Consider the following 119,737-nt stretch of genomic DNA (forward strand, 5'->3'; position numbering starts at 1 on the left):
TATGTATCTCTAACTTCCTGTTAAGTTTGTTTCTTCTGAAATATGGTAAATAAATCTCCAAATGGTACTACAAGGACATCAGCTGGCTGACATATGGATTATGTTGGAACAAGTGGTCTTGTCATTCCATGGACTCTCATCTTCCTCCATATGTGCACCCTGACAGAGAGTGGGCATCGGGACCTAGACCCCATGATGCCCCTGTCCAGCAGGAAGAAGCCAGAGCAGTCTCTGCCCCTTTCCCCAATGACCTGTGTCCCCATGTCCCGTGGAGATAGGCAGGTAGTTAGACATGAGCAGGGTGTTCAGGGGCCAAAGATTTGGCCCATTAGTAAGAAGGGGGGGGGGGAATGTTGAATCCTGCCCCAGGCCATAGGTATGAGGCATTGCACCAAGGCCTCAGAAGCAGAGCCCAGAACCAAAGTCACCTCTGAAGCTGACTGAGCTCCTTTGTAACCTTGCCAAGAGCCCCCTGATCATCAGTAACAAGCTTCCTCACTCTCAGTTAAGCAAAGATGCCCACTCCAGTAAATACCCTATAGCATCCCAGCCAATCACCTAACGTCAACCTTCCAGCCAGAATTTTGTCTTAAGGCTATATAAATTGGTTATTAACCCACAAACACCATCAACTCTCCTTGGTCTGTCAGGAGGTCGGCCTGCTTCACTCATAGTGCCCACTTTTATCTCTTTTTGTTCTTAATAAACTCACTCCATTCATAAATGCTCTGTCTGGAAATTCTCTTCCAACTGTGTTCCAACTGCCTGAACCCTCTCCTAATACAATTGATTCAGGAAAGGATCATGGACAGATGCTACAACCTTTGGGTGTAAGGACAATGGGGAACAGAATGTTCATACAATTTCAAAGTATCACCCCCATAGATTATTTACTAATTACAAAAGGAAAAATGTGCCATTGCAATGGAGAGATCTGTTGGGCACCACTTTCTTGAAGTGCTCAAATTTAGCATTATCAACATTGGGACAACCTGACATTGTGCCTTCTGATGGCCAGTAAGATATTTAACCAGAATCACTTTGAAGAAAAGGCTACACGAATTCATAGTATAAAATATTTTCAAGACAATTTCCCTGGATTCTTTCAAATAGGTAGTGTCATGCAGTACAAAGAAAAATGCTGGTGGATTCTGAATTCAGAGGCTAAAGAAAGATAAATGCATGAACCTTGAGTTGATCTCGAATTGAAATGTAAAATGCTCCAATTAAGACAACTGAGGAAATTTAAATGTGGATTGTATGTTAAATGATATTGACTTAACGTTAAGTTTTAAAGATGTGCTAATCGCTTCAGTTGTGTCCGACTCTGTGCGACCCCATAGACGGCCTCCTACCAGGCTCCTCTGTCCCTGGGATTCTCCAGGCAAGAACACTGGAGTGGGTTGCCATTTCCTTCTCCTATTCAGGAAAGTGAAAAGTGAAAGTGAAGTCACTCGGCCGTGTCCGACTCTTAGCGACCTCATGGACTGCAGCCCACCAGGCTCCTCCATCCATAGGATTTTCCAGGCAAGAGTACTGGAGTGGGGTGCCATTGCCTTCTCCGAATAGTATTATGGTTAACGACAGAGGATGAGATGGCTGGATGGCATCACCAACTCGATGGACATGAATTTGAGTGAACTCCGGGAGTTGGTGATGGACAGGGAGGCCTGGCGTGCTGTGATTCATGGGGTCGCAAAGAGTCAGACACAACTGAGCGACTGAACTGAACTGAACTATGTAGAAAAGTGTTAGTCACTCAGTCAAGTCTGACTCTCTGCAAGCCCATGGATTGGGACCCACCAGGCTTCTCCATCTATGACATTTTCCAGGCAAGAATACTGGAGTGGGTTACCGTTCCTTTCTCCAGGGGAACCTCCCGGACCCAGGGATCAAAACCGGGTCTTCCGCATTGCAGGCAGGCTCTTTACCGTCTGAGCCACTAGGGAAGACTATTTTTAAGGGTGAAGAATCACAGTATCTGTAACCCACATTCAAATGGTTCAGGATTTGAAAAACTAGCAAAATGTTAAAATCATGAATCTAGGTGAAGGGTCAGGTGTTCATTTTTCTCATCTCTTACTTTCATATTTTCCAAAAAAGGAGGGAAGGAAATCTATTTTTATAAGGGAATGTCAATTCAAAACAACCAACTTGCACTAGTGCCTTCGGCACAGTGCGATACACGGCCAGTTTCTTTGGGACGGTGCAATAAAGGCGCCGACAGCGCAGATGGGAAGAACGTGAACGTGCGTGCTCAGTCGTGTCCGACTCTGCAAATGCTATGGGCTGTATCCTGCCAGGCTCTTCCGTTCATTCCAGGTAAGTATACAGAAGCGGGTTACCATTTCCTCCTCCAGGGAATCTTCCCAACCCGGGGATCGAACCCACGTTTCCTGTGTCTCTGCATTGCAGACAGAACATTCTTTACCACTTGAGCCATCCCAGAAGCCCACAAAACCGAAGAAACGGTTCTAATTCTCATTTCCGTGGCAACGAGGAAGTGGGTCACGTGACCCACAGATCACCTTCTGATTGGAGGAAGATCCGTCACTCTTCCCCAGGGTACTGAGACAGCGCCTGCGCAGATTAGCAGAGGCGGGAGGGACCAAACATTCTCTTCGACCAACGGTTTTTCACAGATCCAGCCTCCTGATCGCGTATTGTCCAATCAAAAGCCCCTAGTAACGTAGTGTCCCCAATTCTCCCTTTCTCATAGGACGGGCGGTCCTTCCGGTTCTTTATTCCGCTTCCGGTGGGAGCGGGTCGTATCCAGGAACTCAGTGAATTACTTCTGGGCGAATGGTTTTTATTTCCGGGCTATGGGACAAGACAGTGCCTTGTAGCCGCCTGTAGCCGTTGAGGCAGCGCCGCCGCCGCCGCCATCATGTCAGACACGGATAGCGATGAAGATTCCGCTGGAGGCGGCCCATTTTCTTTAACTGGTTTCCTTTTTGGCAACATCAATGGAGCCGGGCAGCTGGAGGGAGAAAGCGTCTTGGACGATGTGAGGGGATGGGCGTGGCATAGAGCTAGAGGGTGTACCGGCTGAGGAAAAGGCGTGAGGAGAGTTTAGGGTGCTTGGAGAGTTGAGAGTGCTTAGGAAACTAGAAGAGAGGACGATGTGGCCCTCCGTTAGTGAGAGGGCGCACTTAACGTATGCGAAGAGAGAAGCGGTTGCCTTGCTAGTAGGTTGTGTAGTAACAATCTACTAGCAACAGAGCGGGGGGGCTCAGTTCTGGGCGAGGGTGGGGACAAGAGGTGAATGGTAGGCCAAGCGGCGCTGATGTGGGTGGCTTTGGAGGAAAGATAGCCTAAGCTACTGAGATTACTTTCAAATGGTTACTATGAGAACCTTCTTGGAGATTCTTGAAACTGTCTGCATTTGTGACATCACTGACTAGATAGAGATGGCTCTAGAGCTAGAGGACAGACCGGCACCAAATCCTGTGGTTCAGGCCCCAGTTCTTAGAACAGCCAATGTTCAGACCATCCATTGCAGGCCCCTTCTGGTCCCAGTGCACACTTGCTTACATAGTTTTTCCACCATTCACTGACATTGAACAATGAAATTGTTTCCTGTGCCCAGTCGACTCTTAGACCTATCTTCATTTAAGTTCATTTTCTCAAGGAGAAAGTACTGACCAGTATTCTTCGCTGCAACATACAGTAAAGATAACAATAAAGTTCTTGATTTGTTTTCTCTAGTCGGAATTACCTGTTTTCTTAGACTTTATTCACGGATCTGCTATTTAATTTATTTAGTCTTGGCGGTGGTTCCTTGAATAATTTTTCCTTACGTAACTTTAAAGTATGGTAATAAAATTGAATATGATGTGTTATATCTGATCAGTGTGGACGTGGAAGATGTACTTCACAGTTCTCAAATGTGATGCTTCTTTTAGCATGCTGTGGAGTCATTTATATGGGTTTATAACTTTGTTGTGGATCTGGAAATAAACCTTGTGGTGTGGGAAACTTAGGTTTAGTTATTGTCTTTGACTCTGGTGCTGTCCCTTTTTCAGGAGTGTAAGAAGCACTTGGCAGGCTTGGGGGCTTTGGGGCTGGGCAGCCTGATAACTGAACTCACAGCAAATGAAGAATTGACTGGTACTGATGCTGCCCTGGTAAATGATGAAGGTGAAGTCTGGGTCATGGGGAGTATGGTGGGGGAGGAAGCTAGCCACTTACTGTACATGTACTTTTCAGTGGGAATTATCTAAGGGAGTGAGAGTTACTGGCACTTTGTTTAGATCTACCCCCCCCCCCACTTCTATTTATAGGATGGGTCAGGAGTACAGAAGATGCTGTAGACTATTCAGACATCAATGAGGTAGCAGAAGATGAAAGCCGAAGATATCAGCAGACAATGGGGAGCTTGCAGCCTCTTTGCCATGCAGGTGATTCTTCAGTGCCATCAATAAGAACATTCTAGTACTTAAAAAAAAAAAAGGTTTATTTATTTATAATGTTTTGCCTGTGCTGGATCTTCGTTGCTGCATACCAGCTTTCTTTGGTTGTGGTAAACAGTGGCTACTCTTAGTTATGGTGCGGTGGCTTCTCCTGTTGCAGAACACAGGCTCTAGTCACAGGCTTCAGTAGTTGTGGTGCATGGGCTCAATAATTGCAGCTCACGGGCTCTAGAGCAAGGGCTCAGTAGTTGTGGCACACAGGCTTAGTTGCTCTGAGGCATATGGAATCTTCCCAGATCAGGGATTCAACTCGAGTCCCCTGCATTGGCAGACGGATTCTTAACCACTGGGCTACCAAGGAAGCCCCTAGTACATTTTCTTGCTGTGTAGTTCAGTTTGTTTTTATCCAAGCTTTCTGTCATTGTTCCTGCTTTTTATGTCTTTGCTTCTCTCTGTTTGTCAGCTCAGTTCCAAGTAGCTGCTATCCTTTTTATGTTCTGGGGCAGCATTATTATACTTAGGCTTTTATTCCTCATACTGGTTAGTCCCAAATTCTTGGTGAATGCCAAATAAGAATGATAATGCTTTCCTCCTTATCATCTGGTATTTGAGTTCCTGTGCGGTTCACAGTACTAATTTAGATGCTGTTTGAACTCAGTCTTTGCCCTCAAGGAATTGGTAGTTCAAGAAAGATTAAGTATCCAGTTCATATATAAATGAGCACATGTATTTATTGGTTCAGCTTCTGTTGGTCGCTCACTACCTGTATGCCAACACAGTGCACTTAATGCTTGCTCACAATATTGGTTTTCCTTCTTGGTATAAGTTGCTACATTATAGAAGCAGAATGTTAGAGCTCGAAGGGATTTTAGTGATTATTTATTCTTAACCTCATCATAGATAGACTTGAACTTCAGAGAACTTTAGAAAAATGTGGAACTTTATTAAAAGTTCTATAATTAGCTAGTGGCAGGCCTTGACTAATTAAACATTTCAGTTTATTAAACATTGAGCACCCATTATATGCTATAAACTGTAATAGTATTGTACAAAGATAATAAAATCCATTTTCTGATTTTTGAGGAGTTCAGTTCTGGTCATAGTTCATTCTTTCCACTGCCCTATACCATCTTGGGACTTTTGTATGAAGTTATTCATTGTTTATTCATTATCCATTTCTTTGAATTAGATTTCAACTTGTGGAGAAATATAGGTCAAACCTTGGTAAATAGCTGAACTTAAGTTTCTTCAGAGCCAGTTAATGGATTTGAGTGCTTCTTTTTTTTAATATATTTATTTTTGTTTACCTATTTGACTGCCAGATCTTAGTTGCAGCACTTGGGATCTTCAGTCTTTGTTGAAGCATGCAAGATTTTTAGTTGATATTTAGTTGCAGCATGTAGGATCTAGTTCCCTAACCAGGGATCGAACCTGGGCCTCCTAAATTAGGAGTGCAGATTCTTCACCACTGGACCACCAGGGAAGTCCCTGGGTGCTTCTTATATAAAGAGATTAACTACACTGTATATACAAGAAGTAACTTAGAAAAATAGAAAATACAAGCTTTACTTTCAGGAATATTGTCATCATTTGGGAAAGGCAAAATAAACGAATGCTAAATGTAATTATTCATAATAAGAAGACATAAACCAGTTGCCAGCTCATATTTCTGTATAGAATGCTTTATTTAGTTCTGAAAGGCTGCCAAACTAGCTAAGTCAGAGCATAGCTATTAGTTTTAGCATCCTGATAGACTGAGGGGAAGGTGGTAGGAGCTCTGGTTTTCAGAGAATGTTATAATTTTCAGATTTGGATTTGTTGTCATGGCTAGGGATAGTAAGGAAGAGGCTAGATAGGGGGTTCTTTTGGGTTGTATGAGTTGACTTCCTGGAAAAGGAGGATGCTATATTTGATAGTGTTGGTACTCTGGAAGCTCATTTCCAAGTTATCTTGTCTTCTGAGGGTACCTTCATCTATGCCCTTAGCTTCCTCCTTCCCTGGCATTGGCCCCTTCACACGGCTTGATTTACAAGGGTGTTTCTTTGGAATAATTAGAAGTATGTATCAGTCATTCTAGAGTCTTCATGGAGGTGAATTTTGAAGGATAAGGTTTGATGGAGAGGAGCAGCAGGACATTTAGGTTTGGTAACATGGCTTTGTAAAGGTTTGGAGATAGAAATAAGTAGTGTGAAGGTAATTGGCCAGCAGATTTTCTTTCTTTCTTTCTTTCTTTTTTGGTATTTAATTAATTAATATATTTTTAGCTGTATCAGGTCTTAGTTGTGGTGCATAGGCTTAGTTGCTCTGTGGCATGTGGGATCTTAGTTCCCTGACCAGGGCTTGAACCCACTTCCCTGCATTGGAAGGTGGATTCTATGGTGCATGGGCTTATTTCTGGATTTTCTGTCCTGATCCATTGATCTATATTTTTATTTTTGTGCCAGTACCATACTATATTGATGACTAGCTCTGTAGTATAGTCTGAAGTCAGGGAGTCTGATTTCTCCAGCTCCCTTTTTCTTTTTCAAGATTCCTTTAGCTATTCAGGGTCTTTAATGTCTCCATACAAATTTTGAGATTTGTTTTTGTTCTAGTTCTGTGGAAAATGTCATTGGTTATTGGATAGGGATTGCATTGAATCTCTAGATTGCCTTGGGTAGTATAGTCATTTTGACAATATTGATTCTGGAAGGCAGATTTCTTTTTTTTTTTTTTTAATTTTAATTGGAGGCTAATTACTTTACAACATTGTAGTGGTTTTTGCCATACATTGACATGAATCAGCCATGGGTGTACATATGTTCCCCATCCTGAACCCCCCTCCCACCTCCATCCCCATCCCATCCCTCAGGTCCATCCCAGTGCACCATCCCTGAGCACCCTGTCTCATGCATCGAACCTGGACTGGCAATCCCTTTCACATATGATAATACACATGTTTCAGTGCTATTATCTCAAATCATCCCACCCTTGCCTTCTCCCACAGAGTCCAAAAGACTGTTCTTTACATCTGTGTCTCTTGCTGTCTCACATATAGGGTCATTGTTACCATCTTTCTCAATTCCACATATATGTGTTAATATACTGTATTGGTGTTTTTCTTTCTGGCTTACTTCACTCTGTTTTCATCCATCTCATGAGAACTGATTCAAATACATTCTTTTTAATGGCCGAGTAATATTCCATTGTGTATATGTACCACAGCTTTCTTATCCATTCATCTGCCAGTGGACATCTAGGTTGCTTCCATGTCCTGGCTATTATAAACAGTGCTGTGATGAACATTGGGGTACACGTGTCTCTTTCAATTCTGGTTTCCTCGGTGTGTATGCCCAGCAGCGGGATTGCTGGGTCATATGGCAGTTCTATTTCCAGTTTTTTAAGGAATCTCCACACTGTTCTCCATAGTGGCTGTATTAGTTTGCATTCCCACCAACAGTGTAAAAGGGTTCCCTTTTCTCCACACCCTCTCCAGCATTTATTGCTTGTAGACGTTTGGGTAGCAGCCATTCTGACTGGCCTGAAATGGTACCTCATTGTGGTTTTGATTTGCATTTCTCTGATAATGAGTTTTGTTGAGCATCAACATCAGCCATCTGTATGTCTTCTTTGGAGAAATGTCTTTTTAGTTCTTTGGCCCATTTTTTGATTGGGTCTTTTATTTTTCTGTAATTGAGCTGCAGGAGCTGCTTGTATATTTTTGAGATTAATTCTTTGTTGGTTGCTTCATTTGCTATTATTTTCTCCCATTCTGAAGTCTGTCTTTTCACCTTGCTTATAGTTTCCTTTGTTGTACAAAAGCTTTTAAGTTTAATTAGGTCCCATTTGTTTATTTTTTGTTTTTATTTCCATTACTCTGGGAGGTGGATCATAGAGGATCCTGCTGTGATTTATGTCAGAGAGTGCTTTGCCTATGTTTTCCTCTAGGAGTTTTATAGTTTTTGGTCTTACGTTTAGATCTTTAATCCATTTTGAGTTTATTTTTGTGTATGGTGTTAGAAAGTGTTCTAGTTTCATTCTTTTACAAGTGGTTGACCAGTTTTCCCAGCACCACTTGTTAAAGAGATTGTCTTTTCTCCATTGTATATTCTTGCCTCCTTTGTCAAAGATAAGGTGTCCATAGGTGCATGGATTTATCTCTGGGCTTTCTATTTTGTTCCATTGATCTATATTTCTGTCTTTGTGCCAGTCCCATACTGTCTTGATGACTGTAGGTTTGTAGTATACTGAAGTCAGGCAGGTTGATTCCTCCAGTTCCATTCTTCTTTCTCAAGATTGCTTTGGCTATTTGAGGCTTTTTGTATTTCCATACAAATTGTGAAATTATTTGTTCTAGTTCTGTGAAAAATACCATTGGTAGCTTGATAGGGATTGCATTGAATCTATAGATTGCTTTGGGTAGTATACTCATTTTCACTATGTTGATTCTTCTGATCTAGGAAGGCAGGTTTCTTAAGCACTGTACCACCAGGGAAGTCACCCATAGAGCAGTTTGACAGCACCTTTCTGTACACATTACTTGGAGTTTCATGCTGTAAAGAATTGTAATCTGATATAGATTGTTGAATAAGAGGCAGGGTAGTATAATGAAAAGAAGATGAACTTTGGAGTCAGAATGTCATAGGTTCAAATCCCAACTCCATATTTAGTTTGACCCTGGGAAAGTTGCTTAGTCCCTGAGGCTTGTATTTCTCATTTGTAATAATCCCTCAATTTTCTTGTCTGCTTATGTGTGTTAATAGTTACCTCATTAATAAGACTTTGGTGGGAATTTAAGTTCATTATCACATGGTATGAAATCACCTACATAGAACAGTGTCATGGTAGGAGCTCCTTAAATGTTGCTTGTCTTCCCTTCCTAAATGCAAATGAAAAGGGATACTTGTTGCTTTGGGATTTTGATTAGGAAAAGGGTAAAGGGGGACTTCCCTGGTGGTTCAGCAATGAAGAATCCACCTGCCAATGCAGGGAACATGGGTTTGATCCCTAGTGAGGGAAGTAAGCCCACATGCCACAGCTATTGAAACCCTCTTTCTCTGGAGCCTGCATGCCTAGAGCATGCTTCAGGATGAAAAAAGTCACCACAATGATAAGCCCGTGTGCTGCAACTAGAGAAGGCCCACACAAAGCATCAAAGACTCAGTGCAGCGGAAAATAATAAAGGAAAAGGATAAAGAGGCCAACTAACTGAGAGACTGTTTTTGTGAGCTAGATGTAAAGTTACCAGAAGTTACCAAGGTCTGGAGTAGGGTGACAGTTGTGGAAAATGATAGGCAGAGTCAGACTTTATAGTTGCTGATAAAACATCAGTAGGACTTGGTAAGTGAGGAAGTGTGTTGGAAAGACACAAAGACACTGTTGTTAAACCAGGCTTAAATTCTGACTTTGTTGCTTAAAATTATATGACCCTAAGGAAGTCACTTAACTTCTGTAGCTCAGAATAATTTCTGCTTTGTAGTGTTACTGGGAGGATTATAGATAAAATAACTAAAAATACCTGGCACATAATACCTGGAGCCTAGAAGTTGCCTAATGACTGCTATTAATGATTTACTGGAAAAAATGTGTTGTGTGTAAGAGATTGTTGAAGGAGACAGGAGGCTAAAATCGTAAGCTGGGAAAATGAGGATGGAGGTGGTATTGATAGTAACAAAAGGGAATTAAAAAGAGTTGAAGGATATTTCAGTGTGATAGTGAAGTATAATTGTTGAATAGCTGAATGGAAAAGCTCTTTAGGCAGCAGAACATGCAGTACAATTGTAGAGGGGCTAAGTCAGGGCAAGACATACAGATTTGGATTTAGTCTAGATAAAGGCAATTCTTGAGAAAGGGAATGGAAGAATTTTATAGAGGAATAAAAGCAGAGTGTTCAGGACAAAGTATTGAGTGATGCCAGTGGTTGAAGGTTAGTGGAAGGAATAGCAGGCTACAGAAGTCAGACAGAAAAAGTGTCAAAGACTTGGGAGGTGAGAAAAAAGTCCAGTTTTAAACTGACAGAGAAAGAAGATTATTAAATTTAATTATGAGGTTGAGCAGGTTGAAAAGAGACAGTGTTTGACCAGGAGAAAGAGCAGAGGTTTTATTAATAAACAGTTCTTGGGGGCTCCCTAAATTCCTGTATGAGATATACGTAGTGTTACAGCATTTGGCAATACGGTGTCATCTCTTTCTGAAGGCAGAAGCTGTGCCCCTTGTGTATTCTCAAGGAATCTGCATAGTTCTTCATATGATGCTTTAAAATATTGAGTGACGAGGGAGCTCAAGGTTGTTGTGTGACATTCTGGATATTGAACTTACTTTCTTGGTATTATTAGATTATGATGAGGATGACTATGATGCTGATTGTGAAGACATTGATTGCAAGTTGATGCCTCCTCCACCTCCACCTCCAGGACCAGTGAAAAAGGATAAGGACCAGGATGCAATTGCTGGTGGTAAGTAGAGACTTACTTACTTTTATCTAAGGAGCAAGTTCTATTTCTGGTCCAGATTTTTGGCATGTTCATAGGGGGCTATTCAGATTAAGCCACTAGCAAATGATACAACTTCTATAAGAGATTCATACAATTTTCAAATTTCAGTATTAAAGGTAAAATTTAAAACATTTGACAATAGTATTTTAACATGGGCTCAAGAAAAAGTAGTTTAGGTTGATGTGGTTCTCAAATCTGACTGCCCATCATAGTTACCTCAAGTCTTCAAAAAATTGCAGGTTTCTGGGTCTCACCCCTGGAGAATCTGATCCAGAAGATCTGGGGTAGAGCCCAGGGATTTCATAGAATTTCCTCAAGTCATTTCTGATGCAGCTGATCTGTACTGGTATTTGGAAATGACCTGTCTGATGATTCTCTTTAAAAAATGATTAAATGAGAAGGTACCTAGAATGGGTATAAATCATTTACAGCCAGTTGTCAGATTCAGAGATTTCAAAGGCAGGGACTTATCTCACCTATTCCTATGTCTGCAACTGTGGTAAGTAATCCTGTTCTAGGCTAGAAGGTTGGGGAAGAGCAGTGTCTTTGATCTCCAGTGTTTTGAGGCTTATGTCAACCTAAATGTCTCCTAGGAGAGTTTTAAGCCCTTTCCTTTTTAGTCTGCAGGCTAAATAGCATTTGGTAACTTTGTGTCTTAGATTTTGTTTTACGCTAAATAATTTCATGGTTACCCTGTGGGCTTAAATGTTTCCAGTTTATGGGTCCCTGAATTGGGCAGGAAAAGGCCTGATTGGTATATAAGTGTTATGTAATTTTTCTATTGGTTACATTTCTTTAACCTAATATAGAAAGTAGTAAATGTAGTAATAGTGTTTGTTTTCTCTCATCACAACCCCAGGGTACCAGGTACAAGGTGAGTTGTGGATGGTGGGAGATAATGAGTTGGAATGAGTTTTCCGGGTTGCATACCTAGTAATCTGGGTGCTTAGAACTGTATCCCCTGCCATTGAGCCATGCTTAAGCCTAGAGTGGGTGTTGGCTGAATTTGAGGAAATATGCTCACAGTTACATGCCAAAGGGGTTTCTCTTCCTTGTTGCAGTGTCTGAAGATGGAGAAGGCATCATCTTGCCCTCCATCATTGCCCCTTCCTCTTTGGCCTCAGAGAAAGTGGACTTCAGTAGTTCCTCTGACTCAGAATCTGAGATGGGACCTCAGGAAGCAGCACAGACAGAATCTGAGGATGGAAAGCTGACCCTACCATTGGCTGGGATTATGCAGCACGATGCCACCAAGCTGTTGCCGAGTGTCACAGAACTTTTCCCAGAATTTCGTCCTGGGAAGGTACTTTTGGTGGAGAATGCCTTCATTCCAAACCACTGCCCTCTTGTAAATATTGAGTTGTGTTGTTGAGATATTGAATATAGAATGAGCAGAAAGTAAAGGTTTTCTTATTCAGTGATACTGTATTGGGTCTTTTTTTAAGTTTTATGCCTTGGTCATATTAATACATGTGATTTATATAGTTCTCATTAGGAATTGTCCTTTCCATCTTAAAAGAACTAGTCCAAATTATTAAAGAATACTTTAATTTCTTGGTTGGTGTTGTAAATCTGAGTTTGGCATTTCTTGATCCCTCCCTCACAGTTGAGTAGACTTCTCAAAGGAGTTCTAGCTCAGAGCTACTGTCTTCCTATCTGACATTGGGTGTCTTACATAGGAACATGTTTTGTGTTCTAGGTGTTGCGCTTCCTACGTCTTTTTGGACCAGGAAAGAATGTCCCATCTGTTTGGCGCAGTGCTCGGAGAAAGAGGAAGAAGAAACACCGTGAACTGATACAGGAAGAGCAGATCCAGGAGACAGAGTGCTCAGTAGACTCAGAAGTCAACCAGAAATCTTTGTGGAACTATGACTATGCCCCACCACCACCTCCAGAGCAGTGCCTCTCTGATGATGAAGTAGGCAAAATAGAGATCTGGAATTAAGACCCAGGAGGGCAACAAATGAGTTCTTCTTAGCTTATGTCTAAATTGAAAGCAACACCTTAGTGTCCTGTGCCTATTATCATTAAGTAATCATGATTTCAGTCCCAGTAGCTATCCCTTCCCTGTTGTAATAGAGAAGTATTTTGGGCAGGCAGATGGTGATATACTGGTGAATAGGAAAGTTGAATGATAGGCAGAGTGTGCCATGATACACCTCCATTGTTTGCATTTTAACCCCAGTCCTGTTCAAGAATCATCCTTATGGCTTCTCTAAGTTCCCCCTCCTGCCTATTAACTCCCTATAGCCTTAGGGCATCTGGGATCAGGATGTCTACCTCCCCTTCTACTTTGTTCTGTTACAGATCACAATGATGGCACCTGTGGAATCCAAGTTTTCTCAGTCAACTGGAGATACAGATAAAGTGACAGACACCAAACCAAGAGTGGCTGAGTGGCGTTATGGGCCTGCTCGACTGTGGTATGATATGCTAGGTGTCCCTGAAGATGGCAGTGGGTTTGACTATGGCTTCAAACTAAGAAAGATGGAACAGGAACCTGTGATGAAATGTAGAATGACGGACGTAAGCAACACGGTATGTAAGAAAGGAATCACTGTGCCCAGAGCCCTATCAGTATTACTTTACTTTTCAGTTGGGGAGACACTGAGTAGGGTTTCTTTGGTGGGAAATTGAGGTGTCTGAACCTTTTGTTTGGTGTGGTATATTGCCCTGGCAACTTGGCCCTATTGCAAGGATTCTTGTTTGTGAAATGAGTGTTGTGCCAGACTAGGAGTGGGAGGAGGCAGGTATTCCTTCATTATCAGGTGTGTGTCTCTCAAGTCAGGACCACATTTGATGTATCTGATTTATCTGCTGTGGGATTTGAAGTGCGAACTCTGACCAGTGACCATTCAGGGATTTGTTGTTCTTCCCCTACTTCGGTAGGAATACAGGATACCAGAGGAAAGCAGTGGCACCGATCTTCTGGCTGATGAAAACTTCCTGATGGTGACACAGCTGCATTGGGAGGATGATATCATCTGGGATGGGGAGGATGTCAAACACAAAGGGACAAAACCACAGCGTGCTAGCCTGGCAGGCTGGCTTCCTTCCAGCATGACTAGGAATGCTATGGCTTACAATGTTCAACAAGGTTTGCATCTGTGCCCACTGTGTCCAGCACACTGTCCTTCACCTCAGTCATCCTAAGTAAGCTTAGCTGTGATCTTTGCTGCTGAGGGACAGTGAAATGTTTTAGATCTGAGCCCTGATTCTAGTCTGTAATTTTTTTTTACACTATTAATGAGCTAGGATAGACTCTGATTTCTCATTAAAAAATGTGAAAAGTACTTTGAAGTTAAAAATATTTCTGAGATATAATAATGCTTTTATCTTTATAGTCTACTTTTATTTCCAAAGGCCCCTTTATCATTCTAGAATTTGCTTTTTCCCTCCTTAAGTACACATGCACACACACAAATGGTATTCTATGCTTAATGTAGAAAACTTTGAAAATACAATGCAGTGTCAAAAATAACTGGTAATTCTAGAGACTATCAGCTCTACCTTTTTGGTGTATTAGGCTTTCAGTGTTCTATCCTGTATGTGTATGTAGCTGAGCTTATTCCTAGAGGTACAGTTTTACGTGTTGTGCTTTTTACTTAATGTTATTTTTTATCATTTAAAATTCTTCATAGACATTTTTAACGACATGGGAAACTCATTTTAAATGGGAAAAAAAAGCCCAGATATGCACACTATATAAACAGGAAATTTACTGTCTTTTCCAAATTTTCTTATGTTAATCTGGATTTCTTTTGTAATTCAGTGGAAAACCAAAAATGTCTTATTTTTTAAATATAAGAAATAATTTTTTTCTTTTTTCCTTCCATTCTATCTATAAACACTATTGGTTACATAGTAGTCATATATGGATATCTTCATATTTTTAGTTATTATTGTATTTTAAATATACTTTATTACATTTATTGTTAGCATATCTTACTGTATTATTTATTACCATAATTTGTTTAATCAGTCCGATGTTAAATATTTGGTGGTTTAAATTTTGACTATTATAAAAAATACTGCAGTGAACATTTTTGTCTGCAATATTTTTTAAAAGTGAGAAATACATTGTTTCCAATAATTTCTTTTTCAGTAGCTACATGAGTAACTACTAGCGGAGACTCCTTTTCCCTTTGCTAGAATTGAAGGGAGCATGAAATGTTTTGTTTATTCTTTCCTCATGTTTTGACTAGGTTTTGCAGCAACACTGGATGATGACAAGCCTTGGTACTCCATTTTTCCCATTGACAATGAGGAACTGGTATATGGACGCTGGGAGGACAATATCATTTGGGATGCTCAGGCCATGCCCCGGTTCTTGGAGCCTCCTATTTTGACACTTGATCCCAATGATGAGAACCTCATTTTGGGTATGGTACTGGCTGGGTCAGTGTTCCTTCTCCATAACTGATAGCTTGCTGTCAGCAGGCAAGAGGAAATCAGAAGGGTTGGGAAGGTCAAGACTGGATGCTTCTAGATAGCAGTTTGAGACAGCAAAGTTGTGGCTGTCAGTTTCTAATATTGTGTATTGTTTTAGGAAAAACTCATAATGTAGAAATGTTGGATAGTACCTTGGAGATGTTAGGAGTGTAGTTTGGTTGGACTAGAAGTGGTCTTGGGGGAAATGAAAATCTGTTTAGAAATTGCAAAGGTGTCAGTAGGACAGGTGAATCCTCAGGCATAACAACTCCAGGGTGACTTGTTTCCTCCTTAGAAATTCCAGATGAGAAGGAAGAGGCTACTTCTAACTCTCCCTCCAAGGAGAGTAAGAAAGAATCATCTCTGAAGAAGAGTCGAATTCTGTTAGGGAAAACAGGAGTCATCAAGGAGGAACCACAGCAGGTCTGTGAAGGGAAAAGGGATTTGGTGTTTAGAAGAACAAAGAAAGGTAATGAAGAAGGGTAGTCTGACTAAGGTTTATTTGATAACCTGTTCATTAGAACATGTCTCAACCAGAAGTGAAAGATCCATGGAATCTCTCCAATGATGAATATTACTACCCTAAGCAACAAGGTCTTCGAGGCACCTTTGGAGGAAATATTATTCAGGTAAAAGTAGCGTTTTGTTTTTTTTTTTTTCCTGTGGTGAATGCAAACCACTGCTTTGTTTTGGTGTAGACATGAGTAAATCTTTCTTTGACTGGAGTTCAATTTGAACCCTTATATTTCTATCTTAGCATTCAATTCCTGCTGTGGAGTTACGGCAGCCCTTCTTTCCTACCCACATGGGGCCCATCAAACTCCGGCAGTTCCATCGCCCACCTCTGAAGAAGTACTCTTTTGGGGCACTATCTCAACCAGGTCCCCACTCAGTCCAGCCCTTGCTAAAGCACATCAAAAAGAAGGCAAAGGTATGATTGAATCTTGGTTAGGAAAAAAAAAAAAAGCTGTAAAAGGCATTGGAATACAAATGGGGGAGATGGACTGGATATTAGATGCTTTTAGGAAATTGTCTATTTCCTTAGAAGTGATAAAATATTATTGTGGTTATTTAGGAGAATGTCCGTATTCTTGGGAGATGCATGTGAAAATACAGTAAAGTGTCGTGATAACTTCAACTTTAAAAACTGGTTCATGGCCTACCCTGATGGTCCAGTAGTTAAGAATCCACCTGCCAATGCAGGGGACATGGGTTCAATCCCTGGTCTGGAAAGATACCATATCCCACAGAGCTGCTAAGCCTATGCACAACTACTGAAGCCTGCATGTTCTAGGGCCAGTATTCTGCAACAAGAGAAGTCACCCACAATGAGAAGCCCACACACCACAGTGAAGGAGTAGTCCCCACTCACTGTAGCTAGAGAAAGCCTGTGCACAGCAACCAAGACCCACCTTAGTCAAAAAGAAAAAAAGGAAAAAGGTTTCAGCAAAATCTATTGATAGTTATAGCTAAAACAAATACGGTAAAATATAAAGTAATATATAAGTGGTGGCATAATAAGTGTTCATAGTTTTGACTTTATGCATAAACATTTTTGCAATAAGATAGGAAAAAAAGCAAATAAAGTTTTTAATGTTTCAATGAACAGTATCACTGTGTGTAATTATTGTCCTGTCAGTAGCTGTACTGTATTCTCCTTGTTCTATGCAGATGAGAGAACAAGAGAGGCAAGCTTCAGGTGGTGGAGAGATGTTTTTCATGCGCACACCTCAGGACCTCACAGGCAAAGATGGAGATCTTATTCTTGCAGAATATAGTGAGGAAAACGGACCATTAATGATGCAAGTTGGCATGGCAACCAAGATAAAAAACTACTATAAGCGAGTGAGTCTTCTCAGAAAAATCTTTGTTGTTAATAATTGTAGTTAAATATTCAGCTACCATATGTGAACATATATATATTTTTTTAATACTAGAAATTTAGTGGAAGAAAGGAATGGTATCTGTTTTGCAGTTAGTAATATTAGTAGAATGCTATGCTCATGGAATGTTTTATTTAGGCTTATTGATTATGTTCTGGGATAGTAACTGGGTCTATTGCATTCTTTATAGAAACCCGGAAAAGATCCTGGAGCCCCAGATTGTAAATATGGAGAAACTGTTTACTGCCATACATCTCCTTTTCTAGGCTCACTCCATCCTGGACAATTGCTGCAGGTGAGGAATTATTTCCTACTATAACTTTTTCCTAAGGAAATTGACAGATGAGCTAGTCAGCCCAGAAAGAACCAATTCTGTTTGATTGAGATACTGTTAGTCTTTTGGAAATACATAGTGGTAAGAAGTCCAAAAACATCTGGGTAGCATAGGGAAGTCAACTGGATTAATAATTTACTGTAGTTAATTTATGAATGTTTAATTTGTATGTTTAAGATTGGTATATTTTGAGTATTGAACCACAGCCCAGCTATAGTGAAATGGTTTTTCCCCTCTCTGTTCTGATGGGTATAGAAATGCCTCCTGGTAACCTAGCTTTTACATACTTTGTTAAGGGAAGGTATAGAGGTCCACGAATGCTGTGAGGAAATCTTCAGCACTCTACTACCTTGTTTCCCCCTGACCCCCTCCCCAGTTTATTTCCCTTGGCAATCTTGACCAATTTAACTGTTCTTATACCTAGTTTATCCCATTGTTTCTATTGCTTATTCTCTTAAAGCATCTACAAAGCACATTTTTTTAATCCTTTGCATCTATAGTCCATTTCCACCAGATTTTGAGTATCACCTTCATACTGTTCCTAGAGTTCCTGTCCCTATAACTTTCTGTTGAAGTTTTCTACCAGTTCCTACACTTTTGTGGCTACTTTTGTAGTCTCTCAGATATCCTTTTTCATCTTCCCCTGTGACTCTTTTTCCACATTTAGAATTTTCTTTCCACACCTATGTATTGAAGATCCTCCCTCTTTCTGTCTACTTCTCTGATTTTTTTGAGAAGTCTTTCCTTGGAATCTTAACGACAGATTCTTAATGACAGTTTGATCCTCATCTGGCTGCCACTTAAACAAGCTCAAATGTTTCTGTCCTGCATCTTTAGTTTGTCTTTTTTAAGCATAGTTTCTAATTCATTAGTTGTTTTTTTAATTAGTTTACTTAACAAATGTTTTGATTTCACATATTATGTCAGGGGCTCTGCTGGGGTCTAGGATAAGCACTGTGGTACTTTTTAGATTATAAAGTGATTTTCAGATGTAATCTTCATAGTAATCCTGTGAGTATAGGAGTTTTAAGTATCTCCATTTTGTAGATGAGGAAAATTGAGCTCATAGATATTAAGTAACTTATCTGACATCATACAGTGAGCTAGCACAGCCAGTGTCATTTATAGTGTCAAATCCTATAGTTTCCCCACTACTGACTCTTAAAGGTGACCAATGGGTAAAAAATTATCTGTCTAATCCCATTTGATATTCCATATTTTAATTTATATTATTTGTCTAATCCCATTTGATATTCCATATTTTATGTTACTCGATAGACCTTAGATGGCATAATGGGGATGGAGAGCCAACAAGCTTGATTTTCCATTCTCATGAGTTTACTAAATTTCCAAGGCTTCTCTTTATATTACTTTTGTGTTTTTATTTTTGTTAGGCGTTTGAGAACAACCTTTTTCGTGCTCCAATTTATCTTCATAAGATGCCAGAAACTGACTTCCTTATCATTCGCACAAGACAAGGTTACTATATTCGGGAATTAGTGGATATTTTTGTGGTTGGCCAGCAGTGCCCTTTGTTTGAAGTTCCTGGGCCCAACTCGAAAAGGGCCAATACTCATATTCGAGACTTTCTCCAGGTAAGAACGAGAGGATAGGGAGGGGGTCTGGATGTACATAAAAGGATATTTGGATTTGGGGGCATATCAGGGAAGATAAAACATATTATGGGCTTAGCAGGGGAAGGAGCCATGGTGAGGAATTTTATCCTTATTTTGCCAAATAAAAAAAAAATTTTGGTATGTTGAGCAGGTTTTTATTTACCGCCTATTCTGGAAGAGTAAAGATCGCCCACGACGGATCCGAATGGAAGATATAAAAAAAGCCTTTCCTTCTCATTCAGAAAGCAGCATCCGGAAGAGGCTAAAGCTCTGCGCTGACTTCAAACGCACAGGTCATCAGTTGTGACTGATTATATGTTCTCTCTGCCTCTTTCCAAGAAAGGATTAAGGCTTCCAGTTAAAGGATAAGCATACAACCAATAAAATAGAAAAAAAAATTGAAGTCATCAAAAGGAGGTAGCAAATCTTCTAATTATGGAGGCTCTGATTGCTAATTTAATTTTGCCAGTCAGGAAATTCAGTGTGATTGTTGATGTCTTAGATGTAGGAAACCTAGCAGCAGGGCTTTTCTTGGCCAGACATTCAGACTGGCTAAGCCTGATGCCTTCTGGGACATTGCCTGGTTCAGTCTTGGTTTGCTGTTCCTGTTAATGGCAATGAAAGGGCCTTTGGAATTCCGAATGGTCTCATTTTCTTTTATCTGTTCTAGGCATGGATTCAAACTGGTGGGTGCTGAAGTCTGATTTTCGTTTACCAACTGAAGAGGAGATCAGGGCTATGGTGTCTCCAGAGCAGTGCTGTGCTTATTACAGCATGATAGCTGCAGAGCAGCGACTCAAGGTGAACACTTTCCTTTTAGGCACCACCTATGCCTGTGGGTGTTTTTCAGAGAAATGAGGGTGAAGAACTTTTCTCACTAGCTTAGGAATGATGCATACTAGATTATTACTAATTATTTTAAAAGTCAAACTGTATAAGGTACTCCATGTATACCAGTTCTGGGGTAAACTACATTGTAGAGAAATACCAGTGGGAAGGCTTAGTGAAGGACTTAGGGAATATTGTTTTGCCTTGAAAATGGTTGCTCATTCATTTGGGTGATGGCTTTAATCTCTATTCTTTGTAAAACAGGTGTATAAGCAAGGAAAGTGCTTCTTAGTTGTTTTCCACAGCCTTCCAGGTGGGCAGAGATGCTGATGGTGCTGGACATGTGGTTTGGAGAAGCATAATATCCTTATTAGGCCAAAATAGGAAAGATCTAGCTGGGGTGGGACAGCACAGTTGTGTCCCACTGAGTTAATGAGCATCTCTATTCAGCTTCCTCATGGGCCTTAACTATCCACATATGTTAGCTTAAGGGTGTAGAGTGGTGATAGGTATGCCTAAGACTTTATAGACTCCATTCTCTATGCAAAACTGTGCACTGGTGTTCTGTACTTGGTATTTGGTGAAACTTGTGCTTTGCATTTTCCAATTTATTGATTGACTTACACACGGATTTGTCCTCTTCCAGGATGCTGGCTATGGTGAGAAGTCCTTTTTTGCTCCAGAAGAGGAAAATGAGGAAGATTTCCAGATGAAGATTGATGATGAGGTGAGATTTTAATCTTTATTAGTATATCCCATTTATCCTTAAAAAAAAAAAACAGGCTTATTGAGATGATTGACATACAGTAAATGGCACATGTTTAAAGTGTACTATTTGGTGTGTTTTGATGCATGTTTATACCTGTGAAATTGTCATGACAAGATAATGAGTATACCTGTCACCTCCACAAGTTTGTGCCTCTTTAAAATCCCTTTCTCCCCTCTCCTCCTTTCTCTCTATCTCTCCCTGTCCCCTGACACCCACTGATCTGCTTTCTGTCACAGATTAGTTTGTATTTTTTAGCATTTTAGATAAATGGAATCATACAGTTATATTATGTACTCTTTTTTTAAATTGTGGTAAAATACACGTAACGTAAAATTTATCATCTTAAACCTTTGTGTGTGTAGTCAATAGTGTTAAAGTACATTCACACTGTTCAGCCAATTTCCAGAACTCTTTTCATCTTGCAAAACTGAAACTTGATTACTCATTAAATAGTAATTCCCCCTTTTTCCCTCCCCTAACCCCCTGCAACCACCATTCTACTTTCTGTCCCTATGAATTTTACTACTCTAGGTACTTCGCCTAAGTGGAATCATACAGTATTTGTTTTTATGTCACTGATTTATTTCATTTGGCATAATATTCTTAATACTCATTCATGTTGTAGCATATGTCAGAATTTCTTTCCTCTTTTACACTGAGTAATATTCTGTGGTATATATGTACACACACACAAACCATGGAATATTGTTTTGGTTATCCATTTGTCCATTGATGGACATTTGTATTATTTCTACATCTTGGCTGTTGTGAATAGTGCTGCTATGAACAAGGGCATGCAAATATCTCTTCAAGACCCTGCTTTCAATTCTTTTGCATATCTACCCAGAAATGGAATTACTGGATCATATGGTGGTTCTATTTTCAGTGTTTCGAGGAGCCTCCATAATGTTTTCCAAAGCATCTGCATTGTTTTACATGTTATCAATGATGTATAAGGGTTCCAGTTTCCTCACACTTTAACCAGCATTTGTTATTTATTGGTTTTTTTTTTTGAAAAGTAGTCATCTCAATGGGTGTGAAGTGGTATCTCGGTGGTGTTTCAATTTGCATTTCCCTGATAGAATCTTTTCATGTGCTTGTTGGCTGTTTGTATGTCTTATTTTGAGAAACGTGTATTCAAGTCCTTGGCTAATTTTTGAATTGGGTTGTTTGTTTTTTTGTAATTGAGTTAGTTGTAGGAGTTACATATTCTAGATGTTAACATCTTTTCAGGTGTATGTTATACAAATATTTTCTCTCATTGTGTAGGTTGCCTTTCACTTTGTTGTGTCCTTTGATGCAGAGAAATTTTACATTTTGATGTAGGCTAGTCCTCTACCTAATTTTACTTTTGTCCCTATGCTCTTGGTTCCACATCTTAGAAATCACTGCCAAATCCAGAAGCTTTTTCTCTGTTTTTTTTTTTCTTCTAAGAGTTTTACATTTTTAGTTCTTACGTTTCAGTCTTTGACTCATTTTGAATTAATTTTTGTATATGGTGTAAAGTAAAGGTCCATCTTTATTATTTTGTATGTGAGTATTCTGTTTTCCCAGTACCATTTGTTAAAAGTATACATTCTTTCTTGTCTGTGTTCTTCACTCTAATTGTGCTGAGATTCATCCAGGTGGTTGTGTGTATTAATAGTTTGTTACTCTTATTGCTGTATAATATTCCATAGTATGGATGTACCACCATTTGTTTAATCACCTGTCAAAGGACATTTTGGTTGTTCCCAGATTTTGGCTATTGTGAATAAAACTGCTATGAGTATCCATGTATAAATCTTTATAAGGACATATGTTTCTTTTTTTTTTTTCCTTGGGTAAATATTTAGAAGTGGAATTGCTGGATTGTATGGTAGCTCTGTTTTACCTGGGAGGAACTGCCAGACTTTTCCACAGTGGCTATACCATTTACATTCCTACTAGCAGTGTATGAGCATTCCAGTTTTTCCACATCCTTGTCGACACTTGTTATTTTCCATTTATTATATTATTGCCCAACTATAGTGGGTGTGTTATTGCAGTTTTAATTTGCATTCCCCAAATAGCTAAAGATGTTGAGCATCTTTCTATGTGCTTATCATCCAGTAATCTTCTTTGGTTGAGGATCTATTTATCTCTTGCCCATTCTTTTTTTTTTAAATTTTTTAATTTTTTTAAATGGTAACCCATTTTTAAATGGGTAACCCATTCTTATTTTTAATTAGTTACTTGTTTTCTTCTTGAATTTTGAGAGTTCTTTATGTATTCTGGGTCCTAGTCCTTTATCAGGTATATGATTTACAAAGATTTTCTCCCAATCTAAAGCTTGTCTTTTAATTATCTTAGCAGTGTCTTATGAAGAGCAGAAGTCTAACTTGTAAATCTTCTCCTTTGTTGCTTACGAATTTTGTGTCAGGTCAAAAATTTTATCTAATTCAAAGTTGCAAAGATTTATTCTTATTTTCTTCTAAAGGTTTTATTGTTTTAGATTTTAGGTTTAGATCCATTTTGAGTTAATTTTTGTTTAGGATGCAGGGTGTTTAGATTAAGGTTCATCTTTTTGCATATGAATGTCCAGTTATTCTAGTACCGTTTGTCAAAAAATTAATTGGTCTTTTAAAACAAAAGTTTGATCTTATCACTCTTGCTCTAGGACTTCCTTTGGGTCCTCATTTGTTTTAGGAAGTAATCCGTAACATGATTCACAAGGCTCTGTGTGATTTTGGTCTTGTAATATAGCTCTCATCTCCTCTCATCTGTCACTGACCATCTTATACTCTTAAGCTCCAAACATACTAAAGTTCATTCAGTTCTCTAAATTTATTTCTGCTGCTTTCTAGGATTTTGCAAATGTTATTCCCTCTGCCTAGAATATTTCCTCTCCCCTCCTCTATCATCTGACCTTCATCTGCAAGTTATATTCTTTTGGAAGCTTTCCCTGACTCTTGCCTTCACTCCCACCCTTCATTCAGATTGGATTACCATCCTTTCCTTCTTTGTATACATATGGCACTTTTTACTTTCCTATCATGGCACTGATCATGCAGTATTGAATTTAGTTGGTTTATTTGTCTCTCCCTCACTGACATTAGGCCCTTGAGAAAGTAGTGCTTGACGTGTAGATATTCAATAAATATTTGCTAAATGAGTGAATGCTTGTCAGTGAGGTCAGGCAGAGTGAGTAAAGAACATTGTTGTATGTACTGTGCTTTTGAGGTTGGAGTGAACAATGAGTGGATGTCAGAATTTCCAAAATGAAAGATTCTTTTGACGGCCTTCAAGATTGAATCTCGAATAGAGAATTGGCCACTTTATAGCTAAGCTAGTTACATATACCTTTTCTAGTCTGTTTAGACAAGCACATTCCCCTTGTCTTAATTGCCTGCTTATTTTATGTGGTCAATAAATACCATTTAGGGTTCTAGGAGAGGACAGGTCTTTTTGACCAAACCTGTGGCAGAGGTGGAATACACTTTGGTTTATTGCTACTGAGACTGGGGCCAGTACTTGTAGAGCATGTTTATCGTCTAATTGGGAGAGTATGTATATGGGTTATTCTAAAGAAGGTGTTTGAGCGATTAGACAATCAAATGTGGTCATCAGTCTAACTTAACTCTTTGAAAATCATGAGGGTGGGGACAACACTGTCTTTGAGAACTCTCAGTCAAACCCAAGTGATATGGAGCTGAAGAAGGGGGTACCACTTTTCCACATATTCCTGCTTATACTGACTGAGACTTTGGCCTCTTACTTATTATCATGATTTAAGTACCATAGAAAAGAACAGACTGTGTCCTGGGCAGCTTTATGTAGCTATTGATCTCTGTGAACAGTTTAAGAAAGCATCAGATTGTACATTATTGTTATTATCCCCACCGTCTAAGTGTGGCTAGATATAGAGCAAATGTTTTTCACCACCCCCTGAATCTTTTTTATACTTCAGGTTCGCACTGCTCCTTGGAACACCACACGGGCTTTCATTGCTGCCATGAAGGGCAAGTGTCTCCTGGAGGTGACTGGGGTGGCAGATCCCACAGGATGTGGTGAAGGATTCTCCTATGTGAAGATTCCAAACAAACCAACACAGCAGAAGGTGAGACTGTCTGAATATCTGGAAGGTGAAAAATCAGGGGAGGAAGAAATAGAGGTTAAGGAATGGAGATGAATGGATGGGGATCTGGGAAGCCATGGAAATGTTAACAGTATATCTTAGATGCCTACTATAAAGAGTTCAGCTTGCTAGGATTCTTTCTTGTTTTGTTTCTGAGGTAGGATGATAAGGAGCCTCAGCCAGTGAAGAAGACAGTGACAGGAACAGACGCAGACCTCCGTCGCCTTTCACTGAAAAATGCCAAGCAACTTCTACGTAAATTTGGTGTGCCTGAGGAAGAGGTGGGCATGGAAGAGAAAAACTTAGAGGCTCCCTGGGGCTCTTTGTAGAGAGGGGAAAGCTGGGAGGCAGATATTAAGAACTATCTGGAGAATTTTGTCGTTTATGTTGTGGTAGACTGAATCTTAGAGACTTCTTCAAGAGTTAGCTTTCTCAAAGCTTTCTGTCTAACCTGCTTTGGGTGATTTTTTTTTTTTTTTTGATCTAGAGGCTTTCTAACCATGTGCACTGGTTTTTTCCTTTGAAATCTCCAAATGATTTGTGTGTGTGTCTCTCGTAGATTAAGAAGTTGTCCCGCTGGGAAGTGATCGATGTAGTACGCACAATGTCAACAGAACAAGCCCGCTCTGGAGAGGGACCCATGAGTAAATTTGCCCGTGGATCAAGGTTTTCTGTGGCTGAGCATCAAGAGCGTTACAAAGAGGAATGTCAGCGCATCTTTGACCTGCAGAACAAGTGTGTTGTTTTAGTACTGCAGAAGATCTAAGCTGGAAAGGGGAGGGGGTCTCAGACATTATTTTATAGGGGAGAGAAGGTCACCTAAAAATGTGACTAGGTGGTCAGGTATCTGAGATTTCAGGTGGTATCTATTCATGATAGTGCTCTGGTACCCACTCCCTTCAAAACAATAGGCAAAGTTTTTGTTTTTTTTTTGTTTGTTGTGCTTTTTAAAATTTTGTATTGGGATATAGCTAATTAACAATGTTGTGATAGTTTCAGGTGAACAGCAAAAGGACTCAGCCATACATATACATGTATCCATTCTTCCCCAAACTCTACTCCCATCCAGGCCTGCCAGAGGTTTTCAGTGGCAAGAAGTGCTAGGTTCCATGGCAAATCTTGTGGCCTACTTGAGCCTGGCAGCCATTACAGTGGTGATAGGGGATCGTGGGGGTTTTTTGGAGGCTTAGTGTTTAGAGGATGATAATGCCCTATTAAAAATGACTACTATGCTGATTTGTTGTTTCTCAGGCTTTTTCCAAGAATTCTGAAAGAGTTGCTATACTATTTCATATTTTGAACTTGCCTCGTTGACTGAATTTCTAGGAAAACTTGTAGAGCTTTTCTGTTCAGGGTTCCATGTCTTAGTGGATTTTTGAATATTTCTCTTTTAAGGTTGATTTCTCAATTTCCTACTCTTGCCTAAACTAAAATTGTTTCTTCAGCTTTTTTTAAAACTTAGGTTTCCCCTCCTTTTTAATTTATATTTTGCCTTTTTAGGGTTTTGTCATCAACTGAAATCTTATCAACTGACACAGACAGCAGCTCAGCTGAAGACAGTGACTTTGAGGAAATGGGAAAAAACATAGAGAACATGTTGCAGAATAAGAAAACCAGCTCTCAGCTGTCACGTGAACGGGAGGAGCAGGAACGGAAGGAACTACAGAGGATGATACTGGGTGAGGGTAGTGACTTTACAGATAGACAGACAAAAAAAGAAAGATCGAAAAATTGTAAATAACTGCTCACTAATAACTAAGGTAAAGATGGAGGCAGGAGAAGTGGGAGATGAGTATAGAAAAGCCCATAGATGAATTAGAGAGATTCTGCAAACTGGACTCTAGGTATGTCTGTGGGGCACAAATTGAAGAGATGCTGCCAGTCTGCTACTGCCTTTGTTTGTATCAGGCCTGGCCAAACCAGGACTGTCAGTGCTCTACATCACTTGAGCTTTCTGGGCATTCATCCTAGAGGGTAAGAGTTTTTAATACAAAATCCGTGGATGAATTTGGGGGAAGTCTGTAGAGGTGTACTTTTTCTGAGGAGAAAGAGCCATGGCTTTTGGAAGATTCTCAGAGGAGTCTTGGATTCTAAAAAGAGTTTAAACTCACCAACCCTAAATTGCATAAATTGAGGGTGGGGATGATGAAGACCTGAACTGGTTTGAGATGTGGTCATTGGGAATGAAAAAAGGAGAGGTCAAAGTGATGTTAAGGTTTCACTCTGGCTTGCTGTAAAGATGGTGGTACCATTGATTAGGGTAGTACATTTCAGGAAAAAAAAGCAGGTTTAAGAAGGAAAGGTATAATATGTGGATTTCAAGGTCCTTATGACACTCCCCAGTATAGATGTCAAACAGGCAATTGAGAACTTGGATGTAGATACTGAGAGAGGATAAAGGCTGAAGATGAACACTTTAAATGACTACACTCACAGTAGTCTTTCCTTTGTTTTCCCTTTGTAAAAGCTTTGTGTGATTCGGTTGTTCTGAGTACTTTGTAAAGATGTGATAAAGCCTTTCCTCGAATGTGGTCTTGGACCAGCAATGTCTACATCATGTAGAAGCTTGTTAGAAATGCAGTCTCAGGTTTCACTCCAAACCTACTGAATTAGAATCTGTATTTTAACACGATCCTCAGATGATTCCTGTTCATTCATATTAAAGTTTGAGAAGCATACTCTAGGCCTTAAGACTGGAGTTTTTCTGTGATGTCATTTCTGCCTGCCGTGCCCTAGCCCCTACCCCCGCCATCCCCAGTGCTTGGGTGCTTTTCTATGGTGTGATCATCAAGTACTTCCTGCTTGGACTTTCCTTTTGTGCATTGGTTCAAAGAAATCAGAATACAGCTACTGCTCTGCTGTCCTCCATATGACAAACGTGTTTCTTTGAGATCCTCTCGGAACTTTCTGTACTTATAAAAATGGGAACATTGACAGTGATAAAATGAAGTCAGGAAAGGACAACTAGTGTATCCTTGGGGCTGGTAGTGACTTTGATGCTTTCTATAGAACAATAGTTCTGTGGCATGTTGAGTTTTGGTGTCTCTACTCAACCCCAAGAAAATAGCCATTTAGGTGGTAGGGGGACTGTGTCTTTTTCTCCTTGCAGCAGCAGGCTCAGCAGCATCAGGAAACAATCACAGAGATGATGACACCGCTTCTGTGACAAGCCTTAATTCTTCTGCCACTGGCCGTTGTCTCAAGATTTATCGCACATTTCGAGATGAGGAGGGGAAAGAATATGTTCGCTGTGAGACGGTCCGAAAGCCAGCTGTCATTGATGCCTATGTGCGCATACGGACCACAAAAGACGAGGAATTTATGTGAGTTTGACTCCCCACTTGCCAGTGTGATAAAGAGAATGATAATGATGGGGAAGGGGGTGAGGACGGATACTTGAATTTTAGTAACAAGATTCTGCACAGTTGTCCCTGGAAATCTGTGTTAATTGAGAACCATCTTGCCTTTAGAACTTTGGGTTTGAACAGAGCCAGATCACAGGGAGAATCCCCAGTTTGCTGTAAAATAAAGGCATGTTTTAAGTTCTCTTTGGGTCCTTTGTGTTTTTGTTGGTTGGTTGGCAAAAATCTTAGGGACTCCTCAGGGCTCCTCATTCTGAGAGGTACCCCTCTGCACATGGAAGACTGATGAGCAGGGTAAGTAGGAGTACCATGTAGCCCCTTTTGTTTCAATATTACTTTAGTTCTGAGATGTTTGTTATCAGGACAGTCTTCTTAAGTTTGCTTATGGATCCGTGAATTTTTTTCCCCTTTATATAGTCGAAAATTTGCCCTTTTTGATGAACAACATCGAGAAGAGATGCGAAAAGAACGGCGGAGGATTCAAGAGCAACTGAGGCGACTTAAGCGAAACCAAGAAAAGGAGAAGCTAAAGGGTCCTCCTGAGAAGAAGCCCAAAAAAATGAAGGAGCGTCCTGACCTAAAAGTAGGTATAGTGTAATATGATCATAACTAACAAAGCAGAGAAAGAAAGCATACCTTTTCCCTTAGCTTTTAGCATCCTCCCTTACTGGGAATGAAGGCAGTACTATGGAAAGCTAGTTTGAACTGATGTGGCCGGGGTGTTACAAACGCTAGTACAACTGGAACTGACAATACCAGGTTTAATGTGGTGTCATTGGGTATCATTTTATGCTTCATCCATTGAAAATATTTTCTGTGAGTGGAGACAGGTGTGGTGGATGTTTTTGACATGTATATTTATGTACGTATGTAGACACATCTTGTTTTTAAATTGCATGTATTAAAAGCATTGACTGAGAAAACATACAATACAGGTTGCTTTGCATAGTTTAGGTATCACTGTACAGCATAATGTGCAGCACAAAATGAGGCAACTGTGGTACAGTAGAAAGAGCCGTGGACTTGGAAACAGAAGATCTGGGTTCAGGTTCTTGTTCTGCCATTTAGTAACTGTGACCATAACCTCTCCAACCTGTTTTTTCTTCTTTAAGATGATACCTATATCGCAGTGGTATTGTATTAAGGAATGTAATACATGGGAAGCACTTTATACCTGGTAAAATTCTCAACAAATGTGAGCTGTTAACATGTACTGAGCTCATTAAGTATTTTAATGTTTCTTGTATGTGATATTATATGATACAGTATTGATCCCATTTCACAGATGACAGTGAGGGCAATTGCACAACTAAGATGGAGACTTATTTTGTTGTTGTTTTGGCTTTTTTGTGTGTGGAGTGGTTTTTTGTTGTTGTTGTTTTTGTTTTTTTTACTGCACTGCACTCACTGCCTGTGTGATCTTAGTTCCCTGACCAGGGATTGAACCCAGGTCCTCTGCAGTGAGAACACAGAGTCCTAACCACTGACTGCTAGGGAATTTCAAGAGACTTAGTATTATTAAGCCTTTTCCTTGAGACAGGGAATATACTCATTCTGGCTACCTGTGCTGCTGAATGCACCCTTGGGCTTCCAGTAGTTTTTCTTCTGCATTTTTAATGTTTTCATAGTTTTAAGTTGGGTTAGAAATCCTCTGCCTTTTCTTCCTCACTTAATTTTTAAAGTAATGTTCAGTCTCTGGATTTCATTTTGTTTTTAATGTGTCATTTCCATACATGTACTTTTGTTCAGTGGCTTCTGGTTGAAAGGTGTGTAACGAGTCTATGAGAATAAAAGTTCTGGGCCTGCCTTTGTTTCTCTTCTGCCTTCTGTGTATTTGTTACAGCTAACATGAAGAAGCCTGCTTATCTCTGACATGTTGATACTTTTCCTTTTACAGCTGAAATGTGGGGCTTGTGGTGCCATTGGGCACATGAGAACAAACAAATTCTGCCCTCTTTATTATCAAACAAATGCTCCCCCTTCCAACCCTGTTGCCATGACAGAGGAGCAGGAGGAGGAGTTGGAAAAGACAGTCATTCATAATGATAATGAGGAACTTATCAAGGTTGAAGGGACCAAGATTGTCCTAGGGAAACAGCTAATTGAGAGGTAAGAGCGGTGGGAGAGATCTGTTGGAGGTTGGCGATACTGGTGGGGGCCAGGGGTGGATGTGATGTGTTCTCTGAAGTGGAACTGAAGACATAGGAACTTTAATGGACTTTCCTCGGTAATTATTGCCAGTAATGGAAATTACAGTCTTGTAAAGCACTCATTAGGCTCCACCACCTACTTGCCCTTGGGCATGCTACTCAACTTTTCTGAGTCTTAATTTCCTTATTTACAAAATAAAATCACCCTTTCAAGGGAAACTGTTGATGTATGGCAAAACCAATACAATATTGTAAAGTACTTAACCTCCAATTAAAATAAATAAATTTATATTAAAAAATTAAGTTAAATTAAAAATAAATAAATAAATTTATATATTTTTTAAAAAGATAAAATGAAGGAGACTATATAAAGCAAGTAGTACAGTACCTGGTATATACTAGATGTTCTTCCTGTTCTAATTCCAGGCGCTTGTAATATTTGTAAGGTCCCGGATCTCAGATGTTCTGATAATGGACCAGCCAAAAAGATTGAGGAGACAGACTATGCTTATACTTACCTAGCCGTTGTCCTCAGAGAATTTGATAATCAAGTAGAAAAGTTTTTATTTTTTTTAATTCATTTTTTACAATGTTGTATTGGTTTCTGCTGTACAATGAGAAAAGTTTTTAAATTAAAAAAAAATCCAACTTTTTAGTTTGAAAATTGCAAACCTACAGAAAAGCTGAAGGAATAATATGTTTTTTCTCTAAATTCACCAAACGTTAACATTTTTCACATTTGTTTCATCTTTATATATCTAAAACATTTTCTTTTTTGCTGAAACATTTGAAAGTTATCGTGACATTTCTCTCAAATTCTTTAGCACACATATCCAAAGAATAAGGACATAACAAACATGATACTTGGAGAAGGAAATGACAACCCATTCCAATATTCTTGCCTGGAAAATCCCATAGATAGTAGAGCCTGGCAGGCTGTAGTCCATGGGGTCACGAAGAGTCGGACATGACTGAAGTGACCTAGCATGCACAAACATGATACTATTACTACACCTAAGAAATTTAACATTAATTTAGTAGTATCTAATATTCAGTCCTTATTCAAATTTCCCTAGTTGTCTCAATATTCTTTATTGCCTACACCCTACTTCCATTCAGGATCCAATTCCAGTTCAAACATTAAGTATTTAGAATCTCTCTTAATGTAGAACTGTCTTCCCCACCTTGTTTTTCATGACATTGAATTTTTTGAAGAGTCCAGGTCAATGGTCTCATAAAATATTCCACATTCTACATATGTCTGTTTTTGTATTGATTATATTTATCTTTGGCAAGATTGCAGCAGAAGTAATATTATGCATTTACTGCACCACATGAGAAAGCATATAATGTCAGGTTTCCTCAGTATTTTGATCATCTTATTAAAGTGGTAATACTCAGATTCCTCTGTAATAAAGATAGTTTTTTCCCACTGTAATTAATTTGTGGGTGAATATCTTGTTCTCTTACAATATTTCTCTCAATAGTTTTAACATCCATTGATGATCATTACCTAACTCAGTTATTACATAGGGGGTTACTTAATTGTTTTTCTAATTCTATCATTCTTTATACTAACTAACATTCTGTAAAGCAGGACTTCTCCCTCTTTTTTTGAATATTACTATGGATTCTGAAATTCTTCCTTTTGTAAACTATAATATATTATCTGTTAACATCATTATTAATTTGAATGCCCAGATTGTCCCAGATTTGATCCCTTCAAGCCAGAACCTGTGTCCTTTTGAAATGAACCTATAAGTTTTGCAAACTTCTTTGCTTTCTGGCACTAGATGTCAGGCTTTCCTTGAAATTTCTCTGTCCCAGACCCAGAATCAGCCCTTTCTCAGGGAGTCCTGGTTCCTTTTATTGGGGAATAGTATTTTGGAACCAATATCTAGGTGTTAGGTGTGCTCATTGCCACTGAGATGTCGCTGCTTCTAGGTTCTTAGTAGGTAGAACTAGGAAATACACAAATATTGTAAGTCACAACCTCATTCAATACTTCCAATACAAATTATATCTATAGATTCTTTGTCTTTTTGTGTTTTTTAGCTATAGTTTGCATTTTATTTTTAGCTCACACTTTTTAGGTTCTTGATTTAATTAAACGTATCACCTCTATTTGTACATCATTAAGTTTTATTCTTTTTCTGCTGATATTTATATCCTCTTTGGTTCCCAGCATCAGTGTATTTATACATTTGCCCATGCTGTGATATGTGCAAGATAGTTTGAGAATTTGGAGAAGGAAATGGCAACCTACTTCAGTATTCTTGCTTAGAAAATCCCATGCACAGAGGAGCCTGGCGGGCTACGGTTCATGGGGTCGCAAAGAGTCAGACACAACTGAGCAACTGAGCACACATACTACCACCAACAACAGACATGTAAAGTAGATTCAAGATATTTTCTGTAATTTGTTGTCCTTGGATTATATGCCACTGACGTTGTACAATCAGGGTATTACATTCAAAATATATTTATTTTTTGAGTATGTAATTTTTAATTTAATATGTAGTTATATTCATTTATTCTGTTTAGATTTGAGAGTTTTTTTCCTATCCTTGTTAATTTATCAACATCTATAGTAGTCACATTTTGCAGCACATTAAAAAAGAAAATAATAATATCTTGATATCTTATGATTAATGGGAAGTAGGTAGTTGGGCTTTTAACGATTGTGGGAAACTCAAACTAGCTTTTTCTCTTTGGCCACTCCATGTGGTATCCGGAATCCTAGTTCCCCAACCAAAGATTGAACCCATGCCTCCTGCAGTGAAAGCATGGAGTCCTAACCACTGGACCATTAAGGAAGTCCCTAGTTTTTCTTTTCAAACAAGCTTTAATTTCTTCCTTGTTTCTATTCTGAATAAGTTAAATTTCCTAGTCCTTTTATCCTGAGATAGAATGTTCAAGATAGAAAGATTCTTGAAATTCCTTTAGCCTAGTTCCTTTATCTTCCAAGTAGGAAACTGAGGTGAACTTGTGGCTTGCCTAGTTCTTTATTAATTTGGAGATACTATGAGGTCTTGCTTGATCTGAGCCTTAGGATGTGGATGTCTGGCATTTAGTTTGGCTTTTTACTCCCCAGGCTCATGCTCAGGTACTTTGGGCTTTTTCTTTGTGGTTGATTTTTTTCTGGGGGCTAGAAATAGGGACTGCATGCTATGAAAATGTTATGATTATTACAGTGCAGATGAGGTTCGCAGAAAATCTTTGGTTCTCAAGTTCCCTAAGCAGCAACTTCCTCCCAAGAAGAAACGGCGAGTTGGAACTACTGTTCACTGTGACTATTTGAATGTGAGTATCTGCATTGCTGCTTTCTGACCAGATGGCATTCTCATTAATTCCCCCAGTCCTCTAAGCCGTGGCCCTGATACAGCCTTAGATTCTCCCTGTGGCGTTGCCCTGAGAATTACGTGTACTGCTCATTACAAGGTTTCCAAATTTTTTTTTTTTAATTTAAAGAAGCATTCTGATATTTTGTTTCTCCTTAGAGACCTCATAAGTCCATTCACCGGCGCCGGACAGACCCCATGGTGACATTGTCATCCATTTTGGAGTCTATCATCAATGACATGAGAGATCTTCCGAATGTGAGTTCACTGCATTCAGGTCTACAGTATGGATGGCAAGGCCCTTTGTTCTGTCTGATTTCAGATAGAGGGCAGTATAGTCCTAAGAACCTCAAACTCCTTATTCTTCGGGATATAGTTTTTATTTATTTTTTAACAGTTAGTAGAGGAAACAGTCAGACCTGCTCCATCTAGAGAGATTCCTTTGAGAGTTGATGGCCAGGTAGAGACAGGTAAGATGTGAGAGAGTCTTGAGGAATTGGTTATGGCAAATGTTCTTTGCTCATGGATGGTGCTCGCTCTTGTTTGCACAGACATACCCTTTCCACACTCCAGTCAATGCAAAGGTCGTAAAGGACTACTACAAGATCATCACCCGGCCAATGGACTTACAAACACTCCGTGAAAATGTGCGTAAACGCCTCTACCCATCTCGGGAAGAGTTCAGGGAGCATTTGGAGCTAATTGTGAAAAATAGTGCAACCTACAATGGTAAGAATCACCTGTCTTTGACTGCAAAGGTCACCTTTCAGATCCTTACCTAATTCCTTACTAGTCCTAAATTCAGACTAGATTGGACAGATGGAAAGGACCTACAATGTATTAGTGAATTCGAGGGTTATGAAAATCAGGTAACGTATGTTTTTAATCATTTAATAGATATTGCTGCTTTTTATTCCCACTTTTTAATGTATCCTCTGGAGAATTTTAAGTATCTGTTGAAATGAAACAATTGCATGGGGTGTATGGGAGGATGAAGTAAGCCTAGGTAAACAGAAGAGGCGTTCGCACAGAGTATGTGCTTGTGACTGTATTTGTCTTTGATTTGATCTACAAATATGTTATAGAGGCTGTTATATGTCCCCTTTGCTCAAAAACTGAAAAGACAAGGAGGAAGAAATCTGTTTTCTGAGTATTAAAGGGTTTAAGATATAGTACATACAGCTTCTGCAGGTAAAGGATAAAATTTTCTGATTTCCAGTTGTATCCTTGAGCACAGATTCGTCTATAAATATAGAGATTAAGGGTACAGATTAACCATGGCACTTAATAATTGAATTACCTTAGATGACTTATTTAGCATCTTATAACCGGTTCTGTTTTCTCACCTGTACACATGGGACAATAGTTGTACCTAGATTTTAATACCTTTCACAAGCAGGCCTGACCCATTTATCTAGTCTCATTTCCAGTGACTGGCTCCCATACCTACTATAGATATGATTCCTGCCACACTCAGCATTGTATTTCACTAAATATCCTATCCCATGTCTTCATTCCTTTGCACAGTCTTTGCCCCTTGTAAGGAATGCCCTTTATTCTCTTTCCATTCATATTTCCAGACCAGCTCATATCCTCGCTTCATGAAGATGTATCACATTGCCCACAGTACCCATTTTTCAATCATCTGTGCCCCTTAGCACAATTAAGTCAACTTTTATAGCTCTTTTGTATTACATATAATTGATTATATATTTGATTTTCCTACCACTTTGTGACCTCCTAGAGAGACTATTCATCTTTCTATTCCAAGGGCCTAGCAGAGTACCTGACACATACAAAGAAAGAATAAATTTGTTAGCTCCAACTATCATTCAAGTTGGCAAGCATAAATGCATAAAAAAAAAATCCTCTTGGAAGGGGAATGGCAAGGTAAGAGCTGACATTGAAAATGCAGAGCTTGAGGTACCTGTGGGTCATTTAGGGGCAATGTTAGTAAAAATTTGGAAATGATTTTCTCCTTACATCCCCCTTCAGCTCAATCTTCTTTCTTCCTTATACCCAAATGATGGTAATAGTAATAGTACCACCACCAGTGGTATTACTATCCTTCCAGTTATATGACCTAGAAATATTACTCATCGTTGATTCACTCTCCTTCTCCTGCACTCATAGATCACTAAGTTCCATAAATTGTACCTTCTAAATTTTGCTAGAACAAATTCCCTTCCTTTTGGTCTCCATTGCTACTATCTTAGTTGAAGCCCTTGTCATCTCTTCTTTGACCTCTTGCAATTGCTTCCAGACTTTCTCTCTGCTGCTTGCCTTAATTCTTCATACTGTTGACGGTATTTTTTTCTGATATACAAGTTTGAAAAATTACTCTCTAGCTTAAAATCTTCGGTACCTTTGTATCTCCTATGAGACCATTGTAATACGTCCCATCCAGCCTTTCCAAGTTCCGTTTCCGGTTTTTCTTCCTCACACATACCTGTATTCCAGTTGTACAGAACTACTTGTGATTCCTGTTGTGAAATGTGTTACTTCATGTTTCCATGAATTTGCTTACTTAAATGTTTTTGCACACTTTTTCCTCCCTCTGGAATGTTTTTCTACAATACTATCTACCTGGTGGACTTCTCTTCATTAGTGACACTGCTCAAGTGTCAGTCACAACAAGCCTTTCCTGTTCCTTCCTGGTACTCAGATTTAATTGTTTTGAAACTATTGCAAACCCTCCACAGTTCATAGTAATCAGTATATTCCTCTATTTGCACTTATACTCACTTTTTAAAAACTTTTATTATGGAAATTGTTAGGCATATACAGAAGTAGAGAGAAAGTAAATAAACTTCAGTACACCTATTCACCCAGTTCAGCACTTACCAGCATATGGCCAGTCTTGTTCATTATTTATATTTCCAGATATCATATCATTTCACTCATAGATACTTCAAGCACTTATACCTTGTCATATAGCAACTTATTTTCATGTCATTTTCTTTGACTAAACCAAGAATTCTCTAAGGTAGGACTTGTGTCTTATTTTCCCTTTAATCTCATCATTGAACATATCACAGTTACATGGCAAAACCAATACAATATTATAAAGTAATTAGCCTCCAATTAAAATAAATTTAAATTAAAAAAATAAAGCAAGTTACATTGTAAAAAATTGCTGAGTGAACAAATAAATGCCAGCTAATTAATTAATAAGTAGTTGAGAATAGAGCTGAGGTTTAGGCTCTGGGGAGCACTTACTTTGAAAGAATTAACAGGAAGATAAATAAAGGATACTGCAAGGAAATAGTCAGAATTACTGTTTAGAAGAAAATGTTTTAACTATCCCTATGATGAGCTTAAACTAGGGTAGCCATAAGCAGGGAATGTAGGTGATAGTTGGAGGATTTTGTGAAACTCTTGTTAGGGACTTCAGGGAAACTAAAGTAGTAGTCTGAGCTAGGATGGAGATTGTTTTCTGCCAAAGGCTTTGGATTAGCCATATGCTGGGCGGACATCACAGACCATGAGTTCTGCAAACGAAAATTGCAGTCACAAATTTTGAATGCTAAAGATGATCTCCTTAGTCATCCTTAAATAAATTGTCATTTCCCTAGTCATAGTATTATTTTCAAGGTATTAAAGCCAGCAGTATCAAAGGTTGTACTGCTGTGTGTGGATATACACAACTAAGGGAGAGAATTAAAATTAGTTTATTCATCCATATTATGCATCTGGTATGTGTTAGGCACTGAAAAATGGAGGTAAGACTGATACATCTCTCTGACTCAGCAGCTAGGTTGGTGCAAGTCTGGAGAGGTGTTGGTACTCTTGCTTCCCATGTCCGTGGTCTCATCTCTTCCTGTTTGTTTCTCTGTAATCTAGGGCCAAAGCACTCACTGACCCAGATCTCTCAATCAATGCTGGATCTCTGTGATGAAAAACTTAAAGAGGTAAGACATTTAAAATGAGAGAAAGGCAGTAGAATTTGAAGCTGACAGGTACCAGAATTGAGGAAGTAGGAAATGTAACAGAAGATTAGAGAAATGAGGGAGAAGCAGGTCTTTCATACATTAGAGTTTGGAGGGAACCTTAGAAATCATATAGTCTAGTTCCCTCCCTTTTGTTGATGGAAAAACTGAGGTCCATAGGAGAAACTAACTTGTCTTGGGCATCGTGGCTGTTAAATAGTAGAGCTAGGATTAAAATCTAAAATCCACATAACACTTTAGAAAGGGCTAAGGAAATTGACTTCCTGGAAAGCCAGCTGAAGCTAAGAGACTGTTTTGGCAGGGATAAATTTTAATTTTTAGAAGATGATCTGTATTTTATCTTCTTAACAACAACAAAATATGGCAGCTGTGCAGGCCTAAAAAATATAAATGTGATGATGTTAATATTGAAGTAGAAATTTCGTAAAAGAAGATTGCCAAATGGCCAATAAACATGAAAAGATTATAAGTTTGGTTGATCACTGGAAATAAAAATTCAAACCAGTTAAACCAGTTAATACTTCATACCCACTTAGAAAGGCTAAAAAAGAAAAAAAACTTAAACAAAAGACATGGTCTTCCCTGGTAGTCCAGTGGTTAAGAATCCAACTGTCAATGCAGGGGACACCGGTTTGATTCCTAGTGGGGGAAGATTCCACATGCCACAGGGCAACTAAGCCTGTGTACCACAGCTGCTGAGCCCAAGCTCTAGAGCCCGTGCTCTACAACAGGAGAAGCCCATGATAATTTTTAAGAAGATTTGAGTTTTAGTGGGTTAAGACATGGAGCAATTGATACAGACTTTTTTGTAGTATAGTCAGTCTAAAATGAATTTATTGGGTTAGATTCCCTTGTATAAATAATAAAATTTATTGGGTTAGATTCCCTTGTAGAAAAGTTACTAATCAACAATAATGTGTTCAGTGTTTTCAGTGATAATTTTACAGCAAAAAGAGTGTGATATTAAAACTTAATTTGGTGAAGATGTTTCTGTTGTGGGAACTAAGCTGTTGTTACCCAAGGGTGTATATTTTTGATGATCTACAAGAATAGAAGATAGAATACCTATAAGAATGGTTGACACATCTCTTTTGATCCTTTTACTGGAGTATTATTTCTTAGCTGAATTTTTGTCTGGAACAGATGAGTTTACAATTCAAAGTTAGACTTTTTGGGACAAGAGAAATATTAATTGGCCTTAATACTCTATGATGATTATACCTCAGGGAAGCCTTTATGTTTCCTTTGCTTTGTTTCATGTCAGAAAGAAGATAAATTGGCTCGTTTAGAGAAAGCAATCAACCCCTTGCTGGATGATGATGACCAAGTGGCATTTTCTTTTATTCTGGACAACATTGTCACCCAGAAAATGATGGCAGTTCCAGATGTAAGTGGTCTGTATGTTGAATATTGTGAAGATAGTACAAAGGAAAGGAAAGGACAAAAGAGTGTCTGTATGTGTGTGTATCACTGGGGAGTCTGGAGTGTGGTGTTTGTCAATTCAAACTGGTATGTAATTTTTTTCTTTTTTTCAAACTGGTATATAATTTTAAAAAGAAACCTTTTTGCTGTATGAGTGCATTATCATTGAAATCAGATGCCAGGAATCTGTGATATGGAGAGGTTCTTTATTCCTGTTGTTGACATTTAGTATTTAATGCTTCTGAGCAGCTTGGGAGAGAAATAAGGATGCCAGGTAATATGGGAGGCTTTGGATTTAGAGGTGCTTCTTAACAAACGAGAGTTTGATAATTACCCAGCATTTGTTGTCTTCTGTTTCAGTTTTTCCCTTTTGCAACTTTATGACAGGGCTACCATGTTGGGTCTCTATATCATTTTGTTATAGTGATCTTCCCTAGGGAATTCTGAACTGAGTTTCCTTTTGTGTTATAGGCATATGTTGTGTATGCAGTAATGCTGTGAACCCTTTGCTATGGGACTAGGGGATGCGAGATTTTAATTGTGAATATAGAGCAGGGATCCTTACCCTGTCAGGGCACATGAATCCTTAAAAGAATCCATGAACCTCTTAAATTATATGCAAAGTTTTGTATGATAATGTGTCTTTCTGGGAAAAGGGTTCATAGCTTTTGTCAGGGTCTTAACATTATGACCCAGTGAAGGTTGAGAAGCTCTGGTATAAAGAATGGTTTCCATTTAATTTCTCATGCTTTTTTTTACTAGTCTTGGCCGTTTCATCACCCAGTTAATAAGAAGTTTGTTCCAGATTATTACAAAGTAATTGTCAGTCCAATGGATTTAGAGACCATACGTAAAGTGAGTGATTTGGTCTAAAATATCTTTTTGGAAGCAAGTAACTTTATATGTGTATCTGAGTCCCTTGATTTCTTTTAATCACAGAATATCTCCAAGCACAAATATCAGAGTCGGGAGAGCTTTCTAGACGATGTCAACCTTATTCTGGCCAACAGTGTTAAATACAATGGTGAGTATTTCCACTTTTTTTCTCTTTCCATCAGTATATCCACCCAACATTAGTTAGCATTATTAAAAGTTAAGTGCATAAAGCAGGCTTGAGCTTTGATAGTCAGCAGAGTCAGTCAAGTGACTTAACTCTGCATTTTTAAAAAAAGACATATTTTAGTGTGTTCTGTAAAGTTTGCTAATAATGTTTAATGATGACAAAGCAATGTACATTTATTTTCTAAACTTAAAAAGCACAGACAAATGAAATGAGAATAAAAATCATGTGGATGTCACTTTGGGCCATCACTACTTTCCATGAGTTGTGAAAACTTACCTATTCCCCAGGCCCTTTGATGGAACTTAGGGAAATGTGTTAACATAACATAGACCATGGTGTGCTTCCTTAGAGCATGGAATTCCTGCTCAGTATATGAACTGATTGAATGACATGTGTCAGATTCTGTGCTAGCTACTCCCATCTACTGATGGGAAAGACATCACTGTCCTCATGTAATTCACAGTCCAGTCAGTGAAGAGAAACAGTTAAAATGCAGCTTATCAGGGGCTATATTAGAAGGATGTACGAAGTGCTCTAGAGGAGAGGAAGGAGCACTTTCACCTAGGGGTTAGGAAGGCTTTGTAAACAAGTTAATAAAGTTCAGTTTTGAACAGCTCACTTGTTAAATAAACATCTATTGAGCACTTAGTATGTGCTGGCACTGATAGATATTACAAATATAAAATCATATGTTCTCTGCCCCCAAATTGGTTATAGTTTAGTTGGGAAAACAAAAGAAAAATCACAGAACTTGTTGTAATGCTAGATGCATGCACAGAATGCCAAAGTAAAACAGAAACAAAATATCTTAATCAGAGTGGGATGAGAGGAAGCTTCCTATAATAGAATTTTCTTAAACTGAGTTCTAAAGGATCAGTGGAGTTTACTGAGCAAAGGATGTGGAGGAGACAGCATTATAGGCAGAGAGAATAGCAATATGTGAAGGCACAGAAGCCTGAAATTACATCTTGAGTTTAAGAAATGAGTTATTGGGGTTGCAATTAAGTGTAGAGTTAAATGTAGTGAATGACTGGTTATGTGTAGAGAAGTAGATGTCAAATCATAAGAGGACCTAGTGTATGCCATATATCATACTTAAGAGTTTTTCGGTTCAGTCACTCAGTCATGTCTGACTATTTGCGACCCCATGGACTGCAGCACGCCAGGCTTCCCTGTCCATCACCAACTCGCAGAGCTTCTCAAACTCATGTCCATTGAGTCGGTGATGCCATCCAACCATCTCACCATCTGTTGTCCCCTTCTCCTCCTGCCTTCAGTCTTGCCCAGCATCAGGGTCTTTTCCAGTGAGTCAGCTTCTTGGCATCAGATGGCTAAAGTATTGGAGCTTCAGCTTCAGCATCAGTCCTTCCAATGAATATTCAGAACTGATTTCCTTTACTTTATCCTAAATGGAAGAACACTGAAAGAATTAAGCAGCAAAATGACAATCCCATGTAGCTTGTGAAGCAAAAAAGAAGAGGGAGCTAAGGGAATTTAAGAGCATTGCCTAGCATACTGAGGTCTCAACTAAAAAATCTGCATGTCTATATGACTTTTCTCCTCAGTATTCAGCAGCCCAAGTAGTGTGGCTGTTAAGTTCATCAGAAGGGACAGAGAATTAGGAGGAGGAGGTGAAGGAGGGGACAACCGGAAAGACAGATGAGAAAATGGGTATTATGGGTATAGAGGATAGAATATCATGGAGGAATGAAAGAACAGGGCAAGTTCAGGGAAATGAACTTGGCTAGAACCTATATATTTCATTAAGAGAAGTGGTAGGAGATGAGCCTTCTAGTTTATTCCATCTAGGTTGGGTTAAAAGAATCTACTTTGTCCCTTGTACCCTTCTTATTGCTGATTGTAAAGTGGAAACACAGGTCATTTATCTTTCCATTATTGTTTCCTGAAAATACCAAAAGCTAATCAGCCCAAATTCTGGCAATAGAAGTTAGCAGCCTTACAGGTGTCTTAAAATGAATATAACAAGTAATAAGCAAGCAGGAATGTTACAGAGATGATGCTTGGCCTGGGGATAGCTGCCTTAAGATAGAGGGCAGGTTTATGAGGAGCTTAGGTAAGGCAATAAGAAGAAAAACCCAGAAGATGCTAATTGGAATGAGCAGAGGGCAGTAGACAAATCACAAGATAAAAATTAAATGCAAAATAAAAATGAATAAATATTCAGTTGTATCTGGTAATCAAAGAAATGAAAATAGAAGCAGATAAACTATCTTTTTTTTTTTGCCTATTAGATGAGATTGGTTTCTTTTTTAATGGAAGTATTCAAAATGCTAGTGAGGTAGGTACTCTTACATATGCAGTATAAAATTATGAGACATTTCTAGAAAGCTCTTTGACAGCACTGAGACTTAAAAATAGTTAAGTGAACAGATCTTATAGTCAGGTAGACTTGAATTTGAATATTACCCCCCGCCCCAACTTCATAGCAGTATGACTTTGGACAAGCAACTTAGACTCTGCTTTCTCATCTGTAAAATGGGGGAAATAATAATACCCTCCTCAGAGGGCTACAGTGAGGATTACAGGAAATAATGATTATAAGTGCTTAGCATGTAGTAAGATAATCTGTCCTAATCAGAGATACAGAAAAAGCTATTCACAATAATGTCATTTATATTAATGAGAAATAACTTGAACGGTTAATGTAAAGGGAATGACTAGTTAGTGTGCCACCTGCATGATAGATTATTGTGTAAAGATTGAAAGCTTATTCTAAAAAACTAATGACAAAAGTGCTTAGAATGTTAAGTGAGAAAAGTAAAACACATCACTTTAATTTCATCTCAGTTATGCTTTTTATGAAAAGATACATACATTTAAAAAAAAGTGATGATAATAGTGGTTATTTCTGAGATGTAAGGTTAGGATTATCTTCATGTTCATCTTTTGTAGTTTTCCAAGTTTTCTACTGGTATGGAAAGCAGGAAACTCTTTCGAGAGGAGATAGTTTTTGAGTAAAATTTAAAGGATGATGATTATTGCAGCTAATTCTTTATTGAGCACCTGCTGTGCTGAGCAGATAGTCAAGTGGAGAAAGGTAGGGAAGAACTTCCAGATAGAGAGTGCAAATGCTAGAAAGATCAGAGCACCTTGGACAGGGAAGTGCAAAAAGTTGAGTTTGGGTATGGTGCAGAGTGGGAGCTAGTTTGGGTGTTAATAAAGGTATTTTTAAAGTTCAGTTCAGTTCAGTCACTCAGTCGTGTCCAACTCTTTGCGACCCCATGAATCACAGCACGCCAGGCCTCCCTGCCCATCACCAACTCCCGGAGTTCACTTAGACTGACGTCCATCGAGTCAGTGATGCCATCCAGCCATCTCATCCTCTGTCGTCCCCTTCTCCTCCTGCCCCCAATCCCTCCCAGCATCAGACTCTTTTCCAGTGAGTCAACTCTTCGCATGAGGTGGCCAAAGTATTAGAGTTTCAGCTTTAGCATCAGTCCTTCCAATGAAGTTAGGTGGGGCCAAATCATGAAAGATGCCTAGTATGTCTCACTAAACCTTTAAAAGGACAAATCACCAATAAAGAAACTATTGACAACCATCCAAGTTAAAGCACTGAGAGCTTGAACTAAGTTATGAAGCAATAAAAATGGAAAGATGGGGACAGATGGTAGAGATACTGAGGAAATAGAATTGATAACCTTCATAAATGGTTGGAAATTGAGGGTATAGGTAAAGGACTGCTGCTAAGTCACTTCAGTCGTGTGCGACCCTGTAGACGGCAGCCCACCAGGCTCTCCCGTCCCTGGGATTCTCCAGGCAAGAACACTGGAGTGGGTTGCCATTTCCTTCTCCAATGTGTGAAAGTGAAGTTGCTCAGTCGTGTCCGACTCTTCGCGACCCCATAGACTGCACTCTACCAGGCTCCTCCATCCATGGGATTTTCCAGGCAAGAGTACTGGAGTAGGTTGCCATTGCCTTCTCCAAGGTAAAGGACAGGGAGAATTAAAAATGATGCCAAGTACTCCTGTTTTCTTGGTGAAAACATAAATTGGTATAAACTTTTTAGAGGACAATAAATGTATATTCCCTTTGACTAAGCAAGTTCATCTCAAAGGAATATTCATACAAGTTTGCAAAGGCATATGTGCAAATGTACATATGGTTGTAACTGCAACTTTGTAATTAAGAAAACAGCATTCTAAAATATCCAACAATAAGAAATTATTAATAGTTAAACTGTGGTACATACTGTTTAGCCATCAGAATAGTAGATTAGCTAACAAATAAAGCTGTATCTTGTATATGCTGATACCCAAATATATCCAAGATATGTATTGATGTAAACTAGATCACTCAACAGTATATACAGAAGGATTTGTAAATTTAGATCCTATGGAGGCCAGACAGGTAACATAGATGAGTGAAATGGGCTCAGTAGTAATGATGAACTGAAAAGCCCATCTAAAGGGCTCAGTCACTGTTTAGTTCAATTGTTGTCATAAGGCAGAATTACTAAAGGGAGAGGTGGAGGATAATCTTCACTTTATGCTTTTTTGTACTTAGGTGTTTGAATTTTTTTTAATTGAGAATGAAGTACTTCTGTTAATTTAAAAAATCTGGTTTTTGGAAGGGTGGATAAGTCAGATGACATTCAGAATTCTGACTTGGGCAAACTGGTGGTATCATTGACTAATATAGTCGTCCCTCGATGTCCAGACTCCCAGGGATACCAAAATCTGTAGATGCTCAAGTCACTTATAAATTGGCATAGTATCTGCATCTAACTGTCACACATTCTCCCATATACTTTAAATCATCTCTAGATTACTTTCAATACCTATACAATGTAAATGCTATGTAAATAGTTATAAATACAATGTAAATAGTTTCCAGCGTGCAGAAAAATCAAGTTTTGCAATTTGGAACTTTCTGAAATTTTTTTCACAAATGTTTTTGCCCAATGATTCCATCATTGTGGAACCCATGGTTACAGAGGGCTGACTATAATAGGAAATAAAGGAGGAGTAGTTTTGGAGGAAAAGTGGTAGAGTTCAATTTGGGCTGTGTTGTATTGAGGTAGGATATCCAAGTAAAGACTTTGAGTAGATAATAGAGGTCCAGAGCTCAGAAGAGAAGTCTGTACTGTTTGTATATATGGATATTTTTTCAAATCATCAGCATATAAAAATATAAGTGGATGAGTTCAAATAGGGAGTCAGGTACATTCCTTGAACCCCCTGATGCTGTAGCTGAAATACACTTGTATGTCTTTCTGGGTAGAAAGACCATAGCTTTATCAGATTTTCAAAAGTTATATGTGACCCAAAAAGGTTAAGAACCACCGTTAAGAGAGAATGTAGGATGAGAGTATATTTGACAGATACCAAACCAGCATTTAAGGGATAGGGTGGAGAATACTGGGGAGTGACCAGGATGAAAAAAAAGGAAAACCAGAAGAGAGTAATGCTCTAGAAACCTAGAGAATAGGAAAATGGCCAACAGATCAAGTGCTACAGAGAAGACCAAAGAGAATGGTCATTAGAAGAGCTAGTTCAGTGCAGTGGTAGAATCAAAAGCCAGACTACAGAGGATATGAGTGAATGAGAATTTAAAAAGTGGAGGGTGAAATTTGCCTAAGAAGGGAAGAAGGAAGACTGTAATCAATGTGTTAGAAGGGACAAGTCAGTTGGACAGAGGGGATCTTTGTATAGATGAAAGAGAAGAAAATAAAGAATATGAGATAAGATCCCTGTGAGAATGGGAATATATACATTGAGAATGTTTCTGCCCAGTAGTGTCTCATTTTCTCTGCAAAATAGCAAACGGTCTTTTGCTAAGAATGAGTGAGGTGGTGGGAGAGAGAATTTGAAGAGAAATGTAGATAAAGGTTTGAATTAATACAAATTTTGTATTAGGGAAAATCTGTTACAGTTTAACATGTTTCAAATTTCTTACCAAGTTATTTTAAATCCCCCCACCCCCACCTCCTGGTGAAGAAAGATAAATAACAACAGTCCTATAGCTTACTTTTGTATACTGCTGTACATTGCCTTAGTTTTTGAACTAAAGTTAGGAGAGGCCTGATAGAGACAGGATTTAATGGGGATGCAAGTTTCCTTTGGATGAGAGAGAGAATGAAGAGACTGGACAGATACAAGGCTGTGATAAGGAAATGTAGGATATTGGAATTGAAACTTTCAGAGGTTAAACAGTAAAGACAGCATTCTAGATATAGCCATGGATATGTTTGGCTGGAATGGAGGTGCAAACCATTGGCATGAAGATTTACAAGGATTTTGGATAGGTAGAGTAACCCATCATAGTGGAGAGGGATTTGGCGCCAAGAAGATTGTGCCAGGTGTATAAGTCCTTGGTGAATGTGAGCTGGTTAATGATGGTGAGTAAAGGTGAAGAGCAGAGATCTCAAACTCAAGTGGCCTATAGGAGCCAGGCTAGTAATGTAAATGAGTTGCAGTGGGCCAAGTGTGGATTGAGGTAAACTGGAAGAGTATGTATATTCCATCTAAAGAAGCTTGTACTTTACTGCATCTGATTGTTTCCTAAGGAAATGAGTATCCATGTCACTTGGTATCTTAATTTTTCAGGAGAAGCTAAAAATCTGGATTTTGTGTACCTGTGACATTTCCCATTTTTACATATTTGCAAATAGTTTAGAAAAAATTTTTAACTCTGAAAGCCAAATAAAAACATCTATCTACCGGCCAAATCTAGCTCCAAGGCAACTCGTTTTCAACCTCTGGCATGGTAGAGAACAAGCCTCAAAGTAGGAGGAATGTTTTTTTTTCCCCAAGGGGAAGTAGATGATAATTTGGTAGCAGCAGTAGACAGTCTAGAAGGCTGTCTTCCCCTTATCCTTAACCAGTGGGTGAGAGTATGAGATAAGAAATGTGATCTTTTTTGTATGCTAAAAGGATATCCATAATGGAGTTGAAGGCAGATAATGAGATGTTTCCTACCATCAGGTACTATATACAAAATAATGCTTTTATTTAAAACTGTGTTGGTTTGGCCAGATATGAACCTGCCTCTATTTCTAATTAATAGTAATAAAGTCCATGTGGAATCTATTCCCTGCTTTAACATTTTGATTTCAAAAAATTTTCTAGCAAAGTTAGTAGAATGGTATCTCTGGTTAACATTATTTTGACCCTTTCCATTCAAATTCTTCACACATACCACATTGCATATGGCATATTTCTATAGCATTTTACATACTTTCATTATCATGTATATAACATATGAGCTAAGTTGTACATAGCTAGAATGCTTAGCACTAAGGTTAGGATCATCAAGCAACAAGTGATACTTCACCTACAAGTATGCAGTTGGAGGACTCAGGTCTTGTACTCGAGGTGGTGGTGATAGACTGCACACTAGTGTTCAAGCCTCTAGGGGGTCTGTTCAGCTACCACATAGGTGCTGAATCAATCGCAGAGCCTCTGTTCATGTTCAGATTACATTTGAAGGAACATTCATAATCAGAGAAACCCAAAACTTGGGATTAGAACTATTCACAATAGTCCTAAAAGTCACATAACATTCCATGTCAGTGAGAATGATACAGATAAAGAAATCCTGTCTGAAAAACACACCCAAACTTTATACCAGTCTTAGCAAAACCGTAAAGTAGTTGGCAGAGGCCTTAGTACTTAATGTTTGATTAAATTTAAGATAAACTGCATAGTCTGTGGGCTTCCCAGGTGGCTCAGTGGTAAAGAATCCACCTGCCAATGCAGGAGACAGGAGACACAAGTTTGATCCTTGGGTCGGGAAGATCCCCTGGAGGAATGCATGGCAACCCACTCCAATATCCTTGCCTGGAGAATCCCATGGACAGAGGAGCCTGGCGGACTACAGTCAATGGGGTTGCAGAGAGTTGGACATGACTGAGCACTCACGCATGCCCGCATAGTCTGTACAAATAGATGATGCCAAACTATTCGTGATGAAACCCCTTTTCCCAAAGAATTTCCTAACAAGTTCCTCCTCCAGTGTTCTTCAAACCAAAAATTAATAAGAAACCATCATACCTATGATAAGTAGATCACATATCATAAAATCTCAGTGCCTGAAGTTTTAGAATGTTCAGCAGGACCCTACAATCTAGATTAGATAAAACAATAAATTTACCCAAAAAATCTCCAGGGAAGTTTTTTTCTACACTTTTGTTTGAGTAACTCCCAACCCTGTGTGATCTCTAATAGTTCTGTGTATAGGACTCTTTTGTAGAGCTCATCATATACACACGTGCAGCTTAGCATTCAGCCAAAGATTTAAGAGCTTTTCTGCAGATCTTAGATTGTCTGTGGAGTTCCCGCCTCTCCAGTTCTGTCCTGCAATTTCTAACTGTTCTAGCCTCCTCAAACTCCAGTATCTGTTTCTATGGCTTAGTCAGACTGCTGTGCTTTTCTTGGATTCAGCAGAAAGCCAAGGACAATTGTAGGGCTCACTTCCTTTATTTCCTTTCTCTCCAAAATGACAGTCCTATACTTCCTGGTCAGAAACAGTTATTTCATTTGTTTTTTTTTTTTGCAGTTTTCTGGTTACAGTGGGAAGACTAATTCAATAGCAATTACTCTGTTGTGCCCAAGAAGGTCTTTAGGTGTATTGTATTTTCTGACATAGAAATTTCATTTTTATGTAGTTACATTTATCAGTCTTTGCTGTTTAGATTTCTGTATAATTGTTTAAAAGACCTTCCCTACTCTGAGATAACCAACTATATTTTCTTCTAATATGTATAGTATTTAAACATTTACTGATTTTTAAAAATAGAATCTAAGATATAAGGTAAATATCTAACTTATTTTCTCTTCCAAAGAATTAGCCAAAGTGTCCAAGTTGTACTTACGGAATGGTCTGTCCGTTTGTACATTAGTACAAAATGCTACCTTTATCATGTAGTAGATTCTTATATATTCTTTAACCTATTTTGGAGCATTCTGTTTTATTTATTTGTTTATCTAATCTACACTATTATCACCAGATAGTGTCTCTGATTATCATTCAGACTGTATAATTTTAAATTCCTCTGATGTGACTATCTTTCCCCAATTAGCCTAAATAAACTCTAGGATCATTTTGTTAAATTCTAACTTGTCAGTGACAGACAGATAATTTTGAAATCTTATTTTAATTTATGGATTAATTTGAAGAGAATGTATATCTTTGTAATATGTTTCTCCATCTAGAAGCTCATGTTTCTTCATTTATTCACATGTTCTTTTACCTTTGTCAGTAAAGACTTTTAGGTTATGTTGTATAATTTCTAGGCATCTTTTGTTTATTTCTATATATTTTATAGTTTTTATTGCTATTGAGCATCTACTTTTTTTGTTGTTGAGTTTATTCCTGGCTAATTTAAAAGTTTTGCACTATTGTACATGTGCTCCCCTCCTGCAAAGTGGTTATTAAATCTAAAGGTTTCAATCAGTTTGAAAAATAGTATTGTTAACAGGTTAATATAATGCTTAAAGTATTTTTGTATACTAGTTTCTAAGTCTGTAAGTTTGGCCATTAATAAATATTAAGGTTCTTTTTTTCTGTCAACAACTTTCCTTAGCTTGGGGCCAAGGTATAAGTATTCCTACATAGAGGTTAAGTCTCACATAATTAAAGAGAATAAAATCTCTTTTGATATCGCTTCAGCCACTTGCTGCCATCCATTCTTTTCATAGCTGACTTTTTGTTTGTTTTTATTGTGGTAAAATATACATGACATAAAAATTTACCTTTTCAACCATTTTTAAGTTTACAATTTGCTGGCATTAAGTACATTCATAATGTTGTGCAACCATCACCACTATCGGTTCCCAGAACCATTTCTTTATCCCAAACAGAAACTCAGTATCCCCATTCTCCCATTCCCCCAGTTCTTGGTAAACTCTATTCTACTTTCTTTCAGTGAATTTGCCTCTTCTAGGTACCTCATATGAGTAGACTCATACAATAAATAGAATATTTGTCCTTTTGTATCTGGCTTTTATTTCACTTTGCATAATGCTTCCAAGGTTCAACCATCCATGTTGTAGCATGGATCAGAATTTCTTTTTTTTTTCTTTTTTAATGAACATGTAATGTGTCTCTCCTATTCTTTACCTGCCATTCATGTCTCACTCAGCTTTAATCTAGTTTCTACCCTGCCAAGCATACCAAGTGAACAGGATCACATAATTGCCAGGTATAGTGGGCACTTTCCAGTCCTTATCTTTACCTCACCCCACTCTTAGACATCATTGAGCATTTCTTCCTTGAAATTATAGTATGACTGGCTTCATGACAACTTTCAGCTCTTACTTTCCTCTTACCTCTTAGACCATTACTTTTCAGTCTCCTTTACTGAATGTTATTCTGCCTGTTACTACAAGTTTAACCACCACCTCTTTCTGATGACTCTCAACTCTATTCTGGGCAAAGATCTATATATATCCCAACCACCTGCTGAACATTTCCTCTCGGATGTCCCAGTGGAACTTGAAACATGCTTCAAACTGAATATTTTACTATCCTTCTCTATTCCAACTTTCTCCCTCTGTCCTTTACTTGACTCACTCCTTTACTGTTTCCAGTCTGGATTTAATGAGTTACTAGCATCATGCCGGGAGAAATATCAATAACCTCAGATATGCAGATGACACCACCCTTATGGCAGAAAGTGAAGAGGAACTCAAAAGCCTCTTGATGAAAGTGAAAGAGGAGAGTGAAAAAGTTGGCTTAAAGCTCAACATTCAGAAAACTAAGATCATGGCATCTGGTCCCATCACTTCATGGAAAAGAGATGGGGAAACAGTGGAAACAGTGTGAGACTTTATTTTTTGGGGGGGCTCCAAAATCACTGCAGATGGTGACTGCAGCCATGAAATTAAAAGACCCTTGCTCCTTGGAAGTAAAGTTATGACCAACCTAGACAGCATATTCAAAAGCAGAGAGATTACTTTGCCAACAAAGGTCCATCTAGTCAAGGCTGTGGTTTTTCCAGTGGTCATGTATGGATGCGAGAGTTGAACTATAAAGAAAGCTGACCGCCGAAGAATTGATGCTTTTGAACTGTGGTGTTGGAGAAGACTCCTAAGAGTCCCTTGGACAGCAAGGAGATCCAGCCAGTCCATCCTAAAGGAGATCAGTCCTGGGTGTCCATTGGAAGGACTGACGCTAAAGCTGAAACTCCAATACTTTGGCCACCTCATGCGAAGAGTTGACTCATTGGAAAAGACTCTGATACTGGGAGGGATTGGGGGCAGGAGGAGAAGGGGACGACAGAAGATGAAATGGCTGGATGGTATCACCAACTTGATGGACGTGAGTTTGGGTGAACTCCGGGAGTTGGTGATCACAGGGAAGCGTGGTGTGCTGCAGTCCATGGGGTTGCAAAGTCAGACACGACTGAGCGACTGAACTGAACTGAACTGAGCATCACTGAGTCGCAGCTGGAAACCTCAGAGTTATTTTTGATTCTTCCTGTTGAATAAATCCCTGACTTCTAGCATATCACTAAACCCCTCATTATATTTTGCCTAAATTATTACAATAAATAGTCACCTAGCCAACATCCCAGCCTAGACTTCTAGACTTACCTCTTTCTAAACTGTCATTTGCATTTTTGTCAAATAGACCTCTTTAATTGGAGAGGGAAATGGCAACCCACTCCAGTATTCTTGCCTGGAAAATCCCATGATGGTCCATGGGGTCATGAAGAGCTGGAATGGCTGAGCGACTAAACAACAGACCTCTTTAATAATTCATACTTCTTATAAAAAAGGTCAAATGATACAGAAATAGAATTAAATATTAAAACTTCTGGAGACACTGCTTTGGGAAAGATCCCCAGTGTTCTTACTTGCTGCAAGTAATAAATCTTTCCTTCTCCTGAAAAAGAAGAGAAAAGCTTCTTCCTACCTGCACATTCCTATTTCTGTGGTTTTATTCCCTAGAGGTAACAGTTTGGTGTATATCCTTTTATTCTGTTTTCTGTACTTGACTCAAAACATGGTAAATAATTACACATTAGTTTAACTTTTGTCTTTTTTTTTCTTTTGGCAACAATGAACATTTTTATAGATAATTATTCTGTAATTTGCTCTCTTTGTTCATGAATATATCCCGATCCTCTTTTTTTAAGCTTCTATTTTGAAATAATTTTAGACTCAAGAAATTACAAAAATAGTCTATAGAGACCTGTATACCCTTTATATACCTTCCTCCAGTGGCAACATCTTAGATAACTGTGGTTCAATATCAAAATCAGGAAATTGATGCATCATCATTAACTAGATTACAGACCTTATTCAGTTTGCACCTTGAAAAAAAATCTATATTCATCTGTGCATGTGTATTTTTTATGCAGTTTTATGCCATCACCTAACCACCACAATCAAGGTTTAGAACTGGTCTGTCATCACAAAAGAACTCCCTGATGATACCTCTTTGTATTCCTGTCCCTCCACGTGCACGCACCTTTCTCCTTGTTCCCTGGCAACCACCTAGCTGTTTTCCATCTCTATACTCTTGATACTTGAGCATCTTATATAAAGAATAGTACAGTATTTTTGAGATTGACCTTTTTTTCACTAAGCATAATTCTTGAGATCCATTCAAATTATTGTATGTGTCAGTAGTTCATGTTTTAAGTTGTTGAGTAGTGTTCATCATACCAGAAGTTTGTTCAGCCATTCAGTCATTGAAAGATATTCAGTTCTCCAGTATTTTGCCATTGTGAATAAAGCTGGTATGAACATTCATGTACAAGATTTTGTATGAATGTAAATTTTCCTTTCTCTGAGATAAACGCCCAAGAATGAGATGGTAGATATATGTGTAGTTTTGTGAGAAACTGCTATACTCTTTTCCAGAATGCCTATACCATTTTGCATTTCTTCCAGCAATGAACGAATCATACAGTTTCTCTGCAGTATTTAGTATTACCACTATTTAGATAAATTGTATCTGTTCATCTTTCTCATTATGTTTTTACTTTGCATTACCCTAATGGCTATTGATATTAAATATCTTTTCATGTGCATATTTACCACCCATGTATTTTCTTTGGTGAAGTATCTGTTTCTTTGCCCCAGGTGTGTGTGTGTGTGTGTTTTTTTTGGCTGTGCTGGGTCTTTGTTGCTGCTCGGGCTTTTCTCCAGTTATGGCGAGTGGGGTCCACTGTCTAGTTGTGGTGTGCAAGCTTGTCATTGTGGTGGCTTCTCTTGTTGTGGAGCACAGGCTCTGGAGTGTGTGGGCTTCTGTAGTTTCAGCACGTGGGCTCAGTAGTTATGGTGTATTGGCTTAGTTGCTCCACTGCATATGGGATCTTCTGGGACTTGGGATCAAACACATGTCTCCTGCATTGGCAGGCGGATTCTTTACCACTGAGCCACGAGAGAAGTCCTGTCCCAGTTTTAATTGCATTGTTTTCTTATGATTAATGAGTTTTAAGGTTTCTTTATGTATTCTAGGTACACTTCCTTTATTAGATATATGATTTACAAAGAATTTTTCTAGTCTGTATCTTTTCAGTCTTTGGACAGTATTTTTGGAAGAACAGAAATGCTTAATTTTGATGAAATCCAATTTATCAGTTCTTTCTTTTTGCATTGTGCTCCTGGTACGTCTCTAAGGAGTTGTTGCTTTACCCAGGATCACAAAGGTTTTCTCTTATATCTTCTTTTTAAAAAAAGTTTTATTATTTATTTACTTATTTATTCCTGGCTCTGCAAGGTCTTCGTTGCTGTGCAGGCTTTTCTCTAGTTGTGGCTAGTGGGGGCAGCTCTCTAGTTGCAGTGTGCAGGCTTCTCATTGCGGTGGCTTCTCTTGTTGCAGAGCAGAGGCTCTGGGGCTCTTGGGCTTCAGTAGTTGCAGCGCATGGGCTCTGTAGTTGGGGTTCCCAGACTTGAGAGCACAGACTCAGTAGTTGCAGTCATGGGCTTAGCTGCTCTTCAGCATGTGGGATCTTCCCAGATTGGGGATCAAACCCGTGTCTCCTGCATTGGCAGGTGGATTCTTTACCTCTGAGCCACCAGGGAAGCCCTCTTATATTTTCTTTTCTAAAAGTTTATAGTTTTAGTGTTGTACATTTAAATCCATGATCCATTTTGAATTTATATACAATATGAGATTTAGATTGAGGTTCATTTTCTTTTTGCCAGTGGATGTTCTACTGTTCCATTACTGTTTGTTGAGAAGACTATTCTTACTTCAGTAAATTGCTCTGAGCACCTTTGTGAAAAATCAGCTAAATGCATGGGTCTGTTTCTGGGTTTATTTTGTTCCACTGACCTATCCCTCTGCACACTGCCGTGATTACTATAGCTAAGCTACTGTAAATGTTATCATCAGGTAGAGTGATTCCTCTCACTTTATTCTTTTTATAAATTGTGTTCTTATTCTCCCTTTCCACATAAATTTTAGAAGTATTTTGTCTATATCTACAAAAAAAGTCTTGCTGGAATTTTAATAGGAATTGAGTTAAACCTATAGATCAATTTAGAGAGAATTAACGTCTTTACTGATCCTATCTTATTGTTGGTACATAGAAGTCTCTATCATTCTTTTTAATGTATTCCATAGCATGTATATTTGTATCATAATTGATATCCTTGTACATTTGTAGGAAATTTTGATAGATGTTCTAAAATTGTGTTCTAAAAGGGTTGCGCCTGTTTATAATAAAAATGACAGTGAAGGAGAATGTCTGTTTCCCTACAACCTCTCCAGCTCTGGGATTATCAGTATTTTAAAGTCTTTGCCAAATTATGTCTGTAAAATTCAAGTATATAACTTAAACTGAAATTTCCCATGCTAAAAAGTTTAAAAAAATAAAACCATATAAAATTGTATAAAGTGAAAAGGAAAAATCTCCCTGTCCTTCCCCTTTCCCCATCCTGTTCTCCAGAGTACCGTTGGGTTTGGTGTGAAGCATCTGGGCCTTTTTTATACATACCATATATTTTTTCTTTCTTTCTTTCCTTTTTTTTTTTTTTAACAAATGAAAGCATATATTTGGTTGTACAATTTTCACTTGACATTGTTGTGGACAATTTTTCATTCATCTAAGTATGTGATATTGTTTAAGTAAATTCTGTTTCTATATGACTCAAAAAGGCAAAAGAATGAACTGTATAGCATTATGAATGCTTCAGAAAAAAAATTGAATTTCTACTTTGCTTTTAAAACTGCTGTGGCTGCTGATTATGGATAACAGTATGGAGATTCCTTAAAAACTAAAAATAAACTAGTTTGCAAAGCAGAAATAGAAACACAGACTTAGAGAACAAACATATGGATACCAGAGGGGAATGGGGGGAAGGGCAAGGTAGGATGAATTGGGAGATTGGAATTGACATATATACAGTATTGATACTATGTATAAAATAACTAATGAGAACCTGTATAGCACAGGAAATTCTACTCAATGTTCAGTGGTGACCTTAAATGGGAAGGAAATCCAAAAAAGAGGACATATATGTATACATATAGCTGATTCATTTTGTTGTACAGCAGAAACTAACACAACACTGTAAAGCAGCTATACTCCAATAAAATTTTTTTTAAAAAAAAGAATAAATGAGAATAGAGTTACATATGATCCAGCAGTTGTACTCCTAGGCATTTGTCTGGAAAAGATGAAAACTCTAATTCAAAAAGATATATGCACCCCAGTGTTTATAGTAGCACTGTTTACAACAGCCAAGATATGGAATCAACTTAAATGTCCATCAACAGATGAATGAATAAAAAAAGAATTTACACAGACACGCACAATGGAATATCACTCAACCATAAAAAAGAATCATATGATACTACTTATATGTGAAATCTAAAGTGATACAAAAGAACTTATTTACAAAATAGAAATAGACTCACAGACATAGAAAACAAACTTACAGGGCTTCCCTGGTAGCCCAGTGGTTAAGAATCAGCCTGCCAATGCAGGGCACACGAGTTCAGTCCCTGGTCCAGGAAGATCCTACATGCCATGGGGCAACTAAGCCTGTGTGCCACAACTACCAAGGCTGCATGCTCTGGACCCTGTGCTCTGCAATAAAGAACCTACCACAACGAGAAGCCCATGCACCATGAATAGAGAAAGCCTCTTGCAGCAGCAAAGACTCAGCACAGTCAATAAATAAATAAAACATTAAAAAAAGAAAACAAACTTACAATTACCAAAGGGGAAAGGTGGAAGAAGGGATAAATTAGGTGTTTGAAATTAATAGATACACATTGCTATATGTAAAATAGCTAAATATCGGAAACTATTAATATATTCAATATCTTATAAAAACCAATAATGAAAAAGAACCTGTAAAAGAATGTATATAAATAAATGAATCACTTGCTGTATACCTAAAACTATCACAATGTTATAAATCAACTATACTTCAATTAAAAAAATACTGTGGCTTCTACTATGTATAAAAAAGGTACAAGGATATATTGTATAGCACAGGGAATATTAGCCAGTATTTTATAACTAAAGGGAATATAATGTATAAAAATTTTGAATTACTATGTTGTAACTTAACTATGCCTCAATAAAAAATATGTGAGTGTTTATATATATATATTAAATCTGGCACTGATTTTAAAGCTTTCTACTGCTACTGAGATTTTATTTTTTAACTTTAATGGTATTTTTTCTCTGAAACCTTTTAGATAGCAGTAATATTTGTTTGCTATCTCACTACTAGAACTACAAAGCTTGTAGCTTTCTTCTCCTGACATTACTAAAGAGCGAAATTAACTTAGAAATGACAAAAGGAATTTTCTTTGATTTTAGTAAAGTATCAACTTTCCAAAGCTGTCACTGGAATTATCACTATTTAGGGACATTGAATTTGAATTACATATGATTCTGTAGGCCACTGCCAGTCCTTATGAATGAGGCAAAGTATAAATATAAATATATTTTTTTACATTTGCAGCTGCTTTGCCATGATTTACTAAATAAGGAGAGAGAAGAAAAACAAAACTTTTCTTTTTTACAAACAGAAACATTTCTTTTTTGCAAATGGGTCACTTGTTCTCTTATAAGACACAGTGGTAATTCATAGACAGCCTTATCTTTCATATTCATTTTTGTTTCATTCTGGAAGTTATTCTTGCTAAATTCTGATTTTCTGTATAGTAATTCTTTAGGGACTGGGAAATTGAAACTCAGTTTCTATTTACTCTCTTCTCCCCCACAATAGCCCCAGCATCTTTATTGTTCCCACAGAGGCCTTGTTGTCTGTGTATGTCTTTTCACTGGATGACTCTTTTCTTCCTTAGCTGTGAAACCTAAAGCTGATCATCCTGCTTTTAGTAAGCACCTGATTACTGCAGAATATAGAGCACAATTTTTAGCTTTATGGAGGTGGTTATGGACCCCTTTGAGAATCTGATGGAAAAGCGTGGATCTTCTACTCAAAAAAATACATATTACATACAAAATTCTGTTTGCAGTTTCAGGGGGTTCATGGATCTCTCATTACCACCCCATTCAAGAATTTCTGGTATAAGTATAGATATCTGGGTATTTTTATCCTTTTTCGGTGGTGGTAACAGTGGTTTGCCAACTCTGCCTCTATCTTTCATCAAAAATACTTCAGTGCTGTGGAGCTCTGCTCAGTGTTACCTGGCAGCCTGGATGGGAGGGAAGTTTGGGGGAGAATGGATACATGTATATGTATGACTGGATCCCTTCAGTGTTCACCTGAAACTATCACAATATTGCTAATTGGCTATACATCAATACAAAATAAAAGGTTACAATAAAAGGATACCAAAAAAAAATTAAAAAATACTTCAGTGTTACTTTTCATATATGTAGAGTTAAGTAGCTGAAACGCTTGTAACTCCTAAGAGTGTGGATTGTCAAAAACTGAGAACAGACACAGCTAGTAATTAAAACACATAGAGAAGTGTATTAACTATATAAATAAGGATATTTTTTATATTCTGGAGTATTATTAGTGGATATTTCTTTAGAGTTATGTGTTGCAAAGAAAATGGGGAGTGAAGAGGTCACATCTTTAAAGTGGTTTAAGGGAGAAGACTTTGCAAATGTATAAAATTAATTTTTCCCTGCATTATAAATGAGAAGATTGAGATATTGAAAGGGTTGGTTTATGTTTCAGTTTCAGAACTGAAGAGCTGAATTAATCTGTAGGCTGGAATTTTAGCGATGAGTCAGGTTCTTGTAGGTGTATGAGCCAGGATACTGCCATAAGCTGCTGATGTACTTGCTCAGTAAAGGAAGCCTGTGACTTGTATGCAGCCTATTTTCTCTAGCATCATGCATTTCTAATCAGCATGAAAGCTTGTATGATAACTTTTGCAGTCTGTCTCCATCAGTACTTTGAGGACCAACCTACTGGTGGCTTTAGGAGATTAGAACTCAGAAACTTGAGCTGTGGACTCCTATCTCTCAAAACTATTCCTGACTGTGAGCCAGCTCTGGCTGTCTTTATGTCCTGAATATCTTTTAGTTGACTTAAGTTTTCCTTCTGGTTTGGCACAGGCAGCTTGTGTGAGGATACAACTTTATTTTACATCTTTTGTGAAGAATAGATGGACCTATGCTTGTGAGAAATTTAATCTTAAGTCAACTTATTTGTTTGTATAAAAAATATAAAGTGTTAGTCGCTCACTCATGTCCAGCTCTTTGCAACTCTGTGGACTGTAGCCCACCATGCACTTCTGTCCATGGGATTCTCCAAGCAAGAATACTGGAGTGGGTTGCCATTTCATTCTCCAGGGGATCTTCCCAATCCAGGGATCAAACCTGGGTCTTCCTCATTGCAGAAATATTCTTTACCAGCTGAGCCACCAGGGAAGAATAGCTTAATAACAATACTCAGAGTAGTTATGTAGTTATGGCACAAAGATGTCACATGGGATATATTTTTTATACTTTACATCCTGATAAATAGTAGGTTTAAGTCAAGGATCACCTCCTCTATGAAGCCTTTCCTAATTCTTCTTTACCTCTTCCATCCCAGCATTGGTCACTTCCTCCTGTATGCCTCTACTAAACCCTCTTATGTATTTTTTCACTGCATTGTATCACCTCATTTGTTTATAGTCTGTCTCACTGGGCTCCCTGGCAGCTCAGACAGTAAAGACTCTGTCTTCATTTCAGGAGACCTGGGTTTGATCCCTGGCTTGGGAAGATCTCCTGGAGAATTCCATGGATAGAGGAGCGTGGCAGGGCGACAGTCCATGGGGTTGCAAAGTGTTGGACACAACTGAGTGACTAACATGCACACTGTGCTAGACCATAAGCTTCTTGAGGATATAGTCTGTATCTTAGTCATGTCTGTGTATTATGCCTGGCACCTAGAGGTACTCAAAAATTGGTTTTACAAATGAGGAGGTGAGTAAATAGTATATTAAAGAATATTATAAAGCACTTAAGACAGGGAATAACAACTCAGATGCTTTCAGGCTCCAGGCATAAACAAGCAGAGCTGGTAGGGACTGTGTGAAACACATGCCTTATCTAAGAGAGGCAGCTGCTCCTCAGATCAGCCCACTGGTGCTGCGTGAGAATGCTGACCATGTGTTGCCACCTTTTAATTTTTTGAGAGAAGCCAGATATTTGGGTTTTTATATGAAATCTCTTGATTGTTAAATGTTGCCAACTAATTAAGCTCTTTTTAAGCTTTTAATTGAGGTGTAATTTACATACAGAAGTGTATGAATACGCAGCTCAATCCGTTTTCACAGACTGAAGTGATTTTTAAATTGAAGTATAATTGACCTACAACAATATATTAGTTCCAGGTATATAATACAATAATTTGATATTTCTTCACATCACAAACTGATCACCACCTGAACTGATTTTTTGTGAGCCAAATAAAACTGATAGACCTGCAAGTCACCAATTTACAACTTATAACAAAATCTGTATGGGGAACTGTGTAGTTAGGTTAAGAATCACCCAGTAGGTTAACTATCTTAAAGAGACACATCTGTCCAATGCAGTGTGTGGACCTTATTTGGATTATAATTCTAAAAAAAAAATGTAAAAGAGCATTTATAAAACAATTGGGGAAATGTGAATGTTGACGGGCCATTTAATAATGTTAAAGAATTATTGTTAGCTACCTTAGGTATAATATAGTTTTTTTTTTAATTAAAAAAAACATTTATTTATTTATTTGGCTACACTGGGTCTTAGTTGTGGCATGCAGGCTCTTTGTTGCAGCACATGGGGTCCAGTTCCCCAGCCAGAGATCAAACCCAGGCCCCATGCTTTGGGAGCATGGAGTCTTAGGCGCTAGACCACCAGGGAAATCCTCAGTCATTGTTTTTTCAATAGTTGTTACTGTATTTTATTTTTTAGAGCAGTTAGAGCAAAATTGAACAGAAGGTACAGAGTATTCCCATGTACCCTGTGCCCCTACACATGCACAGCCTCCCCTGTTATCCACATCCCCCACTAGAGGGATACATTTGTTGCAACTGATGAATCTACATCATTAGCACCCAAAGTCCATAGTTTGCATTAGAGTTCACTCTGGATATTGTACATTTTATGGGTTTGACAGATGTATAATGACATGTATCTACCATTATAGAATTGTCCATGTTCATTTCTTTTAAAGAGTCCTTTAAGACACATAGTGAACAATTTATGGATGAAATGCTAGAATTTGCTTCAGAATAATTTGGGAAGAGTGTGAAAGTTGGTGTGTAAAATGAAACAGGATTGACCATTTATATAATCGTTGAAGATGGGTAAGAGGTACATGGGAGTTCATTATGTTAGTGTCTCTGGTTTTGTGTGTGTTTGAAATTTTCCACCTCCAAAATTAGAGCAAGAGTCCAAGTTAAAGCTGAAGCATGATTTTTTGGACCTAGGCTAAGAGTCGGACACAACTGAGCAACTTCACTTTCACTTTTCACTTTCATGCACTGGAGAAGGAAATGGCAACCCACTCCAGTGTTCTTGCCTGGAGAATCCCAGGGACAGTGGAGCCTGATGGGCTGCCATCTATGGGGTCGCACAGAGTCGGACACGAATGAAGCGACTTAGCAGCAGCAGCAGCAGGACAAGAGGATACCACTGCTGGTGACAGAAAGTGCATTTCTGGAGCTAAAGTAATGGCATTCTCTTTTTTCATTTATAGGGCCTGAAAGTCAGTATACTAAGACTGCTCAGGAGATTGTGAACATCTGTTACCAGACATTGACTGAGGTAAGTGAAAAAGAGGAGGTCCCTGTAGGATCTAACTTTTTGGAACCCTTTTGTTCCCTAGGGCTGAGGGAGGCCTTCTCTACCTATCCTTTTTTAATATGTAATATCCCACCTCAACCCTCAACCCACAGTCTGTATTCCTTCTCTGCTTTATTTTCTTACCCAGCACTAAATGTTTTTAATAAGTGTATAATTATTTACTTTATTACCATATGTATCGTTGTATCCTGCCACGAGAATAGAAGCTTCATGAAGACAGGGATTTTTTTCACAGGCTGACATCACTTTAGTAAGTTCATCAGAAAGTGGTTTTTATAAACTTATTTTTCTGTGCTCATCTTTAACTTTTTAACTTATATTTATCTTTAATTGACTGATGATTACTTTATAACATTGGTTTGATTTCTGCCATACATCAACATGAATTAGCCATAGATGTACATGGTCCCCTCCCTCTTGAACCTCCCTCCCACGAAGACAGGGATTTTTGTTTGCTGCTCAATGTCTAAAACACATGTTGAATGAATTCTGTACTTTTCTTTCTCAGTATGATGAGCATTTGACTCAACTTGAGAAGGATATTTGTACAGCTAAAGAAGCAGCTTTGGAGGAAGCAGAATTAGAAAGCTTGGACCCAATGACCCCAGGGCCTTACACACCTCAGGTAAGTCTGAGGACTAGAAACTTCCTCTTACAGTTTTCTTATTGATTTTGGAAATTGGGAGCATGTTAACAGATGTATTTACTGAGATACCCTTCTTCTCTGTCCTTCCTCTTCATATGCCTTTCGTGTGCTTTCTTGTCTTCTCAAAGGCTAAGGTGAGTGAGGGCCATGGGTCTTGGTAGCCTTGTTGGATCCAAAAGAGACAGGTGTGGGATGTATGAATGGGGTGGGGTCTTAGTCATTTAGGCAGTATTTAGGAGTACCAGACTCCTGACTACCATGGCCAAAGGCATCCTCTTGAATCCCTGGAGTTCCTTTGCCCTCAGCATTGGGGTTCTGTGTATGCTGTGCTAAGTCGCTTTAGTCGTGTCCAACTCTTTGCGACCCTTTGGACTGTAACCCGCCAGGCTCTACTATCTGTGGGATTCTCCAGGCAGGAATACTGGAGTGGGTGGCCATTTCCTCCTCCAGGGGATCTTCCTGACCCAGGTATCGAACTCACATCTCTACATCTGCTGTGTTGGCAGGCGGGTTCTTTACCACTAGCACCACCTGGGAAGCACCCATTAGGGTTCTGTGACATCCCAAGAGTATAGACATGGGCCACATTATTCCCTCTGAATTGTCTTAGTGTAGCTCAGACATCACCCATTTTCCTGGATTGACTTTCTCTCCCTGTAAATGAAGAAGGTAATGTTTATAGTGTTCTTAAATTTCCATGTCAAAGACTAGAGAACAAGATTAATAAGAAATTTTTAGTCTTTCTGATCTGACCCTTGAATATGCTGAGTATTTCATCTATACTGTACTCTTAGAGGGCCAGCATATTTGAAGACTAGGACTTAACCAGACTATAACTGTGTTGGAGGCACTGTGGTAAAGTGGAAAATACATGAAGTTTGGTATAAAACAGTCCTGGCTTTGAGTCTTAGCTCTGCTGCTATCTAGCTTTGTGAACTTTGGGAAGTTGACCCCTCTAATCCAGTTTCCATTTCTCTAAAATGTACTTTTCAAGATTGTTGTAAACATTAAATGAGGCCATTTGCCTAGCACACAGTAGACATTCAGTAAATGTTTATTTCCTTATGTGTATGAAAGTGATCTACAGGGTTCTCAGAGGTTCTTTCAAATTTACAAATATTCTAATGCAAGTTTCTCCCAATTCCCACTGGAAAACTTTTTCATTCTGCTCAGGTTTCACTCTGAACTAATAAATGCAGCCTGTGTGATCTTTGTTGGATAATTGCTGTCTATATCTCATTCATACAGTCTCCCTATCTATCTTTTACTCTCTCTTTCACCCTAAAACCTAGGTCACTGAGGGGCCAAATACAAAGAGCCCTAAGATACTTCCTCCAGGCCCAGAACAAGGAAAAGCTCTAGGAGTATGTGGGCAGATTGGGTCAAGGGGGCTTGGGTGAGTGATGTTCCCCAGGAAGGTCCTATTTGCTAATAGGCCCAGCAGCTTCCACAGACCCTTTCTGGTAAGTTAAAGCCTGGGTTTTAGCCATCATTCCTCAGGAGAGCGGCATATGGTTTGCTCTGGTCTGTGACAGCATCAGTCTAGCCCTGTGGTGAGTCCTTCCCCTCCCATACTGTCTCAAAAATAGCTGAGGAAAACCTGGCAACTGTGCTCCCTCCTGAGCAGTAGCTGTTTGGTGCAGTTAAAGGATCTCCTGGTAAGAGTAGGGTATAGGTATTGCCTCTTCATTATTCCAGTTCACTCTCTTATCATTGCCTTCACTCATATATACACATTTAGTAAGCCCAGTTCATTACCTCTGAACCTGAGGAAGATGCATGTGAGTGATTGTCCTTACTTAATATTACTCTCAAACCCAAATGCTATTAAATATTAAAATGTGTGTAAGTTTCCCTGGTGGCTCAGACAGTAAAGCGTCTGCCTGCAATGTGGGAGACCCGGGTTCGATCCCTGGGTTGGGAAAATTTCCTGGAGAAGGAAATGGCAACCCACTCCAGTACTCTTGCCTGGAGAATCCCACGGACGGAGGAGCCTGATAGGCTACAGTCCATGGGGTCGCAAAGAGTCGGACATGACTGAGCGAGTGCTTTGCCTTTGCCTTTTTAATACAATTTTGTTGTGTAGAAATATGACAGTAATCATACTTTACTGCCACCTCTAAATGGGTGGTAATCAATGTATTTTCACTCAGCTCTTTCTACCCAGCTTATATTGCACTATACATTCAGCTTGACATGTTATCTAAAATTGCTTGCTGTATATTTTTCCACATAGTGTTTCATTCCCTAATTTTCTCTTCTTTTGTTCCACAACTACTTTATCTGCACTTGTAATCCTTTTGAATTCAGTTTTTCCTTTCTCCAGAACCCTGTTCCCGTTCAGCCTTGTTTGTTTGCTTTAAAAACAAAACCAGCAAAGTAACACATATGTGGGTTCTTTGTTGATAAAAGTAACATGTTCATTGTGACAAATTGGGAAACATACAGAATAAATAAATTACTTAAAAATCAAGTCCACCGCTGAGAAAGAACCAAACCACTGTGAACATTTTGGTGTGTTTCTTCAAATCTGTAATGTGTGTGTGTGTGCATTTATAATGTGAAATTGGTCTTTATTATTTTGTGTCTTGTTTTCACTTCACATTATATTATGAGCATTTTATTTCATTAAATGGTCTTTGAAGACATTTTTAATAACTGTGTGATATTTCTACCCTCAGCCAACTTTTTAGAGAGCCCTTTCCTAAATGAGCAGGCTTTGCTAGCCTGTTAATTTTTAGTCCCTCCTGCCCTCCTTTCCCAGGTGGTGCTAGTGGTAAAGAACCCACCTGTCAATGTAGGAGACATAAGAGACTCGGGTTCAATCCCTGTATCAGGAAGATCCCCTGGAGGAGGGCATGGCAACCAACTCCAGTATTCTTGCCTGGAGAATCCCTATGGACAGAGTAGGATCTCAAAGACTCAGACATGACTGAAGCTACTTCACACACCCTCCTTTCACTAAATAGTCCATTTGCTAAATCCCTCTTCACTTTAGGAGAGGGAAGAGGGAAGGGAGCTATAATTTTTTGACTGCCAGGCATGGGGTAAGGAGCATATATACACATCTCTTAATTTTCCCAACAACCATGTGAGGTGGATATTACCATCCATGTTTTAAAGTTGAAACTAAGATTTAGAGACATTAAGTTATTTGTTTAAGTTAGTCAGCTAGCAAATGGTGGAGCCAGGACTCAAACCTAGGGCAGTTTACTCCAAAGTCCGTGGTTTTTCACCATGCTATTTTGCCTCGTATTATCCTCTAGTGAGCTCAGAAGCTATTACCCCTTTCCATGTTCTGGTTGGAATTGACATTTCTTTATCCCATTTTAGATGTCTCTACACCAAAACAGTCAGAATAGCAGTGGTGTGGAGCCCTGGGCCTAAAAGCAATAAGACCACACTTAGAAGAAATTAGGTTATTGACCAGAGAGGCTATTAGGACATAGAATTGTCCCATAGCTTGGATGCTTTTCTACTTCAGGCTTCTGATCATATACATCGGATGCCTCTTTGATAGAATGAACAAGATTTGTGAGATACCCCAAAACTTGCCCATAACGCTGTGTCAAAACTATGTTTTTTTTTTCCTTAAATGGATTGTTCTGCATGACATTTTCTTCAGTGAATGCACTAAAGGGGAGTTCTCTGAATTTTTTACTCCCTTTACTAAATAGAAGCTAAGTTGTATGATTTGTGCCACAGCCTCCTGATTTGTATGATACCAACACATCCCTCAGTATGTCTCGAGATGCCTCTGTATTTCAAGATGAGAGCAATATGTCTGTCCTGGATATTCCCACTGCCACTCCAGAAAAGCAGGTGACACAGGTAGGATAGTCTTTTTCTCTTAGTGAGATTGGTAGTATGCTTAGGGGTAGGGGATGGATGAGTGATGGTGGTGATATATGACATGTGTCAAGGATGATGATCAGACCCCTTGGCCCTGGGAGTGAAAGCCTGGAAATGTGATTCCAATGTGGGATGGTGGCAGGTCATGTGACTGGCTTGTCTTCTGTCATCTTGGGCAGAGTCAGGCACAGCAGAACTTAAGACACAAGTGTGAAAAGTGTGTGAGGCATCAGAGTAGCCTGACTGGAAAGACCAGCTGCATTCAGAGACATAGTTCAAAATAATTGCCCTGCTACTTTACTGTACATCTGTTATCAAAGTTGTTCTTAAAATTAAGTTTTTTAAATTGGCCTTTTCTAGAGGTATCAGCAGATACTCCTGATCTGAAGCCAGAAATCTTATCAGCTGATCTCGGTCAAGGTTCCACTGGCGAGTGCAAAATCCAGGAGGGTTTTTCTGTCCCAAAGAGTCCAACACAAGCTAGGGAAAGCTTGTTTAGAAAGGAAGTCTCCTTGTGATGCTATACTAATAACAGACCAAGGACCTTCCTATTCTTTGGGTTTAATTTTTACCCTACCTGTGATTTCCAAAGAATGAATGGGGGAAAATGCACATGCTTTGAGCTGTGTAACAGCCCCCACTAGCTGTGGGGTTGGCCGGGATATCAGGGAGGAGCATCTGTCCTGGGTGAGAGCCCCTGGTTAACTCCTCCTACCGGCGTGTCCCTCAATGATGTACTATTTGTGTTCCTTACTCAGATGCACCAGGGCCGAGGTAGGCTGGGCGAGGAAGACTCTGATGTAGATATTGAAGGGTATGATGATGAGGAGGAGGATGGGAAACCTAAGACACCAGCCCCAGTGAGTATGCTTACAGAAAGCTTATGGTTTCATTATACCTTTATATGGTAGGTGCCCCAGAAGTACAGGACAGGCCAAGTCCCCAGGCGACACCATAGGGTCTCTATAGTGAGGCCCAGTATGACTTTAATCCTTGGAACCAGCTGACCAAATCTATCCACCAAAATTATATCTTATAAGGCAGCAAGGGGGCGGCTGGTGGTGGCTTCTGGTCTCTTACTTGGTCAGTTAATGGTCTCAACTGGTTTCATTTAGGAAGGTGAAGATGCAGATGGTGATCTTGCAGATGAAGAGGAAGGAACTGTGCAACAGCCTCAAGCCAGTGTCCTGTATGAGGATTTGCTTATGTCTGAAGGAGAAGATGATGAGGAAGATGCTGGGAGTGATGAAGAAGGAGATAATCCTTTCTCTGGTACATAGCTCACCATAGCACACTCAGGGCTCAGAGGAAGCTCTGGGCCACATATGCTGTTACCAAAAGCTATTCTTTTATTGAAGTCCCATTAATAGACCTCAGGGTGCTGAGCATTCACTCATAGGATGATTAAATTCATTGGTCTTAGAAGAGGTGAAAAAATACAGCATAGGTGGAAAAAGATGATAGTCAGAAAAGCAATGCCAAAGCAGCAAGTTTGATTGAATACTTGATAAAAATGAGAAAGATGTGTTATATGTGGCAATAGGGAAAGAAAATTAAGAAAAAGAGATGTTTTGTGAATTAATTGCCATAGTAGGGGAAGAATATAGAAGGAGATGATAGGGGAAAAAAACAGATTGGACTGAAATGGTTTTTTAATTCATTTTCAGAACTATAAATCTTGTCAGTGTTGACCCTAGGCAGTCCTCTGAGGTGAAGAGTCCAGGCAAGATACCTGTGTAGATGCATGGGATTAACTAGTTCTGGAAGACTAAGCCAAAGATGTTAATTCTGTCAAGCTTATCTCAGGATTTCTCTCTTTTCATAGCTATCCAGCTGAGTGAAAGTGGAAGTGACTCGGATGTAGGATCTGGTGGGATAAGACCCAAACAGCCCCGCATGCTTCAAGAAAACACAAGGATGGGCATGGAAAATGAAGAAAGCATGATGTCCTATGAGGGAGACGGTGGGGAGGCTTCTCATGGTTTGGAGGATAGCTATATCAGGTAATCGATAGCAACATGCTATGGGGGCTGTGGCATCAGTGCTCAGCTGTGATGTCAGAGGGCCCAGCATCATATTACTTTCATCCATCAAACATTGCTTGAGCACCTACTAGGGCCAGGCACTATGCTAGGCCCTTGGGGATACACAAAGGAGCAAGACATATCCTGCCCTTGAGGAGCTCACAGTCTAGTGGTAGAGACTGATACAGAATCATTGCAATACAGTGTGAGAAGAGCTATATAGCATAAGTTTAGTACAAAGTGCCAAGTCACACTGAGGAGGAGGAAGTGTCTCACTCTGCTTGGAGTAATCAGGGAGTGTCACAAATGAGGGGACATTTGAACTGGGCCTTACAGGATGAATAGAAGTCTACTAAGTATATAAGTGGCAGCAGGTGAGGAGATCCTTAGAGGTGAAACAGTATGTTCAAAGGCACAGAAATATAGCAAAGAAATTTCAGACCAAAGGGAAGTTGTTGGGAGTTGTGACTCTAGAAGCAGCAAGGGATTATGTCGTTAGAGAACCTTAACTGGTGTGCTAAGACATGTGGATTGTGGTTAATGAGAATCATCACTTTAAGGAAAAGAAAGTAACATCAAGTTTATGTGTTAAATAACTCTAGGGCAATGATTGGGCTTCCCTGATAGCTCAGTTGGTAAAGAATTCACCTGCAATTCAGGAGACCCTGGTTCAATTCCTGGGTTGGGAAGATCTGCTGGAGAAGGGATAGGCTACCCATTCCAGTATTCTTGGGCTTCCCTTGTGGCTCAGTTGGTAAAGAATCCTCCTGCAATGTGGGAGACCTGGGTTCGATCCCTGGGTTGGAACGATCCCCTGGAGAAGGGAAAGGCTAACCACTCCAGTATTCTGGCCTAAAGAATGCCATGGACTCCATGGGGTCACAAAGAGTCAGACATGACTGAGCAGCCTTCACTTTCACTTTCAGGGCAATAATAAGAAATTCAACTAGGATCTGTTAGGAGTGGAGGAAAGGGAAGGGACATATTTAAGAGCTGTTTAGAGGATAGATCATTTGGATTTAAGAGGTAAGGAGATTAGATACATAATGAATGCGAATGTCATTGACATAAGAAAGAGGGAATACAGGTATTAGATGGAGTGGGAAAGGAGGCAAAAAATGAATTTGTCTTTGGATATGTTAAGATACATATGATACATCTAAGCCAAAGGTATCCAGCAAGCTTCCCTGGTGGCACAGATGATAAAGAATCCACCAGCAATGAGGGAGACCCGGGATTCAATCCCTGGGTTGGGAAGAGCCCCCTGGAGGAGGGCATGGCAACCCACTCCAGTATTCTTGCCTGGAGAATCCCCATGGACAGAGGAGCCTGGCGGCCTACAGTTCATGGAGTTACAGAGTCAGACATGACTGAGCGACTAAGCACACATCCGGCAAGCAGTTAAGAGTCTTAATTCATCGAGCAAATATTTGTCACAAGTACAAAAGCAACTAGGATGTTATCCCTTCCTTCAAGGAGTTCGGTTTAGTGGGAAGTCTAAAACAGGCAAACAGATGATGATCACAGTGTAACATGAAAAGTGCTGTGATAGGAAACCACAGGATTTTTCTGAGGCTCGGGTAGGAGTGGAGTAGGGGAGCTGGTTAGAGAAACTAAGCTGAATCAGAGTAGGAATTAGCTAAATGAAGAAGAAAGGGAAGGGCATTCCAGAGACCAAGAAGAGCATGTATGAACACACAGAGACATGAAACACTTCTCAAGAATACAAGTAGCTCAGTGTGGTTGGTGCTTTTCATCATGATCCGTGTAATAGAGACAGTTTAAAGAGGTAGATAAGGACCAAATCATGAAGGGCCTGATAATTTTGAGCAGACATTGAATGAGAGTAGTATGATCAAATCTGTATTTTAAAAAGATTGCTCTGTACCCCAGAAGAAAGATGGGCAGAAGCCATGAATTAATTCACAGAAGAAATGCAAATGGCCAATAAATTATGAAAACTTAGCTTCCCTAAGAATCAAAGAAATGCAATAAAACAACCGAATGTAATTTTTTACCTATCAGATGGGCAAAGATTAAAATGAATAATAATGCCCAGTGTTGGAAAAGATGTGAGTAAAAGGACATTCAGAAACCACTGGTTGGTAATAGAAATTGAAAAAATGGGGTAGGTGAGAGAGGTATAGCAATTTATCTTACAAATCAGAAACTTAAAAAATGCATATCCTTTTTGGCCTCTCAATTCCATATCTAGGGAGTTATTCCATGGGAATAATAAAATAACCTTCATCAAGATGTTTGTACAAGGATGTTTATCACAGCATTGTTTCTAATAGTGGAATAATTGAAGACAGGTTAAATGTTCTAGTGAGAGACTGAAATAAATCATGTTACAGCCACACAGTGGAATACCACACAGCTGTTAAAATGATGCTATTGATGTATGTTTATTGACATGGAAAGATGTTCATTATAAACGTTAGTGAAAAAGCAGATTCCTGAAGAGTATATAGAGCATTCCAATTTTGTAAATTTAAAAAAAATGTTTAAGCATCAAAGTAAACTGCATAGAAAAAATTTGGAAGGTCATATACTGAAAGATTATCTCTGGGTAGTAGAGTTATTGGTGATTTTTTTCTTTTTTTTCTGGTGTATATTCTAATTTTTTTTAAAACCAGTAAACGTTCATTACTTGTGTGATTTTTTTTAAAGTAAAATTAAGAATAAACAAACAAACAAAAATAAAGAGCACTCTGGCAGAAATGTGAAGAAATTAATTGGGGAGAGCAAGACTGGAAGAAGACTGTTTACAGTGGTGCAGGCCAGAGATCTCAAAGAATGAAGCCAAAGCAGGCAGAATAGGGCTGGAAAGATGGGGATAAAGGTGAGATATATTGAAGAGGTAGAATCTTTAGGACTGTTGACTAATTGGATATGTAGGTGAGTGAGGCTATAAGTGGTCAACAAACCTACGAGGCTTATCAGAGCATTTATGGTCACGTAAGCTAGCAGTGTGTTGTTCAGGTGTAGGGGAGTTTCATTCAGATTCTTGCATATATGAAGTTGGCAAGTTGATGTTTTAGAATAGGATCATTTTTTTCTCAGGTACCCATAGAACAGTCCAGAGCCATCATTTTAGTGGCCAGGGGAGGTGAGATGGGCTGATCCCTTGGTGGCACTGAGAACGGGACTGGTCAGCTAGAGGATGGTGTCCGAGCTTGAGAGATGACATGTTTCTTTTCTCAGTTATGGGAGCTATGAGGAGCCTGATCCCAAGTCGAACACCCAAGACACAAGCTTCAGCAGCATCGGTGGGTATGAGGTATCAGAGGAGGAAGAAGATGAGGAGGAAGAGCAACGCTCTGGGCCGAGCGTACTAAGCCAGGTCCAGCTGTCAGAGGACGAGGAGGACAGTGAGGATTTCCACTCCATTGCTGGGGACAGTGACTTGGACTCTGATGAATGAGGCTTCCTTTCGGCCTCCTTGGTCCGCCTTCCCTGTTCTCCAGCCTAGGTGGCTCACCTTTCCCCCATTTGTTTATATTTATTTGTTACAGTGTCTGATCCTGAAACTACCAAATTAATTAATACTGTAGCTTTTAAAAAAATAATAAGTAAATGATAATAAATTAACTCTTCTGATTTTCCTGGGGCAGTGCCACCCTTTGATTTAAAACCAGGCAACCCCCTTCCCCCACCACTAACAAAAAGAGAGCACTCTCCTCCTTCTGCAATGCTCTCCTTAACTCTATTAATTGCTCTTGGTATCATTTTGTTCCTGGGGAAGGAAGAGAAATTATGAAATATCTAATAATTTTATGTCCTCTTGATGTATTAGAAAATTGCCAAGCATGATATCATCTCAGTTTTCTAATTTGCAGGCTGTAACCATTGACAGCCCCCTGTTGGGACAGAGAATTGTGTTCTGGTGGACTCTGTACCACACTAAAACCATAAACCTATTGGACAAACTGAACTGCCCTTTATTTATTATTTATTTGATTATACAATGCCTTGTTCCTAAGTGGATTGGAGGCAAATAAATGATAAATCTTTGAAACAGCATATATGTCAGAAATGATATGTCGCCATGTAAATGTGTTCTGTCCCTCCCCCTCCAGGGGAAATGGTAGGGAAATGGTAAGTTCTTTAGGGCAAAGACTGTGTCTTCTGTTTCTTTTCATGCTTAGGATATGGTTCTGTGCAGAATAGGTACTCAGTAAATGTTCCTAGAATCATAAAATCCTCAACAGATTTGTTAAGCATCTGCTCCATGATAAGCATTCTATCAGCTCCTTGGGATGCAAAATTAAATAAGACACATTCCTTTTATTGAAAGATCTCACCATTAAATTGGGGGAGGGAGAGTGAAATTCAAAACATGTTAATAAATCATTACAGTACTGTAAGATAAGTGCAATTAAGCTAGATATAAAACATAGGAGAAAATAGAGGAACAGTCATGTCTGAAAAAAGTCAGGGAAGTCTTCTTAGAGATAATTTTTAAGCTGACTGTTGAAGAATTAGTAGGAGCTTGCCAGATGGAAAAGTCCAGGCAGAGTGTCACATGAAATGAAAAGGCCAAACTCCAGAAATGGCAAATAGCAGAGTGTGTTCCTTGTTTGTTTGTTTGTTTGTTTGTACCTGCCTTGTTCCAGAAAGGATTTAAGGTGGTTTATGTTCCAGTCCCTCCATGCTGGAATGGCTCTAGGTGAGACTGAAAGATGGACAGGAAGCATATCATCAAGAGCTTTGAATTTGATGCTAATGAATGTGAATTTTATATTAATGAGAATGTGCTAGTGGAGAATGAAATGTGCTAGTGGAGTGATAAAATATGATTTGTGTTTTAGAAATTCTCAGTATATTGAATGAAATAAATTGAAGAGTCATGTGTAACAAGTGTGATCCCATTTTTATAAATGATAAAACCACATGTATATATTTATATGTGTTTATATATACTTGTATATGCAAAGGAAAAAGTCTGAAAGGATTTACACAAAGTGGTTGACAGTGATAACCTCTGGGCAATGAAATTGGAGGGGAAGGGGCTATATGCTTATTTGTATATGGGGTGGGGCATTGTACTTTTATTTCTGTATTTGAATTTTTATAAGAACATATTATTTTTGTAATAAAAATTACAAAAAAATAATTCCAGTGGTAGTGTGGAGAATGGTTTGGAAGGTGGCAAATATAGTTGAACTAGGACTGTGGCATTCGGATAGGGAGGAAGAGGGTAAATTTGAAAGATATTTAGGGGACAGGTCAACAGGACTTGATGACCAATTGGCATTTGGGAGTGGAGAAGGAAAATGGAAGGTGACTTCCAGAATTTTGGTTTAGCAGATTGGATGGGTACATGGGATTCATTCATTCATTCAGCATTTATTGAGCCACCAGGCTTTCCAGGTGGCGCTAGTTATACAAAGAACCTGCCTGTCAATGCAGGAGACATAAGAAACCCACAGGTTTGATCCCTGGGTCAGGAAGATCCCCAGGAGGAGGACATGGCAATCCACTCCAGTATTCTTGCCTGGAGAATCCCGTGGACAGAGGAGCCTGGCAGGCTACAGTCCATGGGTTGCAAAGAATCTGGCACGACTGAGCCACTGAGCACACACGAAGGTCACAGAGAGCTCTCTATGCGAAAGAATCTGGACTTAATCCTAAAGATAGTAAGAATCTATTGAAGGATTTGGATAATTTTAGCAGCAGTTTGGGCTATGGACTATAGAACAGGACTGGATATGATTGTGAGTCATTTAAGCAAAGTATGAGTCAGTTGTTCTTATGCAAGAATAGGCAAAGATTTGAGAGAATTGAGGGGAGGTAGAATCTACAAATGATTAAATGTGAGGGAGATTTCACTTAATTAGTGAAGAAACATTGATTGAGCCTAGTGAGTACCAGGCATTATTGTTGGCGCTCTGACTATAGCAGTGAATAAAACATGGGAGAGGAAGACAGATAAGTGAATGAGAGTGAGAGAAGTACTCTGAAGACAAAGTGATATGAGAGGGTTTGGGGTGAAGGTTCTAATTTAATGGTCAAGGAAGACCTTGCTGAGTAGCTGTCATTGGTGTATAAATAAGCATGTGTTGTTGTGATAAAACATAAAAGTCTGAAAAAGGAAGCAATGAAAGAACCAAGAAAGTTACTTTGAAAGACTGGCCAGAAGTATGAGGAAACCAGGATACACATTTTTTGTTGTTCAGTTGCTAAGGTGTGTCCAACTCTTTGTGACCTAATGGACTGCAGCACACCAGGCTTCCTGTCCTTCGCTATCTCCCAGAGTTTTCTCAAACTCATGTCCATTGAGTCAGTAATGTCATTCAGCCGTCTCATCCTCTGTCTCCCCCTTACTTGCAGAAAGGTCAATCAGATAAAGACTGAAATTTGTCATTTGGACTTGGCAGTTGGTGAGCCTTGTGAAAATAGTTTCCTTGTAATGGTGGGTACAAAAACCAGATGGCAGGTGGGTTGAAGAACTCAATGTGAAGAAGTAGAAACAGAGCTTGATTTGATTAAATAATAGCTGCCATTCACTTTGCCAGCTTCCGTACAGAGAGTTCTTATCTGATCTCATTTGATCCTGAACCATCTGAGATAGGTGTTACTATTCCTGTTTTACTAATGGGGAAACTGGACTGGAGAAGGGTCACCTTTAAGACCAGAAAGATGAGTATTGGATAGAGAAGCAGTAAGAAGGAAACCATACCTCTTGGCATTTGTAGACCCTGATAAGAAGTTTTGTCTATATCCTGAAAGTAGTGGGAAATTTTTCAGTGGGAGTAGAATTGAGCTTGAAAAGGTGACCTCAGGATTGTGTTTCCAAAACATGAGTTCTGTATCAGTGTAAAAATAGCCAGTCTTTTCCTGTTGGTAGTTTAGTTAAGCTTCTTTGGCAACTGCAGGGTTTTAGGAATTATGTTGCAAATATTTGCTGAATATAATAATCTAATATTCTCCCCTGGCTTTGCAGATAAATCACTGGTGTGCTTCAAGAACACTGATTCCTAGGCCCCAGTTCAACCTTCTTGAGTCACAATGCCTAGGGAAAATTGGTGGTCTGTATATTTTACAGATACCCCAAGTGATTCTTTTCTTTCCAAGTGATTTTTCCCCCACACCATGTGGCTTGAGAGATCTTAGTTCCCTGTCATTGAGTCACTAAGTCATGTACGACTTTTTGTGACCCCCTGGACTGTAGCATGCCAGGGTTCCCTGTCCTTCACTATCTCCCAGAGTTTGCTCAAACTCATGTTCATTGAGTTGGAGATGCCATCCAACCATCTCATACCCTGTGTCACCCCCTTCTCTTGCCTTCAATCTTTCCCAGTATCAGGGTCTTTTCCGTAAGTCAGCTCTTTGCATCAGGTGGCCAAAGTATTGGAGCTTCAGCTTCAGTATCAATCCTTCCAGTGAATATTCAGGACTGATTTCCTTTAGGACTGACTGATTTTATCTCCTTGCAATCCAGGGGATAAACTCTCAAGAGTCTTCTCCAACACCACAGTTTAAAAGCATCAGTTCTTCAGTGCTCAGCTTTCTTTATGGTCCAACTCTCCCATCCATACATTACAGCTGGAGAAGCCATACCTTTGACTAGATGGACCTTTGTCAGCAAAGTGAAGTCTCTGCTTTTTAATACGTTGCTAGGTTTGTCATAGCTTTTCTTCCAAGGAGCAAGTGTCTTTCAATTTTGTGGCTCCAGTCACCATCCTCAGTGATTTTGGATCCCAAGAAAATAAAATCTGCCACTGTTTCCACTTTATTCCCATATTCTATTTGCCATGAACTGATGGGACCAAATGCCATGATCTTAGTTTTCTGAATGTTCAGTTTTAAGCCAGCTTTTTCACTTTCCTCTTTTACCTTTATCAAGAGGCTCTTTAGTTCTTCTTCACTTTCTGCCATTAGAGTGATGTTGTCTGCATATCTGAGGTTGTTGATATTTCTCCGGGCAGTCTTCATTCCAGCTAGTGATTCATCCAGCCCAGCATTTTGCATGATGTACTCTGCATATAAGTTAAATAAGCAGCAACATTCCCAAATTAATGCTGTCCTCTGTATCAACTGTTTTTAAAACAAGTATCACATCAATATGGAAATAGGGGTTGCTTATTGTAAATTTAAATTCCTGGGCTTGAAATGTGCATTTTCAGTATGCATACCTATAATTCTGATACACATAGTCCTTGTAACAATATTCATAATGATCCTTTGGTAAACATAAGTGCTTTAGAAAAAATATAGAATTGCAAATTTTTAATTATCAGGATATTGGAGAAAGGAATGGCAAACCACGTCAGTATTCTTGCCTTGAGAACCCCATGAACAGTATGAAAAGGCAAAATGATAGGATACTGAGAGATGAACTCCCCAGGTCGGTAGGTACCCAATATGTTACTGGAGATCAGTGGAGAAATAACTCCAGAAAGAATGAAGGGATGGAGCCAAAGCAAAAACAACACCCAGGTGTGGATGTGACTGGTGATGGAATCAAGGTCCGATGCTGTAAAGAGCAATGTTGCATAGGAACCTGGAATGTCAGGTCCATGAATCAAGGCAAATTGGAAGTGGTCAAACAGGAGATGGCAAGAGTGAACATCAACATTCTAGGAATCTGCGAACTAAAATGGATGGGAATGGGTGAATTTAACTCAGATGACCATTATATCTACTACTGTGGGCAAGAATCCCTTAGAAGAAATGGAGTAGCCATCATAGTCAACAAGAGGTGGAAATGCAGTACTTAGATGCAGTCTTAAAAACAACAAAATGATCTGTTTGTTTCCAAATCAAAGCATTCAATATCATGGTAATCCAAGTCAATGCCCTGACCAGTACTGCTGAAGAAGCTGAAGTTGAACGGTTCTATGAGGGCCTACAAGACCTTTTAGAATTAATACCCAAAAAAGATGTCCTTTACATTATAGGGAATTGGAATGCAACAGTAGGAAGTCAAGAAACACCTGGAGAAACAGGCAAATTTGTCCTTAGAGTACAGAATGAAGCAGAGCAAAGGCTAATAGAGTTTTGCCAAAAGAACACACTGGTCACAGCAAAACACTCTCTTCCAGCAACACAAGAGAAGACCCTACACATGGACATCACCAGATGGTCAACACCGAAATCAGACTGATTATATTCTTTGCAGCCAAAGATGGAGAAGCTCTATACAGTCAGCAAAAACAAGACCAGGAGCTGACTATGGCTCAGATCATGAATTCCTTATTGCCAAATTCGGACTTAAATTGAAGAAAGTAGGGAAATAGACCATTCAGGTATGACCTAAATCAAATCCCTTACAATTATACAGTGGAAGTGACAAATAGATGTAAGGGACTAGATGTGATAGACAGCGCCTGATGAAATATGGATGGATGTTCGTGACATTGTAGAGGAGACAGGGATCAAGACCATCCCCAAGAAAAAGAAATGCAAAAAAGCAAAATGGCTGTCTGAGGAGGCCTTACAAATATCTGTGAAAAGAAGAGAAGCAAAAAGCAAAGGAGAGAAGGAAAGATATACCCATTTGAACACAGAGTTCCAAGAACTCATGGAGAGATAAGAAAGCCTTCCTCGGTGATCAGTTCAAAGAAATAGAGGAAAACAATAGAATGGGAAAGACTAGAGATCACTTCAAGAAAATTGGAGATACCAAGGGAACATTTCATGCAAAGATGTGCATAATAAAGGACAGAAATGGTATGGACCTAACAGAAGTAGAAGATATTAAGAAGAGGTGGCAAGAATACACAGAAGAACTAAACAAAAAAGATCTTCACGACCCAGATAATGACAATGGTGTGATCACTCATCTAGAGCGAGACATCCTGGAATGTAGAGTCAAGTGGGCCTTAGGAAGCATGTCTGTGAACAAAGCTAGTGGAAGTGATGAAATTCCAGTTAAGCTATTTCAAATCTTAAAAGATGATGCTGTGAAAGTGCTGCACTCAATATGCGAGCAAACTTGGAAAGCTCAGCAGTGGCCACAGGACTGGAAAAGGTCAGTTTTCATTCCAATCCCAAAGAAAGGCAATGCCAAAGAATGCTCAAACTACCACACAGTTGCACTCATCTCATGCACCCGTAAAGTAATGCTGAAAATTCTCCAAGCCAGGCTTCAACAATATGTGAACCATGAACTTCCTGATGTTCAAGCTGGATTTAGAAAAGCCAGAGGAACCAGAGATCAAATTGCCAACATCTGTTGGATCATAGAAAAGGCATGAGAATTCCAGAAAAACATCTATTTCTGCTTTATTGACTATGCCAAAGCCTTTGACTGTGTAGATCACAATAAACTGTGGAAAATTTTGAAAGAGATGGGAATACCAGACCACCTGTCCTGCCTCTTGAGAAATCTGTATGCAGGTCAGGAAGCAACAGTTAGAACTGGACATGGAACAACAGACTGGTTCCACATAGGAAAAGGAGTACGTCAAGGCTATATACTGTCACCCTGCTTATTTAACTTATATGCAGAGTACATCATGAGAAACGCTGGATTGGAAGAAACACAAGCTGGAATCAAGATTTCCGGGAGAAATATCAATCACCTCAGATATGCAGATGACACCACCCTTTGGCTGAAAGTGAAGAGGAACTAAAGAGCCTCTTGATGAAAGTGAAAGAGGAGAGTGAAAAAGTTGGCTTAAAGCTCAACATTCAGAAAACGAAGATCATGGCATCTGGTCCCATCACTTCATGGCAAATAGATAGGGAAACAGCAGAAACAGTGTCAGACTTTATCTTTTTGGGCTCCAAAATTACTGCAGATGGTGATTGCAACCATGAAATTAAAAGACACTTACTCCTTCAAAGGAAAGTTATGACCAACCTAGATAGCATATTGAAAAGCAGAGATATTACTTTGCCAACAAAGGTCCGTCTAGTCAAGGCTATGGTTTTTCCAGTGGTCATGTATGGATGCGAGAGTTGGAATGTGAAGAAAGCTGAGTGCCGAAGAATTGATGTTTTTTGAACTGTGGTGTTGGAGAAGACTCTTGAGAGTCCCTTGGACTGCAAGGAGACCCAACCAGTCCATCCTAAATGCGATCAGTCCTAAGTGTTCATTGGAAGGACTAATGCTGAAGCTGCAACTCCAGTACTTTGGCCACCTCATGAGAAGAGGAAAAGACCCTGATGTTGGGAGGGATTGGGGGCAGGAGAAGGGGATGACAGAGGATGAGATGGCTGGATGGCATCGCTGACTTGATGAACATGAGTTTGAATGAACTCTGGGAGTTGGTGATAGACAGGGAGGCCTGGCGTGCTGTGATTCATGGGGTCGAAAAGAGTCAAGACACAACTGAGCGACTGAACTGAAATGAACTAAGATAAACTTTTATTAGTAAACAAAGGTTCTAGATTCTGGGAGGGGTGTATGAGGTAACTCCTAGGTATGTAGTGGTGAAGCTCACCAGTCTAGAAGGAGAATTTTTTTTTTTTTTAAGCCTCCCAGCTGGGCTTCCCTGGTGGCTCAGTGGTAAAGAATCCGCCTGCCAATGCAGGAGACATGGGTTTGATCCTGGGTCAGGAATATCTCCTGGAGAAGGAAATGGCAACCCACTCCAGTATTCTTGCCTGGAAAATCCTATGGACAGAGGAGCTTGGCAGGCTACAGTCCATGGGATCACAAAGAGTTGGACACAACTTAATCAAAAAAACAAGTGATAGGGAGACTTGTTCCAACCCCCCACCCCATCTTTCTCTAATCCCTGATTTGGACAATTTGATAAAGCTTTTCCAATATTACTGATACATTACAAAAATTCCTAGGCCTCAATATGTAAACTTAAAACTAATTGATTTCTTATCAGTAAGGAATTTTCAGCCTTTTATCATTGTTTTCTATCAAACAATGGTTAAAACAATGGATCTTACCCAGTTTTTGGAGTATGGACAATTTTGAAAATAGGGTAAAAACTGAATTTTCCCTCCACAAAAAATATAAATACACATAAAGGTTTTTTTTTTTTAATTTAAAGAATTTTTATTTTTTATTTATTTATTTTTTTTTTACTTTATTTTACTTTACAATATTGTATTGGTTTTGCCATACATCAACGTGAATCCGCCATGGGTGTACGTGAGTTCCCAATCCTGATCCCCACTCCCACCTCCCTCCCCATACCATCTCTCTGGGTCATCCCAGGGCACCAGCCCCAAGCATCCTGTATCCTGCATTGAACCTAGACTGGCGATTCGTTTCTTACATGATATTATACATGTTTCAATGCCATTCTCCCAAATCATCTCACCCTCTCCCTCTCCCACAGAGTCCAAAAGTCTGTTCTATACATCTGTGTCTCTTTTGCTGTCTCGAATTTTTAAAGTTTTATATTGGAATATGTTAACAGTGTTGTGTTAGTTTCAGGTGTGTTAACATAGTGATCCAGTTATACATATATATATACTTTTTCAAATTCTTTTCCTATTTAGGTTATTACAGAATATTGAGCAGAGTTCATTGTGCTGTACTATAGATTCTTGTCAGTTATTTTAAATATAGCAGTGTGTGCATAAGTTTTGTATATAATATCAGGTGCTTCTTAGACTCCTGGTTAAGAAACTAAAAAGAGATGTAGTCTGAGATTTCATGATATTTACTCTCCAAAAGTATCTAAGTTGCAAATCATAAGCTAGTTATAGGCTGGATAGTCAATTTACAATAGAAAAGTTGGGGCAATGCATTTTCATTCTGCAACTTTCTAATTGCCAGCTGTAACTCCAGATTCCAGTAGAATTTATTTCTGGACTACAAAGGAAAAAAAATTCAACAAAATCCCACATTTCATATCCAAGTGTCTTAGAAATAGTGTTTGCAGTGGTTTGAATTACAGTCTTACATTTGTGGCTTCCACAGCTTACTAGCAATTAAGTAACATTCAGTTTCCTAAGGTTGTGGTGAGAATTAAATGAGATAGTGCTTATGAAGTACTCAGCACAGTGCCTGGCACATGGTTCACACCCAATAAGTATTAGCTGTGGTTATTGTCTCTTCTGAATAGACAGTAGTTCACACATTTAGACCAATTTAAATTATTTTAGCAACTTAAAGTGAAATCTTGATCTTAATGTGAAATTGCAAATACCAGTTAGTCATATTCCAGACTAAATAGAAATACTCTGGAGAGTTGGGTTTGTTAGAATTACTTGAGGCATTTTCAAACTCCCATTCCCTGTTAGTCTTCTCCCCCCACATGGAGAGTTACTTTCTCTCACACCTACAGTTTTATTATCCCCTTGGCTGAAAATCAGTGCCTTGGTGAGTCACTGTTAGATGAGAATATACACCGACAGAGGGGAAAGCTTCGGAACCATGAAATGACTTCATCTCTCTTTCTGGCAGGGTCAGAAAACAACATTTCAGTTTACTTGACTCTCCTTTATTTCAAATAAACAACTCTTAATGACGCAGTCAAATAAAAGTAAAATACAAGGGACTTCCCTGGTGGTTCAGTGGCTAAGACTCCATGCTCCCAATGCAGGGGGCATGGATTCAACCTCTGGTCAGGAAACTGAGATTCCACATGTGTCACTAAGACCCAGCACAGCCAAGTAAATAAATATATTTAAAGTAAAACAAATACCTGATGGCTCTAGACTAGGGGTCTCCAACCTTTTTGGCACTAGGGACCAGTTTCATGGAAGAAAAATTTTCCACGGAATAGGGCAGGGTGGGGGGATGGTTTCAGGATGATTCTTATAAGGAGTACGCAACCTAGATCCCTCACATGCACAGTTCACTATAGGGTTCATGCTTCTGTGAGAATCTAATGTCATTGATCTAACAGGAGGCGGAGCTCAGGCAGTAATGTCAGCGATAGGGAGCAGCTATAAATACAGATGAAGCTCTTCTTGCTTGTCTGCCATTTACCTCCTGCTGTGCAGCCCAATTCCTAACAGGTCACAGACCACTACTGGTCCAGGGTTGGGGACCCCTGCTCTAGACAGCTCCAAGTACTATAATAAAGCCAAAGTATTGCAAATATGAAAAAAGCATAAGAATTTATTCACCACTATCTTTTGTAATTTAAATATTATTTTAGCTTTTCTTCCAAATTTCTGGATGTGTTTCTGAAATTCAAGTTTAGAATAAAAATTTACAGTTGTTTTTCTTTTTTGGGCCATGAGGCTTGCAGAATCTTAATTTCCCCACCAGGGGTTGAACTTGGGCAGCAGCAGTGAAAACACTGAATCCTAACCACTGAACCACCAGGGAATTCCCAAAACTTGGGGTTTTAAAACTTTTGCTTCTCATTTCATTTTCTCTTATGATTTCATTTTTTTTTTACTTTAGAATCAAACAATAAGTTATCATATTTAACTCTCAGGTCAGCAAGTAAGTATGGCTTCTCCTAACTGTGAGCAGTAAATATCAGACTGGGCAGAATTTGCCAGAAAATATAAATTCTTAAAAAATGTGAAGGTTACTCTACCAGATCAACTTACCCAAACTAAAAACCGACTGTGTTCATATTAAAATGTATAACTGAACAATAAAGTGCAAAAATAAATAAATATAAAAGGCAAACAATAAAAAAAGGTGAGATGAGAAATTGCAACTAAATGAGAAGTTGTTCCCTTTAACTGCAAGTATGATGATTTTTTAAATTATTATTTCAAAGTAAGTTACACAGTAATACATCCACTCAGTTTATACACATTTTACATACCAGTTTAGTCAATTAATTTCTAGTTTCAAGGGCTCTTCATTTTGTAACATACAAATTCCAAGCTTTTCCATGCAAACCTCTAATTATTCAAATTTCAAGCAATTAAACTGCTTTTGATTCAGTGGCAGCTGTGTAAAGAGGACAGCCTGGCACTTTCCCTAGGTGTCATGTCCTACCACAGATAGTGCCCAAGACTTAAAAGACAGTCTCTCAGTATACAGATAGATTGAGGCTATACTGCCCTGTCCCCTTCCCTCAGTACTCCTTACAAAATAATAACTGAATTTCCATTCACTCTTCTGTTCTCCAACATATACTACCCTTATGCATTTTGCCAGGGAGATATTTACTTTCTGAGTCTCTGTGATATGCTGCTTCAGAGCCTTGAGATAATAGACATTCCTGGATGTGATTTGCAAAGTAAACCAGATGACTTCAGCATTGTTTTCAGATGAAGATAACCTGTTCTAGTGCTTTTAAGTCAAACTCATAGGGCTCTTTAGGCAATGGGCCTGGGCCTTAGTTTGCTCATTTGTAAATGCAGGATAGAAGGATAATCCTAAAGATTAAATGAAAACTACATTGTGAAGTGCTTTGAATAATGTCTGGCACATAGTAAACACTCAGTATATGTTAACTCTTAACTCTTATTTTATTATTATAAATAATAATGATGAGTAGGAGAAGAGAGGTGGGCCTTCCCTTGTTCTAATTCTATAGTTCATCAATTCCTAAATCACCATCTACCAGTGTTTCAGTTTAAGTAGGAAAGCAAGACATGTTGGTAAAAAAGTGAATGTAGAACTGTTGGGAGGTAATATGTCCACTCAAGGAAGGCCAATTGGCTACCCAGTGAGCTGACCACTGGTAGCATTCATTCCAGCCCATGGTCTCTGCCTTACCAATCAGAAGCTGTGTCTAAACCTTAAATCCAACTAATACGTAAACATTTATTAATTTATCAACCAGCAATGAGAAATTTAACAAATAGGCAAGTACTCATATTTGCTAATTAGTACATTCTCTACTAGTTGACGAGTCTACATCAGAAGATACTGTATTAAGAATATTGCTCAGTGAGGAGACAATCGGAACCAGGGCAGTAAGTTGGATTTTACCTTTAAATTTTTACTATGGAAATTTTCTAATATACCTAAAAGTAGAAAGAGGAGTATAATGAACCCTCATGAACCCTTCCTCTAGCTTTAACAATTATCAACATTTTGCCAGTCTTCTTTCATTTAATCCTCCTCCTTTTCTTGGAGAGGTGCTTAGTGTGTGTTTGTGTTAGTTGTTGAGTCGTGTCCAACTCTTTGCAACCCCATAGACTGTAGCCCACCAGTCTCCTCTGTCCATGGGATTTTCCAGGCAAGAATACTGGAGTGTGTTGCCATTTCCTTCTCCAGGGGATCTTCCCAACCAAGGGATCAAACCCAGGTCTCCTGTATTGCAGGCAGATTCTTCCTGTCTGAGCCACCAAGGGAGCCCTGGAGAGGTGCTGCAGTATTTTAAAACATATCCCAGATATTGTATTTTGCCAGAAAATTTTCCAATATGCATCTCTTATGGATAAAAACTTTAAGAACTCCCCTACCTTTATCATATATCAAAAATAACAATAATCCCCCCAAACTATCTAATACCCCACCTGTGTTCAAATGTCCCCATTTGTCGCCAAAAAAAGGTATACATTTGGCTTGTTGAAGTCAGTATTCTTTTGTATTTGGCTCACATGCCTTTTTTATGTATAAATGTATTTATTTGTGGGTCTTCTGTGCTGCACGGGCTTTTCTCTAGTTGCCATGAGTTGGGGTTACTCTTTGTTGCAGTGCTCAGGCTTCTCATCGCAGGGGCTTCTCTTATTATGGAGCCTGGGCTCTGGGCCATGTGTGCTTCAGTAGTTGCCATCCCTGGGCACAAGCTTAGTTGTTCCATGGCATGTGGAATCTTCCTAGATCAGGGATTGAAGCCATGTCTCCTGGATTGGCAGGCGAATTCTTTACCACTGAGCCACCAGGAAAACCCATGGCTTTTAAGTTGTTTCTAAATGTTAACAGTTCCACCTCTTTAAAAAAAAAAAAAATGGCATTTGTTTGTTTAGAAAACCAGTCACTTTCACTTTCTTCCAGTGTGGCTGATTGCATCCCCAACAATCTCGTATTCCCTGTATATCCTGTAAATATATCCTGGGCAGTTAGACCAGGAGGTTTAATTATTCATGTTCAAAATACTTTTATTTTCGAGGGAGAGGGAGAAACAAGATGTTTCGTAAGTGATGGTGTGTGCTTCCTATTGCATCACATCAGGAAGCAATCTGGTAACAAATCTGGTTGTTACATGGGCTGATCTGAGTGACTGGGATCAAGCTGTGATAACCTCATGTATACACCTTCTGTATAGGAATGGATTTGATACCAGAACATCCCCCTACACAGTGCTGGAGAGTATTGATGACTTTGGCCTCTACCTTGGGCTGTCTTACCTGGTGACTTGCAGACTATCTTTATTCTGTTAGTATCTCATTTCATCAGATGGAGCTCAGTATATTTGCTAAAATAAAAGGTTCTTACCTACAGAAACAGTCCATCCTGTGCTTATCCCAAATCAACTTTATTGAATCTGGAGTATTAAAAATTTTTTATATGCTGGACTTCCCTGCTGGCTCTGTAGTAAAAAAAAAAAAAAAAAAAGAAAGAAAGAAAGAAAAGAAGAGAATCCACCTGCCAATGCAGGAGACAGATTAAATCCCTGATCTGGGAAGATCCCATGTGCTGTGGAGCAACTAAGCCTGTGCACCACAACTACTGAGCCTGTTGCTCTAGAGCCTGGGAACCACAGATACTGAGCAGTGAGGCAACTGCTGAAGCCTGTGCTTTGCAACAAGAAAAGCTGCTGTAGTGAGAAGCATGCATGCTGCAATTAGAGTAGCCCCCTGCTCACTGCAACTACAGAAAAGCCCGCACAGCAACAAAGATCCAGAAGACCCAGCACAGCCAAATAAAATTATTAAAAAATTTTTCATATATCCCTTCCACAGATGGCTTATTTTAGACCCCTTACATTGTTCCTTTATTGGTTTTTAAATTATGAAATAGTTCATATGTATAAAAATATAATGGAGAGTAGGGGAGAGATGGATTGAGAGTTTGGGATTAGCAGGTGCAAACTATTATACAGAGAATGGATGAAAAAGGTCCTACTTATAGCACAGGGAACTATATTCAGTATCCTGTGATAAACCATAATGGGAAAGAATATTAAAAAGAATGTATATGTCTCTATAGCTGAATAACTTTGCTGTAAAGCAGAAATTAACACAACATTGTAAATCGACTATACTTAAAAAAAGAATATAATGGATATATTAGATATAAAGAATAGTAAAACCATTAAATGTGTACCAACCATGTAAGAAGGGTTTCCCTGGTGGCTCAGTGGTAAAGAATCTGCCCGCAATGCAGGAGACATGGGTTTGATCCCTGGGTGGGGATAATCCCCTGGAGAAGGAAATAGCAACCTACTCCAGTATTTTTGCCTGGAAAATTCCATGGACAGAAGAGCCTGGAGGGCTACAGTCCATAGGGTCACAAAGAGTTGGACATGGCTGAGCGACTGAGCATGTACCACATAACAAATTATATTTTTTCTTCAACAGTTTTAAGTTGAAATAACTGGATTAACAGTACAGTTTCAAATATAGTAAAGAGAATTCCCCCCGTATCGTTACCTGATTTTTTCTAATGTTAACATCTTACCATGGTACATTTCGGAGAAGGCGATGGCACCCCACTCCAGTACTCTTGCCTGGAAAATCCCATGGACAAAGGAGCCTGGTGGGCTACAGTCCATGGGGTCATGAAGAGTTGGACACGACTGAGCGACTTCACTTTCACTTTTCACTTTCATGCATTGGAGAAGGAAATGACAACCCACTCCAGTATTCTTGCCTAGAGAATCCCAGGGACGGGGAAGCCTGGTGGGCTGCCATCTATGGGGTCGCACAGAGTCGGACACGACTGAAGCAACTTAGCAGCAGCAGCATGGTACATTTATTAAAACTAAGAAATTAGCATAGGTACAGTTCTATTAACCAAACTAGTGACTCCACTCAAATTTTACTAGCTTTTTCACTTACGCCCTTTTTCTTTCCTAGGATCCAATCCAGGATACCACATTGCAGTTAATCATTATGTCTCTTTAGTTTCCTTCAGTCTATAAAAGTTGCTTGATCTTTTCTTGTCTTTTATGATCTTGATGCTTTGGAAAAGTACTGGTCCAGTATTTTGTAAAATGGCCTTCAATTTGGGTTAGTCTGATATTTTTCTCATTATCCTGCTGTTATGCATGTGGAGGAAGAAAGCCACAGCAGTGACGTGCATTTCTCATTTCTCGTCACATCACACCAGGTGGTGCACAGAATATCAAGATAACTTATCACTAGTGATGTAAAACCTCAATCACTTGGTTAAAGAACTGTCTGCCAGGTTTCTGCACTATAAAATTACTAGTTCTTTCCCACATACTGCTCCTTAGAAGCAAGTTACTAAGTCTAGTTCACACTCAAGGTGACGGGAAATTAAGTTCCACCTCCTAGGAGGAGAAATAACAAGGAAGTTGTGAACCTGTGATAGATTTCTTACTTTTTTCTTTTTTATCAGAAATATGAGTTTATTTAGGAGTGGCAGAGGAATGGTAATTAAGGACATGCAAACTATAGCAAACCAGAGACCAAGGAGAGGAATATTACTTTTCAAAAAAAAGGAAAGTTGGGAAAGGATGCTTTGTATGAAAGTCCACTGAAGGTGCTGACCTTAAAAATAAAACAGCCAGTTATTTTACCAGAAAAATGGATTCATTCAGGAATAGCAGAGAATTGCAATTTGAGATAACTGCTATAGAACTACAGGCAATTCTGCCAGACTCCTTACATTTCAACTCCTCTTAATTGTGTTATTACTACCAGTATTACCTATTACCTACACTATCCACCAACCACTTCCTTATTCTTCACCCAGGAGTTAATTACGAATTTGTTATTGCCTTCTTGAAAGCTACAGGTATTTGTACAGCAGTTTCCTAGACTTGTCTGATTATCATAATGCCCTGGGGTACTTGTTTAACAAGTTTCCCAGCCCCTCCTCCACAGTATGGTTCAGTTTGACTAGGATGTGGGCTTGGAAATGAGCTTTAAAGCGTCCCACGTGATTCTTATTATGAGACCAAGTTTGAGAAACATTGACTTACACCATTTCTCCCTTCTCCCTGTTTTGCAATAGCTAAACATCGACTCAAAACGTATTCTTTATGTTTATAGCTTCCTTGTTTTATATAGTTTGTTTCCTCATTTCCCTTTTTCAAATTTAGGAAATTTGTATTTTCCCATCTTTCACAAAGTAAGGACATTTGAATGTAAATGACGAGAAATATTTCCAGTTGGGAAAGGGTAGGTGGTCTCCCCACTCTTTCCCTCTAGTTTTAGCCTCTTTTTCCCATTGTCCCTTTTGTTCTTGGAGCCTCTGTTGTTTTTGCAAAAAGGCCAGAAGTTTTTCTTTAGGAGTTTATCTCTGCTTATTTCTTCTAAGGCCGGGGTGTGGGGGGTGGGAGGGTGGGGAGGTAGAGGGGGTGGGCAATGCTCAGTAAGGATGCCATTCATTTTTGTTATCCTATTTCCATAATAATAACTTCAATAACTATCATTTATTGATCACATAATATGCCAGATGGCATATTTTATGTATTAGACTGAACTATATAAAAAACATTTTTGTAGGTCAAAAGGATTGAATGTTGGTGATTTAATATGTTTCAACCTAATACATTATCTTCTTTAATCCTCACAATAACCCTCAGGGTTGGTGATAGTAAACCCATTTTTACAGATGAGAAAACTGAAGATCAGAATAATTAGGTGACCTTCTGAAGTCACATATTTATAAATGGTAGAGCCAGGATTTGGATACAGGACTATCTGTTTTTGAAACCCATGTTTTTGAACACAATACTGCTTTAAAGAAAATGTTATAATGAAGATATGATAAAGCAGGTCCTGACACACTGTGTGTGGGAGTATAACTTAGTACAATTTGGCTGAAAGCCATTTGACACTGCACCATGAGCCTTAAGAATTTTCATCCCTTTGCACCGAGTAACTCCAGTTTAAAAACATTATCTTAAGATGGGGAAACAGTGTCAGACTTTATTTTGGGGGGCTCCAAAATCACTGCAGATGGTGACTGCAGCCATGAAATTAAAAGACGTTTACTCCTTGGAAGAAAAGTTATGACCAACCTAGATAGCATATTCAAAAGCAGAGACATTAGTTTGCCAACTAAGGTCCGTCTAGTCAAGGCTATGGTTTTTCCCGTGGTCATGTATGGATGTGAGAGTTGGACTGTGAAGAAGGCTAAGCGCCAAAGAATTGAGGCTTTTGAACTGTGGTGTTGGAGAAGACTCTTGAGAGTCCCTTGGACTGCAAGGAGATCCAACCAGTCCATTCTGAAGGAGATCAGACCTGGGAGTTCTTCGGAAGGAATGATGCTAAAGCTGAAAGTCCAGTACTTTGGCCACCTCATGCGAAGAGTTGACTCATTGGAAAAGACTCTGATGCTGGGAGGGATTGGGGGCAGGAGGAGAAGGGGATGACAGAGGATGAGATGGCTGGATGGCATCACTGACTAGATGGACGTGAGTCTGAGTGAACTCCGGGAGTTGGTGATGGACAGGGAGGCCTGGCATGCTATGATTCATGGGGTCGCAAAGAGTCGGACACAACTGACCAACTGAACTGAACTGAAGGAAATAATCAGAGATGAACACGAAGATTTATGTAAAAAATGCTCATCGAAGCATTCTATTTTTAATATTAAAAATTGGAGCATTCTATTTTTAATATTAAAAACTGGTGGCCTAGTGGTTAAGATTCTGGGCTTTTACTGCTGTGGCCTGGGTTCAGTCCCTGCTCGGGGAACCGAGATAAACTGAGATTTCACAAGCTGCACAGCATGGTAAAAAAAAAAAAAGGAAACCATGAGTGTTCAACAATAACGAATTAAATTAAGATACAGCCACAAGATGGACAGGGGAAGTGGGAAAATATTTGTGCTACAATGTCAAGTGAGACAAGCAGTATACAAAATTAAGTATGACCATTTTTTTTTGTTGTTAAAAAAATAAGTATAGAAAGACTCTGGAAAGAAATACAAAAGAAATACAACTATATACCTTAATTTTTAAAAATCTTGTAATAAACTATAATGTAAAAGATCTGAGTATATATATATTCAGTTATGCATATATATTCAGTTATATATATATATATATTGTTTATATATATATTCAGTATAACTGAATCACTTTGCTGTACACCAGAAACTAAAACAACATTGCAAACCAACTATACTTTGATTTTTAAAAATGATGTCTTTTGATGAACAGAAGTTTGTCTTTTAACAATGTTAAATATGTCAAACTTTTCTTCTATGGTTTGTGCTTCCTATGTTTTGTCTAAGAAATCCTTTCCAATACTAAGGTTATAGAAATGGTCTCTTATATTTTCTTGTAAAAAGTTGAAAATTTTGCCTTGCACATCTAAGTCCTTAATGCATCCAGAATTGCAGCTCTCTTTTCTGTTCTTTCGTCACATGTGCCTATTCCTGTGCCAATTTCAAAATCTCTTAATTATTGCTTTATAATGCATCTTGATATAGGAAAGGGAAAGTTTCAATTCCCTCACATTCCATTAGCCTACGGATGGCAGTTGAAATGATGGAAATGAGATCAGGGCCAAAGGCAGAACTCTGGGGAAAAGAGCCAATATTTAATGCGTGAGGAAAGGTAGGGGAGTCAGCAAGGTGATTGCAAAAGAACAGTGAGCAAATGTGTAAAAGAAGTCAAGTAAGAACTAAAAAGCACCCATTGAATTTGGCAGTTAGAGTGCCAGTTTGGAGTGGTACGAGTAGGAAGTACTAGATTTTCACTGACTCAAAGAATTATTGGACAGAAATATAATTTTAAAATATATTTATACCACTTAAAATAACAAAAATAATAAGATGCCCAGGAATAATTTTAAATAAAAGGTTTCTAAGACCTTTATGAAGAAAATAATGAAATTTTACTAAAAGATATTAAAGACTTAAATAAATAGACACCAGATTCATGAAGAAGAAGATTCAATATTGTAAATGTGTAAAGATGTCCTAAATTGATTTATGGATTCCAGTTTCCATCAAAATTCTATAAGGGTTTTTCATAGAACTTGACAAAACAATTCTAAACTTTGTATGGAAGAGGAATAGACTGAAAATAGCCAAAAAGACAAAGAAGGTGAGGAAATCTGAACTTTCATATATCAAAATGTATTATAAAGCAATAATTAAGAGATTTTAAAATTGACACAGGAATCAGCAATGTGACAATAGAACAGAAAAGAGAGCCTAGAAGATAGAAGTGGCATTGCAGATCAGCAGGGAAAGGATGGACTGTTCAATGAACAGCTTTGGAACAGTTGCTTATCTATATAGGAAAAAGAAAATGAAATGATATCACTACCTCATACCTCAAGCAAAAAACAATTCTAGATGGATTAAGGACCTAGATGTACAAGGCAAAATTTTGCAACTTTTTATAAGAAAATATAAGAGAATATTTCTGTAACCTTGGTATGAGGAAGTATTTCTTAAACAAAACATAGGAAGCACAAACCATGAAAGAAAAGTTTGATATATTTAACATTGTTTTTTTTTTTAAAGACAAACTTCTGTTCATCAAAAGACATAATTATTTTAAAAATCAAAGTATAGTTGGTTTATAATGTTTCAATTTCTGGTGTACAGCAAAGTGATTCAGTTTATATATAACTGAATATTTCTATATAACTGAATATGTATATAACTGGATATATATATATAACAATATATATGTATAAATGGATATATATGTACTTTTTTAGATTCTTTTCCATTATACTTTATTACAAGATATATAGCACAGTTCCCTGTGCTCTACAGTAGGACCTTGTTGTTTATCTATTTTATATACAATAGTTTGTATCTGCTAATCCCAAAATCTTAACTTATTCTTGCCCCCCCTTTTCCCCTTTGGTAACCATATGTCTGTCAGTCTGTTTCTGGTTTGTAAAAAAGTTCATTTGAAACTTTTTTTTTCAATTCCACATATATGTGGTATCATATGATATTTGTCTGACTTAGTACATAGAGTATAATAATCTCTAGGCCCATCCATGTTGCTGTGAATGGCATTATTTCATTTCATTCTTTTTTAATCACTGAGTAATATTCCATTGGGTGTGTATATGTGTATACACACATACACACATACATATATATATATATGCTGCATCTTTATTCATTTATCTGTTGATGGAAATCTAGGTTGCTTCCATGTCTTGGCTATTGTAAATACTGTTGCTCTGAACATTGGGATGCAGGTGTCTTTCCAAATTAGAGTTTTCTCCAGATATTTGCCCATGAGTATGATTGCTGGATCATATGGTAACTCTATTTTTAGTTTTTTAAGGAACCTCCATATTGTTTTCCATAGTGACTGCACCAATTTACATTCCCATCAACATTGTAAGAGGGTTCCTTTTTCTCCACACCCTCTCCAGAATTTTATTTGTAGACTTTTTGATGACGGCCACTCTGACAGGTGTGAGGTGATACCTCAAGGTAGTTTTGATTTACATTTCTTAATAACTACTGATGTTGAGCATCTTTTCATGTGCCTGTTGGAGAAATGTCATCTTTGAAGAAATGTCAATTTAGGTCCTCTGCCCATTTTTGGATTGAATTTTGTTGTTGTTGTTATTGAGTTGTATGAGCTATTTGTATATTTTGAAAATTAAGCCCTTGTTGGTTGCATCATTTGCAGAATATTTTCTCCCATTCCATGAATTATCTTTTTATGTAGATGGTTTCCTTTGCTCTGCAAAAGCTTTTAAGTTTGATTAGGTCCCATTTGTGTATTTTTTGCTTTTATTTCTATTGTCTTGGGAGACTGATCTAAGAAAACATTGGTATGACTTATGTCAGAGAATATTTTGTCTATGGTCTCTTCTAGGAGTTTTATGGTGGCATGTTTTTTTTTTTTTTTGGCTGCACCCCACAGCATGTGGGATCTTAGTTCCTCAACCAGGGATCAAACTCATGCCCCCTGCTTTGGAAGGCAGAGTCTTAATCACTGGACCACTGGGGAAGTCTGTGTCATGTCTTATATTTAAATTTCTAAGCCATTTTGAGTTTATTTTTGTGTATGGTGTGACAGAGTATTCTAACTTAATTGATAACTTCAAGGATAACTATTCTGAATATATATAATAAAGAATATATAAAATGTATATATATATATATATATATAGGATGTATGAAATGTATATTTAACTACCATATATCAGTAAGAAAAAGACAAGCCACACAATAGAAAACTGACCAAAAGACATGAATAAGCAATTCACAGAAAAATAAGGAATGACAAACAATGAAAAGATGAACTAGTTCATCAGTAATCAGCGAAATGCAAAATTTAACCACAAAGAGATTCATTTTATATCCATCAGACTGACAAATATTTAAAAAGTCTGATAATATCACCGTTATCAAGGAGGTTGTGCAATGAAAATCCTGCTAGCAGAAGGGTAAATTAATACAATCACTTTGGATATATTTTGACATTGAGTAAATCTGAAATGATCATGCTTTCTGACTCAGCAACTCTACTCCTGGCCATGAGCACTAGAAAAAGTCTTGCATTGAAGTTCAAGAAAGCATGTACAAGAGTCCAAGAGTGTTCATGGCAGCAGTGATCTTAATAGCAAAAAGCTGGAAACAGCTCAAATGTCCCTCAGCAGGACATTTGGCTTCATAAATTGCAGTGTAATCATAAAATGGAAAACTACACATTGGTGAAAATGAATACCTACTACAGCTACAATATCAACATGGATAAATCCCACAAACACATCCTACAGAAAAGTCAGGTTCAAAAAAATTCATACAGAATGATTCCATGTATGTAAAACTCCAAACCATAGGTGAGAAAGCAATCAAGAAAAACGAAATTCCTGCAGGGCAGTTCTGTCTTGCAGGGAAGGAGAAGAATGCAATGCAGAAGGGCATACAGAGGGCTTTAAAATCTCTGTCAATGTTCTGTTTCTCAAGCTGATTGGTGGGTTACATGGGTATTCATTTTATTATTCTTTAAATCACATACATATATGATTTTATTATTCTTAATTAAATCATATGAGTATATATGTATATATTGTTTTGTATTTGTGATATGTTTCAAAAAATTTTAAGCTGGGACTTCCCTGGTAGTCCAGTGGCTAAGACTCCACACTCCCAAAGCAGGAGGCTGGGTTTCCATCCCTGAACAGGGAACTAGATCCCACATGCTGCTACTTAAAAAAAAAAAAAGAAAAGATCCCACATGCTGAAATAAAGATAAGACTTGATGCTGTTTCTTTCGATATTTATTCCCAGATTTCAGGGGCAACAAGTGCCCTCGGAGCAGGGACTTATCTGGCCGGTGGGGATGGGTGAGGGGATGGGACAACCAATACTTTTTTGTTGAGAGGGAAACTTAATGTCAAAAAAAGTTAAAAATAAACGCAGTAAGAGGTTTATTCAGGTAAATGGCCCCTAGTGGATTTTCCTCCAGAAGGGGGCAAGAAACAAGCGGGTAGATGTTCTCTTTGGACAGAAGCTAGAAGGCAGGAAACCCCGCCCGCACAGTGTCACTGAGCACCTCCAGCTGTATTAGTGCCATTGGAATAATAAACTCAACATGGTGGAAAAAGAAAAAAAGATTGAAGATCTCATGTGCTGCAACTGAAATCTGGCACAGCCAAATAAATAAAAATACCTATTTTTAAAAAGTTTTAATGGGGAGGGAGGTGGGAGGGGGGTTCATGTTTGGGAATGCATGTAAGAATTAAAGATTGTAAAATTTAAAAAATAAAAAACTAAAAAAAAAAAAGTTTTAGGCTAAGAAATGATAATTGGAAGGCTGTGAAGGGAAGGAGAATAATAGTAATAACTAGAGGGAGAAATGGGATCATCATCAGATTTTTTAAAATACTTATAGCATGTTTATAGACTTTTTTCATTGATTAAACAAAAGTTTGTTGATACCATCTAAGCTGGGCCCTGGGGTATAGAGATACATTTATTCAATTATGTAGTTACTTCCTATTCTAAGAGCTGCTGCTGCTGCTAAGTTACTTCAGTCATGTCCGACCCTGTGCGACCCCATAGACGGCAGCCCACCAGGCTCCCCCCATCCCTGGGATTCTCCAGGCAAGAACACTGGAGTGGTTTGCCATTTTCTTCTCCAATGCATGAAAGTGAAAGTGAAATCACTCAGTCTAGAAATCATTAATTCATTCAACAAATATTTATTGAGTGAATACTCTGCCAGGCTGTAATCTCAGTGCTGGGAATATAGCACAGAATAAAATAAAATCCCCTTTTTCCTGAGGGGAGAGAGACAGTAAACAAATACTCTTGGCCCTCCACATCTGCGGGTGTTAAATCCACGGTTTAACCAACCATGTCTTGAAAATATTTGAGGGGAAAACTTTAGAGTTTCCAAAAGCAATATGTGAATTTGGTACATGCTGGCAACTATTTACATAGCATTTCATTGTACCAGGTATTACAAATGGGCTTCCCAGGTGGCTCAGCAGGTAAAGAATCTGCCTGCAACGCAGGAGCCAAAGGAGAGGTGGGCTTGATCCCTGGGTTCGGAAGATTCCCCTGGAGGAAGAAATGGCAACCCACTCCAGTATTCTTGGCTGGAGAATCCCATGGACAGAGGAACCTGGCAGGCTACAGTTCATAAGGGTTGCAAAGAGTCGGACATGACTGAAGTGACTGAGCACACACACAGGTATTACAAATCACCTAGAGATGACTTAAAATATATGGAGGGATGTGCATAGGTTATATGCAATTAAAAGACTCAGGCATCCAGGGATTTTGGTGTTGGGGAGGGTGTCCTGGAATCAATCCCCTCCCCCAGAATACCGAGGGATGACTGTATACGGAGGGTGGTGATAAGTACTATGAAAAAACTGAAGTCAGGTAAGAGTGTAGAGAGAGTGTGTGTGTGAAGGGGAGTGAGTTGCTATTTTAGACAGAGTGTTCAGGGAAGGCCTTTCTGAGAGGGTGATATTTGAGCAGAGAACTTAATGAACTGAAAAGATAAATCATGTGGATATCTGGGAGAAGATCATCCCAGGCAGAGAGAACAGCAAGTACAAGGACACTGAGATAGTTGAGGTGCTTGGCGTGTTAAAAGAACAGCAAGGAGGCCATCATGTCTGCTGTAGTGTAAACATGGGGAGAGAGAGGAAGGGGATGAAGTCAGAGAGGTTTCCAGGTGCCAGATTATGTAAGTTCATGTGGCATGGGAAGCTGTTAGAAGGTTTTAGGCATGGAGTGACATGATTTTTATTTTATTTTTTTAAAGGGATCTCTCAGGCTTTGGGCTTCCCTGATAGCTCAGTTGGTGAATCTGCCTGCAGTGCAAGAGACCCCAGTTCAATTCCTAGGTTGGAAAGGAATCCTGGATTTCTGGAGAATGGAAAGGCTACCCACTCCAGTATTCTGGCCTGGAGAATTCCATGGACTGTATAGTCCATGGGGTTGCAAAGAGTCGAACCCGACTGAGCAACTTTCACTTTCACTTTAAGCTTTGTGGTAAATATTAGGGGACAATGGCAGAAGCAGGGAGACTAGTTAGTAGGCAGTTGTAGTAATCCAGGCAAGGGATGATGGTAGCTTGGATGAGGTTGGTAGTAATGGAGATGGTGAGAAAGGATTAGAGTAGGGATGTGTTCTGAAGATAGAACCAACAGGATTTGCTAATGGATTGGATGTGAGGTATGAAAGAAAGAAGTCAGGAGTGACTCCCAGGCCTAAGAGACTGGAAGGCTGGAGATCCTATTTAGTGAGATGGAGAACACTGAAGTAAAAGAAGGTTTGGAGAGGAAAATAGAGTTCCATTTTTGACATATTAGTCTTCTCTAGTGGCTCAGATGGTAAAGAGTCTGCCTGCAATGAGGGAGACCTGGGTTTGATCCCTGAGTCAGGAAGATCCCCTGGAGAAGGGAATGGCTACCCATTCCAGTATTCTTGCCTGGAAAATCCCATGGATGGAGGAGCCTGCTGGGCCCCAATCCATGGGGTCAGACACAACTGAGCAACTAATACCCTTTGACATATTACGTTGAGATGCCATTAATTTTTAAATCTAACTTCTGTATTTATTTCTTTTTTTCATTAGGGAATAATTGCCTTACAGTGTTGTGTTGCTTTCTGCCATACAACAATGTGCTTTAGTCATAATTATATTTATATATATTTATATATATATATATCTATATATATCTATATATATATATATCCCAGAGAAGGCAATGGCACCCCACTCCAGTACTCTTGCCTGGAAAATCCCATGGACGGAGGAGCCTGGTAGGCTGCAGTCCATGGGGTCACGAAGAGTCAGACATGACTGAGCGACTTCACTTTCATGCATTGGAGAAGGAAATGGCAGCCCACTCCAGTGTTCTTGCCTGGAGAATCCCAGGGATGGGTGAGCCTGGTGGGCTGCCGTCTATGGGGTTGCACAGCATCAGATACGACTGAAGTGACTTAGCAGCAGCATGTATAGTCCCACCCCTCTTGAGCCTCCCTCCCCAGTGAGATGCCATTTAGACACCCGAGTGGAGATGATGAATAAGAAATTGGCTCTATGAGTCTGGGGTTGAGGAGAGTGGTTGGGGCTAGAGATATGCATCTGGGAATCATCACTATGTAGATGGTATTTAAAGCCATAGGGTTAGGAGAGATTGATGCCTGAGAATTGAATGCAGAGAAGAGAAGTGGTTGAAGGACTGAATCTTGAGGTCCTCTGATAATAGAGAGTCCAGGAAGATGCAGAGGACTCATTAAAGGAAGTCAATAAGGAAAAGACTGTGAAGTAAAAAGAAAACTAGGAGGTGGGAGTACAATTTCTAGAAGCCAAGTGAAAAGAATTTTAAAAAGGAAGTCATCTAGAGATTATCATAATACATAATGCAGGTCAGACAGAGAAAAATGAATATCATATGATATCACTTATATGTGGAATCTAAAAAAATGATGCAAACAAACTTACTCACAAAACAGAAATAGACTCACGGACAGAGAAAGCAGATTTTTAGTTACCAAAAGGGAAAGAGGGCAAGGGATAAATTAGGAGTTTGAGATTAGCAGATACAAATTAGCAGATTCCTAACCACATACAATATATAAAATAGATAAACAACAAAGACGTACTGTCATGATCAACTATATAAAATGCTGCTCAGAGGTCCAGTAAGATGCTGTCTGAGAACTGAGGCAAAATGGATTTGAATAAATGAAGGTAACTGTATTATTGACAAGAACCGTTTCCATGCAGCAGTGGTAGTGAAAGCCTAGTTAAAGTTGGTTTAAGAGAGAATGGATGGTGAGAAGTGGCAACAGTGAGTAATAGACACTTGAGTTTTCCTATTAAGGGGAAGAGAGAAAGGAGATAATATCTCAAGGGGAATGTGAGGATCTAGAAGTTTTGTGTGTGTGCATGTGTGTGTGTTAGATGAGAGGTATACTTTTTAAAAAATACATTGAATTTTGGCTTCTCTGAGTCTTTGTTGCTATTCATGGGCGGCAAGCAGGGGCTACTCTCTAGTTGTAGTGTGCAGGCTTCTTATTGTGTTGAATTCTCTTGTGGCTGGAGCCCATGCTTCAGTAGTTGTGGTGCCCAGGCTTAGTTGCCCCCTGGCATGTGGAATCTTCCCAGACCAGGGATCAAGCCTGTGTCCCCTGCAGTGGTGGGTGGATTCCTAACCACTGGCAAGTCTGACAGGTATACTTTCTTTTTACACTTAATATATTGTGAATGTATCTCACTCTCTCTCTCTCCACACACATACACACCCCTCATTCTTTTTCTTTTTTTTTTGGCTGTGCCACACAGCTATTCTTTTTTAATTTAAGTTTTCATTGAGGTAAATGTAAAAAATAACAGTGATCTCTTGTATAGGTTGCCAAACTAGTATGATATCACAACCAGGATATTGACAGTAATACAACCCACTAATCTTTTTCAGATTTCTCCAGTTTTCCTCATTATTCTTTAACAACCTATTGATAGGCATTTAATTTTCCAATTTTTTGCTTGAGTCTCCTGGACTCTATTCCATTCTATTTAATCTTCTTGTTTATTTTCAGACCACCATAAAACTTTCAATTACTATGCACTTAATTATATCTGAGGGGTCAAATGACCTTATTATTCATCCTTCAAATTATTTTCTTTGGCTACTGTGGAGCACTGATGGCTTCCAATGATCCTCTCCTCCTGGTATTCATGCGTTTGTATAATCCCCTCCTCTTGAGTGTGGCCTGGACCTTGTGACTTAACAGAATACAGCAAAGGTGATGGTGTGTTGCTTCCAGGACTAAAACACAAAAGGCATGACTTGCATCTTGCTGGCACTGTCTTGCTTGCTTGCTTTGAGGAAGCCAGCTGCCATGTTGTGACCTTCCCAGCAGAGAGGCCAAAATGGCAAGTAACTGAGACCCTCAGTCCAACAGCCCACAAGGAACTGAATCCTGCTAACAACCACAGAGTGAATGTGAAAGTAGATCTTGAGATGAAGACCGTCCTGGCTGACACTTGGATCAAAGCCTTGTGAGAGATCCTGAGCTGTAGAACTTACGTAAACAGTGCCCAGTTTCCTGACCCATAAGAAATGGTGAGAGGGTAAATGTACGATTTAGGGATTTTTTTCTTTTTTTTTTTTTAACTTAATTTTTTTCCCCTTTCTTTGTTTTTAAATAAATATATGGTTTTCTTTTAACTTCTTAATTTTAGGTAAGTATAGATTCACAGACAGTTGATAAAAAAAAAAAAAAGTAATACAGAGATCCCAACACCCTTCACGCAGTTTCTCCCAGTGGTAACATGTTGCATAACTATGGTGTACTGCACAACCAGGAAACTGACATAGATCCATAAACCTTATCATACTGCACCAGCTTTCTGTATGCTCATCTGGGCTTGTGTCTGTATGCGTGTTTAGTTCTATGCAGTTTTATCACACGTGTTTTACAGTCACCAATCTGTTTTTATTTTATTGAAGTATACTTGATTTACAATGTTCTGTTCATGTCTGCTGTACAGCAAAGTGATTCAGATATACACATATATGTTCTTTTTTATAATCTTTTCCATTATGGTTTATTGCAGGGTACTGAATATAGTTCCCTGTGTTATACAGTAAGACTTGCTGTTTATCCATCCTGTATAAACTAGTTTGCATCTGCTAGTTTGGGATTAACAAATGTAAACCAATGCTTTCTTTTTTTAATTTATCTTTTAATTGGAGTATAATTGCTTAACAGTATTGTGTTAGTTTCTGCTGTACAACAATGTGAATCACCAATAAGTATACATATATTCCCCTCCGTTCTGAACCTTCCTCCCCACTCCCCCATCCAGCCCCTCTATGTCCTTGCAGAGCACAAGGCTGAGATCCCTGTGTTATACAGCAATTTCCCACTACCTGTTTTACATGTGGTAGTGTATATGTCAATGCTATTCTCTCAGTTTGTCCCACCCTCTCCTTACCCCACTCATGCATGTAGTTTTGTGCCACTACGACCACTTTGAAAATATAGAGCAGTTCCAGCTCAGGACGGCTCATGCTACCCTCCCCCCCCCCTTTTTTTTTTTTGGCTGTGCTGGGTCTTCCTTGCTTGAGGGCTTTCCTTTAGTTGTGGTAATCAGGGGCTACTCTATTGTTGCAGTGAGTTGGCTTCTCATTGCTGTGGCTTCTCTTGTTGCGGAGCAAGAACTCTAGGATGGTTGGACTTCAGTGGTTGCCACTCCTGGGCTATAGAGCACAGGCTCAGTAGTTGTGGCGCTCAGACTTAAGTTGCTCCGCTGCATGTGGGATCTTCCTAGATCAGGGATCGAACCTGTGTCTCCTCCATTGGCAGGCAGATTCTTTACCACTGAGCCACCAGGGAAGCCCTCATGCTACCCCATTATAGCCCCTGAGCATAGAACTTTAAGTTAGCAACATTTTTTTTTCTTTCAGTACTTTAAAGATGTTGCTCTGCTGAATTCTGGTTTACATCTAGTTTATATTTCTCACAAGAAACCTGTTGTCATTTTTATCTTTATTTCTCTGTACATATCTTTTTTCTCTGGCTGCTTTTAAGATTTTTTCTTTATCACCAGTTGTAAACAATGTGATTATGATGTGCTGTGCTGTGTGTGTGTGTATTTTAAATCATGGTAAATATACATAAAATTTGCTGTTTTAACCATTTAAAATGTATAGTTGACTAGCATTAACTACATTCACAATGTTTTGCTTCCATCACTACTATTTCTGATACCCTTTATCACCCAAACAGAAACTTTGTACCCAGTCAGCAATAACTCCCTATTTCCTCTTGTCCCTAGCCCCTAGTTACCGCTATTCTACTTTTTGACTCTATGAATTTAACTACTGTAAGTATTTCATATGAATGGAATCATACAGTATTTTTCCAGTTTTGACTGGCTTCTCACTTGGCATAATGTCTTCAAGATTCATCCATATTGTAGCATGTATCAGAACTTCATTCTTTTTTTGTGGTTGAAAAATATTCCATTGTATGTATATATCACATATTACTTACTAACCATTCTTCTGTTGATGGACACTTGGTTTGTTTCCACCTTTTGGCTATTGTGAATAATGCTGTGAATAATACTTGTGTACAAGTATCTGTTTCAGTCCCTGTTTCCAATTCATTTGAGTGTATACCTAGGTATGGAATTTCTGGATCATATGGTAATTCTATGTTTAACTTTTCGAGGAACTGCCAAACTATTTTCCATAGCAGCTGGACAATTTTGCATTCCCACCAGCAATGCATGAGGGTTCTAATTTCTCCACATTTTCAACCATGCTTGTTAGTTTCATATATATAAATAAATATATAAATTTATATATATATATATATAATAGCCTTCCTAGTGGACGTGAAGTAGTATCTCATTGTTATTTGGATTTTCATTTCTCTTGTGGGTAGTACTGTTGAGCAAAATCTCATGTACTTGTTGGGCATTTATAAATCTTCTTTAGAGAAATGCCTATTTGAGTCCTTTATCAATTTTTGAATTTGCTGTTGTTGTTGTTGGCTTCTAAGGGTTTTATATTTTAGGTATTTGATCCATTTTGAGTTACTTTTTGTATACGGTGTAAGGTAAGGGTCTAATGTCATTCTTTTGTATGTGAATAACCAGTTGTTCCATCAAACTTCAGCTGAGGATGGGGAACAGGGGAGTGGCCACCCCTGAAGTCATCTTCCCAGGGAAGAACCAGCTCTGGGAGAAAACTAACACTATTTCTTAATGAGACTGTCCTTTCCCAATAAATGGTCTTGGCATCCTTGTCAAAAATCAACTGATGTGAGGGGTTTGGGGGGGCTCTCTACTCTGTGCCATTGGTCTATGTATATCCCTACACAGTGCCACAATGTTTTGATTGCTGTATAGCTTTGTAGTGAATTTTGAAACCAGGAAATGTGAGACCTCCAGGTTTGTTAATTTTCAAGATTATTTTCACTCTTTGGGAGTTCCTTGAGATTCAATGAGAGACTTTATTTTTTTGGGCTCCACAATCACTGCAGATGTTGACTGCAGCCATGAAATTAAAAGATGCTTGCTTCTTGGAAGAAAAGCTATGACCAACCTAGACAGCATATTAAAAAGCAGAGACATTACTTTGCCAACAAAGGTCCATCTAGTCAAAGCTATGGTTTTTCAGTAGTCATGTATGGATGTGAGAGTTGGACTATAAAGAAAGCTGAGCACCAAAGAATTGATGCTTTTGAAATGTGGTATTGGAGAAGACTCTTGAAAGTCCCTCGGACTGCAAGGAGGTCCAAGCAGTCCATCCTAAAGGAGATCAGTCCTGGGTGTTCACTGGAAGGACTGGTGCTGAAGCTAAAGCTCTGATACTTTGACCACCTAATGCGAAGAGCTGACTCATTTGAAAAGACCCTGTTGCTGGGAAAGATTGAAGGTGGGAGGAGAAGGGGACGACAGAGGATGAGATGGTTGGATGGCATCACTGATGTGATAGACATGAGTTTGAGTAAGCTCTGGGAGTTGGTGATGGACAGAGAAGCCTGGTGTGCCACAGTCCATGGGGTCACAAAGAGTCGGACATGACTAAGTGACTGAACTGTACTGAGATTCAATCTGAATTTCAGTATTTAATCCAATACGAATTTCAGGGTGACTTTTTCTATTCAATATGAATTTCAGGGTGAGTTTTTCTATTTCTGCAAAATCTCCACTGGTATTTTCTTTTGTTGTTTGTTTGTTTTTTGACTGTGTGGCATGCAAGATCTTAGTTCCCTGGCCAGGGATCAAACCCACACCCCCTGTAGTGGAAGCTGGGAGTCTCAGCCACTGGACCACCAGGAAAGTACTTCCACCGGCATTTTGATAGAGATTAAATTGACCTGTAGATTGCATTGGGGAGTATTGTTGTCCTAACCATACTGGATGCCAGATGTGAAATTTACCTTGTTCGGTGCTGGATATTCTTATACTACTATAGATATGCTTAAAGTCTTGTTCTGGGAAGTTCAGTTCAGTTCAGTCTCTCAGTCGTGTCCAACTCTCTGCGACCCCATGAATCGCAGCACGCCAGGCCTCCCTGTCCATCACCAACTCCCAGAGTTCATTCAAACTCATGTTCATCAAGTCAGTGATGCCATTCAGCCATCTTATCCTCTGTCGAACCCTTCTCCTCTTGTCCCCAATCCCTCCCAACGTCAGGGTCTTTTCCAGTGAGTCAGCTCTTCGCATGAGGTGTCCAAAGTACTGGACTTTCAGCTTCAGCATCAGTCCTTCCATTGAACACCCAGGACTCATCTCCTTTAGAATGGACTGGTTGGATCTCCTTGCAGTCCAAGGGACTCTCAAGAGTCTTCTCTAACACCACAGTTCAAAAGCATCAATTCTTCAGCACTCAGCTTTCTTCACAGACCAACTCTCACATCCATACATGACCGCTGGAAAAACCATAGCCTTGACTAGACGGACCTTTGTTGACAAAGTAATGTCTCTGGTTTTGAAGATGCTATCTAGGTTGGTCATAACTTTCCTTCCAAGGAGTAAGTGTCTTTTGATTTCATGGCTGCAATTACCATCTGCAGTGATTTTGGAGCCCCAAAAAATAAAGTCTGACACTGTTTCTGCTGTTTCTCCATCTATTTCCCATGAAGTGATGGGACCAGATGCCATGATCTTCGTTTTCTGAATGTTGAGCTTTAAGCCAACTTTTTCACTCTCCTCTCTCACTTTCATCAAGAGGCTTTTTAGTTCCTCTTCACTTTCTGCCATAAGGGTGGTGTCATCTGCATATCTGAGGTGATTGATATTTCTTCCAGCAATCTTGATTCCAGCTTGTGCTTCTTCCAGCCCAGCGTTTCTCATGATGTACTCTGCATATAAGTTAAATAAGCAGGGTGACAGTATACAGCCTTGACATACTCCTTTTCCTATTTGGAACCAGTCTGTTGTTCCATGTCCAGTTCTAACTGTTGCTTCCTGACCTGCATATAGGTTTCTCAAGAGGCAGGTCAGGTAGTCTGGTATCCCCATCTCTTTCAGAGTTTTCCACAGTTTATTGTGATCCACACAGTCAAAGGCTTTGGCATAGTCAATAAAGCAGAAATAGATGTTTTTTTGGAATTCTCATGCTTTTTTGATGATCCAGAAGATGTTGGCAATTTGATCTCTGGTTCCTCTGCCTTTTCTAAAACCAGCTTGAACATCTGGAAGTTCACGGTTCACGTATTGCTGAAGCCTGGCTTGGAGAACGTTGAGCATTACTTTACTAGCATGTGAGATGAGTGCAATTGTGCAGTAGTTTGAGCATTCTTTGGCATTGCCTTTCTTTGGGATTGGAAGGGAAACTGACCTTTTCCAGTCCTGTGGCCACTGCTGAGTTTTCCAAATTTCCTGGCATATTGAGGGCAGCACTTTCACAGCATCATCTTTCAGGATTTGAAATAGCTCAACTGGAATTCCATCAACTCCACTAGCTTTGTTTGTAGTGATGCTTCCTAAGGCCCACTTGACTTCGCATTCCAGGATGTCTGGCTGTAGGTGGGTGATCCACCATCGTGATTATCTGGGTCATGAAGATCTTTTTGTACAGTTCTGTGTATTCTTGCCACCTCTTCTTAATATCTTCTGCTTCTGTTATGTCCATACCATTTCTGTCCTTTATCGAGCCCATCTTTGCATGAGATGTTCCCTTGGTATCTCTAATTTTCTTGAAGACATCTCTAGTCTTTCCCATTCTGTAGTTTTCCTCTATTTCTTTGCATTGATCGCTGAGGAAGGCTTTCTTATCTCTCCTTGCTATTCTTTGGAACTCTGCATTTAGATGGGAATATCTTTCCTTTTCTCCTTTGTTTTTTGCTTCTCTTCTTTTCACAGATATTTGTAAGGCCTCCTCAGACGGCCATTTTGCTTTTTTGCATTTCCTTTTCTTGGGGATGGTCTTGCTCCCTGTCTCCTGTACAGTGTCATGAACCTCTGTCCACAGTTCATCAGGCACTCTATCAGATATAGTCCCTTAAATCTATTTCTCACTTCCACTGTATAATCATAAGGGATTTGATTTAGGTCATACCTGAATGGTCTATTGGTTTTCCCTACTTTCTTCAATTTATGTCTGAATTTGGCAACAAGGAGTTCATGATCTGAGCCACAGTCAGCTTCCAGTCTTGTTTTTGCTGACTATATACGTCTTCTCCATCTTTGGCTGCAAAGAACATAATCAGTCTGATTTCAGTGTTGACCATCTGGTGATGTCCATGTGTAGAGGCTTCTCTTGTGTTGTTGGAAGAGGGTGTTTGCCACGACCAGTGCGTTCTCTTGGCAAAACTGTATTAGCCTTTGCCCTGCTTCATTCTGTATTCCAAGGCCAAATTTGCCTGTTATTCCAGGTGTTTCTTGACTTCCTACTTTTGCATTCCAGTCCCCTGTAATGAAAAGGACATCTTTTCTTGGGTGTTAGTTCTAAAAGGCCTTCTAGGTCTTCATAGAACTGTTAGGTAGGTAGAACAGGGAAAAGGAATCCAAAATGGCAGTGGCTAAAAGACAAGGAGGGGAAAAGCCTGTGAAAATAGAATAAATGAAGGTTCGAGGACCAGAGTGAGGACCTCAGGTAAAACAAACAACACTCCTGGCTGGCCCAGTTTACTAGGACAGGCCCAGGGAGAGAAAAACATATAAAAAGAGGAACCAAAGCTAGCTCGCTCTCTTGCTCTCTCTCCCCCGCGCGCAGGGGCACTCTTCTCTTTGCGTTTTTGGATCGACGTGCCCTCACGCCTCGAAGATGGGTTTTCCTAATATCTTCTAAATAAAATAGAGCTGTAAGTAACACTGAGCTGTAACACTGATTTGTCTAAGAGCTATAACATGGTCCGTTTGAGACCTGAGAGCTATAACACGGTCTGTCCAAGACCCGAGAGCTGTGACATGCCTAGGGGACTTTAATGTCCATCACTCCAAATCTTTGTTGTGATGAAACAAAAACTGAGAAGCATCCAGTCGCCTGACATCTATGGTGCCGTGACTCGGGTTTAACCTGGCTGAAACAACCTCCACGCAGAAGAGGCCAAGCACAGCAGGAGCCCAACTCAGCGAAGCTCCCACGGTAGAAGCTGAACACGAAGAAAACCCAGCACAGGGGAAGGCCCATTGTGCTGGAAACTGGGACAGTGAAAAATGAACTCAGCAGAAACTCACGCGGCTCAGTCTCAGATTCCAGAAGACCTCTGGTTAAGGTAGGAGGTCCTCGCTCCTATGGCTGGAGGGACATGCCTAACAAAATCTTAATTCCTTTACAATCTCTCATTTCTTGTTTCCTCGAACCTCCCGCGAACAGGCGGGCGGCAGTGGGCATAACTGAGGGACTCTGGAGAGGATACTCCTCAGCATGTCCCAAAGGTGCTATCTGCTGAGCCCCAGTAGCTGTTATACAAGCCGGTGGGGGTTCTTCTGTCCTTACTTTTCTTTGTGCCAAGGATCAGACCAATGAAAACTGTGAGCACCGGTCAGATATTTAGCAAATTTTCCAGCACACTATGAAGGGGATCCCTTGGCACATTTTTCCCACTGCTTTTTTTCCCTCCTGTCCTTCCGCTCTCTTTCCCGGGACTTGAGACCGACCAAAACCCAGGATGCCCGGCTTCAGGACCTAATGAAGCTCAGGCTCTGATGTCTCATTGCAAAAATTCAGTGAGAGACAAAGCGATAGGTAAGAGTTGGACTTGTTAAGATTCAGAGAGAAGCGCCCACTCTACAGGGTACTGGCCATGGAATGCGGCCAAGCTAGGTTTTGCGAGCGAGATGAATTCATATGCTAATGAGTGGGAAGATCATCCCAGCCATTGGGGAACCACCCACTCCTCCGTTTTTTGACAGTGACTTGACGATGTCCTGCCTCTGGGTGTGTCTGTTGGTTTATAGATTGGAGATTAAGGTTTACTTGAATTTGACTTGTCATCTTGGACCCAGTTGATTTTAATTGGTTTCCGTTATACCCTTGTGCTATGTCATTCTTTCAAAGGTTGTGCTCTGCCCTCTTTCTTCCTGTTTCATGCTCTTTTCCTGAGCCCCATCCAGGCCCACAAGGTTGCCTCTACAATCTTCTGGAGAGACAACCAGAAAATAGCTGGCCTTGGGAGGGAAATACTGTGTAATATCCAACCCCTTAATCCTACCTAATATTGGTCACACTGGAGATCTTGGGGACGCCCAACTCCAGTCTGGGGGTCCCAGGAGGTCATCACGCCTTGACCTGCCTAGGGATCTGGTCCTCAAAAGGTTGTCACGCCTCAACCTGCTCTGGGATCCGCTAGTCCCAGGGTTCCCAGGAGGTTGTCACGCCTTGACCTGCCCGGGGATTCAATCTCTAGGAGGCTGTCATGCCTCAGCCTGCCTGGGGATCTGCACCCTGACCTAGGGACGCCTGGCGCTCAGGTTGCAACAGTACTAAGTAGGATGAGGTTACATCATGCTATCTATTCCCGTCCATGGTGGGCAAACTAGCAATGAGTTACAAACCCCTTAATTCTACCCAGCAGTGGTCATGCTGGAGACCTTGGGGATGCCCAAACTCCAGTCTGGGGGTCCCAGGAGGTCATCACGCCTTGACCTGCCTAGGGATCTGGTCCTTGAAATGTCACGCCTCAACCTGCTTGGGGATCTGCCAGTCCCAGCGGTCCCAGGAGGTCGTCATGCCTTGACCTGCCCAGGGATTCAGGAGGCTGTCATGCCTCAGCCTGCACCCTGACTAAAAGAGGTCCTCCAAAAGTTTACCAATCTGGACTTAGACTCTTACGAGGGACAGGAGATTTTAAAGGACAAATTCCTGTCCCAATGTGCATCAGATATCAGAATTAAGTTACAACAGCTACAGCAGCAGGACCCTGCTTCCTCTTTAGAAGAAATGGTCCAAACAACCACCAATACCTTTTATAACAGAGAACAGGAGAAGGAGGCCAAGGCCCAGGAGAGGGAGAGAAAGAGACAAGGCATGCCCAGATGCTGGCCCCCCTCCAGAGAAGCCCTATGGCAAACCCCGACTCCTTGAAGGACAAGACACTAGGCAAATGCCTAATCTGTAGACAGGCGGGGCATTGGGCCAAAGAGTGTCCAAACTGTGACAAGTCTAAAACGGCTTGCCACACATGCCATCAACTGGGACATTGGGCGGCACTCTGCCCTCGGGAGCCAAGGGCCTCAAGGTCAAGCGCCAAGCCTTCCCTCATAATGGTTCAAGAGGACTGGAGCAGCCCACTCCAGCCAGCCTGCCTGTCACAGATAACCATCATGGGGCTGGAGCCAAGGGTGCAAATGGATGTGGCAGGTAGGTCCGAAAGTTTCTTGGTTGACACAGGGGCTACCTGTTCTGTCTTGATCTCCTACTCCAGAGCCTTCTCCTCCCAAACCTGTACCATTTTGGGTGCTACAGGAAAAAACAACTACTAAAAGATTCACTCAAGCACTTCTTTGTTGCTGGGATGGGCAAATATTTTCCCACCAGTTTCTGGTGGTCCCTGAGTGTCCTACTCCCTTATTGGGAAGAGATATACTCACTAAATTAGGGACCACCCTTGTGATGGGAAGTTTTTCAGCCCCTAGAGCTCTACAGCTCCTGGTTACTACTGAAGAACCCATTACACGTTCTTCAATAGAGAGGGACCAAAAACTATGGGAAAACAAAATTAACCCCCAGGTGTGGGACCAGGGAATTCCTGGACGAGCCCGCCAAGCTGAACTGGTCATCATTGTCCTCTGAGATCCCACTCGGTTTCCTAACGGGAAACAATATCCCCTCAAAAGAGAGGCTCGGGAGGGACTACAGCCTTTAATAAATGAATTCCTTGCTTGTGGGCTATTGGTCCCCACCAGTTGACCATGTAACATCCCAATCCTCTCAGTAAAGAAAAAAGACAGGACCTGGCGAATGGTTCAAGATCTCTGGATCATAAATGAAGCTGTAGTCCCCCTCCATCCCACAGTACCCAATCCCTATGTAATCTTGGGAGAAATCCCACCCAGTGCCAAGTGGTTTACAGTCTTAGATCTCAAAGATGCATTTTCTTGCATACCGCTGGCTAAAGAATCCCAATATTTTTTTTTGCCTTTGAGTGGGAGGCTCCAGGAGAAAAACACCAACAGATGACTTGGACAGTATTACCTCAGGGGTTCAGAGATAGCCCCCACCTGTTTGGACAGGCCCTTAGCCAGTATCTCCTAGATCTGGACCTGGGACCTAATGGGAAAATATCACAATACATAGATGACCTACTAATCTGCTCTCCAGATGAGAAAGTGTCCAACAACATGCAATTCAGGTTCTAAACTTCTTGGCAGAAAGGGGATATAAAGTCTCCTGTGCTAAGGCACAGATGGTCAAGACAAAGGTCACTAACCTGGGAGTTCAGATTACACACGGGTCCAAGAGGCTGTCCTCTGATCGGGTACAAGGAATCCTCCAGTTGCCCTCCCCCATGACTCGGAAACAATTGAGAGCTTTCCTGGGGCTAACTGGGTATTGTGGAATCTGGATACCCAACTATGGTCTAATTGCCCAGCCCTTATATGAAAGCTTAAAGGGAGATGATTCAATTCCACTGATGTGGGAAACTCCTCAAAAGAAGGCAGAGGCTACACTAAAACAGGCCTTAACCCAGGCACCTGCCTTGAGGTTGCCAGATCCAGAAAAAGCATTCCAACTTTATGTCCATGAAAGAGAGAGAATAGCCTTGAGAGTGTTAACTCAAAGGTTGGGATCTGAGCCCCAGCCTGTAGCTTACTTATCCAAGAGGCTCGATCCAACTGCCCGAGGCTGGGCCCCCTGCCTTCGAAATCTTGCAGCTATTGCAATCATGATAGAAGATGCTTTAAAACTCTCCTTTGGGGGCAAACTAACTATTTTTTACCAGCCACGAAGTAAAACAACTCCTAAATCGGAGAGGCCATTTATGGATGTCTGATCAAGAATCCTCAAATATCAAGTAATGCTGATGGAAAATCCAGGCCTCACTATATATTGCCTTGTGAGGCTCTTAACCCAGCCACCCTCCTGCCTACCCCCGAGGGCTCTCTCCCCTTTCACTCTTGTCTAGAAACCTTGGACCACTGGACAAAACCCCAAGAGGGATTGTCAGAAGATCCTCTGACCAATCCTGAGGAAATCTGGTGCTGATGGAAGCAGCTTTGTCTTAGATGGAAAAAGAAGAGCCGGGTATGCAGTAGTCTCCAATTTTGAGACCACAGAGGCTAAGCCTCTGCCACCAGGTACTTCAGCCCAATTAGCTGAGCTCATAGCCCTGACTCAAGCTTTAGAGCTGGGAAAAGGGGAAAAAATAGCCATTTACACTGATTCCAAGTATGCCTTTCTGGTGCTACATGCACATGCTGCTATTTGGAAAGCAAGGGGCCACTTGACCACCCGAGGGTCCCCAGTCAAATATGGTGATCAAATTCTTAGACTCTTGGAGGCAGTCCATCTGCCCACTGAGGTTTCAGCCTCCCATTGTAAAGGACACCAAAAAGGGAGCACAGAAGTGGCACAAGGAAACCAAGAATCTGATCATGCAGCTAAGAGAGCAGCATTACAGAACCATGACCTAATAGGGGTTGCCACCTTAGTTCCACAGACTAATTTGCCAGAAACTCCTTCATATACTGAAGGTGAGAGTCTTAAAGCTAAGAGTGAAGGCTTTCAAGATCATATCGGGTGGTTCCAAAAGGAGGGACTCCTTGCCTCCAATGGAAGTTGGTTAACTCCTTACATGCCACCACTCATTTAGGAGAAAAGGCCCTCCAAAGATTACTAGAAAGGTCCTTCAGAGGAACAGGCTTCCAAACAACTATAAGACAGGTGGTCTCCTCTTGTCCCACTTGCCAATTAAACAACCCCCAAGGAGCTCAAAGACCCCAGCTGGCCCAGCCCATCCAACGACATGGGGCCTACCCAGGAGAGGACTGGCAGATGGACTTCACCCAGATGCCAGTTTCTCAAGAGTATAAATACCTATTAGTCATGATAGATACATTCACAGGATAGATTGAAGGCTTTCTCACCCGGACTGAAAAGGCTGAGGAAGCGGTAAAAAAACTGCTCCATAAAATCATTCCAAGATTTGGTCTGCCCATGTCATTACAAAGTGACAATGGGACATCATTTACTTCCAAGTTCACCCAAGGGGTCTCAAAAGCATTGAGCATTACTTATTATCTCCATTGTGCCTGGAGGCCTCAGTCTTCAGGAAAAGTAGAAAGAGCCAATCAATTCTTAAAATCAGCTATAAAAAAGATAACCCAGGAGACCTCCCTGGGATGGAAGGAGGCTTTGCCAATAGCTCTCCTCTGCACCCGCATTGCCCCTAGGGAACAGCTTGGTCCTAGTCCTTATGAGATGCAATATGGGAGACCTTTTGTTTCTGTCAATGACCTCTTCCTAGATCCAGAGGTTCAGACCCTCCAGTCTTATACCATGGCCATTGGGCAATTCCAACAGGATATACGCTTGTGGGGTATGAACCAGGACCCAAAAGATTCTAAGGAGTCACCGCTCCAGGGACTCAAATCCTAATTAAAGTCTGGAAAGATGGGTCCCCAAAGGCTCAACTCCAGCCCACATGGAAGGGTCCCTACCCTGTAATACTTCCTACCCCCACAGCAGTCAAGGTACCAGGACATAACACCTGGATTCACTACTCATGAGTCAAGCTGTGGAAGAAAACAGAAGAGGACACTCAATACACCTGTGAGCCCCTGGGAGATCTCAGATTCCTATTCAGAACTACAAATGAGTGCCAGTCTAATGAACACCCCCCAAATCTGGTTTCTACGGGTAAGATTTCTCAGGATAGCTCTAAAGAGCCAACACAGCTTGGTAGGGACTGTACTCCAAAACAGACAGGAGATAGATCTTCTGATCCCTGAACAAGGAGGGACTTGAGCCATCCTGGCAATATGAATTTAAAATGGGCTAATGCCCCTACTAGTCCTTGTTATGCTATATTGATGATGCTTATGATTGTTCCATGTACTGACAATTGTCTAACCTGTTTTGTCTCTACCTAGGTCAACAAGCTACAACATGCAGTGCCAGTTCAACAAAGATATAAAACTACAGCCGACCACAAAAAATATCACACACCCTTAGACGGACACCGCTATAAGGACTCTGAGGCTTGAGACTAGCAAGAGCGGGAGGCCCAATACCCCTCGCCATTCCAGTTCAGCAGGAAGTAGCCAGAAAGACCTTGACGCTCCTATTCCCAAAGAATTGGGACTCTCTTGAGGGGGGAATCTTAGGTAGGTAGAACAGGGAAAAGGAGTCCAAAATGGTGGTGGCTACAAGACAAGGAAGGGAAAAGCCCACGAAAATAGAACAAAGGAAGGTCCGAGGACCAGAGTGAGGACCTCAGGTAAAACAAACAACACTCCTGGCTGGCCCAATTTACATAGGACAGGTCCAGGGAGAGAGAAACATATAAAAAGAGCTCGCTCTCTTTCCCCTACGCGCTAGGGTGCTCTTCTCTTCGCGTCTTTGTATCGACGTGCCCTCACGCCTCGAAGATGGGTTTTCCTGATATCTTCTAAATGAAATAGAGCTGTAAGTAACACTGAGCTGTAACACTGATTTGTCTAAGAGCTATAACACGGTCTGTTTGAGACCTGAGAACTATAACACTGTCCAAGACCTGAGAGCTGTGACACGCCTAGGGGGCTTTAATGTCTGTCAGTCCAAATCTTTGTTGTGATGAGACAAAAACCGAGGAGCATACACTCGTCTGACAGAACTGTTTAACTTCAGCTTCTTCAGCGTTACTGGTTGGGGCATAGACATGGATTACCATGATATTGAATGGTTTGCCTTGGAGATGAACAGAGATCATTCTGTCGTTTTTGAGATTGCATCCAAGTACTGCATTTCAGACTCTTGTTGACCATGATGGCTATTCCATTTCTTCTAAGGGATTCCTGCCCACAGTAGTAGATATAATGGTCATCTGAGTGAAATTCACCCATTCCCGTCCATTTTAGTTCGCTGATTCCTAGAATGTTGACGTTCACTCTTGCCATCTCCTGTTTGACCACTTCCAATTTGCCTTGATTCATGGACCTGACGTTCCAGGTTCCTATGCAATATTGCTCTTTACAGCATCGGACCTTGCTTCTATCACCAGTCACATCCACAGCTGGGTATTGTTTTTGCTTTGGCTCCATCCCTTCATTCTTTCTGGAGTTATTTCTCCACTGATCTCCAGTAGCATATTGGGCGCCTACTGACCTGGGGAGTTCCTCTTTCAAGTATCCTATCATTTTGCCTTTTCATACTGTTCATGGGGTTCTCAAGGCAAGAATACTGAAGTGGTTTGCCATTCCCTTCTCCAGTGGACTACAAGCTGTCAGACCTCTCCACCATGACCTGTCCGTTTTGGGTGGCCCCACACGGCATGACTTAGTTTCATTGAGTTAGACAAGGCTGTGTTCTGTGTGATCAGATTGGCCAGTTTTCTGTGAGTATGGTTTCAGTGTGTCTGCCCTCTGATGCCCTCTAGCAACACCTACTTGGGTTTCTCTTACCTTGGACGTGGGGTATCTCTTCACGGCTGCTCCAGCAAAGCGCAGCCACTGCTCCTTACCGTGGGTGAGTTGCCCCTCCTGACCTTGAATGTGGAGTTGCTCCTCTCAGCCCTCCTGTGCCCATGCAGCCACTGCTCCTTGGAGGTGGGGTTGCTCCTCTCTGCTGCCGCCCCTGACCTCGGACGTGGGGTAACTCCTCTCAGCTGCTCCTGGCTCCTGGGAAGTTAAGTTACTTGGCAACAATTTGATCTTTTTGAGACTTGTTTTTCAGTCCCCACCCCGCCTCAAATCCAGAATCAAAGCAGCCTTTTAGTCTTGGGCTAAGTTTGCTCTACTACTGAGGCAAAACTCTCATCAATATTTTTATCCTGTGTCTTGTGACATTTTGCCATGCAGGATGTGGGAATACAAACGATCTGGTCCTTTTGTGAGCTTTGAATATTTTCCCCTCTAATCCTTTCAGGTGGTTCTTTCTCCAGCTTTAGGTAGTTTCTTTACATGTATTCACTAACCAGTCCTCAGCTGGAAGACTCAAGGAGGATCCTCTGCAGATCTCCAGAGCTTTCTCTATATTCAGCCTTCTTCTCTCTGGTACTTTGTCCTGTGAATTTTAGCTGTCTTGTCCTCCCTGAACTCCCAGCTCTCTCTTCTCAGCTCACAGAAGCTGCTAGGCTCTGCTTAGATTCCACCTCTCTGCACAGTAGCCTAGAAACTCTCTACCGATAGTATGCTAGAACAGTCATAAGACTCAGCTTGTTTGTTTCTCCTCTTTCTGTGATCATTATCATGTCCTGCCTGAGGTCCAATACCTGAAAACTTGTTTAATAGTCTGTCCATTTGTCTTTGTGGCAGGAAGGTAAATTATTCTATCTTGGCCACAAGTTGAAATCCCTTCTGGCTTTTTGTGAGACTGTGGCATGAGATTTCAGAAGTCTTATTTTTCTGAGCAATGAAGAAGCCCAGGATGTGGCTCTGAGAGTGGAGGCTGAAAGGGGATGGAGATCAAAGTTCCTGGAGTAAAAGCAGAATAGGAACTGGAAGGCTGGATTGTTAAATGAGTCATTCATATGGATGCTCAACTGGCAAACTAAGTGGGGGTGGAACTGGCATTATAGACAGAAGGAGGAAGATGGCAAAGGGCCTGGAGGAATAAATTAGCAGTAGCTTCAGAGAACTGTAAAATATTTCTTATAGCTGGAATATAAAGTACCCAAGAAGCCATGCCAGGAAATAAAGTAGACTGGTGACTATATTTGAAGGATGCTGTCTGTTATACTAAGGAATTTGGATATTTTCTTGAAGGCAGTTGATAAAGTCAGGAAATTGGGAAGCCGGGGAGTCAGATGATCATCCAGATTAATTCTGGAGTTGTCTAGCTGATGACAGGACATGGGGTAGAGAGGAAAACTGAAAACTGGATTCAAACATTCTTACTGAATAAACGAGGGTGGGATCATAGGCTTCCACAGTGGCTCAGTGGTAAAGAATCCACATGCAATGCAGGAGTCGGAGGAGGCGCAGGCTGGATCCCTGGGTCAGGAAGATCCCCTGGAGGAGGGCATGGCAACCCACTCCAGAATTCTTGCATGGAAAATCCCATGGACAGAGGAGCCTGGTGGGCTACAGTCCATAGAGTTGCACAGAGTCAGGCACGACTGAAGCGACTTAGCATGTATGCACGCAGACAGTTATAAATCCAGATACAGCCTCAAAGGAACAGAAATGGTTCACCCATGAGTGGGTGGACTTGACAACAGAGAGCAAGGAGAAAGCTTCCCTCATTCGCCCTACTGCTCCTCACCTTTGTGGTAATCAGAGTGTGAGAGAAGAAGCAGCCTCCTCCTGGAGAGGAGCAGGAAAGCAGGAGCCTCAGGAGACAACCCCAGATCAGTTAAGGACTGGAAGGAAAAGCTCAGCAGAGAAAGCCAATGTGTCAGAGGGCACAGTGGAAAGGGCTTTCAGAAATCAAATAGTGGCAAAAACAGGTTGCAGGTGTATGTGGAGGAAACAGAGCATCTGGGGCTCTAATATCAGTCTTCACCTCTTTTCCAATCTTGCAAAGGTGGTAACACCTCCTCTACTGTCATTTATTTTCAATGCCCTTCTTAATGTGCTGCATTATAACTGATTTTAGTTTCACTTGAACATATTTCTAAGTCTTACTTTGCTTTCTGTTTAAAATTCATATGACCAGATTGACGTATTTCCAAGGAAATACTTTCTCTAGCCCTCATGAAATGTGCTCTCTCTGTAGCAAAAACCTTGTCATTCTAATATCTTAAGTCTTGGTCCAAAGGGCCAAATTGCTTTCTCTGACCCTGAGAATTTGATATCCTCCCCGCTCTTCCCAGAGCCCTTCTTTTAGTGGATGAAGAAATGGCAGTGCCCCCTTTCTCTCCCAAGATCGTCAGCTTTTGCCCAAGCATCCTTCCACAGAACTGCTTTGCAAGTTATTTGTAGATGTGCCCTTCAGCCCTGTTGGAGGTGCCAGGAGCAGATAGAAGTCAGAAAGTTAGGTGGATGCTATGACATACTCCGTATTCATAGTGGGAAGATGGCACTGCATTCAACGTTACTTGACATACAATATTTAATTTTTGTATACCTAATGATAGTACAAAAATTAAAATCTCCAAAAATGTATTTGGTAAAGAGTAAGTTTCACTTCCTTCTGTATCCCCAATTCACTTCCCCTCCCTGGAGATAACTACAGTTATCAGTTTCTTGAATATGCTTCTAGAAATATTCTATACATTTATCAACTTATTTCCTCTTTAAAAGCCACAGATAGTAGCATCATATACCTACAATTTTGCTTTTTTCACTTAAAACTATATCCTGAAGATCTTTCTAGGTCAGTCCCTATAGAGCTGTTCATTGTATGACTGTGTAGTAGTACACTGCTAGTTATACCATAGTGCATTTAACCAGTTTCCCACTGGCAGACTTTTAGGCTACTTCCAATTTTTTGCTCTTGCAAACAGTGTTTCAGTGAATATTTTTGTACATGTGTCATTTCAAACACATTTATAGAGTATATACAGATTAAATATATAGGTTATATATAGACTACATCACTTGAAGTGGATTTTCTAGATCAGACTATGGCACTATTGCTTTTGATTGGCCCCTGAGGAAGCTTTATCCAGTGATCTCTTGAACATGATGGCAGCAAGCCATCCACTTCCACAGTCTCCCTTACTGCTGCCAAGGGCAACTGTTTCCACTTCTTTTTGTTTCCACTTACAGAATCCTCCCTCTTCTTCTGTGGAGAATGTGATAAAACATCTTTTCTAGTGAGTGTGCAAAGCCTTCACGGAGAATGCTCTGTTTTTGTGGTGTAATGTGGCTGGTTCAACTTGTTTTTCTTTTCACATTTTTCTACTTATCATCATAACCTTGGTTATGAACCCCTCGGCTGACCTCCTGGTGTCTTCCTTCTCCTTTTCCTCTTTTTCCTACACTTCTTTCTCCCTCCCCACTTTCTCTCCCTCCTCTTTGTTCTCCTTTTCCTTCTTCCTTTTCTCTTCCACTTCTCCCCTCTTCCTCCTCCTTTGTGATGGTTTCTGATGGGTCAAGTTGCTAGACTACAGTCCGCAGTTATTGAATCAAAATAATCTTGCTGTTTGCAGATGTGAAGTCCATAAGTAGTTGGCTTTAAGTAAAGGAGATTATCCTAGATAATCTGGGTGGGCCTCATTTAATCAGTTCAAAGGCCTTAAGCTGGGGCTTCTCTGATGAAATTCTTCCTGTGAACAGCAGTTCCAGCCTGCCTTTCTTGACCAACTGCCCTACAGGTTTTGGACTTGCCTAACCAGCCCCTATAACTATGTAAGCTTGTTTCTTGCAATAAATCTCTTAATATATATCTTCTATTGGTTCAGTTTCTCTGGTTGAACTCTGACTGATACATCCTTCAAAGTATTTTCTCCATCCAGTCTGGGAAGTCCTCATTTCATTGACAAGTGTAAGAAGGTACTCCTCAAACTCTTTTATCTGTTCCTTAAGGTGGAAGGTGAACTTCAGTAAGTACTTACCGAGGGCCATCATTGCCTCTGATTGGAAGGAAACCATTCTTCAGGCCCCAGGAAAGGTTCCCCAGCATCAGGAACAATGTGCTTGGGTTGTCTTATTGGTTGATAGGTTGATGTCAGATCACTGTTAATTGCATTAAGAAGAAAGTAAAAATCATTGAACAAAAAAAATGAGAATGGGCAAAGTATAAAATAAATATCTCTGTGTCCATACTGATATAAATAAGTGATTGACTGAATGAACAGATAAATACATGGAAGAGAAGAGGCAAATCTCCCAGGCAGAAGAATTTCAAATAATTTACATAGGTAATCTGCCCTCAAAGAGATGGATCATTACTCTCTATTTCCTAAGATTGAGTGGGCATAGTGACTTTCTTTCAAAAAGAACACTGTGGAAAGAGGGAGGGAAGACTAACTCTATAGTGTAGAAATCTGACAAATGCTACCTCAGTCAGGCTATCAAGTTCAACATCAGTCGTGCAAAGTCATGTTGATACTACATATCACAGCTATGATGCAATGAAAAGGCTCTTTACCTCTGTGGTCTTCTCCCTCAAATGCATAATCCTAGTCTACTCAGGAGAAAAACGTCAGAAAAATCCAAGTTGAGGGACATTTTGCTAAGTAGTTGACCAGCACTTCTCAGAACTGTCAAGTTAAAGTTAAGTCACTCAGTCATGTCCGACTCTTTGCAACCCCATGGACTGTAGCCCACCAGGCTCCTCCGTCCATGGGATTCTCTAGGCAAGAATACTGGAATGGGTGGCCAAACTGTCAAGGTCATCAAAAACAAGAAAAGTCTTAGAAACTATCATGATCAAGGAAAAGCCTAAGGTAAGACATGACTAAATGTGATGTGGGGTCGCGGATGCGATTTTGGAAGAGAAGAAGGACATTAGGTAAAAACTAAGTAAGACTGAACAAAGTGTGGACTTTTATTAATGGTGATGTATCAGTATTGGTCCATTAATTGTAATATGTGTCATACTAATGTAGGATGTTAATAATAGGGATGGATGGATGTTGGGCATATGATAGCTCTCTGTATTATCTTCTCAGTTTTGCTACAAATGTAAAACTGCTCTAAAAAATAAAATTTATCTCTGAAGACAATAAAAATATCAGTGATTGCCAGAAGTTCTGGGAAAGAAGGAAGAGAGGGTTGAATAGGCAGAGTTCAGGGGGTTGTAAGGCAGTGAAATAAAACTGCATGATACTGTAATGGTGGATAAGTGTCATACACATTTGTCAATGCCCACAGAATGTGCAACAAAAGAGTGAACCCTACTGTAAACTATTAACTATTAGACTTTGTAACAATGTGTCAACATTGGTTCCTTAACTGTCACAAATGTACTACACTGTTGCAAAATGTTCATAACTGGGAAAATTGTGTATGCCAGAGTTGGAGTGGTGGGAGAGGGAGAGGTGGGTGGGGTGAGTATACAGAATTCTATGTAATATCTGCCTAATTATTCTGTAAACCTAAAACTGTACTAAAACACTGTCTACTAAAATAAATGAAGAAAGAACTTGACTATCATTTCTCCAAAGAAGATATACAGATGACCAACAAACACTTGAAAAGGTGTTCAGTGTCACTAGTCATTAGGGAAATGCAGCTGAAACCTACAGTGAGATACCACTTCGCACCCACTAGGATGGCTATAATTTTTTAAAAGTAAAATAACATGTGTTGGTAAGAATGTGGTAAAATTGGAACCCTCATGCATTGCTGGTGGGAATGTAAAATTCTGCAGCCACTGTGGAAAACAGTTTGACAGTTCCACAAAAATCTTTTTAAAAATAGAATTACTGTATGATCCAGCAATTCCACTCCTAGATATTAAAATAATCGAAAACAGGTATTTAAACCATAACTTACCAAAACTTGCACACAATTGTACCTATCTCAGTATTCACAATAGCCAAAGAGTGGAAACA

General features: G+C 39.7%; 1 protein-coding gene across 30 annotated transcripts; it reads left to right on the plus strand.

The window, feature by feature from the left end:
• Nucleotides 1-2,833: 2,833 nt before the first annotated feature.
• Nucleotides 2,834-72,973, plus strand: TAF1 (TATA-box binding protein associated factor 1). Of its 30 annotated transcripts, none has more exons than XM_012106888.5 (39): nt 2,834-3,007; nt 4,026-4,140; nt 4,284-4,400; nt 10,727-10,846; nt 11,947-12,188; nt 12,585-12,803; nt 13,193-13,423; nt 13,775-13,982; nt 15,091-15,267; nt 15,612-15,739; nt 15,838-15,945; nt 16,074-16,247; nt 16,988-17,161; nt 17,390-17,494; nt 18,928-19,128; nt 19,301-19,442; nt 19,820-19,950; nt 20,624-20,704; nt 24,675-24,824; nt 25,004-25,123; nt 25,402-25,577; nt 26,343-26,521; nt 27,952-28,165; nt 28,622-28,787; nt 30,102-30,313; nt 33,549-33,657; nt 33,855-33,953; nt 34,247-34,424; nt 37,539-37,606; nt 38,910-39,032; nt 39,830-39,922; nt 40,007-40,091; nt 61,226-61,293; nt 61,841-61,957; nt 65,684-65,809; nt 66,589-66,690; nt 66,946-67,102; nt 67,656-67,833; nt 71,062-72,973. In XM_012106888.5, exons 1-39 carry the CDS (start codon nt 2,888-2,890, stop codon nt 71,279-71,281), a joined length of 5,733 nt encoding a protein of 1,910 aa, XP_011962278.1. In that variant the 5' UTR covers nt 2,834-2,887; the 3' UTR covers nt 71,282-72,973. The 30 variants fall into 30 exon arrangements, with proteins under 30 accessions (XP_011962278.1, XP_060264153.1, XP_060264154.1 ...); XM_060408170.1 differs by having other exon boundaries at nt 27,955-28,165; XM_060408171.1 differs by having other exon boundaries at nt 12,010-12,188.
• The last annotated feature ends 46,764 nt before the right edge of the window (nt 72,974-119,737 follow it).

The sequence above is a fragment of the Ovis aries genome, chromosome X (assembly GCF_016772045.2).
Source record: "Ovis aries strain OAR_USU_Benz2616 breed Rambouillet chromosome X, ARS-UI_Ramb_v3.0, whole genome shotgun sequence".
NCBI lineage: Eukaryota > Metazoa > Chordata > Mammalia > Artiodactyla > Bovidae > Ovis > Ovis aries.

Excerpts from the sequence above, each read along its gene's own strand:
- TAF1 (XM_012106888.5), top strand. The coding sequence starts at position 2,888 with ATGTCAGACACGGATAGCGATGAAGATTCCGCTGGAGGCGGCCCATTT. Across the intron at positions 19,443-19,819 it reads CGCTGACTTCAAACGCACAG|GCATGGATTCAAACTGGTGG; the intron begins GTCATCAGTTGT and ends TATCTGTTCTAG. Across the intron at positions 61,958-65,683 it reads CAGGGCCTTACACACCTCAG|CCTCCTGATTTGTATGATAC; the intron begins GTAAGTCTGAGG and ends TTTGTGCCACAG.